General features: G+C 46.1%; 5 protein-coding genes and 2 long non-coding RNA genes across 15 annotated transcripts in view; 4 read left to right on the top strand and 3 right to left on the bottom strand.

The window, feature by feature from the left end:
• The window catches only part of LOC308480544 (flavin-containing monooxygenase 5-like), a 16,424-nt gene extending 9,178 nt beyond the window's left edge, over positions 1-7,246 (top strand). Inside the window, exons 6-9 of the mRNA XM_081012215.1 lie at positions 470-669; positions 2,949-3,304; positions 3,687-3,759; positions 5,528-7,246. Of these exons, the coding sequence (XP_080868341.1) occupies positions 470-669; positions 2,949-3,304; positions 3,687-3,759; positions 5,528-5,882 (984 nt within the window). The 3' untranslated portion in view covers positions 5,883-7,246. The remainder of the gene's footprint in view (positions 1-469; positions 670-2,948; positions 3,305-3,686; positions 3,760-5,527) is intronic.
• A 13,235-nt stretch (positions 7,247-20,481) lies between these two features.
• On the top strand, positions 20,482-41,341 carry LOC308480539 (flavin-containing monooxygenase 3-like). Of its 3 annotated transcripts, none has more exons than XM_081012204.1 (9): positions 20,482-20,710; positions 21,818-21,955; positions 29,649-29,837; positions 31,424-31,586; positions 32,335-32,477; positions 34,665-34,864; positions 38,688-39,046; positions 39,808-39,880; positions 40,943-41,341. In XM_081012204.1, exons 1-9 carry the CDS (start codon positions 20,657-20,659, stop codon positions 41,283-41,285), a joined length of 1,662 nt encoding a protein of 553 aa, XP_080868330.1. In that variant the 5' UTR covers positions 20,482-20,656; the 3' UTR covers positions 41,286-41,341. The 3 variants fall into 3 exon arrangements, with proteins under 3 accessions (XP_080868330.1, XP_080868332.1, XP_080868331.1); XM_081012206.1 differs by having other exon boundaries at positions 20,596-20,715; XM_081012205.1 differs by lacking the exon at positions 20,482-20,710 and adding an exon at positions 21,280-21,380.
• Positions 41,342-48,550: 7,209 nt separating this feature from the next.
• Positions 48,551-67,705, top strand: LOC308480545 (dimethylaniline monooxygenase [N-oxide-forming] 2-like). Of its 2 annotated transcripts, none has more exons than XM_081012216.1 (9): positions 48,551-48,710; positions 54,403-54,540; positions 55,822-56,010; positions 56,601-56,763; positions 58,461-58,603; positions 59,333-59,532; positions 61,302-61,657; positions 65,611-65,683; positions 66,381-67,705. In XM_081012216.1, exons 2-9 carry the CDS (start codon positions 54,409-54,411, stop codon positions 66,730-66,732), a joined length of 1,608 nt encoding a protein of 535 aa, XP_080868342.1. In that variant the 5' UTR covers positions 48,551-48,710; positions 54,403-54,408; the 3' UTR covers positions 66,733-67,705. The 2 variants fall into 2 exon arrangements, with proteins under 2 accessions (XP_080868342.1, XP_080868343.1); XM_081012217.1 differs by lacking the exon at positions 48,551-48,710 and adding an exon at positions 54,184-54,309.
• LOC308480660 lies at positions 63,096-83,481 on the bottom strand. 2 transcript variants are annotated; one of them, XR_013988198.1, is made up of 4 exons: positions 80,103-83,481; positions 78,848-79,822; positions 69,723-69,779; positions 63,096-64,445 (listed from the first exon to the last, which is right to left on the bottom strand). It is a non-coding gene; the product is annotated as an uncharacterized lncRNA (long non-coding RNA). The 2 variants fall into 2 exon arrangements; XR_013988199.1 differs by lacking the exon at positions 80,103-83,481 and having other exon boundaries at positions 78,848-80,062.
• On the top strand, positions 70,937-101,111 carry LOC308480546 (flavin-containing monooxygenase 1-like). Of its 3 annotated transcripts, none has more exons than XM_081012220.1 (9): positions 70,937-71,099; positions 85,903-86,039; positions 87,830-88,018; positions 88,776-88,938; positions 90,753-90,895; positions 91,945-92,144; positions 96,000-96,355; positions 98,299-98,371; positions 99,407-101,111. In XM_081012220.1, exons 2-9 carry the CDS (start codon positions 85,908-85,910, stop codon positions 99,747-99,749), a joined length of 1,599 nt encoding a protein of 532 aa, XP_080868346.1. In that variant the 5' UTR covers positions 70,937-71,099; positions 85,903-85,907; the 3' UTR covers positions 99,750-101,111. The 3 variants fall into 3 exon arrangements, with proteins under 3 accessions (XP_080868346.1, XP_080868344.1, XP_080868345.1); XM_081012218.1 differs by lacking the exon at positions 70,937-71,099 and adding an exon at positions 71,472-71,644; XM_081012219.1 differs by lacking the exon at positions 70,937-71,099 and adding an exon at positions 76,591-76,770.
• An 11,276-nt stretch (positions 101,112-112,387) lies between these two features.
• Positions 112,388-116,833, bottom strand: LOC308480471 (uncharacterized protein). Of its 3 annotated transcripts, none has more exons than XM_081011977.1 (2): positions 116,548-116,833; positions 112,388-114,142 (listed from the first exon to the last, which is right to left on the bottom strand). In XM_081011977.1, the coding sequence occupies exon 2, from the start codon at positions 114,062-114,064 to the stop codon at positions 112,928-112,930; it is 1,137 nt and encodes a 378-aa protein (XP_080868103.1). In that variant the 5' UTR covers positions 114,065-114,142; positions 116,548-116,833; the 3' UTR covers positions 112,388-112,927. The 3 variants fall into 3 exon arrangements, with proteins under 3 accessions (XP_080868103.1, XP_080868105.1, XP_080868104.1); XM_081011979.1 differs by having other exon boundaries at positions 116,626-116,833; XM_081011978.1 differs by having other exon boundaries at positions 116,646-116,833.
• A 12,681-nt stretch (positions 116,834-129,514) lies between these two features.
• LOC308479618 lies at positions 129,515-130,060 on the bottom strand. The gene is made up of 2 exons (XR_013987761.1): positions 129,996-130,060; positions 129,515-129,849 (listed from the first exon to the last, which is right to left on the bottom strand). It is a non-coding gene; the product is annotated as an uncharacterized lncRNA (long non-coding RNA).
• Between the last annotated feature and the right edge of the window lie 11,533 nt (positions 130,061-141,593).

The raw sequence follows: 141,593 nt of genomic DNA, 5'->3' as shown, positions 1-141,593 counted from the left end.
GTGAGCTCTGCTAGTGACACTTAACCTGCTTAATTCTGCAAGTGTTTACTTGTAAGGAAGTCTCACTTAACTCAACGGCACTTGATTCCTCAGAATCTTTTCCCTAAATATGCAATTTAAAAACAAAACACAAAGCAATTCATGGGGGACTTTGAGGTTGAGCAATGAACCCACAGAGGGTGGGATTGCTTAGCGCTTGAGGCCCCTACCAACCCTCAGCTGCTTTTTCAGCCACAGGGGAAAATATACTGGAGTTCCCCCATAGGATAATATTCCAAAATGGTATTCCCCACCTGCAGTGTATCAAAGGATAGTGTATCAAATCGCTACAAGGACGCTGCCAGCACATTCTAATGTATGTGTCGGTTATGCCTGAACATGTGAACATGTGATTCCATTACACTTGGCCCTCAGTAGGCATTTCTGGTGGGTTTTTCTTCCTTAACCTGCCCCTGTCTCCTCCCGATAGATCTTTCTGAGCACCAGAACTGGCACTTGGGTGGTGAATCGTGTCTCCGATGATGGGTACCCCTTGGACGTGGTTCATTTTACACGCTTCAAAAACTTCCTTCGCAGTATGCTTCCTTGCACTCTGGTGAACCTGTGGGGAGAGAAGAAGCTGAATGCGAGGTTTAATCATGAGAACTATGGTATAAAACCTCAGCACAGGTAAGGCAGGAGACTTTTTTAATCTTGGAGAATCATGAAGGGTGGGGAATTCTGCCTTTCTTTGCTGTTTTTAGCATTTCTTCTTTTTCTTCTTTTCTTCTTTTTTCTTTTTCAAGGAACCATTTGCATTCTTTTATTAAAAGTTTGTTACCTTGATTTCTTATTTTTCCGGTAAGTTTCGCCATTTCTGCATATTTCATAAGTTTTTATATCCATTCTTCTTTCGCTGGGACATCTTCTTCTTTCCATTTTTGGGCAAGGAACATTCTTGCCACTGTAGTCGCATACATGAATAAATTTCAATACAGTTTGGATAGTTCTGTCCCTATAATTCCCAAAAGGAAAGCTTCTGGGTTTGGTTTTTTTACAAACATTATTTTAAACATATTTTTCAATTCATTACATATCATTTCCCAGTTAAGCTTTAACCTTACTACAAGACCACCACATATGGTCAAAAAGAACCTTCTTTCTCTTTACACTTCCAACACTTATTTGATATTGATTTATACATTTTTGCCATTTATTCAGTGTTAGGTACCACCGATATAACATTTTCATATAATTTTCTCTTAGACCATAACATGCTGTAAATTTTATATCCATATTCCACGATCGTTCCCATGCTTCCATATCTATATTATAACCAATAACTATTGTCCAGTGTATCATTGAGGATTTTACTTGCTCGTCCTTTGTCTCCCATTCCAATAATATTTTATACATTTTAGACAGGACTTTTACATTACATTCCAAGAGATCTCTCTTCAGTTGTGATATTTGTTCCCCAAACCCTTGTATCCTATCTTTCTTAAATACTTTGTTCAAATGAAGATATTGGATCCATGTTGTTAATTTTCCTGATAATTCCTTAAATTCTTTTAATGGATACTCTCCTCCCTCTTGGTTTAATAAATTTCTTTAAGTTGTCCATCCTTCTATCAGATTCCTTTTCTTTACCGCTATAGCTTCCAACAGACGCGGGTGGCGTTGTGGGTTAAACCACAGAGCTTAGGATTTGCCGATCGGAAGGTCGGTGGTTTGAATCCCTGTGACAGGGTGAGCTCCCGTTGCTTGGTCCCTGCTTCTGCCAAACTAGCAGTTTGAAAGCACGTCAAAGTGCAAGTAGATAAATAGGTACCGCTCTGGCAGGAAGGTAAATGGCGTTTCCGTGCGCTGCTCTGGTTTGCCAGAAGCGGCTTAGTCATGCTGGCCACATGACTCAGAAGCTGTACGCCAGCTCCCTCGGCCAATAAAGCGAGATGAGCGCAGCAACCCCAGAGTCGGTCACGATTGGACCTAATGGTCAGGGGTCCCTTTACCTTTATAGCTTCCAACGGTGAGAGCCAAATGGATGGGGCTGAATCAACCAGCTCCCCTCTCTTATTCCTCCTCTCCCACGTCACTGCCTGACCTCTCGCCACCTCCATTCTCAGAGTCCCCTCATCCTTTGACACATCCTGCCTTTCCCACCCCATCCTGGCTGCCACCAGGTAGCACATGCAGCTAGTCTCTCTGGCCTCACTTGTAATAATCTCCTCTCCATTCTTCTTTCTGTCCACGTGTGTGAAAATATATATGCTTCCATACTGTCAGGTTAGGGAATTCGATCCCTCCCATGGTGGCAGCCAAGAAGCAGATAACAAGAAGAGTTCTTACCAAGTCTTTATTCAATATTCACAGAGAGAGAACGCAGAAATGCCATCTCTCTTAGATAATGGCATTGCTCCAAGTAAAGTCCCACCCCCTCCGTCTCTCCTATTATACATCATCCCTGTGTCGTCTGACCTGTGCTTTCTGCCTCTGAGCTTTCTGTTCTACTACTCTCAATGCACGCTGGGTCCTGGGAGAGGGGGGTCAGGAATGCTTTCTAAAGACCCTGAGTCTGTTAGCTGTATCTCCCCTAGTGCTTCTTCTTCCTGCTGCTCCTCTCCCAATATTTCCCAGCTTCTCCTCTCTGCAGCCTCTGCACTATGACCTTCCGCAAACCACTCTTCTAAATCTATACTGTCCTTCTCTTCTTGGGAAGATTCAGGAAGAGGGGGGCGCGGTCCACACCATTCCTCCTCAGTCCAGTCCCTGACACATACACACAGAGAAGCAAAGGCTTCTCCCCTTGTGCTCCATAAAGAGCCATGCACACTGTGTGTGTATTTGTGTGTGTGTGACAAACAACCAAGGAATAAATCTTAATAAACTTCTGCAAGCACAGAACAACGCCCCCCAACCCATCCAGAGGTTACAGCACTTCAAGGTCTCTTTCCTTCTTTGCTCCATAGGTTCCTCAGTAGGTATCCCATTGCAGCTGACGACCTTCCGAACGCCATAATTTCTGGCAGGGTGCTCATGAAGCCAAACGTGAAGGAGTTCACCGAGAGAGGAGTGATATTTGAAGATGGCAGCAGAGAGGAAGACATTGACGTGGTGATCTTTGCCACAGGATACAACTACTCATTTGCCTTTGTTGAGGAGGGAGTCATCAAGACAAGGGGCAATTGGATCCCGCTTTATAAGTTTGTCTTCCCACCACAGCTGGAAAAGCCCACACTGGCAATCATTGGCCTCCTCCAACCTTTGGGAGCCATTATGCCAATAGCTGAACTCCAAGCTCGCTGGGCCACGAGAATCTTCAAGGGTAAGGAAGAGAGGAATACACTGGGGATTCCCAAGCTACTGCTCTGCTAAGGTCTCCAGCTTGGGCTCTGTTCAGTATAATGAACTCCCTGATCCATGCTGGAACAACAAAGAATTATGGGTGGATTCTCATGGGTGTGAAAAGGTGACTTCTAATCCAACCATGCATTTCTATAGCTGTGTCTGGGAGAGGACTGAGTTATGAGAGAGGTTGCAGTAGGCAAGGAGACCAGGGCTTGAACCAGAGTTTTACCTGATAGGACAGGAAGAAATGAGCATCTTTTTGCATTCTTGGTCAGGAGAAAGAGAGCTGCGAAACAATTGGCCAGCCGATCCTTTATTTGAAATGCTTAACTGGTACATATCTCTGTGTTATTTTTCAGGCCTGCTCAAGTTGCCTTCAGAGGATGAAATGATGGCTGACATTACCAAGAAGGTCACGTATAATGAGAAACGGTAGGTTGCCGTCTTTCCATACTTACAGTGAGGGATGCTAATTTCTCTTGGGACTTCAGCATGCTAAATCTCATTTCTTGCTTTGTAGAGTGTTCTTCAAATGTGTAGTTTGCCAGAGCTTCCCATTAGTTCATGCCATTTTTCACCTCTACATTGCTGGTACATGCACATTGATAAAATGTGGCAGAAAAGCAATATTTGTGCCAGTGTACAAGCATTTTCCCTGCAGGATTCCCCCAGTGTTTGAATAGGGTGGCAAGTGTGTGACCTTTGACCACCAATTTGGGAAGACTAGTAACCCTTGAGCAATAGGATGTGAGGCAGAGGAACAGTTTGGGGCTAGTTTCCCCGTTCAACTAGGAGTCAGGGAAGCAGAAAGAACAGTGAGTTGACTGAGGCTGAAGCATCCTTCCAGTCCACAGTTGCTCTTTGGTGACCTGATGCAGAATTACCGTATTTTTTGCTCTATAAGACTCACTTTTTCCCTCCTAAAAAAGTAAGGGGAAATGTGTGTGCGTCTTATGGAGCGAATGCAGGCTGCGCAGCTATCACAAAAGCCAGAACAGCAAGAGGGATTGCTGCTTTCACTGCGCAGAGATCCCTCTTGCTGTTCTGGCTTCTGAGATTCAGAATTTTTTTTTTCTTGTTTTCCTCCTCCAAAAACTAGGTGCGTCTTATGGTCTGGTGCGTCTTATAGAGTGAAAAATACGGTACCAACTTTGTTGCCTGCTAAGATGTGCAGCCTCTGCCCAGCCTGGATATTTATAAACAAAGCAAATATTCACAAGGGATGTTAAGTTTCCAATGCTCTCCCATCCACAGGAAAGGGAACCCTGTAGTTCTGTCCTGAAGCCTCTCGCGGAAGTAGGGAGTGTGTTGCCACTGGAAATTATGAGTCTTGCTCCCTGGGATTAAAAGCAGCCAAATGCGCCAAACTTGGCAAAGGGGAGAGGGGGTGGCTGTAGGGAGACCAAGCTGGAGCTGCGTTTAAGGCAGGGGTCAGCAAACCTTTTCAGCAGGGGGCCAGACCACTGTCCCTCACACCTTGCCAGGGGCCAGACTATATTTTTATTTGGCAGGGGGGATGAACAAATTCCTATGCCCCACAAAGAACCCAGAGATTCATTTTAAATAAAAGCACACATTCTACTCATGTAAAAACATGCTGAATCCCAGACCATCCGCAGGCTGGATTTAGAAGGTGATTGGGCCGGATCTGGCCTCTGGGCCTTAGTTTGCCTACCCATGGTTTAAGGCAGCCTTCCTCAACCTGTGGGTCCCTAGATGTTGTTGAACCACAACTCCCATCACCCCTAGCTAGCAAGGCCGGAGCTCGGGGATGATGGGAGTTGTAGTCCAACAACATCTGGGGACCCACAGGTTGAGAACCGCTGGTTTAAGGTCTCCTTAAAGGTAAAGGGTAAAGGGACCCCTGACCATTAGGTCCAGTCGTGACCGACTCTGGGGTTGCAGCGCTCATCTCGCTTTATTGGCCGAGGGAGCCGGTGTACAGCTTCCGGGTCATGTGGCCAGCATGACTAAGCCGCTTCTGAACCAGAGCAGCGCACGGAAACGCCGTTTACCTTCCCGCTGGAGCGGTACCTATTTATCTACTTGCACTTTGACATGCTTTTGAACTGCTAGGTTGGCAGGAGCAGGGACCGAGCAATGGGAGCTCACCCTGTCACGGGGATTCGAACCGCCAACCTTCTGATCGGCAAGCCCAGGGGTCTAACTAATGCCTGCCAATTCCCCCCTCTCTCCTTAGATATGTGCCAAGCCAGCACACCATGCTGCAGGTGCAGTATGTTGATCACATGGACGAACTGGCCTCCCTGTCGGGAGTGAAGCCCAACCTGCCGCGTCTCATCCTGACGGACCCAAAGCTGGCCTGGGAGGTGTTCTTTGGGCCCTGCTCTCCGGCGCAGTTCCGTCTGACCGGGCCTGGGAAGTGGGAGGGGGCCAGAAACGCCATCCTGACCCAGAAGGAGAGAATCGTCAAGGCCACCAAGACCCGAGGCCTGCAGAGCTGCGTGGGCACCAGTCTGCCTTCGACGCCTTGTTTCTTCATCAAAGTGCTTGGCTGTTTTGCCATCTTTGCCATCCTAGTAGCTTACCTGTAGATTGGAGCCAGAGGGGAACCCATTTCCTTGTACCTGCCCACCCTTGTACCTGGCAGACATCTAGGATGCTGGGAAGAACAGATATGGCTTTAAAGAGAGCAGAATCTGTTACACGTTAACTCTAGCTTGTTCCGCAGCGAGCAGATCGTACAATGAATTCCCCAGAATTCCCCCCCACGTATTCTCCCTTACACTAGTCTGCTTCTTAACATTCACACAACCAAGGGGACTCTGTCCTCACAGGCATATTCAGAATAATAGTCGCACTTCTTCTTTTTTGCTTCTGTTCTTTTTTTTAACAATAATTTTTATTAGTTTTCAATTACAGTCCAATCATAGCCTCATTATTTGTTTAGTTGTTTAGTCGTGTCCGACTCTTCGTGACCCCATGGACCAGAGCATGCCAGGCACCCCTGTCTTCCACTGCCTCCCGCAGCTTGGTCAGACTCATGTTTGTCGCTTCAAGAACACTGTCCAACCAAGCCTCATTATAACAATACCCATTTATAATACAATTACTAATGCCAATCGTTCAAATACCAAATTATATAATTTAGATAAGGTGACCCCCACCCCCGGCATGCTAGAATTGATGGTTTGATGATTTTCTTTATTTCTGCATTCCAAAATCTTATTAATTTCAATTACATTCTGGTCATAATAATAATCCCTTATACAACAACTGCAATATTAATAACTTCTATTCGTGTTGACACATTAAATGATTTATACAACTACAAGTGAGGCTCTCAAACTATATCCTTGTTCTTCCCGTGTGTGGCAGTTATTCTGTCCATGGTGTTTCTTCCTGTCCTTGTAAGATGTTATGTCTTTCTTCCACCCGGTTGTTGCTGTTATCCATCATGCCTTGGGTGGAGCTGATATCCCATTGTGGTTCCAGAAATTTCTCCCTCACTCTGTCCTGTGCTTCGTTATTTTTCAACTTCCACAACAGCTGCAAAAGTCACTCTGTCCTAATAAATAACATTTTTTCGCCATTTTCCCTCTCAGCCTGGCCCTCTCAATGTGTTCACCACCCTAATCTGGGGACTCTCACATTCAAAAGTTCCTAAGGAAAGCAAACCCTGTTACGATGGAAGATAATAAAAAGCTACCTTGTGACTTGTATGAGTTCTATAAACATCCCCCATCTTTTCCTGCACAGATCAGGCTTTTGAACTGCTGAGAAGTGAGGATAAACAGTTTTTGAAATTACAGAGCAATACCCACTTTAATATTTTATTCATGCAGCTGTCAGTCTACAACAGCTTATAACACGATAGATCTGCCTTTCTTTTAAGATGCCACAAGGCCCCGGGCAACTCTAGCAGCTTAAGCTTCTGTGAGACGGAGAAATGCCAAAACTGGATGCTTGTTGAATTTCTAAGAAATAAAACGTATAATATGCTGAGCTAATCACAGTTACTGTTTACTGAAGTGCATGAAATGAAACATTATCAGTAAGATATCAAGTAGGGATGGGCAACCTTTTAGGGTATGGGTAGGCAAACTAAGGACAGATCCTGAAGCTGAGGCTCCAATACTTTGGCCACCTCATGAGAAGAGAAGACTCCCTGGAAAAGACCCTGATGTTGAGAAAGATGGAGGGCACAAGGAGAAGGGGACGACAGAGGACGAGATGGTTGGATAGTGTTCTCGAAGCTACAAACATGAGTCTGACCAAACTGCGGGAGGCAGTGGAAGACAGGAGTGCCTGGCGTGCTCTGGTCCATGGGGTCACGAAGAGTCAGACACGACTAAATGACTAAACAACAACAACAACAGGCAAACTAAGGGATGTGGGTGGCGCTGTGGGTTAAACCACAGAGCCTAGGGCTTGCCAATCAGAATGTCGGCGGTTCAAATCCCTGTAACGGGGCGAGCTCCCGTTGTTCTGCCCCAGCTCCCGCCAACCTAGCCGTTCAAAAGCACCTCAAAGTGCAAGTAGATAAATAGGTATCACTCAGGCGGGAAGGTAAATGGCGTTTCCGTGCGCTGCTCTGGTTCGCCAGAAGCGGCTTAGTCATGCCGGCCATATGACCCAGAAGCTGTACGCCGGCTCCCTCAGCCAATAAAGCGAGATAAGCGCCGCAACCCCAGAGTTTGTCACGACTGGACCTAATGGTCAGGGGTCCCTTTACCTTTACCTTAGGCAAACTAAGGCCCGGGGACCGGATCTGGCCCAATTGCCTTCTAAATCCGGCCTGCGGACAGTCCAGGAATCAGCGTGTTTTTACATGAGTAGAATGTGTCCTTTTATTTAAAATACATCTCTGGGTTATTTGTGGGGCCTGCCTGGTGTTTTTACATGAGTGGAATGTGTGCTTTTATTTAAAATGCATCTCTGGGATATTTGTGGGGCACAGGAATTCGTTTATTTCCCCCCCCAAAAAATATAGTCCGGCCCCCCACAAGGTCTGAGGGACAGTGGACTGGCCCCCTGCTGAAAAAGTTTGCTGACCCCTGTTTTAGGGACTAGTACACGGGACCAGATTCAGCTTGCTAGTCCTGCTTAGCAGAAGCCCACACAAAGACTTCTGCTAGAGCAGTGCCACCTCTCCCCACTTTCTGCCCCCCACGTGGCCCAAAATGACTTGGGGTGTGTGCGAGAAGAATCCCAGGATAGCATGCAGGGGAGCAGAGGGGAGATTGTTCCCTTGGGCAAGCAGAAGGGCTTACGCAGACAGACCTTTCTAAGAGTGGAATGCCAAATTCCTCCCTATATTTCCTTGCACCCCAGGGGTAGGGAACACACATTTGTCAATCTCCTGATGTCACAATCATCTGATGTCATAGTGACATCATGTGTGTCATCATGTGTCAATGCCATGTGTCAGAGCATAGCGCTTTGCAACTCACATCCCAAATGCCCAACAATAAACTGGTTGCCGGTCGCTCTGCAAGCCCCAAGCTTGAAAGTTAGAGAGGACGAAATGTGCAGAATGGGAGAGGCGCAAAAGTTGGTCTCTGCATCCTCCATTGCAGGAAGGAATTGAGAATTCTCAGAATGTTAGAGTGATGTTGGATTGAAATTAAGTGGCTTCTGGCTGTACAGGCTTTAAAGTTATATATAGATCAAGATTAAGGATTAGGATTAAAAAAGTTAAAAGAAATGGAAAATTGGCTTTTAATAGGTTAAAATTTAATGTTATATTATATTAAGATTAAGGATTGGGATTAAAAAGGAGGGAAAGGAATTGCTGGACAAACAAATTGAATTGGAATACAAAAGAGGGAGGTATGAGGAGGTCCGGGAAATAAGTAAATGTAAAAGTTGTGATGAAAAGATGGAATTGTTTTTAACTGTTTTTTCTTTTTTCTTTTTGTATTTTGTATGGTGTATTTTTCTTTTTATTTTTAAATTTTTTTTTTTTTAATTAAGATGTCTCTTTTCATGTGAAACCTCAATAAATATCATTTAAAAAAAAAAAAGAGAATTCTCTAAGAGCTGCTTCTACACTCTTCAGAGAATTACAGTTCTCACGAGCGCCAGAGGTCTAGGCCCAGAGAAGGGCTTGAGCATTAAACCCATCCATTCTTCTGCCTTCCACAAGGTGTCGTCTGAGATCCACAACTGGTTGGGCTCCGGCTCTTTCCGTTGAAAAATCCCTGCTTTCATTGTTAATAGCCAGCCTGATAAAAGAGTTCTAGAGAACACAAACATTTGCACACTGTTTTGTAGCATTCAGTTGGCCACATAGACATACACCTTTAACTTATGTCCATTGAAAAATGCTTCCAATCGTTTTCCAGGAACACTTAAGTCTGACGCAGAGAGTTGATGGTATGTGGTCAGGCAGAGATCAGATGTAGGAACCAGAGCCTCTGCCACAATTTGCTCAGATGTGACAGTTACAGTATACAGTTTGACGTTGTCAAATCTTGGTCAAGTGCTTTTAAAGAGAGAGAGAGATTTACGTCTGCTGAAATAACTTTGAAATTTATACATTTGATTGCACGTTTACTGAATTGGCCCAGTACTGAATTGCTCCCAGGATTAAGAGAAAACTCATACACCCACAGCTCAAAAAGTCAAATTACATTGATGACAGTATTTTGAATAATGGTAATGTGAATGAGTGTGTAGATTAAGTCATATATTACAGAGCCAATTCATTTACAAATTAATTTGCACTCAAGCATAGGTGTTCCAGGCAAAAACAAACAAACAAATTTTGAAGCATGGCCCGGAGGTTATTGACTTGCTGGCTAGGTGTTCTGCTTTAAGGACAAAGAAGATCAGAACATGCTGTACGCAGCTTTGGAAAGCCACTATCTCTGCTTGCAGGTGGCGATGCTTCATTTTTCTGCATGTTTAGTGATTGGTGCTACATATACAATAGACACATCTGCATATAACTGTGACATTTACTGCCATTGCTCCCAATTTAGGGACCTTGAGCGGCAGCACCATTGTAAAGCTCCAATTCTGCTGTGGTTCTCAATGCTAAGCACAAAAAACATGCTTCAAAAAACATTATGACATGCCACTGGAAAAGGAACCACAAGTGGCATGTTGTCTTGCATGTATTTCACATATGCCTTTGTAGATGCTTTGCAAAGAAAATCTCTCTCTCTTACACACACACACACAGAGAGAGAGAGAGAGAGAGAGAGAGAGAGAGAGAGATCTTCTCACAACAGAGTAGCTTGCCACAGCCTATCTACCATACAATTAAGACTAAAATGTGGTGATTCCTATCTTGGTGTTCAAGCAACTTGGTCCTTAGCAGTTCAGCTCCTTGCTTTTTGCACGTGAAACTCCATGTTTGTTTGATTTTATGTTTCCCTTTCCAAAACCCCTTTGCAGAGCAGCAGAGGTCAGATCTGTCTGCTGTAAACTGCTGCTTTTGCAAGATTATTTTATTCATGGGATCTATTCACAACACAGCTGAGATTTAATCACCAAGCACATAGTCGCAATGGAGTAATTGCTAACTGCCCCAATGGCCACCTATAATTTCTACCAGACCTAGCAATTAGCTCCCACAATTAATTGTATTAACTCGGTTAAACCCATAATTGAGTAATTTTAGTTTTGGGGAAGTATAAACAAGTTCATGTCTGCAAGCAATGCGAGAGCTTTTTTTTGGTTTTTGGTAGGTATTCAATAACAAGAGTATATGGAGCTGAAAAGATTATAGCTTTACAAGGCGGACATTTTATGGGTCACATCACATGTTTCGTGGATTGGTTTTCACATATTATCTTCAACCTGCTCCAGTGTGTAATCAAAGACTTGAGGAATCGAATTGCCCCCATGTTGTTAAAGACGTAAACAAAATAACTGACCATTTGCTAGCTTATAATGGTGCCTTATATCCACCACCTGAGGGAAGTTGGCAAGCATGGATTGCTGTGGATGAGCAATTTATAGCTGTGCTATTCATTTTTGCAAAGATTCCTACCAGTGTTCTATAAGTCCAAACTGTAGCATTAATGTGTTTTTTAATAATATTTTTTATTAGTTTTCAATTAGAGTTCAATAATAGCCTCATTAGGGAGGCGGGTGGCATTGTGGGTTAAACCACAGAGCCTAGGACTTGCCGATCAGAAGGTCGGCGGTTCGAATCCCCGCGACGGGGTGAGCTCCCGTTGCTCGGTCCCTGCTCCTACCAACCTAGCAGTTTGAAAGCACGTCAAAGTGCAAGTAGATAAATAGGAACCGCTCCGGCGGGAAGGTAAACGGCGTTTCCGTGCGCTGCTCTCGTTTGCCAGAAGCGGCTTAGTCATGCTGGCCACATGACCTGGAAGCTGTATGCCGCCTCCCTCGGCCAATAAAGCGAGATGAGTGCCGCAACCCCAGAGTCGGTCACGATTGGACCTAATGGTCAGGGGTCCCTTTACCTTTACCTTTTAATAGCCTCATTATAACAATGCCAAATTATAATACAATTGCTAATACCAATAATTCAGATACCAAATTATATAATTTAGGTCGCCCCCCACATGCTAGAATTGATGGTTTGGTGATGTGCTTTATTTCTGCATTCCAAATTCTTATTAATGTCAGTTACACTCCAGTCAAGATAACAATCCCATATACAACAACTGCAATATTAACAACTTCAATTTGTGTTGACACATTAAGTGATTTATGAAACTACAGGTGAGGCACTCAAACTATGTCCTTATTCTTCCTGCATGTTCATGATGTTTCTTCCTGTACTTCAGCATTAATGTTGGCCAGTTGACTTTACAAAAATGTCTATTTGGCTTGAGATGCAGCAGGTTTAATGCTCATTTTCCAATATCTTTCAGAAAGAGACACACACAAATGTTGGGTTCTGTGACTCCTATTTGCACCGATGTGCCTATTCAAAAATAAGAAGATGGGCATGTTCCAAACATTGACTGGGGGTGGTTGCTCAACTGGAAACACTTCTGAACTTATGCTAACAGCTCCCATCCAAGTATGGTGAAAGAAGGCATGGCTGCAAACTGTTGCAAAGTTGTTTAGGTTAAAGGAGATTTTGGGTAGATGAACAAAAGGGTTCAGAATGGCCATAATGAGATGCTCAGAAGTGGCTAATGACATACGGTTAGAAAAAAAGAAAAAAGCAAAAAGCTATACAACAGACTAATCATAGAATTGTAGTGCTGGAAGTGACCCAAAATGGTCCTCTATTCCAACCCTCTGCCATGCAGGAATCACAGCTAAAGAATCCCTGCAGATGGCCTATAACCTCTGCTTAAGAACCTCCAAGGAAGTGCCGGGGGGCACGACATAGCCCCCAGATCGAGATAAGCATCTCCGGGCGTCTTCCTCTGGAACGCAGCACGGAACGGTCATAACTCTTCAGTCCCACTGCGCAGCAGTGACACATATCCCAAAATATGTGCACACTCAAATAGCAGAGTAAAGTTGGAGGCTGAGGCTATGAGGTGTGGCATCTAAGTAATTTATTAAGCAATATATACAGGACAAAGCAATCATGGTGTCCTCTCACATCTTCTCCAAGAGAGAGAGAGAGAGAGAGAGAGAGAGAGAGAGAGAGAGAGAGAGAAAGAAGGAAGTACAATACAACAGAAGAGATAGGACTGGCTTCCGTTTCCCACACTTTCCAAGCATGGAAGGTAAACACAGACATGTGATGTAACAATCACACATCCAGCAACGGGAGAGTATGAAAATATTGACAGGAAGGAGAATCTACCACCTCTGGAGGGAGAACGTGCCACTGTTGAATAGCTGTTCCTGTCAGAAAGTTTTTCCTGATGCTTAGTTGGAATCTCCTTCCTTGTAACTTGAATCCATTGGTTTGGGTCCTACCCTCTAGAGCAGGAGAAAACAACCTTGCTCCATCCTATCTGCCCATGGACTGCCTCACCAGAGTGGTGCATGCTCTAGTTATCTCTCGCTTGCACTACTGCAATGCGCTTTATGTGGGGCTACTTTTGAAGGTGACCCGGAAACTACAACTAATCCAGAATGCAGCAGCTAGACTGGTGACTGGAAGCGGCCACAGAGACCACATAACACCGGTCTTGAAAGACCTACATTGGCTCCCAGTACGTTTCCGAGCACAATTCAAAGTGTTGGTGCTGACCTTTAAAGCCCTAAACGGCCTTGGCCCAGTATACCTGAAGGAGCGTCTCCACCCTCATCGTTCTACCTGGACACAGAGGTCCAGCGCCGAGGGCCTTCTGACGGTTCCCTCACTGCGAGAAGTCAAGTTACAGGGAACCAGGCAGAGGGCCTTCTCGGTAGTGGCACCCACCCTGTGGAACGCCCTCCCACCAGATGTCAAAGAGAACAGCTACTACCAGATGTTTAGAAGACATCTGAAGCAGCTCTGTTTAGGGAAGCTTTTAATGTTTGATCCATTACTATATTTTAATATTTTGTTGGAAGCCACCCAGAGTGGCTGGGGAAGCCCAGCCAGATGGGTGGGGTATAAAATAAATAAGAAGTTGTTGATGTTGTTGTTGTTGTTGTTGTTGTTGTTATCCTCCATGTGCCAGCCCTTGAGATATTTGAAGATGGTTGTCATATCTCCTCTCAGTCTCCCCTTTCCCAGGCTAAAAATACCCAGCTCCTTCAACTGTTCCTAATAAGTCTTGCCTTCTCCAACTCCCTCAACACTACAATTTAGATAACAAAGCAGCATGAGTTAGCAACAAATAGTTAAAAAGCCAAACAGACTAAAGTTGTAACTTTCACCAGGAATCTAGATGAGATGAGAAATGGGACCAATCTAATCTCCAGGTACAGGAAGTCCCACAACTTCAGTGGCATGACAGAGAAGCTTCTCCTTCACATGCCCACCAACTACACCTTTGATGGCGATGATGGGACATGCAGAGCAGAGACTTCTTCAAAAGCTTGAGTAGATAGGTAGGATCATGTGGGAGGAGATGGTTCTTCAAACAACTTGGTCCTTTCAGGTCTTCAAAGGTACTCAGCACAGCTCTTGGAACTGGAAATATTGGTCAAGCCAGTGTGGTTGGAGGAGTTGTGCAGAGCCACAAGCTCCATGAAAGTTGTTGTTGTTGTTTAGTCGTTTAGTCGTGTCTGACTCTGCGTGACCCCATGGACCAGAGCATGCCAGGCACTCCTGTCTTCCACTGCCTCCCACAGTTTGGTCAAACTCATGCTGGTAGCTTCGAGAACACTGTCCAACCATCTCGTCCTCTGTTGTCCCCTTCTCCTTGTGCCCTCATTTTTTCCCAACATCAGGGTCTTTTCCAGGGAGTCTTCTCTTCTCATGAGGTGGCCAAAGTCTTGGAGCCTCAGCTTCACGATCTGTCCTTCCAGTGAGCACTCAGGGCTGATTTCCTTCAGAATGGATAGGTTTGATCTTCTTGCAGTCCATGGAACTCTCAAGAGTCTCCTCCAGCACCATAATTCAAAAGCATCAATTCTTGAGCGATCAGCCTTCTTCATGGTCCAGCTCTCACTTCCATACATCACTACTGGGAAAACCATAGCTTTAACTATACGGACCTTTGTTGGCAAGGTGATGTCTCTGCTTTTAAAGTAGCCCTGGTCAAAACCAGTTTAGTGGAAGAACCATGCAGAAAGTGAGTCCATTTCCCAGGCTTCCCCTACAGTCTAATATCCAATTTCTATGGGTTATGATGATAAATAAAGAGTAGTCCAAAAAAAGCTGGAAACAAACGATTTTAATGTTTCCAAAAAATGTTCTGAACTTCGTTCCAGAAGATGTAAGTCTCCGCAAGGGAAATGTCTGCATCTAATTAGGATAGAGGGAACATTTTTGTTTACTAGCCCTAGTTTATGTAACTGGGCCTGGCAATGTCAAGCTACTCCTTACACCAGAGTAGCAACACTGAACTCAGAAAGACTACTGGGGTGTAAGTGCTTTGAGAACTTGTCTTTCTCTTGGCCATCAAGCCCTTCAGTTTTTCTGTCACAAGCTATATTTAGATGTGTTGGATGTTTTTTATTTGCTCGTTGACGGTTCAATGGCAGCAGAGAGTACAACTAGAAAGATAGAGAAAATAAAGGAGCATTGATAAAAATCAACTCCCAATCATGTACTTAGTGCCAAAGGCTTGAACATGTATTGAATTAATATGTCATGCACAAAACAGCAAAAGTCACATGCCTGATGCTTCTCCCTGAAAGCAAAAATGGGATAAAAACCTCTCATTGGCATTGTGATTTGCTGACCAGATCATTCTGAAGAGCTGGTGTGTGTGTGGCGGGGAGTAACTACACATTCTTACCTTTTCCAAAGGGCCTGGTGACTGTTGCCTTCTCCTTTTCCATCAGGGCCAACTTTTAGTGGATTTAAGTGGATATGGTTTTGTAATTCTGTACACATTATAAAAAGTAAATAATAATAATAATAATAATAATAATAATAATAATAATAATAATTTATTATTTATACCCTGCCCATCTGGCTAGGTTCCCCCAGCCACTCTGGGCGGTCTCCAACAAAGTATTAAAATACAGTGGTCTGTTAAACATTTCAAGCTTCCCTGAGCAGGGCTGCCTTCAGATGTCTTCTAAAAGTCTGGTAGTTGTTGTTCTCTTTGACATCTGGTGGGAGGGTGTTCCACAGGGCGGGTGCCACTACTGAGAAGGCCCTCTGCCTGGTTCCCTGTGACTTGGCTTCTCGCAGTGAGGGAACCGCCAGAAGGCCCTTGGCGCTGGACCTCAGTGTCCGGGCAGAACGATGGGGGTGGAGACGCTCCTTCAGATATACGGAACCAAGACCGTTTAACATTAAATGTTAAAGTCAAGCTATTGATATCTTGTTGAACAGTAAGTCCTTATGAAGAGGTTAAATGGCTTTGGTGTTTTTATGTTGTTGTTTTTAATCACTAATTTAGTGAAGTATGTATGTTTGGGTGGTGGTGTGTGGCTGGAGGAGGAATAGGAGCAGGAGATGACAGAGGGTGAAGGAAGAGCTGTGAATGGAGGGGGACCCTTTCCCCATCATTTGGACCACCTGGGAACCTCAACAAACATGCTGGAACACAGCTGTAGGCAACCTGAGCATCACCCACTTTGAGCCTGTCCATAAAAAGCAATTTCAGAGTGAGACACTAGGGCGATGTACGCTGTTCCCAGGAAATCTTCTCAATGTGAGACTTTTGTGGGTGAGCGGAAAATTTGTTTGGAACCTGGGTGTGAACCTGGAGGCTGAGTGGGTGGGTACGTCAGAAGGAAAATGAAATTATATTTATTTATATATATTAGTAACTTTGTATTAATGTAACTTTTTCATATGTAACTGTAATATTTTTGTAATGTTTTGTTTAAGTTGCCTGTCGTTGCTTTCTTTTTGTACTCTGCTAGGAGACATTTTTAATATATTAAGTGGTATGGAAATAAAAATTAAATAATCAAACAATGCTTACTGAAAAACAAGTGGACAGATTTGAACTTTTGCATAAGGAAGAAAAGATTCATTCTCAGCTGGAAAGCCACAACTTCCTCAGGGAAGCTGAGGTTTCCTGGGATAGTGCTCAGGGTTTTCATGCATATCTCTTCCATTAATGTTCTGATTGATATGAAACTTGATACATAGAATTTATTACTGGATGCCCAAACACAGAAATAGATTTCACTGGAAGCACTACAACAAGAACTTGTCCAAAATTGTGTATTCCTTCATTATGTTAGGAAAAAAGTTACAGGCATTTTGGTTTCCAATTTGGATTTCTGAATTCTGATTTGGATTCAAGGGTCAGGTCTGAATTGGCCCAGAGTGAATCTCAGCTCATTCTCTCTCTTTTTTGAAATATATTTTTATTAAACAATTTCAACAAAACAAATTATCCATCCAAGTAATCAACTGCATTATTTTCTTCCCCTTTTTATGCCCCCTTCCCCATCCCTCTCTCCCAAGACTTCCCTCAGTTCCCTTCTCTGATTTGTTTGCACTTCTTATTCTCTGCATGTTAAAAATTGTACATATCATTACCTTATCTGTCATATATTGTATTAATAAATTTGTGGATGTTTATTCAAAACCTGCCAAGGAGTCCAAGTCATTTTGTAGTTTTTTCAAATAATTTGTAAAAAGTTCCCAATCTTCTTTGAAGTCACAATTGTCCTTCTTACATAGTTTATATGTCAATTTGGCCAGTTCCGCATAGTTTTTCTTGCCACTGTTCTTTCGTTGGGATTTCCTCGTTCTTCCATCCTTGTGCTAATAAGACTCTTGCCGCTATAGTCTCAGCTCATTCTCAACCACTGAATCAGAGGACTCCTGCTGTACCCTAGCAGAAACCTTCCTTGATTTAGAGAAGGCTGCTAGGTCAGCATAAACATCTGCCATAGAGTGACTCTTATGCAAAACATTTGCTTTGCCTTTTTCACCATAAATTCCCATTCTAAACGTTCTGAACTTTTAGCTCAAAGCTGAGGCCAAGACATACCAAACGCACAGCCAAGAAAAGCATCGTATTTTGTTCACTCAAAGCCTAGCAAACCTGAACAATGGAGAACTGGGTCCAAACGCAGGATAAAGCGAATGGTTTGGGGGGTGGAATGGGAGTCAAATGCTGCAAAGAATGTAATTAATATATACAGTGGTACCTCAGGTTAAGAACTTAATTCGTTCTGGAGGTGCGTTCTTAACCTGAAACTGTTCTTAACCTGAGGTACCACTTTAGCTAATGGGGCCTCCCACTGCCGCCGTGCCGCAGGAGCACGATTTCTGTTCTCATCCTGAAGCAAAGTTCTTAACCTGAGGTACTATTTCTGGGTTAGCAGAGTCTGTAACCTGAAGTGTCTGTAACCTGAAGCGTATGTAACCTGAGGTACTACTGTATTGCCTTTGACCAGCTTGCCACCTCAAGTTCCTATTTTATCCACCTTAGGGTCGGAATCGGGCTGCTGAGGCAGGCAATTTAGCAAAACAGCCTGGTCAAACATGCTTCATTATGTGTGTCCAGACCTCCTCTGAAATGTCACCCCCTACCTGCCATCATGTGGCCTATAGGTTCTCAAACTTATTTGGCCTACCGCCCCATTTTCAGAAAGACAAAAAATTACTCAGTGCCCTCCTGGAATTCTACCTTCTTTAAGCAAACAAACAGAAAGATGCCATTACTTATTTTATGTATCTATATTTCTACCAACGTCCTACGACATAGTAAAGAAAGATGTGAACAGCTAGGGTTGCCAACCCAGGGCCACAAAGCCAGGGACCGAGAGCCGAGACCTGTGATGTATGGCAGAGGGAGCACGGTGGCTCCTGGTGCTGCTTCTCCCAGGTAAAGGTAAGGTAAAGGACCCCTGGATGGTTAGGTCCAGTCAAAGGCAACTATGGGGTGCGGTGCTCATCTCACTTCAGGCTGATGGAGATGGTGTTTGTCCACAGACAGCTTTCTGGATCATGTGGCCAGCTTAACTAAACTGCTTCTGGTGCAACGGAACACCATGAGTGCACGGAAATGCTGTTTACCTTCCCACCACAGCGGTACCTATTTATCTATTTTCGGAAGTGCTTTCAAACTACTAGGAGGGCGGAAGTTGGGACAGAGCAGTGGGAGCTCACCCCGTCGTGGGGATTCGAACCACCGACCTTCTGATTGGCAAGCCCAAGAAGCTCGGTGGTTTAGATCACGGTGCCACTCGTGTTCCCTCAGGACCACAGCTGCTGCATCGATCCCCGGACAGCTAAGCCCCAGGAGCCTGCTGCTGTGGATTAGACCCACTCCCCAAGCTCAAGCGATGAGTAATTTGTTTTGTTTTGGCTTGGATCACTTGGTTTGGTCCCATTTATTTATTTATCTATTAGAAGCTGCTGTCGGTTGCCATTCTGAGTTCCTTGGGGCCTGGAGCTGAAGCCTGGATACACGGTGCGAGGCAGCGGTGCGGCAGGTGGTGGTGTTGCGGTGCTGTGTGTGGTGGTCAGCTCAGCGGGATCCCATCCTCGTTGCCAGTAAAATATACTCGGAGTCGAGAGTGGATTTCGTGCTCTTTATTCAGCTCATAGTGCTGAGGAGGAATGGAAGTTCCCCCAGAATGTCTGCTTTATATACATTATTTACACAATGGGCCCCACGTGATTGGCTAATTCCGGGATTCTCCTGTAGGCCAATCAGGTTGCGGATTCACATCCACCTGGAGCTGGATTGGTGGCTCCTGTGGACCAATCCGACTGCTGCATTCTGGATCCTACTGTTCTAGGACCAATCCGACTGCTGCATTCTGGATCCTATTGTTCTAGGACCAATCAGACTGCTGCATTCTGAATCCAATTGTTCTAGGACCAGTCAGACTGCTGCATTCTGAATCCAATTGTTCTAGGACCAACCAGGCTGCTGCATTTTGGATCCTATTCAACTCAGTACATAACAATGGGTGAGTGCAGAGGAGACTGAAAATGGCAGCACCCACGAGTGAGCAGCATTGGAGAAAGCTGTTTGGGTGCCTGGGGCGGTGTGCCCAGCGGCGGGACGCATTGCAGGGCCTCAGGAGTCTGTCTGCCTCCTCCCACTCAGCCGCCTGACAGCTGGAGGGGCAGCAGTGGGCAGACTGTTTGGGCAGCGCGGTGCCTACGTGCGCTGAAGCCACCGCATCTCTCCCAGGAGAGACGCATGGCTTGGGCGCGCTGCAGGCCCCGCGGTGAGTGCCGTCCGGTATTTAGTCACCCACCTCAGTGGTGACACCTGGGATGGACCACGCCGACCGCACCCCCCTTCCTCCGCCACTGCTGGGGAGGCCTGAGTTGACGAGAGCTTTCCCTTGATGATGCAATCCTAGCCCTCAGGAACGGCTCCAACCTCCAGACATGGCAATAACCATCCTCATCCTGATTATATATATACGCACACAGCTTTTTTTGGTTCGTTTTTGTATTTTTAGCCATCCCCCCCCTTCCTTTTCTCTTTAATTCCCTTCTCCATTTCTCTTTCTACTCTGCTTTCACTGACACCTCTTAATTATTGCCCCCTCATTTTTATTTTTATTTTTAACTTTCATTTTTATTACCATTATTAAATATTTCCATACACCTTTTGTTTTTTACTGCACACACACGCTAGTACTGCTTTTTTCTTCTTCCTCCCCCCTCCCCCCCCGGCCCAGCTATAAATGTATCCCCGCACATCTGTCCTCTTTTTTGCTCTTCAAAATATGGCAGCGCTAGAACACGCCTGTACAGGACTTAAGGCGGAAGTGAGTTACTATCCAAACCAACATTTTCCTGAGGACAGGGAATGGATATAGGACCAGAGTCAGCCCAGATAATGTATGTTGTGCCTCCTGGCTTTCAAATAAACTCCTCCCACATTTCCAAAGCTAAGAGGGAGAAGTTTTGCCTTCTCTGGTGAATCCCACTTGCATGCGGACAGGGAGCTGGCAGGACTGGAAGAAGAGGAGCAGCAAACAAGGAAAAGTAAGGTGATACTAGTGGCAACATAAGTAGAGCTGGAATTGGCAGGGGGAGAATCGCAGCATCTTTCTCCAGACTCATTGAGTCTTTATCTGCCAAATCCTCATTCTGTTGCAGTTACAGCCCTAAGAGGCTGCTGCTGGAGGAAAGGGCAAGGTTCGTGTAAGCAGCTCTGCTCCTCGTACAGATGTTCGTGTTTCAAAGCCCTGTAGCCACAGGGGCTTCTGCAAGCCCATGGCATCTCTAGGGCTTGAGTAGGGGTAGCCTGACCCTAATACTAAAAATGTGATGGGAGTACAAGCCTTGCTCTGCTGTGGACTTTTGAGGCAGTTTCCAGTGGCTTTGTCCTCCTTTTCTCATATGGAATGGAACTGATCTGCAGAAAAGACCTGAAAAGAGAGGGTGCACGTAACCTTTTTGTAACCTCAGAAATTTTTTAAATAACAATTTTTTAAAAAAAGGAATGGTGCAGGACATGGTTTGCAGTTGTGGGAAGCTAGCTCACTGGGAGCCTAGCCAGGCTGGGAATGCCAACTATCGCTGGTCGTTTTAGAGTCAGGAGGACAGGCTTTCCAAAAGGTGGGGAAACTTTGCATTCATGCTGTGAGTGTATGGTCCCGGTTTGCAAGAGTGTGTGTGAATGCTCACAGAGGCAAGGACGAGCTTTTTGGTGGTGAGTTGTGTCGGGGTTTGGAAAATCATTTAGCATGGGAGCCCAAGTTCCTTTTGGGGTGTCTTTGGAGACTCATAACATACTGCATATAAAATGGCAAAGGAGATACACTTTCTTTTCTCTTCTCTGTATTTTTGCTTCCCCTTATTTTATCCTTTTTTCTATTTCATCTGTTTTAGATTTATTGGTTCCCAATGATTTCAAGTAGTCCTTGGGGTGGGGGAAAACAGAGAGGGGTGGGTCGTTCATGGGGAGTTTACACTGGTACACCAAATGAGTCATAATGTTGGGTGGGCATCACTGGGGCAAACGGAATATGCTGAAGTTGTGTTTTATTGTACTATTCTTTAATGAAATAAAGGGGGGAGGTGTTGATGATGATGATTATGATTTTAACTGGTTCTGAGGAAGGACCTGTACAATTCCCCCTGTTCTAGGTGACCATGGTAAAAACAGTAGCAGTTATTGGAGCAGGAGTGAGTGGACTGGCATCCATCAAATGCTGCCTAGATGAAGGACTGGAGCCTACCTGCTTTGAGAGGAGTGATGGCATTGGGGGACTGTGGCGGTTCACGGTGAGTGTGTATTCAGGGACAAATGTCCCACCTGTCCACTGAATGTGCTGGTCTTGTAGCTTGTTACATATTTCCCTCCTTATGACTGAAGCCTGCAATCCCAACCTATTTGGCTGGCCGGATCTGACCTGATCCGGTTTGGTATTAAATCTAATCACAAGACATGGGGAGCTGCAATCATGCTTAGAGATTTTGACTTGTAAAGGTAAAGGACCCCTGGACGGCTGAGTCCAGTCCAAGGAGACTATGGGGTTGTGCTGCTCAACTCGCTTTCAGGCCGAGGGAGCTGGCATTTGTCCACAGACAGCTTTCCGGGTCATGTGGACAACATGACTGAACTGCTTCTGGCACAACGGAACACCATGGTGGAAAGCAGAGCACACGGAAACACTGTTTACCTTCCTGTCGCAGTGGTAACTATTTATCTACTTGCACTGGTGTGCTTTCAAACTGCTAGGTTGGCAGAAGCTGAGACAGAGCAATGGGAGCTCACCTCATCATGCAGATCCAAACCGCCGACCTTCTGATCGGCAAGGCCAAGAGGCTCAGTGGTTTAGACCACTGCGCCACAGATATCTAGTTGTAAAAATGTGTCAGCTTGATTGATTGATAAAAGATGTGAACCTGTTTTACAACTCATTTTGTTGGAAATGTGCATTTGACTTCCAAAAATTAATTTGGGGGGATGAACATGGAGGAACCCACGGAAGAAACTTCTTAAGTGTTGCTTGTTCTGTCATTATGAGTTGTTTTGCCATCTATTGTGCTATGCGCCAGATTCATCGGACAATTTTTGGTGGGGATGAAAAAGGCACAAGGAGTCACTTTAGTCTGCAAACACAAGAGACCTTTGCTGCAGTTCAGCAGTTCAGCAGAGGGTAAAATGCATAACTGTTCGGGCATCAACTGAGAACAGTTAATAAGTTCAGGGAATTTCATAGCATTGCCAATGTGACTATTGCCCTCAAGGCTGGTTGTTGCAAAACCCGGAATAACCTTTATTATTGCTAATCATGTGGTTTTAAGGCATTTTCCAGTTTAAGAGAGGCAGTGCTTCTCATGCTGAACATACATCTTTCTTTTATAGACCGTTGAAACCCCTGCAAAACTTGTTTAGCACGGAAGAAAGTGGGATTGGTATACAAGCAATAATCCTTCCTTCAAACTGCCTTCAACTTTCTGAAAACAACTGTTGCCTCTCTCCATCTGAAATAGGCCTAGGTCTCCATTTTAAACCTGTGCCAGGGGTCCAGGCTGCAGGACCCCCAGTATACAAAAAGTCCCTGCTCATAGAAAGCTAGTATGTCAGGGAGAAGACGCAGTGGGACCTCTTCTTCCTAGTAGTTTTCTATGTGAATGGGATTTTAGCAGCAGAGAACTATTCACTCGTGTGGGCCCAACTTGACATCTAAAGTGGAATGGTTTGCAATAAAAGTTGACCGTCTCAGTATGACCAGAGTCGTTCCTCAAATTCTTATAAGCAAGCATTTTGAGCAGCTGTTTTGTGAACTGTTTCTAAAATGTACCTTTCCATTTCAATAGCAAAAGAGTAAAAGAGGATATTTATAGGTTAGGTATTGTGATGTGTTAAACATACTTCTCTATCCTCCATGGAGTCAAATAGTGGCAACAGGGAGATGACGTCCTAGGCCATACAGTGGTGCCTCGCAAGACGAAATTAATTCGTTCCGCGAGTTTTGTCGTCTTGCGATTTTTTTCGTCTTGCGAAGCACGGTGTCGGGAAAGTTTTGGAAAAGCTTCAAAAATCACCAAAGTCTTTAAAAACCTCAAAAAAGGCTACCACACAGTGTTCTATGAGTTGCTCCTGGAAGTCAAGTCGCAACTGTATTAACGGTGTTAAGAAAAAGGAAACAAACTTGCAAGACGTTTCTGTCTTGCGAAGCAAGCCCATAGGGAAAATTGTCTTGCGAAGCAGCTCAAAAAACAAAAAACCCTTTCGTCTAGCGAGTTTTTTGTCTTGCGAGGCATTCGTCTTGTGAGGTACCACTGTACTAACAAAATAAAATAAAAAAGACAAATCATCGGGTCCAGGTGGCATCCACCCAAGAGTTGTGAAAGAAGTCAGATGTGAAATGGTTGATCTTTTAACAAGATTAAGTAACTTGTCCCTAAGATTAACCTTCACATACTAGAAATTGAAAAGTGTCCAATATATCAATATAACAACCAATTTATTTATTCTTTAAGTGAATCCAGGGGTTCAGTTGCCCAGAGTGGTTGGGGCAACCCAGTCAGATGGGTGGCTAATATTATTATTATCGGGGCCATGGCCGAAAAAGCCCTGGCTCTGGTTGAGGCCTGCCTAACCTCCCTGTGGCCTGGGATCTCCAAGATGTTTTTATTTGAAGACCGTAAGGTCCTCTGTGGGACATACCAGGAGAGGCGGTCCCGTAGGTACGAGGGTCCTAGGCGTCTTTGAGGTGTCTTTAGGATATATGGTGTATTTATGCATATATAAAACTTGAGTCTGCGATGGAGGGGTTCACAGCCTTGACAACTCAAAGGGGTCTTGTTTCTCCCATAGCCACAGCCTTGGATTCAAACAGAAATCAGATGTTGCTCTGACCCTCTCTATCCTACTGGTCACATTCCAGCCAACTCTCAACTCTGCCTCAAACTCTGCCTTTCTTTTCATACTAACTTGAGTGAGGATTCCCTCCCATTCGCTGTCTGGTGCAAAGCCCCCTCTCTTTCACTTTCCTAACGGTTGTCATGTTTTTTTGTTTTTCTTCTCCTAATGACCCATCACCCCAGGTGAGTTCCTGAACACAGGAAGCTGGGTTAGGAATCTGGCATCCAGGTTAAAAAGGTAAAGGGACCCCTGACCGTTAGGTCCAGTCGTGACCGAGTCTGGGGTTGCGGCGCTCATCTCGCTTTATTGGCCGAGGGAGCCAGCGTTTGTCCACAGACAGCTTCCGGGTCATGTGGCCAGCATGACTAAGCAGCTTCTGGCGAACCAGAGCAGCGCACGGAAATGCCGTTTACCTTCCTGCCAGAGCAGTACCTATTTATCTACTTGCACTTTGACATGCTTTCGAACTGCTAGGTTGGCAGGAGCAGGGACCGAGCAACGGGAGCTCACCCCGTTGCAGGGATTCGCACCGCCGACCTTCTGATTGGCAAGTCCTAGGCTCTGTGGTTTAACCCACAGCGCCACCCGCGTCCCGGCATCCAGTTTAACCCCCACCAAATTCTAACACCCGCTGGAGTTAGGAATTTAAGGGAGCCTGGCACCCATACTCCTTTCAAAGCAAAAATAAAATAAAATAAAAAGCAAAATGTGCTCTGGGTGCTGTGAGGATTCCCAGAGAGGCCATAAAAATCACATAAGCCTCTTTATCTGCTAATTAGAGTGCAATTAAGAAGCAGTCGAGAAGCACCTGGGTTTTCTCCTTTTTCATTGCTTGTGAATAGACTGCTTTTTTTGGTCTGTTATATAACCATTCTTAACTATTTACAGAAGAGTAATCTGAGAACAGAGAACACGGAAAAACTGCCTGCCTAGACAATAGCCTGCCATAATCTTTAGATTGCTTCCAAAGTGGCAATTGCCTTAATGCCACTAAAAAGTCTTTAATTCATTTTTAATTTTTATTTGAGTCCCCTTCCTTCTTCCTCACCCAGTCCACCATGAGAACGTGGGGAGATCCTCACATGGAAGGGTGCGTGGGTAGCCTGCAGTTTCATGCAAAGATTTCCACATTGGGGCACTGATCCAAAGCTGGCGTTAGAACAGCCATAGAAAAGGATCATCTTGAACCCTCTTGCACATAAAGAAATGCTATTAGCTCTTCCCGGGAATAGAGATGGACAGTCATCCTGTTGCTCAACTTTGTAAGCATTGAAAGTGAAGTCATCAAGGCTTGAGCTGTTTGCACTAGGGCCTTGTTGTGGGGGAAGGTAGAGCTGGGGTCAGCAGTTGCATGGTCCTGACCCTGCTTGCAAACATTTTTAGAGGGCGTGTAGCTAGCGTGATCTAGCGTGGATCAATGCAGTTCCTCTGCCAGGGACATTTAACTCACTCAGGTCCTGGCAGATGTGAGGAGGAACCCTCTGCCTGCTTCAGAATCAGCAGGGTGGATTTGATTTAAATCAAATCTATTTAAATCACAATTTAAATCACTAGTCAGTAAGACTTGATTTAAATCATCATTATTATTATTATTTTACAGAAAGACTCATTCTTGCTGGTATAATCTTAATATTTACAACCAGAGGAAGGTTTCATTTTTGGAATAATAATTTTTCAGAGTAGTTTTTACAGTTATATCAAAAATTACTGATTTGGTTATACTATTAGAAATACATTGACAGATAATTATGGGATTATTGTGAGGTTTAATAAGTTAACTGTTTATATTTGGACAACTTTTCTGCTCTCCTTTATTGGAAGGAGAAAAATAATCATTTCCTTAATAACAATTTAAACAATTTATTTAACTAAAACAGTAACATTACAGCATACGTATCCATGTTTGTTAACTGATATGGTTAAACTTTAAAAAACAAAAACAAAATCCTTAGACTGAGTTTTAGCACACATGAAAAACTTAAAACAAATCCTTATTTCCTGATGAATAGCCTTTGGAATATAATGTAACTTAAATGGAAAACTATCTTTAGAAAGATTTTCTCTCCAAAAGTATTTTATTTTAAAAATCCAATTTAAATCAAAGAAACACAATTTAAATTTTTTTAAAATACGATTTAAATTTTAAAAATCTGATTTTGTTAAAAGAAATCATTGATTTTTATCCACCCTGCTTGTAAGTATACTGACTGCCCCTCCCAACAACACCACAAGAGAACTCCCCCCCCCCCCCAGTTTATGAAGCAAAGTATGGCAATATATGGCTTATGATTTCCAAATTCTTCAAACTGAGTTACTCTTACATATAGTAGCATAGGCCCTTTGGTTTCACTGGAAACCCCCAATACTGCAGCGCTGCATGCGTTCTCTCTAGGGAGGTTCACATAATATGTTGAAAGCACATGTGAGTGGATTGTCTCAACCTTTCTTCCTTCCTGTGGCCTGTGGCCAAGAGTCCCTGCTTCACATGCAAACAATCAAACAATCAATCAATCAATCAATCAAACAAACAAACAAACAAACAAACAAACAAACAAACAAACAAACGTGTGAAGGGACAGACTGATGGAAACATGTAGGGCTCCCCTACATCAGATACAGTGGTACCTCAGGTTACATACGCTTCAGGTTACATACGCTTCAGGTTACAGACTCTGCTAACCCAGAAATAGTGCTTCAGGTTAAGAACTTTGCTTCAGGATGAGAACAGAAATCATGCTCCGGCGGCGCGGCAGCAGCAGGAGGCCCCATTAGCTAAAGTGGTCTCCAGGTTAAGAACAGTTTCAGGTTAAGTACGGACCTCCGGAGCGAATTAAGTACTTTACCTGAGGTACCACTGTACAGACAAGCTAGCAGCATGATGTGAAACTACAACTAATCCAGAATGCGGCAGCTAGACTGGTGACTGGAAGCGGCCGCCGAGACCACATAACACCTGTCTTGAAAGACCTACATTGGGTCCCAGTACGTTTCTGGGCACAATTCAAAGTGTTGGTGCTGGCCTTTAAAGCCCTAAACAGCCTCAGCCCAGTATACCTGAAGGAGTGTCTCCACCCCCATCATTCTACCCGGACACTGAGGTCCAGTGCTGAGGGCCTTCTGGCGGTACCCTCACTGCGAGAAGGCAAGTTACAGGGAACCAGGCAGAGGGCCTTCTGGGTAGTGGCACCCGCCCTGTGGAACGCCCTCCCACCAGATGTCAAAGAGAACAACAACTACCAGACTTTTAGAAGACATCTGAAGGCAGCCCTGTTTAGGAAAGCTTTTAATGTTTAACAGACCACTGTATTTTAATATTTTGTTGGAGGCCGCCCAGAGTGGCTGGGGAAACCAAGCCAGATGGGTGGGGTTTAAATAATAAATTATTATTATTATTATTATTATTATTATTATTGGCACACAGGGGGAGCAGGAGGTTGTTCCTGCTGTTCCCACACCTGACTTGACCCTTTGTATGCTCAGAATGTACGCAAGCTGGGCATGTGTAGGCTCTCTACATAGAATCTGGGATTTCCCAAAAAGCAAGGTGTCCAATTGCATGGGGCACTTATGGAAAAAGTGATGGAAAGTGTAATGTAATCCCAGCCATTCACCACTGATCTGTTCCAGACTTTTGAAAGGAGGTAGGCAGCATAGAATATAAGAATCATAGAATTGTGAAGTTGGAAGGAACCCAAGAGTCCTCTAGTCCAACCGTTGCAATGTGGGAATCTCAACTACATCATACATGACAGATGGCCATCCAACCTCTGCTAAAAACCTCCAAGGAAGGAGAGTCCACCATCTCTTCTGGGTGTCTTTTCTACTTACTGCTGAACAGCTCTTACTGGAGAGCCAGTGTGGTGTAGTGGTTAAGAGCGGTAGACTCGTAATCTGGTGAACCAGGTTCGCATCTCCGCTACTCCACATGCAGCTGCTGGGTGACCTTGGGCTAGTCACACTTCTCTGAAGTCTCTCAGCCCCACTCACCTCACAGAGTGTTTGTTGTGGGGGAGGAAGGGAAAGGAGAATGTCAGCCGCATTGAGACTCCTTCGGGTAGTGATAAAGTGGGATATCAAATACAAACTCTTCTTCTTCCTATCAGAAAGTTATTCCTGATGTTTAGTCGGAATCTTCTATCTTATAACTTGAAGCCATTGGTCTTACCCACTGGAGGAGGAGAAAGCAAGCTTGCTCCACCTTCCAAAAGGACAACGCTTTAGATATTCGACGATGGCTGTCATATCTCCTCTCAGTCTCCTGTTTTCCAACTAAACATATTCAACTTCCTTAGCCATTCTTCATAAGGCTTGGTTTCCAGACCCTTGGTCCTCTTGGTTGCCCTCCTCTGTACACGTTCCAGCTTGTCAACTTCCTTCCTAAATTGTGGTGCCCAGAATTGGACACAGTATTCCAGAGTGGCGCCGTGGTCTAAACCATTGAGCCTAGGGCTTGCCGATCGGAAGGTTGGCGGTTTGAATCCCTGCGATGGGGTGAGCTCCTGTTGCTCGGTCCCAATTCCTGCCAACCTAGCAGTTCAAAAGCACGTCAAAGTGCAAGTAGATAAATAGGTACCGCTCCGGCGGGAAGGTAAACAGCATTTCCATGCGCTGCTCTGGTTTTGCCAGAAACGGCTTAGTCATGCTGGCCACATGACCCGGAAAAACTGTCTGCAAAGAAAAGCCAGCTCCCTCGTCCAGTAAAGCGAAATGAGCGCTGCAACCCCAGAGTTATTTGTGACTGGACTTAACTGTCAGGGGCCCTTTACCTTGACTTTATTCCAGGTGTGGTCTGACCAAGGCAGAATTGAGTGGTACTATTACTTCCCTTGATGTGGTCACTATACTTTATTTTTATATATTTTATATATTAAATTTGTGTATTGCTGTTCATCCGTAGATCTCAGGGTGATTCACAACATCTGTTGATGCAGCCTAGAATAGCATTAGTACCTTCATCTTCTGATGAGAAATCCACTGTATTGTATTGGAAGGAAAGCTGGGCATGTAACATCCCAGTTGCACATTAACTGTAAGGATTTTCACTTCCTGAAGCTGTGCTTATTTTCTATTGTTCATGCTTTGTCTTGCCTTCCCCATTAGGAGTCTGCAGAGGAAGGCAGAGCCAGTATTTACCACTCTGTGTTCACCAACTCTTGCAAAGAAATGATGTGCTTTCCAGACTTCCCTTTCCCAGAGGAATTCCCAAATTACATGCACAACTCCAAGCTTCAAGAATATATCCAGTTGTATGCCAAACACTTCGATCTTGTCAAATACATAAAGTTTAAGGTAAGAAATTGCAATCAAACTGACGGGAGATTGTGGGTATGCAAGGGGCTTGTGTGCCATGACAATTATCTCTGGATACAAGAATTGGCCCCAGCAGGGCAAATCACTTTGCAAGAGTGCAAACAGCTCCTCCAGAGCATTTGAAAATGTCAGCATCCATGATCTGGGATCTCTTCTTCAGGTCCAGGGTGCTGAAAAGCAGAGCTCGATGGGACAACTGCTAAGGGCTTATCCACACGTAAGCTTTTGCTCTTTGCAGACACATGCTTTAAAGCTCCATGTTGGACCATTCTTTCTTTTTTCTTTTCTGCCCAGGAGCACATTTAAGCTGAAGCGCAACCAATGGCAGTGTGGGTTTTTCCACAGTTTGTCATTTGCTCCAATTCAGCAATAAAGAGCAGGTGTTTGTGGGGAGCTCTCCGGAGCAAAAAAAAAAGGAAAGGGAAAAGCACGCTTGGACATGGAGCTTTAAAGTGCAGGCTGTGCCTGGAAAGCATGGAGGAAATGGGGATGTGAAACACAAGAGCAGTCAAGTACAACATTCCTAGAGTGAACATGTTTACACATGGGGAGGAATGTTTGTCCAGGCAGCAGGTAAACTTCCTGTTTCCTTCTGGGCTGGGACAGACTTCCTCTGCATGTGACTAGAAGTGGGCGTGGCCTCACCTGTGCAGGTAACGACAAAAGCACAGGGCAGGACAGCCATCTCTCTCTCTGTGACTACTTTTGTCGAAGAAGCAACATCTGCTTAGCCAAAGATGCTCTCTTGGCCTCCAGCCAAGAGAGAACAAAGGGACTGCCTCCTTATGAGATAGTTTCCGGGTGTATGTTACTTTTCTAAGATAAGTCTGCCTTCTGGGATCCGATTGTGAACAGAATGTGAGTAAACTCTTTGTGTACTTTTATAGAAAACTGTGTTGTGTCTTATCTTTTATGAGGGAATAAGGGGAAAATACCAGAATAGTTATTATAGAGGCGTTAGTGAGCCTGAGCAAATGCATCCGCTATGAATTTAAAAAGGGGAATGTTACTCTGCTAAATTGTGAACTTGTTTACACAAGTTGGAAAGGCTATAATCAAACAATATGTCCTCTCCTGCCTCCCTGAACATTCCAACAGGAAAGGCCTAAGCTGAGGTTAATTTAGAAGCAGCAGATCTACAGACAGGCAGCACCCAAATTAGAACTATCTGAAGATTGAAGCAATCTCTCCACAGGAAGCCGTGTTTACATGGTTCCAGAAGTTCTGTGTGTGGAGGCAGGAAGAGCAAGTTCAGCCCATAACCCATCAGCATGGTTGCCATGGGCTAAACTTTTGGGTCTGGGTGCTCTTCTCCTCTGTCCTGCGGCTTTTGGTCTTTCTGCCAAAGGGGTGTTGCATTTTAGCTTGCGCAGGACTAGGAAGAGAGTGTGGAACCTGATGCAGGATTCTTTTGTCAAATCCCTTACTCCAATCAGGTGACATTTAGATAAGCCCTGCCTGACACAGCCCTTTCTGGTAAATCAGACCCTGGACTCACGACTTAATTATGTCTATCTTTCAAGCCGAAACCACACTGATACACTTTCTTGAACATTTCCTCAAAGACTCTTGTGAGTAAAATTAGGAAACGCCCGAATTACCCTGTTACTGGCCAATGGGAAGTCGTAATAGAAAAGGATGGGAAGGTGGAATCAGTCGTATTTGATGCTGTTATGATTTGCTCCGGACATCATGTCTATCCGAATATTCCAAAGAATAGCTTTCCTGGTAAGTGACGATACAAAAATATATATGATTAAACATAATGTGAGCTCCAGTTCACGAACTGCTGTGGTGTGAGAGGCCTCTGTGCCTTATACTGTCTTTCGGTGGAGGATAGAGCTAAAGTCCAGTTGACTTCAGGTTGACTTCAGGCATTGTTGAAGGTTCATCTGGGCTAAGGGTGAGGGGCAATGAAGCGGTCACTTCATGCAGCACATTCAAGGGGGTCAGTTTTGTTTGTTACTATATTTTACCACAGCAATGGCACTGATTCAGATTTCCCACCTCAGGTACCCAAATGTCCAAGTCTGGCTACACACCCATCCCCACCACAAGAAAATGGAAAGAGTGTCAGTCACTGAGAAGGATTAAAATTAGGCTAATGACAAGGGTGAAACAAACAAATACAGCCTAGAGCTGGCATAGGCAAACTCTGGCCCTCCAGATGTTTGGGACTACAATTCCCATCATCCCTGACCACTGGTCCTGTTAGCTAGGGATGATGGGAATTGTGGTCCCAAACATCTGGAGGGCCAGAGTTTGCCTATGCCTGGCCTAGAGTTTATTACGAGATCACTTTGCAGGGTTTGAATAATTGTCTGAGGACTTGTGAAATTAACAGTTGTGCTACCAAAGTCATCAGGAGCCTAGATAATCAAGTCTTGCATTTCACAGTGCCTTAATGCCAACAAGATGCATTGTTGGTTTTTTTGTTTCTTTAAAACATTTATTCGTTTTCCACTTTTCTGCGTAGGGATAGAGAAGTTCAAGGGCAGAGTTTTCCACAGCCGGGATTACAAGGGACCCGAAAAGTTCAAGGGGAAGAAAGTCCTGGTGATTGGCCTTGGGAATTCTGGCTGTGACATTGCTGTGGAGCTGAGTGCCACAGCCTCGCAGGTACCTTCTTCCACAGCGCTTGGGAGCTCCCATTCTGCTTAATAATTGCCAGCCAAAGGGTAAGCACTTTAAAGTCCTGTCAGTTTCAGTGGGAGAGATATTAAGTGCCCCATTTGAGTCTAATGGACTTGGAAATGCTTAGGTTTTGGCTGCTGTGGAGGTCCTAATTGGTGGGGAGAGAATGTGGGGTTATAGGGAAGGGATGAATCCTATGTCTTGCATGCCGGACACTGGTGGCGCTGTGGTCTAAACCACTGAGCCTCTTGGGCTTGCCAGTCAGCGGTTCAAATCCCCGTGACGTGGTGAGCTCTTGTTGCTGTGTTCCAGCTCTTGCCAACCTAGAAGTTTGAAAGCACACCAGTGCAAGTAGATAAATAGGTACCACTGTGGCAGGAAGGTAAACGGCATTTCTGTGCGCTCTTGTTTCCGTCACGGTGTCCCGTTGCACCAGAAGCAGTTAAGTCATGCTGGCCACATGACCTGGAAAGCTGTCTGTGGACAAATGCTGGCTCCCCAGCTTGAAAGCGAGATGAGCACTGCAACCCCATAGTCGCCTTTGACTGGACTTAACTGTCCAGGGATCCTTTACCTTTTTTTACCTATGCAGCTACATAAGGTCTGGAGTGCAATCCCCACCACCTCCAGCTTTAAGAAATCTCAAGAAGCACTAGAAAGATTGGGGCAAAGTAGGCAATACAGTGGTTACATGCGCTTCAGGTTACATACGCTTCAGGTTACAGACTCCGCTAACTCAGAAATAGTACCTCGGGTTAAGAACTTTGCTTCAGGATGAGAACAGAAATCACACGGTGGCGGTGGCAGAAGGAGGCCCCATTAGCTAATGTGGTAAAAGGTAAAGGTAAAGGGACCCCTGACCATTAGGTCCAGGCGTGACCGACTCTGGGGTTGCGGCGCTCATCTCGCTTTACTGGCCGAGGGAACCGGCGTACAGCTTCTGGGTCATGTGGCCAGCATGACTAAGCCACTTCTGGCGAACCAGAGCAGCGCACGGAACCGCTGTTTACCTTCCCGCCGGAGCAGTACCTATTTATCTACTTGCACGTTGACGTGCTTTCAAACTGCTAGGTTGGCAGGAGCAGGGACTGGACAATGGGAGCTCACCCCGTTGTGGGGATTCGAACCGCCGACCTTCTGATTGGCAGGTCCTAGGCCCTGTGGTTTAACCCACAGCGCCACCCACGTCCTGAGCTAATGTGGTACCTCAGGTTAAAAACAGTTTCAGGTTAAGAACGGACCTCTGGGACAAATTAAGTACTTAACCCAAGGTACCACTGTACTGGGTTTGCTTTGGCTCAAGGTAAGGCAGTTCCTTATATCTATTCCCTGTCAGACTGAAAGGTTATAAATTCATGCTGAAACGAATGTTTAAAACAGAGATGGGAAACTCGTGGTGCTCTAGATGCCGTTGCACTTCCAACCCCCCTCGGCCCTAGTCAACATGGCCAATGGCCAGCAATGATCAAAGCTGTAGAGCGAGATGATCTGAAAAGCCACAGGTTCCACATCCCAGATTCCTGAACGGAAGCTTGTACCCAGTGTAGCATCCTATCAGGTTTTACTTTTGAGCCATGGGCCTTTCCTCCCCTCTCCAAGTCTGCTCTGGAGGGTAGGGGAAGCTGCAGAAGAGTTTTAAGGGGGTGCTCAAATGAAGAGCATATTTGCACCATAGACCTGTAGAGCAGGTGGGGGAATAGGCCTCAACTATAGGAAGGAAGTTGGGAAGCTATCTTATACCAGGTCGGACTATGTGTGTCTAGCCCAGTATTGCCTACTGAGTTAGCCAGCTTGATGGCATTCAGATACTGTTGGACTAAATCCCCACGATTCCAGACCACTGGCCATGCTGGTTAGGCCCAGAGGGGAGTTGGAGCCCCAAAGCAACTGGAGGAGCACAGATTTTTCATGTGTGGTTTATACCATCATCTGTCTCTTGAAACGGGCAAAATATGCTCATGCTAGAGCACTGAAATAGAATAGTCTTTGGAGACTTCCGTTGCAATCATTTTGCAACCTTTGGGCACACCTTACCAGGATGCAATCATCTGAGCTCGCTCATGTGCAAGCTCCGTTGAATGGAGTGAGGAAGAAGTTACACAAGAATGATGTTTGGTAACGTGAGCCTCTTTTGTGTGTGTCTCTCGCCTTGTCTCTTACCCGTTTTTAAAGGTTTATCTCAGCTCTCGAAGTGGCTCCTGGGTCATGAGTCGTGTTTGGGACAACGGCTATCCCTGGGACATGGTGGTCATCAGTCGCTTTGAAACCTTCCTCAGGAACACCCTCCCAACAGCCATCAGTGACTGGTTGTATGTGAAGCAAATGAACAGATGGTTCAAACATGAGAATTATGGCCTGATGCCACTGCATAGGTAATATTGGAAACTAAAGAGGTTGTAGGTTGATTAGCTTTGAAAACGCAAACAATTTGGAGCCAAACCCCACGTTGGTGGGCAGATGAAATGACCTGGAGCATTTGAATGCTGCTTTTGAACATACAAAGCACTTCACATACAGAATCTTGTGATAATCTCTTTACAATAACCCTGCAAAGCAGAATTGTATTAAACCAGAGCAGCTAGTTACATGCAGCTTTGTGGCTGTGTGTCCCTGAGGGATGTCTTCTAAAGGAGGTGTTTGTAGCTTCAGGTTGAGTGGAGCAACTGGAAGAGGCGGGGAAAACTTTCTTTGCCATCCATTGTTTTGTTCAAAATCTTCCCCCAGCTACTTCCCTCCCTGAGAGATAAGTCAATCTGTTTCTTTTCATCCATCAAAGAGAAAGGCAGCTGAGGAGAGGGGTTTTTGAGGAATGAATGTGACTTATCTGATCTGTAACTTTTTCTCTGAAGGGCATTGGTTGTGCCCAACAATGAGGCACAGTGGGGTCTGTAGTGTATTTATGATATGTGGCTTATTTACACACACACACACACACACACACACACACATATATACAGCTTGTATCTAGTTGGAGAGAGTGCAACACATTCACATCCCAAGAGGGTCCTGTTCGTCCCATTGCTTCAGCCTCAGATTCCAAGAGACTCCAAACATCATAAAACAGACTGCAAAAGTGACACCCTTTTCCCCTGTTCACTTACCTCATCCTCCACTGCAGTTCTGTCCATCCATCCATCCCGAAACTCTGGCCTTTTGTCTCTGCTAACTATCTCTCACCTCAGGGAAGGGCTTTCCCATTTTCTGCCTAGCCCAGAGAGTCTCTGTTAATGGCATTCTTAATGGGTTAATGCACGCATCCTCAACCTTGGCCCTCCAGATGTTTTGAGACTACAATGCCCATCATCCCTGACCACTGTTCCTGCTAGCTAGGGATCATGGGAGTTGTAGGCCAAAAACATCTGGAGGGCCGAGGTTGAGGAAGCTTGGGTTAATGGCTGAGTCATTCTGCTGTTTACCTCTTGATAATTTTAGGGGAGTCTTGCCCCCTCTTATAACAGTACATTAATTAAAACTGCATTATAAGTGCAAAACTGCAGCAGCAGATGATTGGTGCAGAAAAGGATGTACCCATAAGAGAACAACTCAGCAAAGTTGATGTATTTTGTGCCGTTAAAAACTTTTGATGCCCAGAGGCCGCTTTGACTCTGGCTGGAGGCTTGTCACCTGTATTCTTGAAAACTTGATTACATAACCATTCGATGAAAATAAAAATTATAAAGCAAGACAAAGGTCTGCCAAATGAGAAACCACGAAGGGACGTGTGTGTGTGTGTGTGTGTGTGTGTGTGGAATCTAGGATTTATGTTACGGGCAATTATAACCTTCATACCCTCTAGAAAAAATATAGTTGTTAACAAAACAATTATATAACAAAATATTCAGTCAATATTCTAGCCAAGAACATTTATGAGATCAGGCAGCAAACACTTATCTTTTCCTGGAAAGACATTAAGAATTATTTTCCTTATGTAAATAGCCAAGTAAGAGGTGTGGCAGAACTGCAAAATATTTCAAATGCTCTTCTGAAGTGAATTTGATTTGTACATGCTGTTAACTTTATACAAACTTTGAGATTAGAAGAGAATAGCCAGTGCTCACAGAAACTTCTAAAGAAGAAGAAAAATCATCTTGGCCAGAACCCAACTAGGAAAACATACCCTACAAGCAATGTCTTAAGACTGAATTGCCAAATCCCAACAAACCAACATAGTTCAAATCAGCCACAAAGCTCACTTCAATCCCCAACTGCTAGAGGACCACTGTTTTTGTTTTTCTCAGAACTTGTTTTGACCCTATGCAAAAATTCTGAGTGATTTTAGGAACGCTTTCTGGGTGGCTGGGACCTGCTCCAAGGTAACCCCAAGATAGAAGAGTAGGATTCTGCCGCATTAGTTCTTGGGCCTTTTGCACGAGCCACAGCACAGATGTAGGAATAAACTGCAGCCAAATTGCAAAAGATACTTGATTTCTTCAGTACCTACCTACTCTCTGGACAAAACAGAAATTTCCCAGGGTGCCATGAGGTCAGTTGCACTCCACTCCTTTCCACAACCACCAAGCACTCATTTCCAGGTCAGATGGCTTCTTAACCTGGGTTGGGGGAGAAGAGAGCCTGTCTGGATTTTGCTTTTAAGCCCCTCTTTAAAAGTAAAAATATCACTTTTTACTGGGAGAAGGAGAGCTTGTGTGGCAAGGCCCCGGACCCCCTAGTTCCCCACCAAAATAAATACACAAACACAAGTGTATTGGTTAATGGGATGAATTAGGCCACAACTTTATGGGTTACAGAAGTGAGCAGTTTGGCTTAGGCAATTGGGTGAAGCAAGACTAAATCCTGACCCCTGCCTGACTGCAGGAAGTCTCCTAAGGGTCAACCACCGGAAGGGGGAGCCCTATGATGTACATCAATTGAGCACCCCCAGGGTCACCTTTGGGGATGTGGCATGGCCCTAGCCCACGCCCAAGCTTTGGACAGGAACCACACCCCCGGATCCGTTTAACGGGATACCCTTAACATGGAGGAGCAGGCAGAGGAACAACAACGAATGGAGGCAAAAGGAGGCTGCTTCCCTGGCCGTGCCACAATTTATTTTTTCAAATTCATTTTTATTAAATTTTCCACTTTAGCAATCCAATCAAATCACATTAAAAATTCCAAATTATACATATACATATCAAATAATCTGAATATTCTACCAAATTATAATTTTTTTAATAGGATTTCCCATGCTTCAAGTTCAGAGGGTTCTGATCATCTCATACTTCTACTGCTTTTCATAGTCACTTCTGATGGTTCCTCTAATTCTTTGTGTTGTTAACCTTTTTTCTTTCACAGCCTCTGAGTTGTTCCCACAAGCGAGTTAAAACAAGCAATGATGTGTTTCTGTGTGGATTTTATGTTCCGTGCCACAATTTAAATAGGCGTAGCCACGCCCCCAAGCAAACCCAATTGGCTGGCCAGGGGCGTGACGCGGCTGGGGATCCCGCTGACGTGGGCGCCATTCCTCCACCCACTCCTGGGTCACTGTGTGGACCGGGATTCCTGCCCGCAAAGCAGCCCCTCCCAAAAAGTGGAGCTGACTTCTGGGAGCACTAAAAGGCCATCTTCCATGGGACGACCAAGCAGCACAATGCCTGTCTCCCTTACAGTGGAAAATGTCACTTTCCAAGAGCCAGCCTACAGCCCTGGCTCTGGTTTCTCTCTCTCTCCAGTGTGGTGTAGTGGTTAAGAGCGGTGGACTCGTAATCTGGTGAACTGGGTTCACTTCCCTGCTCCTCCACATGCAGCTGCTGGGTGACCTTGGGCTAGTCACACTTCTTTGAAGTCTCTCAGCTTCACTCACCTCACAGAGTGTTTGTTGTGGGAGAGGAAGGGAAAAGGAGATTGTTAGCCACTTTGAGACTCCTTAAAAAGGACCCCTGACCATTAGGTCCAGTCGTGACCGACTCTGGGGTTGCGGTGCTCATCTTGCTTTATTGGCCAAGGGAGCCGGCGTTTGTCCGCAGACAGCTTCCGGGTCATGTGGCCAGCATGACTAAGCCGCTTCTGGCGAACCAAAGCAGCACACGGAAACACCGTTTACCTTCCCGCTGGAGCAGTACCTATTTATCTACTTGCACTTTGTGCTTTCGAACTACTAGGTTGGCAGGATTGAGACTCCTTAGAGTAGTGATAAAGTGATAAACTCCTCCTCCTCCTCCTCCTCTTCTTCTTCTTCTTCTCTCCCTACCCCAGAACCTTGCGCAAGGAGCCTGTCTTCAACGATGACCTCCCGAGCCGCATCGCATGTGGAACCGTGGTGGTGAAGCCAAATGTGAAGGAGTTCAGGGAAACGTCTGCGATATTTCAAGACGGCACTGCGCAGGAAGGCCTTGACTATGTCATTTTTGCAACGGGCTACAGCTTTGCCTACCCATTCATGGAGGACGAATCCATCATCAAGTGCAGGAATGACCAAGTCACCTTGTACAAAAGCATTGTCCCTCCTCTGCTGGAAAACCCCACCCTGGCGGTTATTGGCTTAGTCCAGTCCCTTGGGGCAGCTATCCCAACCGTAGACCTTCAGGCCCGGTGGGCCGTGAGAGTGTTTAAAGGTGAGCACGGCTTCACGGCTAAGTAACGGACCTGTGAGCTGGAAGCCCCTGTTTCAAATCTCAATGCTTCCGTTAACATACTAGGTGGCAATAAACAAGCCACTGTCTCCCATCTTAATATGAACATAGGAAGCTGACTTAATCTGGAGATCCATGTTCAAGATCTCCCATGTTTATTTGTTTGTTTAAAGTTAAAAGTGGGGATGCGGGTGGCGCTGTGGTTTAGGACTTCCCAATCAGAAGGTCAGCGGTTCAAATCCCCGTGACAGGGTGAGCTCCCATTGCTCGGTCCCTGCTCCTGCCAACCTAGCAGTTCGAAAGCACGTCAAAGTGCAAGTAGATAAATAGGTACCACTCCGGCCACATGACCTGGAAGCTGTACGCTGGCTCCCTCGGCCAATAAAGCGAGATGAGCACTGCAACCTCAGAGTCGGTCACGACTGGACCTAATGGTCAGGGGTCCCTTTACCTTTACCTAAAGTTAAAAGTAGCCACCAAACCAATTTGGGCATGCAGCGCTGAGAAGGGACTTTTAACGGTCCCCCCCCCCGCATTTAACTCCCCCTCCCTACAAAAAAATAGACTGGTGGTCTGATTCAGTATAAGGCTGCTTCCTATGTTCCAGTAACCTATTATGCGTCTTCACCTGGGTATTCCGGATTGCATGCACATTGGTGTGTTTTTGTGCATAAGTTTGTTTGTATTTGGGAAAGTGAGTTTCAAGGGACATAGGGGATCATTAGTTCTTTCTTATTTTTCAGGTTTATGTAAGCTGCCTCCACAGAGCAGCATGATGGATGACATAGATGAGAAAATGGGGAAAAAGCTCAAATGGTGAGTTTTAAGTACACATATTAGGTGTTTTTTTTTTTAATATAGTTTTCTGCTCACCTAGGAGGAAACTCTCTATCTCCCTGCATTTTAAAGGATTCTTTGATTTCCTGCAATCAGGTGGTTTGAGGATTCTATGCTAAAATTTACAATATGCTTCAGTCGGTCCGTCGTCCACATGTATATATGCTACAGTTGCCCCAGCTGGTCCTCCATGCAGATCACCAAAAACATTCTTGGAAATATTGAAAGCATCAACCCTGAAGGACCAGCTGTCCCAACTCTATGCAAGGTGAAGGGCTCACCCACACCTGTCCTACTGCTTTCCCCTGGCAAAAACTGCTCTTTAGAGCTCATTTGGAGCAAACAGCAATTGCGGTTTTCCGCAGACTGACTTTTGCTCCAATTGAGCTTTAAAGAGCTGGTTTTCATGGGGAAAGCTCTGGAGCAAAAAAGAAAAGGGTTCTTAGACATGGAACTTTAAATTGTTGGCCTTGCCTGGAAAGAGCAGAGGAAGGGAAAGTATGGAGAAGCCCTTAGCAGCCACAAAGGAGAGGGACTTTTCAACAGTGGCCCCTGTGTTGTGGAGCTCCATAACCCCAGGTAACAGAGCTTTTGAAGGGGATGAGGGATAATCACTGTTGTCGAGTGTTTTAGGCTGCTGCTGTGTTTTTACAATTAATATGCTGTTTGGTTTTGTAGGCTTTTATGCTTCCATTTAGCTATGTTGGATTTTTGCCCCAGTCACAAACTCTACGCCATCGGATCAGTGGTATCCACGGCCAATCAGAAAATTATGAAAAATTTATCTCCTAAATGATTTTGCATGCACATGTCAAAAGAGATAGCCAATTCCAGCTAGACACAGAGTTCTTTCAATGAGCTTCACTTCTGCTTATTCAGAAGCAAAGGACTTGGTTCATTGCAGGGTGTGTAAAATCCCAGACATTCTAGATGGCACAATTTAGCCACATGGGAATAAAGTTCCCTCACAGTTTTCTTCTGCCTTTTTCCTGTTCTGCTTAGAAATACATCTACCAAACGTCCCCTTTCCTTTCCTTTCAGGTACGGCCAGAGCGATACCATACAAACAGATTACGTTGTCTACATGGATGAACTCGCCTCCAGTATCGGTGTGAAGCCCAACATTCCAGTCCTCTTCCTGACAGATCCCAAGTTGGCTCTGCAGGTTTATTTTGGCCCCTGCAGTCCATATCAGTTTCGTTTGTCGGGACCAGGGAAGTGGGACGGAGCCAGAGACGCCATCTTGACGCAGTGGGACCGAACACTGAAGGCCACAAGAACGCGTGCTGTGAAGAGCGACCAGAATTCTTTCCCACTCTTTTCTATGCTCAAAATACTCGCTCTCCCCCTTCTCCTTCTTGCCATTTTCATGATGTTCAACTGAGCGACCTCAGTGCCAAAATATACGTGACAGAATGCCGTGTGGTTTTTGTTGAAAAAGCTGCATTTTTATTGAAGATGTAAACTTTTTCATGCAAGAGAGAAAAAACCCCAACCCAAAGCAAATAGCATGCATAAACATAAGTGAAGCATGATAAGGGAGATACAGAAATCAGTGTGCATGATGTTAAACATGAAGCCACATAGGAAAGGCGGGAAAGAAGGGCTGACAACAGAAATAGTAGTAGTAATAATAATAGTGGTAGTAATAAATAAGGCATCCCTCCCACCTCCCCACAGCCTTACTTGTCAAGTACCTTTTCCCCTGCTCAGAACATTCCCAGCTGGTCTGAGGAGAAAAGGATTTGGGGACAGAAGCTGCTCAAAGGTAAATCATAGATGTGGAGTCTGTATTCTCATTATTTTACATTTATTCTCATTATTCTCATGCATGCGAGCTGGAGGGACAGCTCTCAGCTGAACTGATACAAGCAACTCCCCATTTTACGCAATTTCGCACACATACTCAAAATGCTTTTGCCATCTTTCACTGTAGTCTTTCTCTGTTTAAGCCTTGTTCCTCTCTGGTACCGACACATAACTTGTCAGAAAAGAGGCAGCATCTTAGATTTATAGCAGGTATAAAATGTCAGCATGCCACAGAGAACAAACATGAACTATTCCATCCTTTCGGGGTTGCCAGCTTTCCATATTTTATCTGACCATTCCGTATGGGCTGAACATCCTGTCTCCATTTGGAGAACTATTTGTCCCTTGTGAAAGAGATATTTTGAGGAGTTGGGAAGGGCAAATTTTAAGAATTTGAGGAGAAAGGTTCGTGCTTTGACCTACAAAATGGCTGAGGTTATTGTGATTCAAGGATCCGCCACCCGCTTGGGGATAAGAAAGACACATGGACACAGTATATTAGGTTAATGGGCTAAAAAAGGCCACAACTTTATTGATTACAGCATGTAAGAGGTATTGGCTTAGGCATTGGTTAAAACAACAGAGCGTGACTCCACCCCCTCAGGAAGAGGTGAGTCTATCAAGGGTTAACCACCAGTGGGAGGAGCCTGTTGATGCAAATACAACTGAAAGCTCCCCCTGATGTCACCGGGGGTCGTGCCATGGGCCTAGCCACCAGCAAGGGCGTCGGACAGGATCCACGACCGCCGGTTTCCTTTACCGGAATACCCATAAAGTGGAAGGGTAGGCGATGGTCACACCCTGCCCTCCAATACACAAATATATTCCAGTGCCTAACCGCCAATACCTAAAAGTTGTGATGATTTGCTACGAGGTAGGTGAAAAACCAAGTGGCCGGTGCCAATTTGCCAGTTGGATAAAAATTCCTACCAGGCCCCTTGAACAACCAAGGCGACCAACCACAGGTCCATAGCAAGGTCAAGAACCAAGCAGTGAACTAAAGGGAGGGTGGGTGGGTGATCCGATGAAAACCAGCAGCGGAATGAAAGGGAAGTGCTGCAGTGGCCACGTTTGAGTGGCAAAACCCCTCCCCCAAGCCTCCACCTGGTTGGTTGGCTACCTGGGGGCGTGGCGCAGCAGCCAGACCAGCTGGGCAGGGGGCTGGAACGCCTCCTGCCAATGTGGGAAATGGCTCCTGCTCGCAACTCCTCCCCTCTGTAATGAGGAGAGGCTTTCTCTTCAATCTACCAGAGAAGAAGAAGATGCAGCCTTGGCACAACTTCAAGCAGCTGCATGGGTACTTCAGCCACATTTCTGGGGCAGAATGTCTCTTGCAGTGGCACCACAATATGCCATAGCATGATTCCCAGGGGTATTATTGGGGGTGGAGCTGCCCCCGACATCAGCTCAGCAACGTGGCCAGAGGAGTTGAGTTGCCACAAAGTAGTGATAAGGCTTTTGCGTAATTAAACAAAAAGGGGGGGGGGCAGGACTCTCAGCTACCTCAGATTTTAAAACACATCCACCCGCTGTCCACAAATGCTTCAGATCTGCCCACTCATCTCCCAAGATCACTGTAATTCATGGAGGGCATGTTCTCCCCACCCTAAAAACTAACACAATAATGCTATGCCAAATAGCATTTGGGGCCTGAATACTGCTACACAGCACCCCAGTGTCTGAGCGGTGCAAGATTCGGGGGGTTTCAGGTGCACTTAAAAGGGTCTGAGTTTCCTTTCGGACAGTGAGGTACAGTGGAGACTGGTGTCTTAATGGTATATACAGCATTCACATCCCAAGAGGGCCTATTCTCTTATAAGCACATCGTTGGATTCAAAGAGCAGCAGAAAGCCACACTCTGTCATGAAGTTGTAGCAAAGTTCTTGGGCAGACTCAAAAATACCAATAAATCACTGCTGGCATGGAAAGTTGTGAAAAGTTTATTTCAAGAGAGGAACAGATGTGTTAAAGCACCAAAGCACACCATTCCAAGGCACAGGGCTCATATTTTTATGGTTCCTCTACAAAGCTTCACGTGAACACAATGTGATCAGCACCGTGATCACATTCATTGGTTACAAAAAACATGCTCCTATCTGCGTAAGCAATACCATGGCAACCCTGTGATCAACTCCCGCCCGGAAACCTATGTCCCCACTGTGGAAGGATGTGTGGATCCAGAATTGGCCTCCACAGTCACTTACGGACTCACTGTTAAGACCAGGCACAGGCAAACTTGGCCCTCCAGATGTTTTGGGACTACAATTCCCACCATCCCTGACCACTGGTCCTGTGTGATGGCCTGGGAATCCGATTCAGAGGCTAAACCGGAGGAATCCCAGCCTGCACGGGAGTCCCTGCCTCCAGGGCCGGCTGAGTTGGGGCAGGACCTTGGATCTGAAGCACCTGCACCTGTGCCAGATCCTCAGGAGCAGGCACCAGGTGAATCCACTCTGGCTCCGGAGGTGATTGAGGACACATTGCCTACAGGTGCACCTCTCCCAGCCCTGTCAGGGGAAGGTGAGTCTCCCCCTGGGTCCAGTAACCCTCCAGCCTCTCCTGAGCTTCAGAGGCTCAGGGCAGAGAGACGGAGGGAACTGGTTTCTCCCAGGAGGAGTGCTCGCCTTAAGGGCAGGAGAGGCGGGTCACCTGGGGGCCGGGACCACCCCTGGCCTCAGAGAAGATAAAGGCCAGTCAGCCCGGTCCCAGGTTGTGGGAGCAACGTCGTTGAAGACCTGTTTCGGCCAGCACCCAGACCTGTTCTTCCAGAGTTCCCATCCTTGCCCAGCTTCTCGCATTGGACCCCGCTTCGCCCTTGGAGGTCAGTCTGCAGACCCTCGACCCAGACCCCTGACCACGCCACGCCTCATGGTAACCTCCCCCCGGGACCAGCACATCCTGTTAGCTAGTGATGATGGGAGTTATAGTCCCAAAATATCTGTAGGGCTGAGTTTGACTATGACTGGTTAAGACCATGTTCATAGAAGACAATCTTACTCGGCTACAAGTCATCACCAAAGAAGAAGACCATGGCAACAGGTGGTCCCTCTCCCCAATAATATTTTATTAAGACCTTTCATAATACATTACATGGTCTAAACCACTGAGCCTCTTGGGCTTGCTGATTGGAAGGTCAGTGGTGGTTTGAATCCCCATGATGGGGTGAGCTCCCGTTGCTCTGCCCCAGCTCCTGCCAACCTTGCAGTTTGAAAGCATACCAGTGCAAGTAGATAAATAGATACCACTGCGATGGGAAGGTAAACAGTGTTTCCGTGCTCTCTGGTTTTCGTCACAGTGTCCCGTTAAGCCAGAAGCGGCTTAGTCATGCTGGCCGCATGACCCGGAAAGCTGTCTGCGGACAAACACCGGATCCCTTGGCCTGAAAGTTAGATGAGTGCCGCAACCCCATAGTTGCCTTTGACTGGACTTAACCATCCGGAGTCCTTTACCTTTTTACCTTTTATAATACATTACAATTAAAAACAAACTAATGAAAACAGAAACAGAAAAAGAGCTAAAGAAGAATGCAAAGTCCTCTCTCACAGGTAGATCTTAACTCTTGTCCCACACAGAAACAGGTGAACCCTCCCAGCCTCCCACCCTAGGAGATCTTCCCTTCCCTGCTTCCACTGGCGGAGGAACGGGGGGAGATTTTTAAAGGAAAACTCCAAAGTTGTCGAGCTTTTATTTTACAAAAACGCCAAAAAACCCCGTGTTTTTTAAAATGGATTTCCCTAAGATCCAGGACAAAGCGCCACCTTTCAGAAATTCCTCCGCGGACGTCAATTCCACCTTTGAAATACCGGGGGAATCCAAATGTATGGCAGCCATATTTCATGCCTTTCCTTTAGCCTGTCCTTACAGTGCGTAGAAAATCCTCACAATATCTCAGAAGTGCAGAAAGAGGAGCGCTTGCCGAATAAACGAGGCCTCTGAAAGTGCTGGTAAATTGAAGCAATCCTTATACACACGGATAGGTTATTAACGCCATCAAGCCTGCAACGGCCAGAGGATATTGCAAATTCTGGGAACAAAGTTTAGAGAAAGGGTTGGAATGTAGCTGGTGGCAATAGGAACAGAAAAGAAAAGCGGTAAGATCAAAACATCCATTTTTTTTATGCATGTCCAGTGAGAGGAGGTGCTGAACACTGAGATTTGCTGAAGGTGAGCATATGAAAAAGATTCACAGAATGGTGGAACTGGGTGGGACCACGACGGTCACCTAGTCCAACCCTCTGCAATGCAGGAATCTTTTTGCCCAATGTGGGTCTCAAACTCACAGCTGTGCGATGAAGAGGCTCATGCTTTGCAGACTGAGCTTATCACTTATTAAGCATTTTAACAATAAGCATCCCAAACGAATGTAAAAGAGTGTTTCTCTACGTGATAACAGCATCCAGAATTTTAATAGCAAAATATTGGAAAAATGAGTCAACACCAACAAAAGATGAATGGCAGTTCAAGCTGTGCGAGTACAGTGGACGCTCAGGTTGCAAATGTGATCCGTGCGGGAAGCACGTTCGCAACCTGCCGCGTTCGCAACCCGTATCTGTGCACACGCAGGTTGTGATTTGGCACTTCTGCACATGCGCAACCACTGAAACCCGGAAGTAACCCGTTCTGGTACTTCCAGGTTTCGGCAGTCAGCAACCCGAAAAAACACAACCTGAAGCGGCTGTAACCCGAGGTATGACTGTACTTGGAACTCGCCAAAATAATAATAATAATAATAATAATAATAATAATAATAATAATAAAATTTTTTATTTATATCCTGTCCTCCCCAGCCGAAGCCGGGCTCAGGGCAGCTAACAACAATAAAACAGTACAAAAGTACAAGACAAACAACACTCTAAAATGAGAGTCAATAAGAAACCACTCAGGAGATAAGGTTAAAAAAGAATGGGGTTGCTTTAAAAATTACTTAATAAAACATGTTTCCCATAACAACCCTTGGCTGTGTTTAGATTAATTTCACAGAAAAGGAATTTTTTTCATCCTGTCTGGACAAACAATTAAATACAGATAATTTAAATATAATAGTTGAGTTGAAACTGCAAAGAGATAGAGGGAAGTCAACAAAATCATAAGGGACTCAAACCAGTACGAAGATAATATCTTTTTAGGATTTTGTGTATAGAATATTTAAGTTATGGTTTGTACTTCTTAAAAGATGTTGGTTTTGACAAAAAAAATTGTTGATTTTTTACTGTTTTTTTTCCTTTCTTTTCTTTTTATCAATTTTTTGGGGTATTATTTTCTTATTCGTTGTTGTCCTATTTATCCTAGATCTTTATACATCTTTACTATGAATTTTGTATTATTATTATTTTCTTATCTTAGAATATGTAATTTAGGATCAATTTATTCTTTTTATTATTATTTTTGTAAATTTCAAAAATGTAATAAAGTTAGAAAAAGAAGGAAAAAAAGAGATCGGGGGAAACAACTAGCAAAGCCTGTGTTTGACCATATTGCACTGTACTTTTATTTCAATTTGTTATAGTATAAATGGGTGGGATCAAGGGGAATATACATGATCTGAGGAGAAAGGAGAGAGGCCAAGGTGCTCCAGGAACCTGGAACCAGCCCTGCAAGATACAGGGAGAAGCCATTGGCTCCTATCCCTACCTGTTCCCTGCTTCCTGTGCTCAGCACCTAAGATACAAGAGCAGATATTGCTTAAACAAGACAGCTGCGCGGAAAAGATGCCCTGCTGCGTCAGCTTCCTCATGCTCCTGGTTCTACCTGCAAAGGTGAGTCAGCTAAGAAGAAGCGCATTGAGGCTGTGCCAAGAGCCCTGGGGACAAAGGGAATTCAGAAGCTGGCTTGCTTGCTAGGAATGAATCACTATTTAGCTTTGGCGAGGCTGGGTTCTGGTTGACTAAAACCCATAGCTGTCAACTTACAGATTTGAAAATAAGGGATCAGCAGCCAAAATAAGGGATTTTGGCTTAGCTTATACAGAAATCCGGCACTGATGGAGCCATGCTGCTTTTGCTGTGACTATGTTTTGCAGGGGGTTGGACTAGATGATCCTAAGGGTCTACAACTCCGACCAAAGAAGAGTGGCAGACGAAACTGATGAACGACGTCGAGATGGCAAAGCTTCCAGGCAGAATTAGAAACCAGGAAGAGGACCTCTTTAATAAAGAATGGGGCAAGTTTATAATTCCGTTGAAAAGCTATTGTAAAGAGTTACATACATTGGCAGGATTGACAGAAAACTTGTAGTAAAAATTTGAACTATGGATGGACAAATGATTTATAAAAATAGAGTTAGGAAAGGGATGCAGAGGGGGAAATCTCGCGGAGGAGGACCCCGAGCCTCTGCTTCCCTCCTGAGCCGGGCGAGCATGAAACCCGGGAAATTTAAGGGACATCATCAATAAGGGACAGCAGCGGGACACGGCGCTGGGATGAGGGAGTTTCCCGTCAAATAAGGGACGGTTGACAGCTATGCTAAAACCACAGTTACTTTGCTACTAGCTGGAACTCGTCTAAAGTTGAGTATCCTTTGTTTGGCCAGGCTGTTCTTCCAAGCTGTAGGTAGAGCAAAGGCACGGCAGCTGCTTCTCAATTGTCCTGTTGTCTTTTCAAGGGAAGCCAGCAAGTTCAGCTTCCACCGCTCCACTACCTCTAGCTGTCATTAAAGGGAGAACATATAAGCCCAAATCCACAGTCCCACATTCCATGTGGTTGTGTAACCCTAGTCCTTGGCTAAGGTTGCCAAACTCCTTGTGTTTTCAAAGAAGGTTGCTCACAAACATCCACAGAACATTTTAAGGCAACTCTGTTTATCACACAGACACACCCCAGTACCCCTAAAGACTGTTCCAGTCAACAAGTTAACTCCTAGTGCTCTGTGCCTGAGAGATAAAGAACCACGTGAGCATGGACTGCCCCCTTGTCAAAAGTCTCTGGAGCTCAGCTGGAGTGTGGATTTCCCTCTAGACACTGAAGGGACAATCTGCTTAATCCAGGCAACAGAGGAAGCCAGGTAAGAATTGCCATTTCCCTACGGTACTTTGGCTCTTCAACCTTTTTATCTCTTGACTCTTCAAGTCAAACCACATATTTGAGAAATCTATGACCAGATAATGCTGGAGGCAGAAGTATTTCACTCTTTCCCCCATTCTGCTATTCTCCAGATTTACCTATCGCGCCTACAATGCTCACACTCTCTGCTTCCTCCACCAAATACAAATACTGTACCTGTAATCTCTGGCCAGGCCAGGGGACAGTTTTGATTTGTCAAAGTGGTGCAGAGTAATTTGTTAAAACCCCATTCAGCAGCACTGCTGCGCCAATTAAATTTAATGAAGGGGAGATCTGGTCACAAACCTCTCACCAACATGTGAGGTTTGACCCGTTCTTTCTAAATGCTCAGTTAGGATTTTTGTGCTCTCGTTGAGCATTTAAAAATGGTTTTGCTTTTTCTGTTTCCCGAAGAGAGAATGAGGAATTTCTGTCTTGTGTGTGCTGAAGTACTCTGATTTATAGCCATCATTTTATTTCGGTAATTGTTTTATCTCATATGGTACATGGGCCGCTCACAATCGAAATCATTAAACAAAGAACTGCAAACATTTCACAATGCTGAAATACAGAACATCAGCAGTGAATGAAAGCAGATGATATAAAAACGATCGAAATGTCAAACTTTCCCAAAGTCCTAAGTAAATAGGTCCATCTGCAACCGGCAGCCAAAAGTTACCGTAATCATAATTTCTGCATGACAAGTTGAAATAACATTAGAAAGTTTACTTGAATGATTTTAAGAGACATATATGAGTATTGTACAAATATATCTACTATACACTATTATGTAAAGTACAAACATATATCTTAAGTCATACAACTTACCTTTTCAAACTACAGTACTCAGTCATGAGCTTTCCTGGACAGCAAACCACTTCAAAATCCGAGATATCTCTCTTGCATCCTCATAGGTTCTTAAAGTGCCACCAATATTTACTATTAAGGGGTGCTACTGTCATAATTCCAATTCCTATTTCCTATCTGCATTTAAGAAGTCAATATTTGGCAAAATCTACTAATACATAAGTCGATCCATTACACAAAATTTCATTAATTTTCTTTCTTTTTCCCCCATAAGGAAATATCAAAATATCACATTGGTAACATTTTTCAAATAAAGAACAAGAAAACACATCATAATTATCCAAAACCAGCTATACTTTAATCATACCTGCTCTTCCTTTAACCAGATTTTATATTCACTTTCTTAATATCTAATTTGCATTATTTGACTTACATAATTTACATGATACAGATTAAATCATTCCATATTTTCCCTTCATTTCCTTCCCAACCTAGGGAACCTCATTCTATATTTCCTCTGTTTATATTTGGGTCAATGAATTTTATAAAAGGTCTCTAGTTATCCCCTCCTCTTTTTTACTGTTACAAATATGTTCACTTTGTCATTATATCTATTTTCCCATGGTTTTATCAACTAATATTTAATGCTGCTTCTCATTGTGTGGCTATTAGTTTACCAGCTGTTGCTAAGAGTCCAATTTAATTCTGGGTACTGCTGCAAAACATTTTCCTTCAAATATCCAAGCTGCATAAATATTAGCTGAATATTTCATTGAGTACAGTCCTATATTCTTTTCCCTTTTTGCCTTTTCTTATAAATATAGCTGACTTTTCTTTAATTAATTACTGTGTTAATCAATGCATTATTAAAATAATGAGCAGCAGCCTGAATAGCTTTATGTAAATGAAATTGTCTGTCACAACTTTAACTGAATATGGATATATAAAAATAAAAACACATTTTTAATGGTGCTCAGATGCGTGAAAATTATGCTGTAACCATGAGATCAGCTTTATACTCACCAGCCATAACCCAACATAGAATTAAGCGTTCTGAATGCCACTGAAATCAACAGGCTTAAATGTGTACAAGTTTCTGTTGGATTATGGTCAATAAATATACTCACAATTTTTTAAGCCAGAGGAATGTAGTCTTCAAGTTTATTCCTGGGATCACCGCTCTTTACCTACCTAATTTGTGTTTTCCTGTAATCCTGACTCTAAACTGAATCCAGACGTTCAATTTAAGGTGACAGCAAAGCAGAGAAGCTTTTTTACCCCGTTAGCCTGAAAGAATAATAATGCTTATAGAAGTATGAATTTAACTTTGGGAATGAGGTTTGTCCTCATTTCTTCCTCTTTCCTAGGCTTCAGTGGATAACACATCTCACACAATCCCTTGCTGTGATAAGAAAGAAATAGAGGGGACTGCAAGTTGCAAAACCATTTTTCAAACCCCAATTCCCAAGGCATACATTAATCCATTATAACCAATATCTCTTCTCCTCAACTATGGCCTCATCCAGACTTCCTTTGGTGCTGCATTTTGAGGCACAGTTCCATGCTTTAAAGTTTCATGTCCAAGCATCGTTGTTGTTGTTTTGTCCCAGTGCTTTTCCCGGGAAAAACCCACCCTTTCCTATCTTCTCCCCCCAATAAGGCATGCGACATAATTTATGGATGGTTCCCTCTTCATCTCATTCCATGTTGAAGTTGAATTTCTGCAGATGAAATGTCACATTTTAGTCAGAGGCGTAGCAAGGTGAGGTGGTACCCAGTGCAAAAAAATGTTTGACACCCCCCCACCCCCACCCCACATTGCAATTCCCCCCCAATTTTTTTATTGATTTTCCAAATTTATAATGAATATAACACTCCAAGAAAAAAAACACATTGCGTGGACAGGCGGAGTCCCCAGATCCCGAGCGCCCCCCCGTCATGTGGAATAACGACTCAAGACAACGTGCTATGGGATTAAATTGGCCACAACTTTATTAAATTTCAAATGTGGGTAGACCTTGGCTCAGGCATTGGGCGTTCTCCCTCCCCAGTCCCCAGCCGGGGACCTAGGGAGCATCAGGCTTATCCAGTGTTTGTGGGGGGGGGGGATGGACCGGCTCTGGAGAACATATGTTCACGCAGAGATAGCCGCCCCTGTTACGCCGCCGCTGCAGGGGAGAGCAATGACGACCTTTCGGCGTACGGTCAAAGCCTCCCTTCAGAAACCCCTTTAACGGGGAACCCTGGTATCGCCGCTGCAAAGAGGAAGATGGACTAAAGGATTCCGCCCAAGGCCTGATACCGCCAAAGTTGTGACGTTTTGCTACGGGAAAGGTGAAACCTGCCAATGCAGGGAAATTCCTTTCCGGCCCTTTGACAGCGACCTTAACATAGCAGCACCCGCATACCTGTGAAGAAAAGTTAACCTGCAAAATAAGGCATTAACTGAGGGTGGGTAGGGTGGGAGAAGCTCTGGAGCCAAGTGAGGATTCCCAGGTAAGATCCTCCCTCTATTGTGTGGGCAGGTAATCCCTCCCCTACCTGGCCTGATCTCCTTGGCAACGCTTCCCCCAGGTGGGATTGGACAACTGACTGAGGTAGGTGGAGACCTCCAGGTATTCCACCTGAGGGAAGGCAAAGCCAAGCCTATGCTGATGGGGCCGCTCCAGATCTAGGGCTGCGCGCGTCCACGCAAAGGGCGCCCCCCGTTTTATGCAGGGAGCGGTCATTACAATCCTAAAAAGAAGAGAAAAAAGAAAAGAAAAAACAAACATGTAGACACATATTACTTCTAAGACCTAATTTACCGTATTTTTCGCTCTATAAGACGCACCAGACCACAAGGCGCACCTAGTTTTTGGAGGAGGAAAACAAGAAAAAAAATATTCTGAATCTCAGAAGCCAGAACAGCAAGAGGGATCACTGTGCAGTGAAAGCAGCAATCCCTCTTGCTGTTCTGGCTTCTGGGATAGCTGCGCAGCCTGCATTCGCTCCATAAGACGCAAACACATTTCCCCTAACTTTTTAGGAGGAATAAAGTGAGTCTTATAGAGCAAAAAATACGGTAATTTTCATTGTTAACTGACTTCCACAAATACCCCCTTACTGAGTTTCATTGAATCACCTTGTAACAGCTCTCCAATATCTTCTTTCTAATCAAATTAACGCCTTTGATTTACTATCTTCTTCTCTTTTCATAATTATCTAAATCCATAGTATTTTACACTTCATTCTTACTCTAATCCTAGGCCTGTTTGATACTTTCAAGTGACTTCTACTTATCTTATGTTTGGCTAAATAGTCTTTGAATTTCTTCCAATCTTCTTGATATTCCTCTTCTTTCTGATCGCGGATTCTTCCAGTCAGGTCGGCTAGCTCCAAAAAGTCTAACATCTTCATCTGCCATTCTTCTACTGTTGTACCCCACATTGCAATTTTTGGGAATGTTGCCCAGAGTTGTTGAGCTTTTTAGGGAGGGTACCCAAAGTTGTTAAGGTTTTATTAGGAAGGGTTGGCCATGAAACAGATACGCCCGCAGTTTGAGCAAATCCAACCGACGATCACATAAATAATGGCCATGGTGCCCACCTAAAAGGTGCCAAAACTGAGTTCCGACTGATAAAAAGCCCTGCCTATAACCATGCACACTTGCCCCAGAGCAGACATGTACAGCGTTGCACTGTAAATTGATAGTGCTACCCACAGATTTCTCACCAATGGGAGAAGTAGGTATAAAATTAATACAATTAATGGTGAAAACTTTCTTGTGGCAAGTTGCACAGTCTCCTTTAGTTGCCGTATATCAGACAAGGCAGTAGTTTGCACGATCGGTGGTTGGATTTTCACTATCGGCGGGTGGTGCTGGCCTGCCGGGGGTGCGAGCACTGCCTGCCAGGGGGTGCCGGCACCACCCGCCGATCGCGAAAATCCGACCGCCAATCGCATAAAACCGCCCTCTGGGGATACCAGCGCCACCTGCTGGGGGGGTTGCCAGGCTGATCGTTGGGCGTATTGCGCGATCAGCGGGCGGATTTTCACGATGACGATCACTCCAATCGCGAAAATCCATCTGCCGGGAGTGCAAGTGCCGCCACGCCAATCCGCCCGGAGGATTTTGTCACCCCCCAGGCATGACACCCGGGGCAGAGGGCACCCCCCGCACCCCCCTTGTGACGCTTCTGATTTTAGTAGCTTGGAGCACTTTCCAACATCATTAAGCGATCGTTAAAACGCTAGTGTGAATGTACTTTCTATATTGTCAGGTCAGGGTCCTGCGGGTTTAAGATGTGATGTGGCTGCTATTTGGATCATTTGGAATACGCTTAGATTCTTGGATCATATGTCTGTGGGGAGGGTCATGTAGACATGGCTTGGGACATCTGCCCCTCACTTCCCTCTCCCGTTATGCAAAGAAAGCCTGTGTGAAGGATCATGTGAACACCGCTCGGGTCATTTGAAATGTGATGTGGACGCTTCTCGGATCATGCTGCTTGCAACGTGATGTGAACATTGCTCGAATCATCTGCCCCGATTGGCACAATGTCACTATTCTTAACTGTGTGGTTCTTGGCAAAGACTCCCCAGAAGGGGCATCAACGCAAACACATTTCATCCAAATTTGCCAACAAATGAAAAGTGATATGCCTTTGTTGGTTCATTCCAGTCAATGGGAAAGACATCTAAGGCTTCGGGAAATGACCGCTGTCCACAGATCTGGGGTGAAGCACAGTGTCTGTCCAAGCCTCTGAGTGAAGGTAGCACACCCCTAGTGTTAATAAGAGGACAGAAGTGGCCTTCTGATTCAAGGGAGAAATGTAAGCTGTGCCTTTGATCTTTCCTTCTCGTAGGGGACCATGGCTAAGAAAGTTGCCATTATCGGTGCTGGAGTGAGCGGGCTGACATCCATCAAAGGCTGCCTGGAGGAAGGCCTTGAGCCCACTTGCTTTGAACAAAGCAGTGACATCGGAGGACTATGGAGATTCACAGTAAGTCAGGAGACTTGTCGCTTGAAAGGTTAGAACATTGAATGAATGTATCTTGGGAAGCTTCCACTACAACCCACAGAGGGACACACCCCGATTCTGATAGTTGTGTTCTGTGGCTAAGCTCCTTTCGACCTCAGCTGCCACTAATATGTAGGAAGGCACCTAGTTCTAAAAGTCTTCATCAACTGATAGTTGTCCTCACCTTCGCCAGCACTCAAGTTTCTGGCTGAATTGCATTGCTCCAGAAAGGAAGTGGCTGAAATTGTGTGCATAGGTGCTGGGACATTGCATGGCAGACTATACTGCCAGACTCATCCTCATCCAGTGTTAGTCACTAAGAGCCAAACCAGGTGTGAAATATATTTTCAGTAATGCAAATAGTTTCATGCCATTCGTGTCTTCCACATGGGTGTAGCCAGGATTTTTGTTAGGGGAGGGGGCAGCCAAATTTGTCGAACTTTCTTTTCAGGAAATCAAAGCTGTCGAGCAATGTTTGCGAGAGGAGAACTTTGTGCAGTGGATTATGCCCCAGCAGGCAGATCTGCCCATATGGCACACATAATCTGCCGCCTGAGGTAGAAATTTCATGTTGCCTTATGACAGAGCGGCTTTTCATCCTAAATTGTGCCAAAATAAAATTGGCTTGCCCCTCAGCAGTCACAAACCAAACAATGTGCTGATGGTTTAATAAATGCCCTCCACTTTTGCTGAACATAACTGGGTGGATTGTTTCACCCTCGCTCCTAGAACTGGAAGATCTGTGACCAATTGATTGTAGTCATGTGGATTATTTGCCCTCTACTGTGCTTTTTGGAATAATGGCATCCTAGGAACACTGGGAGCGCCCCATTCCATTTCTTTATAGTATGTAAACAGCTTTCATCCGAGGATGAACTGGATTTCCTTTTGGATGAATTTTTGTTGTTATTATTTTTCATTACATATATCAAAAATTTGTTCAAAATGGCTTCTCTTGGAATATTTTTTATCCTGCTGCAGATGTCAGATGACTCATGGGTGCACTGGATTACATAGACAGGGAGATGAATGTTTTGGTTGTGACACCTTGCTGGGGATGCATTATATCTCTATGGAGATTTTGAGGCCAATTGGGTTATTAGTCATAGCACTTTACTGGAGCCTCCATGTTCAGAGATAGCGAACCATCTGGCAACAGTTGATTGAGAAGCAAAGAATGGTGAAGAGCTTTTGGCTTCATGCTATGTGTGTGGGATTCCGGGAGGCAGCTGATCAAGCAGGGATCTTCTTATTGCTCCCTAGGAAAAGGTGGAGGAAAACAGGGCTAGCATCTACAACTCTGTCGTCACCAATTCCTCCAAAGAGATGTCCTGCTTCAGTGACTTTCCAATGCCTGACCACTTTCCAAACTTCCTGCACAACTCCAAGTTCCTGGAATATTTGCGACTGTATGCAAAGCACTTTGGTCTGCTCAAGTATATAAGGTTCAAGGTATGTTGATTTAATTCACTCAATACTATCTCCTGTTTCTTTCTGGGAACTAAATTTGTAATAATGTTAAAACAAGAGAATCTATTAGCTTTAGTGATGTTGCTTGGACAATTCTTTTTCAAAATGTTTGATATCTGTAGAATGTCCACCACACATGGAGTGAGTCTGCTTTTTTTCATACAGTACCAACACTTACTAGCAGTTGCAACCACATAGTCCAAATCCCTGCAATGTAGTAATCTTAACTAAAGCACCCATGATAGATGGCCATCCAACCTCTGCTTAAAAACCTCCAAGGAAGGAGAGTCCACCACCTTCATTTTAAGATGGCTATCATATCTCCTCTCCATCTCCTCTTATCCAGGCTAAACATACTCAATTCCCTCAACTGTTCTTCAGAAGTAGTTCCTTGGTTTCCAGACCTTTGATCATCTTGGTCATCCTCTTCCAGCTTGTCAATATCCTTCAAAAACCCTTTAAAAAATCCCCTTCAGAACTTCCTGCTGTTCAATGAAGTGGGGAGCGAGGAACGTGGTGTCAGAGAAAACTGGTTGCAAAGTAATAGTGTCGTTTTTCTGGCTTCATGGTAGACCACCGTCATCAGTTTAGAAAAAAGCCAAGATTACGCTACCACTGGCCAATGGACCATGGTCACAGAGACAGATGGAAAGCAGGAGTCATTCATCTTCGATGCTGTCATGATCTGCACTGGCCACCAGATAGAAGCATACACCCCAGTGGAGTTTTTTCCTGGTAAGGTTTCTTCAGCCTAACAGAGAGTTGAAAACCCTGAACATATTTCAGTTGACAACACAGCGTCTGGTTGGGTTTGTGAGGTTCAGTGACCAGCCATGAGGTCATGCTGGACCAACTAGAAGAGACAAGTGAGGCAAGCATCCAGGATGCCAGAATTCAAGAGACTCTTCTCACCTTAGCTATGAGCTTGCAAGGAGAGAGCCACTGCTTGAACTTTTGGAGGGGGGGGGCAGCTTAAGAGAGGCAGCTTAGCAGATCAGCACCATTTCAGGGGGGATGATAAGATCAAGAATGTTCTAATCTCCATAATTTGCCTCAGGCACAGACAGCTATACGTGGAAGGAGGGGGAGAAATGAAGGGACAAAAATGACAAATACAAACAAAAAAATGGTTTCGCAGCCAACTCTTATTGAATGTGCTATAGTTATTCTCTGCAGGGGGAAGGGCTGGGAATGAGCAAAAGAAAATTTTAGGTCAGCCCTGGGTAGGGATTAAGGTCCTTCATATGCCTGTGCAGATAAATATCCTCATTCCCTTGCCCTTAAAGGTAAAGGTAAAGGGACCCCTGACCATTAGGTCCAGTTGTGGACAACTCTGGGGTTGCAGCGCTCATCTCGCTTTACTGGCCGAGGGAAGCCGACGTTTGTCCGCAGACAGCTTTTCCGGGTCATGTGGCTAGCATGACTAAGCCACTTCTGGCGAAACCAGAGCAGCGCACAGAAACACTGTTTACCTTCCTGCTGGAGCGGTATCTATTTATCTACTTGCACTTTGACGTGCTTTCGAACGGCTAGGTTGGCAGGAGCAGGGACTGAGCAACGGGAGCTCACCCCGTTGCGGGGATTTGAACCGCCAACCTTCTGATTGGCAAGCCCTAAGCTCAGTGGTTTAGACCACAGCACCACCTGCGTCCCTTGCCCTTACATCCCCCACAATTCCACATGAGAAATCTTTTCCTATCTCATTCCCTCAAATATATGATTTTGACATGTCTCTTCATCCCCAGTTGTGCTATGTGGTGAAAACAAATCAAGCATTGTTGCCTAATTTGTTCAACTTTTGCATATTTTTTCCCAAATTCTGGATTTCCCCCCACCCATATCAGAGTTCCAAATGTATTTATCTTAGCCAACTCACACTTGGAATTTCTAGGGGAAGGGGGAGATACATCGGATAGAAGATTTGGCAGAAAATGATGGCTCAGAGGGAGACATAATCAAGCTCACCCTTCTGATGCCATAAAACAAACAAACCCTCTACTGCTTTGCTTAGAAGAGGCCATAGTTAACATGTTTTTGTCCTTAGCATGCTCTTTGGATGTAAAATAAAAATAGGAATTAAAAAACAACAACCATAGCTCCACTAGATCACTGACTCTACAAATATATACTGATTTAAAGTCATTGACTTTCACATTCTAAAAGGCTACTTTCTTGTACTGCATACTGCACCAATGTTTGATCACAAAACGGGGTTAGTCACTTGGCTAAAGCTATATTGTTTTTACCAGTTTTTTCCTCTCGTGAGAAGATATATTTGAGGGAATAGCATTCTTCCACTACAGATGAGCCAAGCAAAGTTTGTCTTGTACCTGAATGCTGTGATATCCTGATCTGGAATCTATCCAAAAACAACTTTTTGCAACTATTAAGTTATTCTGCAAGTGCTGTAGCAACTCTTTGCTTCATGGCAGGTTTTGAAAAGTTCCGGGGAAACTATTTCCACAGCCGAAATTACAAAAACCCTGATGGGTTCAATGGGAAGACTGTTGTGATCATTGGGATGGGGAATTCGGCTGCTGACATCGCTGTGGAGATCTGCAGGAAGGCGAAGAAGGTAAAGAGGCTGTTTGGGGAGAGGGGTGATGTGAAGAATTGGATATCTTCTTGATAGGCATGGATTACAAAACAAAATAGATGGAACCCAACCTAAGGTGGACTTACCCACGCGATGGCTGGCAGCAGGACCCACTGACTGAAGGAAGGAGCAGAGAGAGAGGAGGAAGAATGGGAAGAAGGTTTACGGTAAGAAAGAGGAGGATAGATGTAAACAGATATTGTAACAGTAAATGTTATTTTATATATACCCTGCCTGTCCGGAACTCAAGTCCGCTTGCTGATAAAGTAAGAACAGCTAAGAGATCAGCAGCGGAAAACATTAAAAAGCAGCTGAACATACATATACAAAAACATATATAAATATGTCCTGGGCGCAAAATTGTTAGGGGCACAAGATTTCAACACCCCGTGCTACTTCAATACAGCTGTGCTCTTCTATCACAGGGCTCTGTTGAACACGGCTTCTTCCTGTGAACCAGGAAGTGACCTCTCCAGGCAACGAAACAACTCTTCTTGTCTTATCTCTGTGGCTGCAATCTCCTGGGTGATGCAGACTCTGTTAGGCAGTTGAATTTGCATGCATACTAAGTCCGTTTCCCTCTCTCCCCCTCCCCCTCTGTGTGGCCCGGGACCCTTGCAACCCACGCTACGCCACTGGATTTGTGAAGGAGAGAGGAAGCTTTGAGAGAGTTTTGGGGGCTCATTGGCTTCTCTTGCTGCCCCACAGGTTTTCCTCAGCACAAGGGGAGGCACCTGGGTGATGAGCCGAGTGTATGACAATGGCTATCCTTGGGACACCATCTTTCACACTCGCTTCAACGACTTGATCCGAAATTCTGTCCCTTGGTTCCTTTTGAAATGGATGACGGAACGGAAAATGAACCAGTGGTTTAGCCACGAGAACTATGGCTTGGTGCCTCGAAACAGGTATATAGTTCAGGCCTAGGCAAACTCGGCCCTCCAGATGTTTTGGGACTACAACTCCCACCATCCCTAGCTAACAGAAACAGTGGTTAGGGATGATGGGAATTGTAGTCTCAAAACATCTGGAGGGCCGAGTTTGCCTAGGCTTGATATAGCTGGTCATTTTGCTTCAAAGGCGGGTTGATCTGACCTGGGTTTGTTGCCAGGGTTATTGCAAGACACAACAAGAGATGAAAATCAGTTAGACACAAATTCTGTCAGTCCTATGCTTTTTGAAAAGGCATGTGATCCCTGTGTTTAGACCGGGAAATCTGTGAGAAGAATTTCGCACCATCTGAGGATGCTACTGCCTGTTGTGCCTCTGCATGGACCGCTGATGGATTCATTCATTCATAATTCATTCAGTCTCTGCATGGATCGCTGATCTGGGCTTTCCACCGTCCAGCCGGCAGAGTCAACCTAAAATAGATTCACAAACAGAAATACAGAAACTGGTCTCCTTTGAGGACAGGTGATCCTTACTTCTTATAAGCATTCTTATAAGAAGAACATATTTGGGGGTGTAAGTGTAACAGGTCCAGCCTGACTTCAAGTCAAGGAAAAAGTGTGCAACTTGACCAAAACTTTGGGAAATGTAAGTACCGTATTTTTCCATGTATAACACCCCCCCCCCCCGTGTATAAGACATCCCCTATTTTTGGGGAATCCAATTTAAGAAAATGGGGGAAGGATTGCCCAGAGTTGTTGAGCTTTTTGGGGGGGGGGGCAATTGACAAAGATTGCTCATCCGCATGACCACACACATTGCCCATTCGCCACCAACAGCCTCCAATCACCTGCCTAATAGCAGCAGCGGCAGCCAATCGAAAGCAGCCATTGCCACAGCCACCACTCACACACCCAATCACCTTGACAGTCTCTGGATAGGCGCAGCAACTAATCAACTGTCCCGCCAATCAACTTTCTCTTTTTTAAAGACAGAAACCTCATCGAATACACAGAAAAGTACGGTATGTGAAGCACTTTGAACCCTATGAAGCACTGTAGAGGAGTTATGTTCCAGGGATTGCACCTAAAGCCAAAATTGCCTATACAAGCAATCCTTGTTTTGCATGTGGGCTCCATTCCAGACGTAGGGATGCGGGTGGCACTGTGGTCTAAAACACAGAGCCTAGAGCTTGCCGATCAGAAGGTCGGTGGTTTGAATCCCCGCGACGGGGTGAGCTCCCGTTGCTCAGTCCCAGCTCCTGCTAACCTAGCAGTTCGAAAGCACATCAAAGTGCAAGTAGATATATAGGTACCGCTCCGGCGGGAAGGTAAAAGGTTTCCGTGCGCTGCTCTGGTTCACCAGAAGCTGCTTAGTCATGCTGGCCACATGACCCGGAAGCTGTCTGCAGACAAACGCCGGCTCCCTCGGCAAGTAAAGCGAGATAAGCGCTGCAACCCAAGAGTTGGTCAGAACTGGACCTAATGGTCAGGGGTACATTTACCTCCATTCCAGTCACCCCCCACTTCATCCTTCGGTGGAGCGCATATAAGCCCATTCCGCCCCATTCCACCCCTGCCCCTTTTCATGATGTTTTAGGGATGCCTGCCCTCTTCCCACCCCTTTCCTATTAATTTTTACTATCTTTTTTCCCCACGAGAAGCTGAATGCACTCAAGTCAAATGCACATAGGTTGCTGGCTCACTGTATTATTGGTGGAGAATAAGAACAGTGTTATCCCTTCCAGTTTCTGGGCATGTTTCTCCACTCTCATTTTGCCTTCCAGATCCCTAATGAAAGAGCCAGTGTTCAATGATGACTTGCCTAGCCGTATCCTCTGTGGTGCTGTGATGGTGAAACCACTCATTAAGGAGTTCACTGAGAGCTCCGTCATTTTTGAAGATGGAACTATAGAGGAGAATGTGGATATTGCCATCTTTGCAACAGGCTACACGGTTGCATTTCCTTTTCTGGACAAGTCAGTGATCAAGGTGGAAGACAATCGGGTCCCGTTGTATAAACACGTCTTTCCTCCTCATCTGGAGAAGCCAACGCTGGCTGTTATTGGCCTCATCCAGCCCCTTGGGCCTATCATGCCCACTGCAGAGCTGCAAGCTCGCTGGGCAACCAGAGTCTTTAAGGGTAAGATTCTGGTTCTGATTATACAGCTCAGTCAGGGTGCATATTACAAAAGAACAGTTTCTTGCCTTGAGGAGGTTGCAATCTAACATTTTACAATAGAGTAAACAAAATAAGAAGCAGAAGGGGGTGAATGCGGAGGTAAATGGGAAATAATAAACCAGGTAAACTGGAAATAGCAAGCCCAGGGTGACATGCTTATTTTCATTACACCTTTAGTGAAGCATTGCTTTGCTTTGCCTTGCTACTCATGTAGTTTGGCAATTTTCAAAGGTAGGATATCAGATTACAGTGGAATTTTGGGTTGCGAACGTGATCCGTGTGGGAGGCACGTTTGCAACCTGAAGCATTTGCAACCTGCAGCGCCACATCTGTGCACACGTGTGGCGCAATTCGGCGGTTCTGCACATGCGCAAAGCACAAGTTAGTGTTTCTGTGCATGCATGAGTGCCGAAACCCGGAAGTAAGCCGTTCTGGTACTTCCAGGTTTAGGCACGTCCGTAACCTGAAAACGCGTAACCCGAAGTTTCTGTAACCTGAGGTACCACTGTAATTACACATTTGACATGTCCCCAAATTGAAAATTTGGATATTTTGATAGTTCTTTGATTATAAAATCCAGTTTTGCTGTTGAAACACGAGTTGTAGGCACACACAGCATCCCATCAAAATATAGAGCCAAAGACACCATAAATCCTGATCAAAACTTTAAAAATCCAATATCCAAAATCTGGGTAGCTTGATCACGGATTTGTAATAATAATGGTTATGACAACAGCATTTATATAAAGCTGCCCAAGAACTGCACATACATTATCTTGGCAATTGCACCTACAGCTTTCTGAAATGGTTCGATGTTGTCACTGTACCACTACAAACCAGCAGCTGTAGATGAGAGATGAGTGGCTTGCTTAAGTGAGATTTGAACTGAGAGCCAGTGTGGTGTAGTAGTTAAGAGGGGTAGTCTCATAATCTGGTGAACCGGGTTCACGTCTCCGCTCGTCCACATGCAGCTGCTGGGTGACCTTGGGCTAGTCACACTTCTCTCTGAAGTCTCTCAGCCCCACTCACCTCACAGAGTGTTTGTTGTGGGGGAGGAAGGGAAAGGAGATTGTTAGCGGCTTTGAGACTCCTTCGGGTAGTGATAAAGCGGGATATCAAATCCAAACTCTTCTTTTAAGAAAAAAAATAATGAGATTTGAACTGGGAACTCCATCTTCTCCCAGCCTTGGGATGCCTACTGGGAAGCAAGAATTGGCTGGTGGGAAAAGTAGGGGCACTTGGCCAATGGCACTTGCTGGGGAAGGAATGGAACTCGTTTACTTCTTGACCTGTTAAAGGGGTCATGGCCAGGTTGCAGACCTGCAACTGTTGGAAAGGCAGTTGCGTCTTGAGGCCCCAAGCCAGCGCCCCCATGAAATAACTACACACAGACACAGAATTAAGGTTGATGGGTAGCATTAAGGCCACAACTTTATTGATTGCAAATTAAATGTGAGTGGTATTGGCAAAGGCACTGGCTGAAGACTATAACGGACTACTGCCCCAGTTGACAGAGTCTATGTAGGTAAACCCATCGGGGCAGCAACATCGGGGTTTTGCCCGACAGAAGCTTATCAGTGTGGTGTAGTGATTAAGAGCGGTAGACTCGTAATCTGGTGAACCAGGTTCGATTCCCTGCTCCTCCACATGCAGCTGCTGGGTGACCTTGGGCTAGTCACACTTCTTTGAAGTCTCTCAGCCCCACTCACCTCACAGAGTGTTTGTTGTGGGGGAGGAAGGGAAAGGAGAATGTTAGCCACTTTGAGACTCCTTAGGGTAGTGATAAAGCGGGATATCAAATCCAAACTCTTCTACCGTGAGGTTCCTGTGATCCCGGCATGGCCCTAGCCCATCAAGCGGACTTCGGATGAGATCCGGGACCCCCAGATTCCTTTAACAGAATACCTTTTGATCATTGAGGGGCAGGTGATGGCCACACCTCCCCTCCACACACAAAATTAAGCCAATGCCTGCTAAACCTGGAAAGTTGTGACGATTGCTAAGGGGGTAGGCAAAAACCCAAGTGACCAGTGCCAATTTGCCAGATGGATAAAAATTCCTACCCAGCCCCTGTCCCAAGACAGGCAACTCACACAAAGTCCAAAGCAAGGCCAAGAACCTACACTAAGGGTGGGAGGGCGGGTGTTCAGCAGTGCCAATCAAGTGCCTAGGGCCCTCTTGCACTGATGCTTATATAATTCATTAACCACCCCCACCCCTTTCCTGATTGGCCTATTTAGAGAAATGAAACTGAATCAAATGAATCAAATGCCTATTTAGAGAAATGAAACTTAGACCAAGAAACAAAACCTACTTAGTCAGGGGTGTGTCCAGGGGCCCAGTCGCAAGAAGGACCTCCTTCTGAGGACGGTCCCATCTCTGATGGCTTAGTTTCTTGGGGACACCTCCCCCCACTATGATTTTATGAGGGTTGAGGGTTTTTTGGCTGTTCTTTTAGCCAGATTGTTCCTTATGGCATCATTCACTAAAACAGTGGGTCCACCTGTTGCACATTAAAACCAAAGCACTTTTATGTGCCGTAGATCTCTTCTGGTTCGCTCTGGTGCATTTTGAATGAGCCAGATGTTGTGCCTGTGGCAAAAGGGGTCAAACTATGACTTCAGTTGGCTGTGTTGCTCTGTGCACCTTGCATTGCTTGCCTCTTGGTTTTCTTACTTCTTCTTCCTTTTCCCTCCTGGCAGTGATAAGTATTTTGACAGGGATCTCGTTGAGATTGGGACTTGCCACTCTGTAAAAGACAACATGCATTGATGGTGCTGCGTAACTCATTGTATTCGCTACACAGGTTAAGAAAAGCATTCCAGTCTATGGTCAAACCACAACATACATTTTAAAGCACATGGCTCCCCCCCCCCCCCCAAGAATTGTGGGAACTATAGTTCACCCCTCACACAGCTCCAGTTCCCAAGATTCCATTATCAGAGTTAAAGAAATCAGTAATAATATTATGGAGAACCACTTTATTAAAGTGAGGAAAGCTACACATCATTCTTATTAAAGATGTAAAGTGGTACCTCAGGTTACATACGCTTCAGGTTACAGACTCCACTAACCCAGAAATAGTACCTCGGGTTAAGAACTTTGCTTCAGGATGAGAACAGAAATCGCGGTCCCGCGGCACAGCAGCAGCAGGAGGCCCCATTAGCTAAAGTGGTGCTTCAGTTTAAGAACAGTTTCATGTTAAGAACGGACCTCTGGAATGAATTAAGTTCTTAACCCAAGGTACCACTATATATAAAAGCAAAATAGGGTTGCACACCACCCCAGTCTCTGGGTGGTGCGAGATTCCAGGGATTCTAGGAACTTAGGTTCCGTGTTTCCTTCTGGGAATGAGACACAGTGGTGACAGTGGTGTCTTTAGGATATATGGGTTATTTACACATATATTTGCACCCTGAGATCTTGCAATAAAGGGTGGTATATAAATCAATCAATCAAACAAATAACCTTAGCCTACAATGGAGAGGTTGATTAACACCCCTAAAGGGTCTTTCTTTCCCCATAGGGAAAGACTTCTGCCTCTCTGGCTTTTCAGCCTTCCGCTTTCCTATCCAGCTTCTAGCTCACAAAACCCAACTCTTTCAACCCTAAACTCTGGCTTTTGCCCTTCTCACTATCCGGCACACAGCCCCCTCTCCTTGCTTTCTTAATGGCTCATCACTCCAGGCAATGACCTCATCAGAAAGCTAGCCTGGCTTATATTTCAGGACTTGTTGGGTCCAGGTGTTAGAAAGGTCTGGCACCCACAAACTCATAAACAATAGATTGGGGTGGAGGGTGATGGGATGAGAAGCTATGAAAAGAAGTGGGGCAAAAGAGCTGGTCTCCTCTGTCTTCCCCCCAAGAATATATATTGTAGACATGACCTCAGCCCCAACTCTTAATCTTTTTAGGGCTAAGTTTGCTGCCTTCAGAGAGCACTATGGTGGCTGACACCACCAAGAGGAATGAGAAGAGGATCAAATGGTAAGAGAAACATCCAATGCTTTATGGTTAATATCAGCTCCAGATCAGATAATGATTATTTATTTATACCCCGCCCATCTGGCTGGCTTTCCCCAGCCATTCTGAGTAGCTCCCAACAGAATATTAAAAACATGATAAAACATCCAACACTAAAAGCTTCCCTAAACAGGGCTGCCTTCAAATGTCTTCTAAGAGTCAGATAGTTGTTTATTTCCTTGACATCTGCTGGGAGGGCGTTCCACAGGGAGGGCGCCACTACCGAGAAGGCCCTCTGCCTGGTTTCCTGTAGCTTCACTTCTCGCGGGGAGGGAACCGCCAAAAGGCCCTTGGAAGTGGACCTCAGTGACTGGGCTGAACGATGGGGGTGGAAAAAGAATATAATAGAAGGTTGGACAACATAGAAATTTATTAAAACAGGAGGGAGTAGAGTATCAATTGAAAGAATTTAAGGAATTATCAGGGAAATTAACAACATGGATACAATATCAGCATTTGAACGTATTTAAGAAAGATAGGCTACGAGGGCTTGGGGAACAAATATGGATAGCTTCCACCCACCAGATTCAAGATGAGTGCCTTTTCAGCTTTTCTGCTACTAGACTTGTTCCTGCCTAAGTTATGCGCTCAAGATAAAATCATGTTATGCCTTCTCCACCTTAGATATTGGTGTGATTGATGTCTTTCTTCACATTCAAAGGTTTGGCACCAGCCGCAGCCAGTCAATCCAAACGGATTTTATTGAGTATCTGGACGAGCTTGCTGCTCTCACAGGAGCAAAGCCAAACCTGTTCAGCCTCCTTCTGAGAGATCCCAAGCTGGCCTTGACCATCTTCTTTGGACCCTGCAGCCCATTCCAGTTCCGCCTGATGGGACCAGGGAAGTGGGCTGGAGCCAGGAACGCCATCCTGACCCAGACACAGCGGATCATCAAGCCCACAAAAACTCGAACAGTGGGCAATTCTTCGAGTAACGCTCTGCTCTCCCTGCTTAAAATCCTTGGCTTCCTTGCTCTCTTGGTTGCAGTTTTCCTATCCATTGGTCAGTGCTGAACTCTACCCAATGATGCAACAATGGCAAACTGCTGCTTTACTGATGCTTGCTTGTTCTTCAATGCATGTATAGGGGTCACACAGGGCCAACTTTCCACTCTCAAACTTGTGTCCCTCTTAGGGTCTCCTCTTTCCTACAAACGTAGCAAATGGAAAGAAGGAAACGTCTGGGAAATAATGAAATAGGAACATACAGGCAAAGTATGGAAGGGCAAATCTGTCAGTTTCGGTTTCTCTTGATTTCTCATGCTTTCCTATCAAGTTTACTTTGCACGTTTCCTGATCAATCTGCTTAAAAAGAAAAAGTGTCTCATGAAAATTCATCAATGTTTTTGTGATCATTCCTCCTAATATATTTTTGCTAGGAATTTTCCCTAATACAGTTCATTTTGATATGCTATTTTCACAAATATATGCATTTTAATGTGCTTCTTCTCCCAATGGTGTTGTTTTCCAACAACAACAGCAATGTGAACAAGGAGGTGTATATTAGGAGAAGTGTGAATTTTGAAGGATAGCTGTTTCAGGACCCACAAATTTCAGGTAGGTTTGCCTGAAAATGTGAACTGAATGGGCTTCCCTCCCAGTTCTAATGTGAAGTCAGAAACACACAGACTCACACACACACACACACACACACACACACACACACACACACCAGGGAGAATGGGCTGGTAAACCAATTGGCAAGGCCAGCAAGGTCTTGTGCCTTCTGGGTGCGACTTAGAATTGTAGCTTTTATTTTTTAGAAAAGTATGTTTCTGGTCCTTTGAAGGGACATTTGAACTTTGCAGTCTATGTAAGGCTTGAGAGTCAGCGAGGGTGAATCTCTTTTGTGCTGCTTCCCCCATTGCCATGAGCCCCCCCTGAGCTACAGTTACCCATTGCACCTGTGCCACTAAAACCCTCTGCATGCCTGACAAATATCTAAAATGCAAGAGTTTACAAATAAATCGTGCGCAAAGAAACAAAACTGTATGTGTTTTTAATCACTCATTTAACACTGCAATTCAGACCAGTGCATCATTCTGTTCTATAGGAGCTGAGCCCCTGGTTCCTTCAAGTTTATTTCATGCTGAGCATCAAAGGCTATGCTTTGTTACTCTTGCTATGAAGACAGGGCTCCCAGTACGTTTCCGAGCACAATTCAAAGTGTTGGTGCTGACCTTTAAAGCCCTAAATGGCCTCGGCTCAGTATAACTGAAGGAGTGTCTCCACCCCCATCGTTCAGCCCAGACACTGAGGTCCAGTGCTGAGGGCCTTCTGGCGGTTCCCTCACTGCGAGAAGCCAAATTACAGGGAACCAGGCAGAGGGCCTTCTCGGTAGTGGCACCCGCCCTGTGGATCGCCCTTCCACCAGATGTCAAGAGAAAAACAACTACCTGACTTTTAGAAGACATCTGAAGGCAGCCCTGTTTAGGGAAGCTTTTAATATTTAATAGACTATTGTATTTTAATATTTTGTTGGAAGCCGCCCAGAGTGGCTGGGGAAACCCAGCCAGATGGGCAGGGTATAAGTAATAAATTATTATTATATTATTATGGGTATTATTATAGGGCTTGATAGATGGGTTTTATTTATTTGATGTGTTATATCACATTTTAAAAGGTAAAGGGTAAAGGGACCCCTGACCATTAGGTCCAGTCGTGGACGATTCTGGGGTTGCGGCGCTCATCTCGCTTTATTGTTACTGCAAAGCAAGGTAACAAACAGTATAATTGATCTGATATCCCAGTCTTCAAGGGCAAGACCAGAATGAATTATCCATGTTTCTTTATCCTTTTATAATAGGTATGTGAGGGAGGAAGAAAAAAAAGGGGGCTTAAACAGTCTCTTTCATCTCTTCAAGTCCTCCCCCCCCCCATTTTCCCTTCAGCCATCCTCTGAAAAGAGATGTGGGGCTCAAATTTCATTTCACGCATTCAAATGCAGGTCTGGGTAGAAGTTTCTAGAGGACAATTGCCATTCTCTGATAGAAGTAAACTCCCATCAATACACTGACATTAGCATTACAGGTTGGGCATGGGTTGTTGGGAGTCCTCTGCTGTCAACGTAAAGCTTAGTTCCCACCCTTAGATTGATATACTTTTGTCTTCCTTAGCTTACTAGAATGTGCAAATGTAAATACTTCCATCAGTGACTGATAAGTACTTTAGAATCACTTTCGGGGGTGGGGTGGGGGTGGGACAGAACAGTGTAAATAGTCCAGTTTTTGTACATACTTTGGTACTATATTACGCCTGGGCTTAGTACAAAGGTCAAAGTGTGTGGGTTTTCTTCCACTTACAATTCTCCATTTTTGCCCATCTGTAACATTGCCAAACACCTCCTTTCAAAGCTAAAACCTGATATTCTCCTCCCCACCCAGTCGGGAAATAAATTCTTGGCAGCTAAAGGAGCCTAGTTTGGGGCACTTGTGAATAAAAGAATGAGGGGACAGGCAGCCAATTCTTAGTTTTGCACCTGAGGAACTAAACATTCACATTCCAGAGATGTTGCTGTGTTAAAACTGTTCAAGCAAAACTAACAAAAGGTACCGCTGGCACCTTAAAGACAAACATCTGAAAATATCTCATCAGGCATTCTTAAAGCAACAATATCCACCCAATGAAGTGAAAAAGAAACTTATCAGTGAGGCAAAACAGGTACTCAGGAAGAATCACCTAGAACCAGAAGTGCCATAACTGTATCTCCATGTTTCACCATCTCCTTTTGCCTATATTTAGACCATCTGCCTCCTCTCACACATAACCAACCCCATCTTTAAAGGTAGAAAGTAATTGGTATGAAACAGGGCTGGATTTAAGTCTGATGAGGCCCTAAGCTACTGAAAGTAATGGGGCCCTTTATATGTTCAGCTGTCCTTTGTCAACAACAAATTATTACACACTTTTGTGCATCTTCCATCCCAACGTGCTTTATTCTCTCAGAATTGCGAGTTCTGGTCTGATTTATTTGTCTTAGTATGTGTATGCTCAATTGCACCCACCTGGAGGACAGCAGAGGACTTCAAGATGACAATGTGCACTGGCCTGTTTGTCTTGTGCTAAAACAGATTAGTAAATCACCTTTAACAGAACAGACAGTAATGAAAGAAAATAAGTGCAGGGCTTCTGTCCAATTGCAGTATTTTAAAAACAACGCATGTGGAACACCAACAGTGACATATCATGAAATGTGACATAGACTATGCCTGCTTCACAGCAGGCACTTGTGATGTGAAGCAGGGGAGCAAGTCTGAATGTCCCCATGAATATTAACTCAGGGAAATGATACTACATGCATGGGGAGCACCAAAAAGATCAATGTACACTCATGTCCATCTCCAGCATGAAAACTGCAGCTTTTCTTTTGAATTAAATTGCATAGACCAGAAGGTACTGGGGGAGGACATATGCTTAATTTTAGAATACACACACATGTACAACCCAACTAAGTCATATGGTGTTAAATTATTTCCTGGTGGATCAGATTGGCTCTGTTAACAACAGGAAACACTATAACAATGTTAGAAAGTGTGACATTGGATTACTAAGACTAAGTACAATGACCCAAAGAGAGTGACTGTGTGTGTTTTTAAATACCCCAAAGGCATTTGACAGGGCTAGATGGTCTTTTCTGCTGGATGTATTCAAATATATGATGTTGGGACTAAATTGATTCAATGAATTTTTCTCATTTGCAACATTCCAAAAGCAAAGATTCTAATAAATAGTAGTCAGAAATCGCCATACCTCTAGAAAACCAACACAACTGTATATAACGAAAAGTAAGATTATATGTATTGGGAAAATTTTGGGAAACTACACACAGAGTGAGTAATATGGAAATAAAAGAAAATGGGAATATGAGGGAAGTCCAGGGGAGGAGTTGGGGAAATATGGACAACTGTTGGAGAAATATTGTTAGAGGATGTATACATGGAAAAACCAATCTTATTTTTTTAAAAAGAAAAGAAAGAAAGAGAAACATAACTCCAAAATTAATTGGGATTGCACAGCTGGTTACATGGTGCTTCGATCTTTATTTCTGGAAGGCTGGGATTCCTATGGTTATAAATGCAAGCTGGACTGGAGAAAAATTGGATCGGGTTTCTCTGTGAACAGTAATAGGCCAAATTCAAAATGATGCTGGAAGTGCTTATATGCATCTCTATCATCTTCAATTATTTTTTCCTCTTTAAATAGAAGCGTTCAGGACTATAGCTTGGGGAGAGGGAGGTGACCAGCAAACTTGTAGCATTTCAGCACTGAAAATCTTGCCTCAGCTGCTACTTGCCACAGCTGTGGGGGAAACATGTCAACACCTCCATCTCCATCGCAGGTTTTGTTTGGCTGTCAGGGGTGAATATTTTCACAGCGTGGAGGTAAGTACTAATGTTTCTAACGTCTATTCATTAAGGTTCTGCACAAGAGGTTCTGCGCAAAAACCATTTACAGAACTTGGCAGCTACTGGGAATCAAATAACTTGCAGGACTAGTTTGGAGATCACCCCTCCCAGCTAGACAAGTTGTTATTTAGATTTTAAGATGTCACAACAATATGTTTCGCAACAGCAGCCTGCCCCTCTGGTTCTAAGCTCTGGTTAAAGCGGTATTTGGTGTAGTCTTCCCATTGAAACCACAAGGGGAAACAACCTAAGTGATGCTAATTTTTATTTGTTTTTTTACACATGCCTTTCGTCATGTTAAATCTGGACAGTGATCAAAGGGTTCCCTTTCCACATCCAGACAAAACCAGCCAACAGAGTCTGCTTATGTAATGCTCTCCAGAAGGACTTTTGTGCATGAGGGATGTTATTCATATGCTTCTCAAAAGTTGATCTGCTAGGATCAGGAACAAATCCCTCCAGAGGTGCCTGGGAAAGCTTATGAAATTTCTGCATATTCCAGTGCAGGTTGTAAAGTTGAGGTAAGAGAGGGGTAACCTGTTGGTCTTTCAGTGTAGACAGTTCAGAGGAGGAAAGGGAGCCTAGGAGGAATATGGTCAAATGCTATGTATAAAGTTAGAGGCTGCATCCTCAGAGGTATAATGAAAATAGGGATCATAGTTGCATTCTGAACAAGAAAAGCAGCCCTTTTTTTTGTCTCCAATTGCTGTCATAGGAAAAGGTCCTTTTCTCCCCAAAATTGGCCAAAATGAGCCTAGCAGCCCATGCCAAACCCAAGGGAACTTTTTACTTTTCGAAATGGTTCTGGAATTTGGGAGAGTTCGGTGGGTGATACAGCAAGATTTAATTTGGGGGAAAGAGAGGTCCTGAGGGATAGAAAGACCTGTTCGTTTGGGTTCTCTCTCTGTTTCTCATTTTTTTCCAATCTTAAATCCAGCTCTCCACAGTTCTGCAGGGTTTTGTGATTTAAAAAATCCTCATGACAATTCATTGTAATGCAATTTTCTCTTAATAAACACTGTTGCATGCAGTTTTGACTAATATGCACATTTCTGCAAGCATTTCCTCCTAATAGCATGCATTTTTGTTTGTTATGTTCACTGATCTGCACACTTTCCCCTAATATATACATTTTTAAAAAATACATAATTTGATTGGAAAATTGCATTGCAAAATTTGGATAAGTGCACATTTTGGATGGCTGCGGTTTTGGTACAATATGTTTCTGAAAGTGAAAATCTGAAAAAATGTGGCTTTAAATGTAAACTGAATCAAATTTCTCCCCCCTTACTTTTTTTTTTTTTTAAATCATATTTATTAGAATTTCCAATAATATAGAAAAATAACAGAAAAGAAAAGATAGAATACATTTAGAGCCTTACTTTCATTATCTTCTTTCTGGGACTCCCTCCTCCCCCCCCCCGACTATATTCCCCTTTCATTAATTTGGTTCCACAAGCTCTCACTCCCAATTTAAAACTTAATATGTTTAACCCATTAACCAATTTAAATTATACAATTTTATCATCATCCCTCATCATTAACAGAAAAAGAAAAAAGATTTTTCCCCAAGATCAACCCCAATTTCCTTCCACGAATTCCCTTTTTTTTTAAACATGCCAAATCAAAATACCATGATATACAAAAGTTATATAAAGAAATAAAAGATAAAAAGTATAAGAAGGTTCAGAAAGATGGTTACATTAGCCTTTGGATTCCAAAACTCCCCCTTCCCTTCCCCAGTTTGAATTCCACATGTCCATCAGTCTATATGTTGTCAGCCTGGAGATCTCAAGTCCATGGCCAGATTTTTCCCATTCCACCTTGCCAGTTTTCTTTTAATTTGTTTATTTTAATAATGTTTAACTTCAAAAATCCAGTCTAATAGATGCCTTTAATTTCCTTGGTCTTTGCTGCTCCTCCCATTATTCTTTCCGTGTCGTAGTTAGTCCTTTGTTCTTTTTATTCCTTACTTTCTCAGGTTTCTTGTCTTGTTCAGCTGCTAAGACTTTCTTATTCCGAAATCTGGTATCTCTACAGAGGTTTGTTGTTCAGGAACAAAAACTTACGTCCAGTCCCTTCCTTTCTTCAATAGAAAATTCTATTGTCTCCTTTTAATGTAAACACCTCTGTAGACAAAATACTATGTCAGTTTTGCAGCTTTCCCAGAAGATAAGTCCTGTACGAATCCCAGAGTGATTTTCCACATACGACCACTTGTAATGTCCCGAAACCCCTCTAGGGGGATTGTAGTAACTTTATATCCTCTAATCCAAAAGTCAAATTGTTGTTCCTTATTTTCCGACAGTTTATATCCATATTGTGTCAAATTGTAACAGAATTAGCCAGCAAAGTCCTTGTAACAAAGTCCTCTTTATATTCTCCAGCTTTGACAGCTACTTTGACAGCTGTCAAAGTCTCCGTCTCTCTTCGCCAGGTTCTATGAATCGCCCCGGTTCCCAGGGGGGGTTGCATTTTCCCTCTCACCCTCCACTCTTCTCCTCCAGCACAATTCTTGTAATTTCCCTTCGTGGAATTAATGATTTTTGTCAGCAATAAACTTCTCTTTCGATCTTGGTTACCCAGTCCTTGTTTTAGAATGTTTACAGTCGGGGGGGGGGACTGACTTCCTTTTTAGATCCCCCCCGCTTGTGCCGAATCCGAAAAAATTTCTTTTTTTCTCCTTTTGTACCCGGTTTCCCAATTACTCACGGGTTGTTGTTGATAGTCCGAATTTCCAATGGAAGAAGTCAGCGCTCTCCGTCGAATGGCATGCGGCTGCGCTCGGCAGGGGAAGCAATGGACTCAAAGCACCACGCCACTCCCCGGCACCCGATCCGAAGCCTTTAAAAAGGCTCCTTCACGAGTCGGGAGGGCGCTAGCGGTGCCAGCCGAGTCCCCATGTCCACGGGCTCCGTGCCCGTGGTTTTTGAGGGTCCCCGCGTCGCCGGCGCGGTAGGACCCAGCCCCTGCCGAGCAGACTCCCTCCGGAGCTCGGAGGGAGTCCGCCATTCGGCGATGGCGCCAACCCGGAAGTCCCCAAATTTCTCCCCCCTTACTACCTGGAAGTAAATCCTGTTGAATGCAGTGGGAATTTCTTCTTACTCTTAAGTAGAAATATACAAGACGAATGCACGTCTTCCCCTATATCTATCTTGCATTCTCTTGCCTGAAGTTCTCCACAAATACATATGTCTATATTTCTCCACTTTAAATTTACAAATTATGGTTTCAGTTCATAGTTATGTTATTTAAATCTGTCCATTCTTTAGCTCTTGCTTAGCATTCACCTCTATCTCTAAGTTATGATGATTCCCTTCTGCTTTGCATCTTTCTCTTATGGCTGTTAGTCACACAATCCTTTTTGCTACTTGATTTTCAGTCAATCGATTCTCTTCAAAGCTGTTGCCTGACTCGCGTATTTCAGCATGCTTATGTATAACGCGTTGTGGTTTTAAGTTTCACACTCCCTTCCTACAGGTTTTCATCCATTGGTGTTCCATTGTTTTTCAAAGCCCATTTGAAGAGGGCCGGTCTTTCTAAGTCAGTGGCTTTCAACCAGTGTTCCATGGCACCCTGGGGTGCCTTGAATGATGGTCCGGGGTGCCGCAGGCAACACTGGCCTCTGTCCCTCTTCTCTTCCCTTCCCTCTCTCCTCTGATACCTTCTTGTGTTTCTTCCTCCCAATGGCTTGCATAGCTCTTGGTTGCAGCAGCCCTGCTTACAAGCTCTGCATGCAAATGGTGCCTCTGGGGCTGGCCCAGCCAGTCCACCAGCCCTTGCTGTTGGGAATGGACAGACAAGTCCCAGGCCCCTGTGGGGCAGTGTGAAGAGGCACCTCTCTTGGGGGTGGGGGCTCAGAGACCAGGGGCGGCAGCAGCGGACTCCCAAGGAGAGGGGAGAGGAGAGAGGCTGAGGGAACACCTGAAGGAGCATCTCCACCCCCATTGTTCTGCCCGGACACTGAGGTCTAGCGCCGAGTGCCTTCTGGCGGTTCCCTCATTGTGAGAAGCCAAGTTACAGGGAACCAGGCAGAGGGCCTTCTGTGGAATGCCCTCCCAGCAGATGTCAAAGAGAAAAACAACTACCAGACTTTTAGAAGACATCTGAAGGCAGCCCTGTTTAGGGAAGCTTTTAATGTTTAACAGACCACTGTATTTTAATACTCTGTTGGAAGCTGCCCAGATGAGCGGGGTAATAATCATCATCATCATCATCATCATCATCATCATCATATCCATAGGGGAGGGTGTTCGAAAAAGGGTGAGAGGCTGCCAGCTCTGTAGGCAAGGGGTGACATAACGGCACTCCTGAGGGGTGCTGCAGAAAGAATGCAGTTGGTCAAGGGAGTGGTGGACTCAAAAAGGTTGGAAACCTCTGTTCTAAGTGTTTGTATAGCAGCTGTCCTGAACCTGGTGCCCTCCAGATGGGACTACAACTTCCATCAGTCCTACCCAATGCCAGTTTGAGATAGGCTGTTGCATAGCATCTAGGTTTTTCTTACTGTTACGATGATGATTATTACCATTACTACTGAAGATTGTGGGACACGGGTGGCGCTGTGGGTTTAAACCACAGAGCTTGGGCTTGCTGATCAGAAGGTCGGCGGTTCAAAATCCTGCGACGGGGTGAGCTCCTTTTGCTCTGTCCCAGCTCCTGCCAACCTAATAGTTCAAAAGCACGTCAAAAGTGCAAGTAGATAAATAGGTACCACTCCAGCGGGAAGGTAAACGGTGTTTCCATGTGCTGCTCTGGTTTGCCAGAAGCGGCTTAGTCATGCTGGCCACATGACCCGGAAGCTCCTTCGGCCAATAAAGCAAGATGAGCGCCGCAACCCCAGAGTCGGTCACGACTGGACCTAATGGTCAGGGGCCCCTTTACCTTTACCAGAGATTGCAGAATCTAAGCACTTATTGCTACAGTTAAGCCAACTTTAACAACAGCAGTGCAGACAATGTTTGCCTTCCAAACCTGACATTTAAATGCACATGCATTCAAAAGATGTGTCTACTTCTATCACCATAGAAGCAGCATCAGGACTGAAGCAAAGTGGAGCCAAAATGCGAACTAGCATGGTATAATTGTCAGTTTACACTTAGGACACTCACAAATTAAATTTCAGCCTATGAAAACTCCTAATTCAGGCAGTGACTCATAACCTACATAACAGGGTTGTTTAAGTTATCCCTCTGGAATAGAGGCGAAGGAATGTTAAGCTATATCAGGGGCTGGTTACACATCAAAAGGTTTGTGTTCTTTCTTCCGATGACACTTCCGCTTATTAAAGAATGTAGTAGATGAGTAGACACTGTAAATCTTTAATTAAAGGATAGGCGGGTCTGGTTCAACAAGGGCAGACATTAGCACTGGTTGGAAAAAACAAGTACCATTGGCTTAAATGGCGACTGCTAGCCTGGTTCTTCTGAAATCAGGTGGCACTCTGCTCGTGACAACAGGATTACACTGAACGCATGCTCAGTTGAGACTATTGACATAGCTTGATGTGGACTGTAACATTTAAATGATGACTCTGAGAACTTCAAAAGACAGCTAAGAGAAAGCCAACTGGTTTTCCACATCCTCCTTGTCCTCCCCCACTCTGGGGAAACCCATAGCAAAGACTTCTGGAAGTGTGCTGTTTAGCCAGGTAAGTCATGGGAAGAAGTCTGGAGTGGGTTGCACTGAGCTCACAGGTTGTACAGGCAGCTATATTTGCTGGGGCAGAAGGTCAGCTCGGCTCTTCGTGACCTGATTTGTGGATGAGGAGCCTTGATATGGTCTATGCCACTTTTATAAACAAATCATTTATGCTTTTCAGGTTTCTACATCTCACTAATTTTACAATCGTTTTAACGTTTCAAAACTTGACTTCCTTCTTTCTGCAGTTCCTTAAATTTATTTTTAATATTTTCTGCATATCCAAATTAACTCAATTTGCTCATTTATTCATCTGCTTTCAAAATATACTCTTATAAGACTGCAGGTGGTTACCATAATCCTGCCCATGTTCTTATCTACTTACAATTTGTCTGTAAATATTCAATAAAACATTTCCATCCTTTTAAAAAAAGGTTATCTTGATTTCTTCTTCTGGGAAGTTTCACCATTTCTGCATATTCTGTAAGTTTATGTATCCATTTTTCCTTTGCTGGGACTTCTGCTTCTTTCCATTTGGGAGCATGCAACGTTCTTGCCGCTATAGTAGCATACATGAATAAGTTTCTATACCATTTAGGTAGTTTTATCCCTATAATTCCCAATTTTTTAAACAAAAGAATGGAAATGGTTTGTTGAATATTTAAACCAATAAAAACATCAAAGGACCTGTTGATGGCATTTTACCATTGTACTGTTGAGAGTGTATTAACTTATGGTCCGTGTGTGTGGTTTGGGAGCTGCACGGTCAGGGAAAAATACAATGTTGTCCAGGGTTGTAAAGACTGCAGAGAGAATAATTGGGTGCACCCTTCCCACCTTGATCAAATCTATGCTTCCAGGTGCCATAAGAAAGCTGCAGAGATAGTGCAGGATAGTGCGCACCCTGGAAATGATCTCTTTCAGCTTCTGCCTTCTGGAAGAAGGTACAGAGTTATAAAGACTAGGACTAGCCGCCTGAGAAACAGGTTTTATCCAAATGCGATTTTGGTTTTAAACGCAGTGTAAGGTAGTCTCTATGGGAGTATATTGTATTTAATTATGGGGTATCAGAGTTTTTAGGGGGCTAACCAGGCTGGGATAGCAGGCTTCTTGGTTTCTGAATGTCTGATGTAGATTTTCAATTTTGTTGTTCTGTATGGGACAATGACAATAAAGATTATCGTATTATCACACTTATCGTACTTTCAACATGGGCAGGATTATTGTAATAACCTGCAGCTTCATAAGAGTATATATTTAAAGAGGATGAATAACTGAGCAAATTAAGTTAACTTGGATATGCAGAAAGTATGAAAAATAAATTTAAGGAACCACAGAAAGAGGGGGAAGGAAGTCAAGCTTTGAAAGGTCAAAAGGATTGTAAAATGAGTGAAATGTATAAACTTGAAAAGTATAAATAATTCTTTTCTTCTTTTTTTTAAAGAGACAAGGCTGGTCTCGGAGGCAGTGTTGAGGACTCCCAGACTGCTGGTTATTGGGGACTTCAACATCCATGGCATGGCAACTGGCTTTGGGGTGGCTTACAACTTCATGGCTGCCGTAACGACCATGGGGCTGTATCAACAGGTCATTGACCCAACGCATGTGGCAGGCCACACTCTGGACCTAGTTTTCTCAACTGGGCAGGAAGAGGTTGATAGGAAAGTGTACTTTATAGGAGCCCTACGGAATCAGGGAGGGACGTGGGTGGCACTGTGGGTTAAACCACAGAGCCTAGGACTTGCCGATCGGAAGGTCGGCGGTTTGAATCCCCGTGATGGGGTGAGCTCCCGTTGCTCGGTCCCTGCTCCTGCCCACCTAGCAGTTTGAAAGCACGCCAAAGTTCAAGTAGATAAATAGGTACCACTCCGGCGGGAAGGTAAACGGCATTTCCGTGTGCTGCTCTGGTTCGCCAGAAGCAGCTTAGTCACGCTGGCCACATGACCCAGAAGCTGTATGCCGGCTCCCTCGGCCAATAAAGCAAGATGAGTGCGCAACCCCAGAGTCTCATTGGCCCTGCTACCCTGTCTTTTAAAGTAAGCTCTGTAAGTCCCCTGCAGGTGCCTTTTGGTGCTGCTTGAACATACCTGTACTGTGGTTTTCCAGTACTCCTTGCCACATTTCTCAAAACTTTTCGCTGTGCTGGCACTCACGGCTGGCTGGTCTTACAACCCACCCACTCCCCCTGCTTGTGAGAAATTGGGCTGCTTTTATTGTGTTACTTCCAGCTCCTGTTACCCAGGAATTTGCATCCTGGAGCTCGGAAGCGGGGGGTGTGAGTGGGTGTGATTAAACTGGATATCAGCCAGAGAGTCATGTTACTGAAGGGTGGGTCTGTAAATTGACTATGGTAAATAACAGTCTGGCACTATTACAGGTGCCACATACTACTTGTTCTGCATCTGCAAGATATCAATCATTTAGTGATATCAATCATTTAGTGTGGGAGCACCTACACTGTGGAACTCCCCGCCTGTTGACACTGGCAGATGTCTTCACTACACTTTTCAGCTCCTGGTGAAAACATTTTTGTTTAGACAAGTCTACCCAGGCATGTAGGGTGCTGAAGTATGTTTTAATCTGTTGCTGATTTTATCTGTTGAATGTTTCAAAGAACTGTCTTCACTAATGATTTTATTGTTTTATTTTTACTGTAAACCACACTGAGGGTTGTGGTTTTTTTTTTTTTTTTACAATCTAGCAGTATATGACATTTTATGAAATATTGCTCTTAAGTCAAAAGTAAGCCCAGCTGAGTTCAACACTTTATTTCCAAAAGTATGTACAGGATTGCACCTTACATTGATTACATAGCAATTTAACTCTTGTTGGGTAGTCTGGCATGTTGTAAGATTCAAAAAGCAATCATGTCCTTTGTATAGCAGATGAAAGAGAACACAGCTTTAGTAACGAGTGTTTACTGATGTAACAAGCTTAACGATCCATATATATTACCTGGAACCTCGTGATTTCTGTATGCTGGGTCCTGATTCTGGTATGGAAGTTTGTTGCATGTTTTCAGAGCTGGCTATCTGTTCATTTCTTTTGTCTTTTTCTGGGATCTAAATGGATTATAAATATTAAAAATAATAGCAATGCATTTTAATGTACTTTTAATTGAAAGCATGCATTTTATGTGTACTCCCCCTCAGTGGCGTAGCGTGGGTTGTCAGCACCCGGGGCAAGGCAAGTAATTTGCGCCCCCTAACCCGTGGATTTTAGCACTCGAGTCTCTTCCACTAGATTAGTTAGTGCGAGTGCGCCCCCCCAGATGTTGCGCCCGGTGCGGCCGGCCCCCCCCTGCACCCCCCACGCTACGCCACTGCTCCCCCTAATACGTACACTTTTTGTTGTTGTTGGAGAACTGCAGGTTTCAAAGGATAGCTGTGGTTTCAATTAGGATTGTTTTCAGATGTGTGGATTAAGTAGAGTCGCATTCAAGTGTGAACTGAAGCAAAGCTATGTGCTTTCTAGCCACTCCAAACAATTCTTTCCTGTGAAAGGAAGAATAAATTTGGCCTGTATCACATGTAGCACTAAGTAATTGTCCCTTCAGCACAAAGATTTGTGTTTGTGCTATGGACTCTTTCTGCCTTCCTCCCGCCTTGTGCCCCCAAATCTGTTCTGGGGGCTCCATCAACCTCTGGAGCAGATTTGGGGAGGGTGGGGTGCACATTAGGAAGAGGAGAAGGGGAAGTCTCATTGTGCAAGTGGAAATACTTGCAATGATGGAACCATGCCGTTGTCAAGGCCATCTCACAGAATTCAGAGGATTGTGGATTCCGGAGTGGCTCCATGTTCTGATCCACAAGGTGCAAGAGTTCTGCAAGAGGAAAGTTGGCAAATGCAAGTAGAACACTTTTAAGGATGAACAAACACCAGACATGGGGTAATCATGTTTATGACTTTTCCGCAAACCCTTTTCAGTTCTGTAGATGCCTGCCTGGCCTTCTGAGATTCCTATCTTGAAGGGAGCAATTAGATACCAAAGTTTGGAGGGAATATTTACTTTCTCTGTTGAGGAAGTTGATAAAATGCATATCTGCTGGCAGAAAGACCCCGGTGCCGTGAGTACTTTGGCCAATCTACCTCACATATTTTAAAGTCCACAAGCTTGAATAGGTCGTGCCCAAGAACTCAAGGACCTTCACTCAAGGCATTCTTTCATGAAGGACATTCCATAAGGCTGGGAACAATCTATTTTCAACTGGACATGAAAAGTCTGTCAGCATTCAGGTGAACTAATTGGATGTTGAAATAGGACTTGCTTAAGAACAATGATGGTGGTAATTTCAGCAGAAGACAATGTGGAAACACCTGTCATTTCAGTCTCCAGAGCTGTCATATCAGGCAACCATTGTACAGATTCTACCCAATGTGATAAGTGAGATAGGGGGACCAGAGGGAAATGATTATACAGACAGGTTATACAGCCTTTGTTATCTAGGACAGAGAAGTAAATTGCACCTGCTGAAATTTAGTGAGTTCTTAACTCTTAAAGCTCCAGGAGCCCTACCCTCCATGTCTTCTGACCAACCTCTGCTCTTGGGCTGCTGGTGCATGCCCTAATCCTACATTTATTCATTTCTAGCCCTCATGCTTACAGGATGGGAAACTATTAAATTTCAAAATACATGCCCCTGGAGCAACCATGACCATGTAACTCTCCTCATTCAACTCTTTCACAAGCTCTTCCTTCCATTTTTCTGCCCAATTAGGGGGGGTTCTCCTGGTTTACAAGGACATATTAGTGACTTATGTGATGTGGTAAGGTAAAGTTAAAGGGACCCCTGACCATTAGATCCAGTCGTGGACGACTCTCGAGTTGCGGCGCTCATCTCGCTTTACTGGCCGAGGGAGCCGGAGTACAGCTTCCGGGTCATGTGGCCAGCATGACTAAGCTGCTTCTGGAGAACCAGAGCAGCACACGGATATGCCGTTAACCTTCCCGCCGGAGCAATACCTATTTATCTACTTGCACTTTGACGTGCTTTCGAACTGCTAGGTTGGCAGGAGCAGGGACCAAGCAACGGGAGTTCACCCCGTCGCAGGGATTCGAACAGCCCTAGGCTCTGTGGTTTAACCCACAGCGCCACCCGCTGATGTGGTAACTGGATACAAATAGGCTTTTTTCTCCCACATCATCATGTCATTCATGTCTTCAGTCTCTTCCATCAGTGGCATTGTGGTTGCCCCGTGTGCAAAATTGTTAGGGCCACAAAAGTTCAACAACCAATACTGCCTCAATACAGCTGTGTGCTTGCATCACTGGGCTGTCGAAAATGGCTTCTCCATGCAAGTGACCTCTCCAAACAACAGAATGACTCTTCTTTTCTCTTCTCTGTGGCTGCAACCTCCTGGGTGATGCAGATGCCATTAGCCAGTTGAATGCATAAGCATATTCCACCTGTTCCACTCCCTCCTATTTCAGCATGGCCCCGGGCACTGGCAAACCACGCTATGCCACTGTCTTCCACATCAGGCTGTGTTTATCAATTAAGTGGGAAGCCAGCCAAGGCTGAGCATTGGCGCAGCCTGTGCACATCTAGAGGCTGTTGGGCTCCAACTCCCATCAGCCCCAACAAACATGGACAATGATCAGGGATGAAGGGAATTGGAACCTAACAACACCTGGGGCATCCCTGCTGTATACTACTCGGAGATAGAAGCTGCACAGATTCAATTTTCAGCACATCATGTTCACTTACATGACCAAACAATGCATGCTATAGGATGGGAAGCCTCTGACTACCACTTCTGACTTGATCAGCAAGAACTCTTGTGCAACCAAAAGTTCTGCCCTTGTGAAGTGATTACTCCAGAGCTTGGTGACAACAGCCAGAGCAGTAGGTAAAAAGGTAAAGGTACCCTGACCGTTAGGTCCAGTTGCAGACGACTCTGGGGTTGCACGCTCATCTCGCTCTATAGACCGAGGGAGCCGACGTTTGTCCGTAGACAGCTTCCAGGTAATGTGGCCAGCATGACTAAGGCACTTCTGGCGAGCCAGAGCAGCGCACGGAAACACCATTTGCCTTCCCCTGGAGTGCTACCTATTTATCTACTTGCACCTTGACGTGCTTTCGAAGTGCTAGGTTGGCAGGAGCAACCGGAGCTCACCCTGTCACAGGGATTCGAACCGCCGACCTTCTGATCGGCAAGCCCCAGCCTGTAGGTGGGGTGGGTGGGTGTGTACGCAAATGCCAGTGGGTCTTTGACCCAAGTGAAATAAAGCTTAGTTTTGCCTCTAGCAACAGCACCCTTAGTTATGTCACATCAGAGTATTTAAAAATAGCACTTTATGCTAAATCATAACAGGCCAGATTCAGGTAGGTAGTTGTGTTGGTCTGACGCAGTTGAAATAAATAATTTTTTTTTAAAAAAAATGTCCAGTAGCACCTTAGAGACCAACTAAGTTTATTCTGGGTATAAGTTTTCGTGTGCATGCACACTTCTTCAGATACTAAATAGGCATCTGGGCCACTGTTTTCCATCTGAGCTAAAATAATAATAATTGCGCACTTTGTGGCTTGTGGGGTTGCAATCTGATCTGTACTTACAGATTGCAGTCAGCCTGTGGCACGAAGTGCTACTGGAATCCTTTCACAAACAGGGTTGTTGGGACTAGGGATGGAGGAGAAATTCAACTGAGTTCACATTTAGGGCTCATGTAGACTTCCTTTTGTGCTGTGCTTTCTTTTTCTGTTTGTTAAATTAGTTTTTATTGAGGTTTATTTGCGTGGACAGGTGGAGTCCCCAGATCCCGAGCGCCCCCCCCCCGTCATGTGGAAGAACGACTCAAGACAACGTGCTATGAGATTAAATTGGCCACAACTTTATTAAATTTCAAATGTGGGTAGACCTTGGCTCAGGCATTGGGCGTTCTCCCTCCCCAGTCCCCAGCCGGGGACCTAGGGAGCATCAGGGTTATCCAGTGTGTGTGGGGGGGGGATGGGCCGGCTCTGGAGAACATATGTTCAAGCAGAGATAGCCACCCCCGTTACGCCGCCGCCGCAGGGGAGAGCAATGACGACCTTTCGGCGTACGGTCAAAGCCTCCCTTCAGAAACCCCTTTAATGGGGAACCCTGGTATCGCCGCTGCAAAGAGGAAGATGGACTAAAGGATTCCGCCCAAGGCCTGATACCGCCAAAGTTGTGACATTTTGTTAAGGGAAAGGCGAAACCTGCCAATGCAGGGAAATTCCTTTCCGGCCCTTTAACAGCGACCTTAACGTAGCAGCGCCCGCATACCTGTGAAGAAAAGTTAGCCTGCAAAACCTGTGAAGAAAAGTTAACCTGCAAAATAAGGCATTAACTGAGAGTGGGTAGGGTGGGAGAAGCTCTGGAGCCAAGTGAGGATTCCCAGGTAAGATCCCCCCTCTATTGTGTGGGCAGGTAATCCCTCCCCTACCTGGCCTAATCTCCTTGGCAACGCTTCCCCCAGGTGGGATTGGACAACTGGCTGGGGTAGGTGGAGACCTCCAGGTATCCCACCTGAGGGAAGGCAAAGCCAAGCCTATGCTGATGGAGCCGCTCCAGATCCAGGGGCTGCGCGTGTCCACGCAAAGGGCGCCCCCCGTTTTATGCGGGGAGCGGTCATTGTGTTACAAAGCAAACAGATAAACAGGGAGTGGTACATCTGTGGTCTCCATTGTTAATTCATAGTATTTTTCACAGTTCGTTTACGTTTGGTGAGAGGCACTTTTGTCATAGACATCTTGTTGTTGGGGGAGAGAGATGGGGGTTCTTGTTCTTTCATTCTATTGCCTATTCTTTGTGTAGGGGGGGGGTTGTGTCAGCATCACATGGGTAGGTCTTTTGTTTGTATATTTAAGTGTAAGGACAACCTCTTTCCAGCTTGGCTTGAGAAGTCTTGCCATTTGTTTCCTTCCCTTGCCACGTTCGCCAAACTCAGTCCTCAGATTCTGAGCACAACCATGTTCTACCCTCATTCCTGTGCTATTCAGTGCCCCAGCCGCCACTGTTGACGTCTATGTCTTCAAAACATGTACATGGTTACAGATGCTCATTGTGTTATTAATTTTTTCTTACTTTACCCACTGGACGCCAAAAGCATACTCATTCCCAAGCAAATGGGTTTAGTAAACAACTAGCAGACTTTTAGAAGACATCTGAAGGCAGCCCTGTTTAGGGAAGCTTTTAATGTTTAATAGACTATTGTATTTTAATATTCTCTTGGAAGCTGCCCAGAGTAGCTGTGGAAACCCCGCCAGAGGGGCGGGGTATAAATAACAAATTATTATTATTATTATTATTATTATTATTATTATTACAGCGAATGCTCGGGTTGCGAACGTGATCCGTGCGGGATGCACATTTACAACCCGCGGAGTCCGCAACCCGCAGCAACGCGTCTGCGCTCGCGCAGGTTGCGATTTAGCGCTCCTGCGCATGCGCGACCGCTGAAACCCGGAAGTAACCATTTACTTCCGGGTTTTGGTGGTCCACAACCCAAAAGAACGCAACCTGAAGCGTCTGTAACCCGATGTATGACTGTATTATTATTATTATTAAGCTATTATTAAGCTCTACAGTCGTACCTTGGTTCTCAAACAGAATGCATTCCGGGAGTCCGTTCGACTTCTGAAACCTTCGCAAACCAAGGCGTGGCTTCCGATTGGCTGCAGAAGTGTCCTGCAGCCAGTCGGAAGCTGTGGAAGCCACGCTGGACGTTCGGCTTCCGAGGCAAAGTTCACAAACCGAAACACCTACTTCCGGGTTTGCAGCGTTCGTGAACTAAGCTGTTTGAAAACCAAGGTATTTTATTTCTGCAGGCCTATAGATGGTGCTATGATTTAAGTGAGCTTAAAATGTGAAACTGCACGTGCTCAGAGTATTTTTTAAATTTTTTATCAGAGTTGGCAAGCAGCTTCTTTTGTTTTTAGTGTTTGCTGTAACATAACGGGAATGTAGAATGGACGGATGAGACCCCCCCGATAGCCCCCCCCCCGGAAGACCATTAAGTCCAGAGTCTTATATTATCTAACTGCACCATTGTGTACATATATTCGAGTATGTGTCAGGAAACAGACTTTAAAGGTGTAGCTTTAAAATCTAAATTCAGCAAAGCAAACTTCCCCTTTAAAAACTTCCTTTATGTGTTTTTGTTCTTTTCTGCCTCAAGAAACCATGGCCAAGAAAGTAGCGATTGTTGGGGCAGGAGTGAGTGGACTGGCCTCCATCAAATGTTGCTTGGATGAAGGACTGGAGCCCACCTGCTTCGAGAGGAGCGATGACATTGGGGGCGTGTGGCGATTCACGGTAAATTGAGGAGGGGCAATATGGCTTGATCTCTGACTAGGGTTGCTCAACTGAAGAAACTCACATTTGGGTTAAGCAGGGCTAGTCAGTCGTCAGTAATAATCCTATTCAAAATAAACAAACAAATTGAGCAAAATCCTCTGCAAATTCTGATGACTATTCAGCATGTGATTCCAAAATAGTAGCCAAATATTTAATATTTGCATTTGGCGTCTGTTAATTTTGGCGTCTGTTAATAAATCTATAAGCACTTGGATTTTGCAACACATTCAAAACCTGAACCAAAGTTTTGTACAGTTTTAAATTTTTGTGAATATTCTGCCCATTGGTTGGGTCCTCTTTGACAGAAACAAATTATGAACACTTTCTCCTCTACCTGCCTCTCCCCCCCCCAAAAAAGCGTCCCAGTTTTCCAATACAGGCCACATCCTGACCACTAACAGGTGTAAACAAGTTCTAGACCTGCTGAAGCATGGAAATAAACCATATTCCAGCTGCAGGCTGTCTTATTTATGAGCATCCTAACCACAAGCCATTCTAAATATAAATGTAAGCAAGTCTGCATTGTCTGCGGTTATCTAGCAGTTGCAGCATTTTGGCTTTTTGGTGAAAAAGCAACATTAGCATTCCTCACAGTGGTGCTTGATGGGATGGTTGGATCCTGAATGGGGTAACTGTGCCCCTCAAGGACCAGGTGCGCAGCCTGGGAGTCATTTTGGAGGCACAGCTGTCCATGGAGGCGCAGGTTAATTCTGTGTCCAGGGCAGCTGTCTACCAGCTCCACCTGGTACGCAGGCTGAGACCCTCCCTGCCCACAGACTGCCTCGCCAGAGTGGTGCATGCTCTAGTTATCTCTCGCTTGGACTACTGCAATGCACTCTACATGAAGGTGACCCAGAAACTGCAACTAATCCAGAATGTGGCAGCTACACTGGTGACTGGGAGCGGCCGCTGAGACCATATAACACTGGTTCTGAAAGACCTACATTGGCTCCCAGTACGTTTCCGGGCACAATTCAAAGTGTTGGTGCTGACCTTTAAAGCTCTAAATGGCCTTGGCCCAGTATACCTGAAGGAGCATCTCCATCCCCATTGTCCAGCACCGGGGGCCTTCTGGCGGTTCCCTCACTGCAAGAAGTGAGGTTACAGGGAACCAGACAAAGGGCCTTCTCGGTGGTGGCACCCGCCCTGTGGAAAGCCCTCTCATCAGATGTCAAGGAAATAAAAAAGTTTTAGAAGACATCTGAAGGCAGCCCTGTTTAGGGAAGTTTTTAATGTTTGATGTTTTATTGTGCTTTTAATTCTGTTGGAAGCCACCCAGAGTGCCAGCCAGATGGGCAGGGTATAAATAAAGAATTATTATTCTCATTATCGGAGAAATCTGAATTAAATGGGTAGAAAATGCAGGCTGCTACTTAGATGAGGATGACAGGAAGAACATGCACACCTGAGGTGAATTGAATCCACTTTGAACTGCCTTGCGCACACATCCAGATGGATGGATCTCCACCTGAATTCTGAGCAACCTCATCAAACCATAGTTCCCAGCATTTGGAGAGGGGGGCAAGGTTAAGTATGCCTATAGTTTCTGATCTTTTAGGACCACATTTGGTCCACAGCTCTGGATATCTTGGCAATCTTGTAATACAGTATATACAACTTTTGGTATGTGAGGTGGATGAAAAGAAAGGGTTTATTTAACGGTGTTTCCAACACCTCCTGTTGATTTCTGCATAATAAGGCAATTGATAAATAATGAGAAATGTTTCTTGTGCGGTTCTGTGGCTCAGGAGGATGTCGAAGAAGGAAGGGCCAGCCTCTACAGATCAGTGGTCAGTAACACCTGTAAAGAGATGTCGGCTTTTGCTGACTTTCCATACCCAGAAGATTTCCCTGTCTTTTTACCACACGCCAAGCTCCTGGAATATCTTAGGATGTATACAAAACATTTTGATCTTCAGAGGCACATTCAGTTCAAGGTAAGACCCCCCCCCCCAATGAATTGCTGAAATTAACATGTTAACATTTCAGAATATTTCTATGTAAGAGCCAGTGTGGTGTAGTGGTTAAGAGCGGTAGACTCGTAATCTGGTGAACCAGGTTCACTTCCCTGCTCCTCCACATGCAGCTGCTGGGTGACCTTGGGCCAGTCACACTTCTCTGAAGTCTCTCAGCCTCACTCACCTCACAGAGTGTTTGTTGTGGGGGAGGAAGGGAAAGGAGAATGTTAGCCGCTTTGAGACTCCTTCGGCTAGTGATAAAGCGGGATATCAAATCCAAACTCTTCTTCTTCTTCTTCTTGGGTTTTTTTTACAACTCAAAACCAAAGCATCTGAAACTCAGGCTGAGAAATTGCTAGGGTATGCAACCAACCTGGCTCGAATCATAGAATTGTAGAGTTGGAAGGGACCCAAAGACTCATCTAGTCTGACCCCTGAAAAACAGGGATCACAACTAAAGGATCTCCAACAGATGGCCATCTAACCTCTGTTTAAAAACTTCCAATGAGGGAGAGTCCTTCCACTGTTTGACAGCTCTTACTGTCAGAAAGTTCTTCCAGATGTTTAGTTGAAGACTCCAGTCTTTCACCCTGCACTGCTTAATCCGAGAAACATATTTGTCTCTAGTTCAAAAAGATGCCTATGACCTTAGTAAAGCCAGACTCCTAAATCTTGCTCTTATTTTCAAGTCCACTAGTTTCTCGTTGAAATTGGTTCTTTCCTTGAAATATTTCAGAGTACCGTGATCAGCGTAAGGAAGTGTCCTGACTTCTCTGCCACCGGCCAGTGGGATGTTGTCACGGAGACTGACGGGAAACAGAAATCCGCCATCTTTGATGCTGTCATGGTTTGCATTGGTTATCTTGCCGATCCCTCAGTGCCACTCAAGTCATTCCCTGGTACTGTATAGCTGATCTGGAGTTTCTTTTTGTTTAATGCTTGCTTTAAAAAGCTCTTGCATGCATTCAAGAAGAAAAGCAACACATGCAGAGGCAAAGTTCATATTGTTTCAATGTATCCGAGGGTCCAAGAACGTGTTTGTCTTCCTAAAAGAGATATTTTGAAGTATAAATACAAGCAAAACTGTGCATGTCCCTCTCGGGACAACAGTTCAAAGTGATTGATTACATTTCAGGATTTTTGAAGCACCATGTCCAACAAAAATGATTCCTGGATGCAGAAAATCAGCATGTTTTTCCCCACGATAGCACGAGGGGACCCTTCCCCCGCAAAAACCCGCTCTTTAAAGTTGAATCGGAGCAGACAGCAATCTCTGGAAACCCTGAATTGCTGTTTGTTCCAATTTAGCTTTAAAGAGCAGATTTTTTGGGGGGGGGGACAGCTCAGAGAGCACTCGAACATGGAGCAGGGCAAAAGGCAAGTGTGGAAAAGCCCATCCAGGGTGTGGCACATCCCTTCTGCCCAAGGGTGGCTTTGCTGTAATAGAAATAATGTATGTTTAGCACCTTGTACACTAGACATGCGGGACGTGGGTGGAGCTGTGGGTTAAACCACTGAGCCTAGGGCTTGCCGATCAGAAGGTCGGCGGTTCAAATCCCCGTGACGGGGTGAGCTCCCGTTGCTCAGTCCCTGCTTCTGCCAACCTAGCAGTTCGAAAGCACGTCAAAGCGAAAGTAGATAAATAGGTACCACTCCGGCGGAAAGGTAAACAGCGTTTCTGTGTGCTGCTCTGGTTCGCCAGAAGCGGCTTAGTCATGCTGGCCACATGACGTGGAAGCTGTACGCCAGCTCCCTCGACCAATAAAGCGAGATGAGTGCTGCAACCCCAGAGTCGGCCACGACTGGACCTAATGGTCAGGGGTCCCTTTACCTTTACACTAGACAAGCACTGCATAAATCCCAGGTGCACAGCCTGGGAGTCATTTTGGACTCACAGCTGTCCATGGAGGTGCAGGTCAATTCTGTGTCCAGGGCAGCTGTTTACCAGCTTCATCTAGTACGCAGGCTGAGACCCTACCTGCCCATGGACTGCCTCGCCAGAGTGGTGCACGCTCTAGTTATCTCTTGCTTGGACTACTGCAATGCACTCTATGTGGGGCTACCTTTGAAGGTGACCCAGAAACTACAACTAATCCAGAATGCGGCAGCTAGACTGGTGACTGGGAGCGGCCGCCGAGACCACATAACACGGGTCTTGAAAGACCTACATTGGCTCTCAGTATGTTTCTAAGCACAATTCAAAGTGTTGGTGCTGACCTTTAAAGCCCTAAATGGCCTTGGCCCAGTATACCTGAAGGAGCATCTCCACCCCCATCATTCAGCCCAGACACTGAGGTCCAGCTCTGAGGGCCTTTTGGCGGTTACCTCACTTAGGTTACAAGGAACCAGGCAGAGGGCCTTCTTGGTAGTGGTGCCCGCCCTGCTGAATGCCCTCCCAGCAGATGTTAAGGAGATAAGGAACTACACAACTTTTAGTAGATATCTGAAGGTGGCCCTATATTGGGAAGTTCTTAATGTTTGATGTTTTATGATGTCTTTATATGTGCTGGAAGCTGCCCAGAGTGGCTGAGGCAGTCCAGTCAGACAGGCAGGGTATAAATAATTAAATTAAATTAAATCTGCAGTCATGGGCACATGTACTTGAGAGTAAACTTCAACCATGGGGTTGCCTTCTGAACAAACATGCAGAGGACTAAATTATAGGTGCTGCTTCAGTTATTATTTGCTGGGGCATGTCCTCATTTCCACACAGGTCTAGACAAGTTCAAGGGGCAGTATTTCCACAGCCGCTACTACAAAAGCCCAGAGGTCTTCAAGGATAAGACAGTCCTTGTTATTGGCATGGGGAATTCTGGAACCGACATCGCCGTGGAAGCAACTCAGACAGCAAAAAAGGTAGCATCCCTCAGACCAGTTGCACGTTTTAAACTGGGCCCCTTCACCCACCTTTTAAATACAGAATTGCTGTTCTTATTCAGGTTAGACATTTCTGATGCTAACACTTTCCAGACACTGAAATACTCTTATTTTAGACAATTAGGCTTTGCGACGGGGTTATGTAAGTTTTTATTGCTGTAAGGAAAGCACAGCTTGAAAGCTCATCTGGAGATGTGGTGGCCCCACCTAGTGGGAAAAGTTGGGTATGGCACGGTAAATATTTGTTTCCGTAGTTAGTCCAGAGCATGGGTAGGCAAACTAAGGCCCGAAGGTGACTTGGAAACAATTAATGCAGAATGCGGAAGCTAGACTGGTGACTGGGAGTGGCCGCCGAGACCATATAACACTGGTCCTTAAAGACCTACATTGGCTCCCAGTATATTTCCGAGCACAATTCAAAGTGTTGGTGCTGACCTTTAAAGCCCTAAATGGCCTCGGTCCTGTATACCTGAAGGAGCGTCTCCACCCCCATCGTTCAGCCCGGACACCAAGGTCCAGTGCAGAGGGCCTTCTGGCAGTTCCCTCCCTGTGAGAATTGAGGTGACAGGGAACCAGGCAGAGGGCCTTTTCGGTAGTGGTGCCTGCCCTGTGGAACGCCCTCCCATCAGATGTCAAGGAAATAAACAACTATCTGGCTTTTAGAAAACATCTAAATGTTCCCTGTATTGGGACATTTTTAATGCTTGATGTTTTATCGTGTTTTTAATATTGTGTTGGGAGCCACCCAAAGTGGCCGGGGAAACCCAGCCAGATGGGCGGGGCATAAAAATGTATTATTATTATATTATTATTATTGTTGTTGTTGCAGAAAGGAAGCACTGATGATTGGCATTTGCTGGACAGATGCCCATTTCAGGCTTGGGACATGAACATCAGTAATTTTCTCTTCCACTTTAGTTGGAATTCTCTGACATCTCCCTTGCTCCTTGCTCTAAGTACCAAACTTCCTTTTTTTAAGGAAAAACTGGGTCTACTCCATAAACTATACCAGGCTGTTTTCTTTCTAGGTGATGCTCAGCACAGAAAGAGGTGCTTGGGTAATAAGCCGTGTCTTTGACAATGGCTACCCCTGGGACATGGTTTTCCTAACCCGTTTTATGAACATTGTTCGAAACATCCTCCCCGGGCGCTTCACAGGATGGCTGATTGAGAACCGAGTGAGCCAGTGGTTTAACCACGCAAACTATGGCTTAATTCCAAAGGACAGGTACGTGGCGTCAACGCAGGTTTGAAAGTGGGAAAGAAACAGAAATACAGTGGTACCTCCGGTTAAGAACTTAATTCGTTCCGGAGGTCCGTACTTAACCTGAAACTGTTCTTAACCTGAAGCACCACTTTAGCTAATGGGACCTCCTGCTGCTACCGCGCCGCAGGAGCACAATTTCTGTTCTCATCCTGAAGCAAAGTTCTTAACCTGAAGCACTATTTCTGGATTAGCGGAGTCTGTAACCTGAAGCATATGTAACCTGAAGCATCTGTAGCCCGAGGTACCACTGTACAGTATATCCCCCCCCAAAAAAATTTTTTTAACCAAAAGCATTTTCTAAGAAATCTACAGGACCTGGTATGCCCCGCAGAGGACCTTAAGGTCCATGAATAACCATAGTTTAGAGATCCCGAGCCCTAAGGAAGTCAGACTATCCTCCACCAGGGCCAGGGCCTTTTCAGTGATGGCTCCGACCTGGTGGAATGCTCTGTCCCATGAGACTAAGGCCCTTCAGGATTTAACCTCCTTCTGTCGGGCCTGTAAGGCAGAGCTATTCCACCTGGCCTTTAATTTGAATTCAGCCTGATCTTTTATTTCCCTTCCCTTCCTTCCCCCTCCCCTTTTATGAAGATCAACCGCTCTGAGACCCCACAGCTAATTCTCCCCTGGCCTCCTTGCTGGCCCAAGTAGGATCAAATCAGCCAGCTAGCCCGGGGAATTAACTAATTGATTTTTGAATTTTATTGTTATTCATGTTTTTGTACTGTATTTTATGCTGCTTTTATAATTAAGTGTTTTAAAGTGTTTTAAATTTGTTGTTAGCCACCCTGAGCCCGGTTTTTGAACCGGGAAGGGTGGGGTATAAATAAAAAAATAGTATAAATTTATTATAAGAAGCCCAAATAAAGAGAGGTGGGAAGAAAGGGTTTTGCCAGCATTCATAAAAGTACAGGCAGAGGTGTGGTCCATGAAATGGACTGTGGCAGGAAGTCTGAGTCCCTCTCCCCACACATCCTTCTCGCTCTGCAAGATTCATTCAAATGAATGGGAACAGGACCGCATGGATACCCTTCCTGCCCCGTGGGTCTGATCTGCCCCCCTTAAAGGGAACAAAAACCCACCTCCAGGGGGCTGCTAGTTTCCTTTCGGAGCAAAGTTACAAGCTGCGTATCTTGACATCATTATTGGTACACTTCATAGCTGTAGCTGACTAGAATAACCGCTCCCCACATTAAATGGGGGGCGCCCTTTGTGTGGTCGCGTGCAGCCCCCTGGATCCTATGTGGCACCATTAACACAGGCTTGGCTTTGCCTTCCCCAGGTGGGATACCTGGAGGTCTCCGCCAGTTGCCCAATCCCGCCTGGGGAGGCGTTGCCAAGGTGATCAGGCCAGGTAGGGGGAGGGACCACCTGCCCACACAATAGCGGGAGGATCTTACTTGGGAATCGTCAGTTGGCTCCAGAGCTTCTCCCACCCTACCCACCCTCAGTTAAGACTTCTTTTGCATGTTAACCTTTTCTCCATAGGTACGCGGGCGCTGCTACGTCAAGGTCGCTGTTGAAGGGCCGGAAAGGAATTCTCCTGCATTGGCAGGTTTGCCTTTCCCGTAGCAAAACGTCACAACTTTGGCGGTATCAGGCCTTGGGTGGAATCCTTTAGTCTATCTTCCCTAAATGGGGGTGGGCGTGCAGCGGTGACCCACGCCCCCCTCCTCTTTGCGGCGGCGATACCAGGGTTCCCCGTTAAAGGGGTTGTTTTGAGGGGAGGCTTTGGCTGTACACCTAGAGGTTGTCATTGCTTTCCCCTGCGACGGTGGCGTAACGGGGGCAGGCTCTCTCTGCTTGAACATATGTTCTCCAGAGCCAGCCCAATCCCCACAAATTCTGGATAACCCTGGTGTTCCCCAGATCCCCAGCGGGGGACTGGGAGGGATAAACGCCCAATGCCTGAGCCAAGGTCTACCCACATCTAAAACATAATAAGGTTGTGGCCAATTTTAATCCCATAGCACATTGCCTTGAGTCATTATTCCACACAGGGTTTGGGGGACTCCGCCTGTCCACGCAAAACAAAAAAATCTCAAGCAAAAAGAAAAAAGGAGATTTTCGCCGCCACGCATAGACATGCTTCCCTGCACCCTTGGGAATTGATACCTTTCCTGTGATAGATAACAGAACTTTCCCTGTCGTTATATTGACATAACCAGGGGCGGACTTGGGTAATCTTGGGTAATATGGCACCCTGAGCAAGGACAACATTTGTTGCCCCCAAATGGATCTTCTCAGTTATGGAACTTCTCAGGTATGTACCCCCTCGGCTCGGCACCTGTGTGGGAGAAGCACGCATGCCGCCCGAAACCCAGCGCTGACATAACCTTTTGAGTTTTTTATTTTGTGATTTTGTGTTGCGAACTGCCTTGTGTTCTACGGGGATAGGCCAGTGTACAAATTTAATAAATAATAATAATAACCTTAGAGACAAAAATGTATGCATGGTACGGATGAAGTGGACAAGAGATTATTTTGTTTCCCCCTGTCACAGTGAAACTGATGGGCTGTAGTTTCAGCAACTACCAAATACAGTTTTTATGACTTCTTTTTTTTTAGGCACAATGCATCTGGGGTTCATCGCCACAAGCAGGGGTGAAGGAAGGGGGGCGGTGGGGGTGGTCCGCCTCGGGTGTCATCACTGAGGGGGGTGACATTCGGCATGCCCGCGACTCCCAAGCCTACCCCCAGCCGTTGGGGGAAGGGGCGGAACTGTCGGAGATTCCGTATGACCGAGTTGAATCCGACTGTGATTAATGACCTAAGCCTTTAATGAGGCTTCAGGCACGTTCCCTCATTATGCAGAGTATCCAAACAGCAGAAGGAGATGGAAATATGAGCTACATCGCTACGTTTATTTCTAACTACACAGGACAGAAAAAGAATATGCATCTGCTCTCTGTGAGAGACAGTGCACAGCAAGCACAAAGAAACAGGAAACCAGTAACATCAACATCCATCTCCCATCTCCCGTGAGACTTCCAACAGTCTGGAATGTAAACAGAGTCTTGTGACTCCAAAAACTGCACAGTGACATAAACAGAAACCTAACCGGAGCTGTGCCGCCTTGCCAGCGGCCTTCCCCCTCTTCTCCCTTCGTTTTTACAGCTCAGGGGAGGCTTGGACATTGCGGGCGGGTGGAGCGCCATTGGACCCCGCTTCTGGGCTGCTTCCTAGGGGGGTAGCCACCCCTGAGCTGTCAAAAGGAATGGAGGAAGGCTGCTGGCAAAGCTGAACGGCTCCCCGCCCCCCGCCCCCCGCCCAGGAAGCAGCCCACCATGGGTGGCTCACTCCACCCCATGGGCTTCTCCCCCCCTGGGCTGCTTGCCCCGCCCCATGGCCCCACCCTCGGGTGCACAGCATGTGCACCGCTCCAGGTGCCAGAGCAGCTAGCTCCACCTCTGGCCACAAGTTGTGGTGATGGCTACTAGCTTAGCTGCCACATTCGTGGAGGATGAGCTATTGGCCATGAGAGGTACATGGAACCTCCAGGTTCAAGCGCAGTGTACCTTTGAACAGGTGCAGGAGACAACAGGTGATGGGTGGTCGTCCTTATATGATGCTTATGGGCTTCCCAGGAGCATTTGGCTGCTGAAGGGCAGAGAAGGAAAGCGAGTAATATGGGGGAGGGACTACCACTCTTTGCCTCACATTTTGTAAAACCAGCATGGCAACAACCAGTGCTTTTTTCTGGGGGTACTCAAAGGCATGCAGAATCAAACCACTGGCAACAACACACTGAACCTCTCTCTTTTGTCTACAGCTTCCTTATCTGGCAATCTTTCCCATTCTTCCTCCTCCCTGTAGGACGGTGATGAGAGAGCCCCTTTTGAATGACGAGATCCCATCCTGCATCATCACTGGGAAGCTCTCTGTTAGGCCTGAGGTGAAGGAGTTCAGAGAAAACGCCGTCGTGTTTGTGAACGCTCCTGGGGCAGAAGAAGTGGACGTTGTTGTCTTCGCCACGGGATACAAAGCTTCTTTCCCTTTCATCGACGAGTCAATTGTTAAGGTGGAAAACCAGCAGGCTTCCTTGTACAAATACATCTTCCCCCCTCGGCTGGAAAAACCGACCCTCGCCTTCATCGGCTTCCTCAGGCCACTTGGGGCAGTGATGCCTGTTGTGGAAACTCAAGCGCGCTGGGTCACACGCATCTTTAATGGTAGGAAGGGGGAGATACAAGCACCCTAGGAGGCCAGGGGGTGCCTGTAAGTGTGTGGAAATCCTGGGGAAGCTCAGCCTGGCAGCTGGACCAGACACTTGCTCTCGATGCCATGGGTAGGGGGGACCTGTGGCCCTCCAGATGTTGTTGGACTCACCCTCCCATTAGCCCTAAGTAGCATAGCCAGTGGCCAGAGGGGATGAGAATTTTAGGCCAAGAAATCTGGAGGGCCCCAGAAGGTCATCTCTGTGCTGTGCCAGTAAGGGATTATCCACCTTAGCTTTTGCCCAGCACTTTCTAGGCACTGATTTGGGCTTTAAAGCCCCATGTCCAAGCACAGGCATCCCCAACCTTTGGCCCTCCAGATGTTTTGGCCTACAGCTCCCATGATCCCTAGCTAACAGGACCAGTAGTCAGGGATGAGGGGAATTGTAGTCCAAAACATCTGGAGGGCAAAAGGTTGGGGATGCCTGTCCAAGCACCACTTCTTCTTCTTCTTCTTCTTCTTCTTCTTCTTCTTCTTCTTCTTCTTCTTCTTCCTAGCCAATTTCCCCAGGAAAACCTGCTTTTAAACACTCGATCAGAACAAACAAACATCTATTCAGGTTTTCTGCAGATTGCCATTTGCTCCCATTTAGTGGTAAAGAGTGGGTTTTCACGGGGAAAGCTCTAAGGCAAGAAAAAGAAGAGCACTCAGACACAGACCGCCCCTGGAAAGCCCAGAAGAAAGATAAGTGTGGATAAGCCCTACCTTGCTGGCAGAACGATGACCCACCACACCAGAGGGCTAGAGAGAAGTACTGCAGCTCAGCAGAGCTCAGGGACACCCAAGGGTGTTAGTGGTGGTGATGGTTTATTGACTGTACTGTCAATAAAGCAAAATTACTTCATTACTGTACTGACTTTAGACCCAGATCTCCTGAGCTTCAGCAAGGGCGCTGCATCATGTGTCCTTCTCTCTCTCTCTCTTTAGTTTTTATTAAAGCACATATTATTCCTCAAAATTCACAGAATGCCTCACTCCACTGCAATGACAGTTCCATAATGTAAGGTAAAGGTAAAGGGACCCCTAACCATTAGGTCCAGTCGTGACCGACTCTGGGGTTGCGGCGCTCATCTCGCTCTATAGGCCAAGGGAGCCGGCGTTTGTCCGCAGACAGCTTCTGGGTCATGTGGCCAGCATGACTAAGCCGCTTCTGGCAAACGAGAGCAGTGCATGGAAACGCCGTTTACCTTCCCGCCGGAGCGGTACTTATTTATCCACTTGCACTTTGAGGCGCTTTCGAACTGCTAGGTTGGCAGGAGCAGGGACCGAGCAATGGGAGCTCACCCCGTCGCAGGGATTTGAATCACCGACCTTCTGATCGGCAAGTCCTAGGCTCTGTGGTTGAACCCACAACGCCACCCGCGTCCCTAAAACCACCTTACGTTGGACCAAAGCATTGGTCCATTTAGATCAGCATTATCAACACCAACCATCGCCAACTGGGTGCCCTCCAGTTGCTGGCTGGGGGTTGATGGGAGGTCTAGTCCAAAACCTCTGGTGGGCACCCAGTTGGCGAAGGTTGGTGTTGATAATGCTGAACTAAATGGACCAATGGAGATGCTTGGGGTTGAATCTAGAACCTTCTTTGAAGCATTTTGAGGGAAATAGACTAGTTTTCCTAGCCCAGTTTCGAGGCTAACCAGGATTCTCACCCCATCGGTGGACAATACCACGATTGTCTCTATTTGAAGGGGTCTCTCGCACATGCAATGTGTTGTGTTTGAAACCCTGCCTCGTCTCACACCAGGCAGAAATGGGTGCTACTAACAATTGGACAGCCTCTACTTCTGCTTGGAAGGCACATGCTCAGTTTTCACCCCCCTGCAAAAAGAAAGTCCCTTCTGATGAACCTCAAAAAAAAATGTGACTCACTGAAAAAATCCTTCCTGTCTTCTAGGCTTGTGTAAGTTGCCTCCAGTGACCAAAATGATGGAGGAGGTCAACGAAAAGAAGAAAAACAAGCGCAACTGGTAAGCTCCTACATATGACCTGACAACGTTGAGCCCGGACACTGAGGTCCAGTGCCAAGGGCCTTCTGGCGGTCCCCTCGCTGCGAGAAGCCAAGTTACAGGGAACCAGGCAGAGGGCCTTCTCGGTAGTGGCACCTGCCCTGTGGAACGCCCTCCCACCAGATGTCAAAGAGAAGAACAACTACCAGACTTTTAGAAGACATCTGAAGACAGCCCTGTTTAGGGAAGCTTTTAATGTTTAATAGGTTATTGTATTTTAATATTCTATTGGAAGCCGCCCAGAGTGGCTGGAGAAACCCAGCCAGATGGGCAGGGTATAAATTATTATTATTATTATTATTATTATTATTATTATTATTATTATTTATCTTCATTGGTCGGATGGAGGTGCATGAGGGATGCCAGCTGATCAGAATAGTTACAGACGTAACTATGTGAATGTCTGCCAATGTGCCACAGCTAAAGGCATGTTTGACAAAGCCTGTAACAGACCCAGCTACAGCTGCTGTGAGCTGGAGACTGGCGCTGTGGTCTAAACCACTGAGCCTCTTGGGCTTGCCAATCAGAATGTTGGTGGTTTGAATCCCTGCGACGGGGTGAGCTCCCGTTGCTCTGTCCCAGCTCCTGCCAACCTAGCAGTTCAAAAGCACACCAGTGCAAGTAGAAAAATAGGTACTGCTGCAGCAGGAAGGTAAACAGCGTTTCCGTGCACTCTGGTTTCTGTCACGGTGTTCTGTTGCACCAGAAGCGGTTTAGTCCTGCTGGCCACATGAGCCAGAAAGCTGACTGTGGACAAACGCTGGCTCCCTTGGCCTGAAAGCGAGATGAGCACCGCAACCCCATAGTCGCCTTTGACTGGACTTAATCGTCCAGGGGTCCTTTGCCTTTTACCTTACAGCTGCTGTGCAGTTGTGTGGGAGAAAGGCAAAACCAATGAACACACAACAAGCGCAAGGGCTTGTCCACACTTGTGTTATGTTCAGCTTCAAACCATTTCACTCCTCCGCATTTCCCCTTGTATATTGTTTCGTTTAGGTTTGGCTTGTCCTTTGACGAGGTTTTGAAAACAGATTGCCTTGTATACATGGACCAACTTGCTTCCTACATTGGCATAAAACCGAGTGTCCCTGCGCTCCTTCTCCAAGATCCAGAACTGGCCCTGAAGATCTTCTTCGGTCCCTGCTCTGCCTACCAATTCCGCCTGAGTGGACCCGGGAAGTGGGACGGGGCCAGAAATGCCATCATGACCCAGTGGGAGCGCACAGTGAAGCCCACAAGAATCCGAGTGGTGGAAGACTCTGGAAGTTTCCTCACATACCTGATGAAAGTCCTTGCCATCTTTGCTATTTTTGTCGGGATTTTCTTCAGTTTCAATTAGTTCCTCCAGTTCTACAGCATTATTACCTGTATCTTTCCAGATGCATATGTTCTGCCGACGTGATACTTCACCTTGCAGAAGTAAGAAAAGAAAGAAGGGCCTTTTCTAAAGTACATACTCAAATCTAAATGTGGACAATTTGACATTTTTATACCTGACGGTTAAAAAAATCAAAATCAAAATGGAAGCACAAATATTTGACAACTGAACATGAAAATGTGCTCTTGTTGGCGCACTATTTGCACGCTACTGTGTCCAATGCACAAAGAAATCTGCTCTACATGCTTGGCTATTATAAATGCACAGAATTATTATTTTGATAATAATTTACTTTCATTTACTCTGTACGACATAGTGCTCTTTATCAAAGTTATGCTGCTACTTACATTGAGGGCATAAGAAGACCCCTACTAGAGGAGATCAAAAGTCCATTTAGTCCAGAATTTTGTTTTCAACAGTGTCTCAGACACCTCTGGAAAACCCACACTCAGGTCACAAAGGAATGCTGCCTTTCCAGCAAATGGTATTTATGCTGTCTCTGTGGTGAAGGTTTTCTTTAGGTATTCTGTTTAATAGTCCCTGGGTGCTTCCAGAGAACCTGTTTATTGAACATTCATTCTGATCTATTCGTAGGGAGATTAGGCATCGTTAGCTATTTAATGAGCATTCATTCTGATTTATTATTATTATTTTGAAGGAAGCTTAGATGTTGTTACCTCAAAGCAAGTGTCACAGCACACTTCCCAGGGCATTCCCGATCACTTTCCTTAATGCAAAAGGTTTGATCTTTTGAGGAAGCAGGTATGTCGTGCAAGACTTCCAAATCAACTTTCACCATGCGACCTGAATTTGCCAGTATGTGATCAAATCCCACCTGAAAATAGTGACAGTCCAGAAGCGCCCATTCACAGGCCTCTCCTCCATGAATTTGTCTAATCATTTTTTAAAGTCACCTGAAAGAACTTCTTAAGAGAGTCAGGTGCATCCATCTTCTCCCACCAAGCTGAGGCTTGTCTGAGATTTGCACCCTCTTGTCCTCTTTCACCCAAACCAAAAATCATAGCCCTGGTGGATTCATAGCACTAGGGCTTGTCAATTATACAGCTATACCTTTGCGACTTTGCTCTGCAAAAAAATAAAATAATGTATCAACCACTTTGAATATCATTATAACACAGACTATCGCAGATATTTCAGCTTCAGTTGAAAATGACAGGTACAGAATGAAAAAATAATGGGGCTTATTATATTGCTACATGGAAAAACCAGATGTTAAAACAGATGATTTTATTATATAGTCAAAAGAATCATGCTTGTTTAAATTATATTGATATTTCTATCAATAAATGGCAATGAATAGAATTCAAAAGCTTGCTTTCCTTCTTCCCTGCTTCGACTGGACACCAGTAATTTTGTGGTTTATGTCTCCTTTAGGAGTAGGAACCACAGGAACATGCCATTTAGAGACAACTAATTGGTTGCATATGTTAAGAAATTTCAAAGAAGGACTTGCTGATTTTATAAATATGTTTAAATTTCACAGCAAAATATTTTATTGGATTTCATGGGGGATATCATACTTCATCCTTGACTCTTACATAAGCTGTTTTTTCTTTCAGCAGACTCGTGTTTTTTGATAGGCCCGTCAAATATATATGAATTAAAATCACCATCAGCCACTGGTATAGCAGTGCCAGTTCTTTTTTTACCAAACTATATTCTGTTATCCTGGAGAGAGAAAATAATATATTAAATCTATCTATCAAAAATGCTAAACATGATTAGCATTCCTGGATCCGGGAATTTAGGAGAGTCAGGCACCCCACCCCAAATACATAATACTATCGTTTTCCATGTATTTTTTGGAGCTTGATTTTACCCAATACCAGGCTTTCTGATTGCACAGCAACTGCACATTTAAAAAATGTGAACTTTATTTGCTTTGCGAATCCAGCTCCCTTTAGTGGCAGCTAAGGGAAGAGAAAAATGATCAAATATTTGCCCGATAATAAATGTTGGAAATGTAAGGAAAATGAACGTACTTTTTTTCACCTTTGGTGGACGTGCCCAAAGATTAAGGCTTTCTGGGAAATGATATATAATGAATTGAAAAAGGTATTTAAATATACCTTCTTGAAGAAACCAGAGGCCTTTCTCCTAGGCATAGTCGGCCAATTGGTGCCAAAGAAGGACAGAATTTTTTTTATGTATGCCACAACAGCAGCAAGAATTCTCATTGCAAAGTATTGGAAGACACAAGATCTACCCACCTTGGAAGAATGGCAGATGAAGGTGATGGACTATATGGAACTGGCGGAAATGACTGGCAGAATCCGAGACCAGGGAGAAGAGTCGGTGGAAGAAGATTGGAAGAAATTCAAAGATTATCTATAGAAATATTGTAAAGTTAATGAATGTTAGAATGATGTTGGATAGAAACTAAGTGGTCTTTAGCTGAAAAGTTACAAGGGAAGATGAAAAAAGGGTTTATTATGTAATATGTAAAAATCTAAAATTACAATATTTTTATGATTAATGATTAGGATACTAAAAGAGGGGAGGGATTTGCTGAACAAAATAATTGAACTGGAAAACAAAAAAGGGAGGTGCGAGGAGGTCGGGGAAACAAGCAAATGAAAGATAAGATATGGAAAGACTAATCTGTTTTTTAACTGTTTTTATTTTGTATCTTCGTTTTTTATCTGTTTTCTTTTTTCCTTTTTTCGCTCTTTTCTGTAATATGTTGAAATTTTAATAAATATCTTTAAAAAAAAGGAAAAAAGAAAAATGATCAAATATTAAAGTCAGGCTGCACCGAGGAGATCTGTTGGGCAGGTACAGGTTAGAGAAAAAGGAGGCATGTTTCTTTTGGGGGCTGAGGGGCAGGAAGTAAATGCATTTTGGGGGAATCTCCTGGGGAAAGCAAATGAGTGGGGGCGGGTTCATTGCTTTGGGGGTTTCATGCTTGGAACTCAAACCCAGTCTCAGCAGTACAGTTTGAGGTTTTGGATAAATTACTTTCCTATTAGCTTTGTTTGTTTGCCTTCTGTAAAACAGATGTTTCAGCAGAAACATGAAAGGTTCAGATCTACTCAGTTTGCTGCTTTGTAAACTGCCCTTTGTGAACTTATCTTCACACAGACCAACAATATATTTTCCAGTAGGGGTCATCTAAGAACTTCTGGGAAGACCACTTGCAGGAAATGAGGGGCAACAATGTGCAGAGGTCAACTGCTAGGGTTGCCATCTTTGGTCAGGCAAAATAAGGCATAGTTTGGGCAAAATATGGGGCAAGTCAGAAGGCAGGAATTACTGTATTTTTTGCTCTATAAGACTCACTTTTTCCCTCCTAAAAAGTAAGGGGAAATGTGTGTGCGTCTTATGGAGTGAATGCAGGCTGTGCAGCTATCCCAGAAGCCAGAACAGCAAGAGGGATCGCTCCTTTCGCTGCGCAGCGATCCCTCTTGTTGTTCTGGCTTCTGAAATTCAGAATATTTTTTTTCTTGTTTTCCTCCTCCAAAAACTAGGTGCGTCTTATGGTCTGGTGCGTCTTATAGAGTGAAAAATATGGTACTTTACCATTACTTTACCTCAGGCATAGGCCCTCCAGATGTTGTGGGACTACAACTCCCATCATCCCTGACCACTGGTCCTGTTAGATAGGGATGATGGGAGTTGTAGTCCCAAAACAGCTGGAGGGCCGAGTTTGCCTATGCCTGCTTTACCTGGTGCAGAAACGACTTCAAAGCTATCCATTACAATGGATTGTTTCCAGCACTGGTCAAGCTCATAGAAATTTATGGATCTAAGTTAGCAATGCACATTAATTTCAGTGACACACATCCTTCCCACCTGCTGAATTTCTGCTTGTCATAAGAATGGCAAATGTAGAAAACCAGCCCCCCCTAAAGAAAGAGGGGTGAAGATAGCAACAAATTCTGTTTCTCTTCCTCACAAAGCTTTGCCTCCAATACCCCTTTCCATATAGTTGCTAATGCCACACACATTCCTTTAAGGGGTGCAGAATTTTTCCGTGGAAAATCCCTTATCGTAAGGGGCAGGTGGCAGCCCTACACACGCCTGACGCCCTCGTTGCTTACTCAGACTTGGCACATGGTTGGCGCTGGATGGACCCTCGTGTTTGCCCTCAAATCCTTGTTGAAGGCGAGCTCCCCTCAACGAGGTCATTGGGGGGCAGAGGTGAGAAGAAGAAGAGTTTGGATTTGATATCCCGCTTTATCACTACCTGAAGGAGTCTCAAAGCGGCTAACATTCTCCTTTCCCTTCCTCCCCAACAAACACTCTGTGAGGTGAGTGGGGCTGAGAGACTTCAGAGAAGTGTGACTAGCCCAAGGTCACCCAGCAGCTGCATGTGGAGGAGTGGAGACGCGAACCCGGTTCCCCAGATTACGAGATTACTGTTCTTAACCACACCACCACACTGAGAGTCCTCACCTGCCCGTGCCCCCAGACCAATGAGGGGCTCCAAAAGCGTTGTCATCCCCGTCTGCTGTGGGGCCTTGCTCACACCTTATTATTACTGAAATGGCCTCTGATGTGCAAGTCTCCCTTCACTTAACTTAATAAGAGTCAACATAAAGTCATGTACTCTAGAGAACATTAAATCATGTTCATCCAGTAAGAGCATTACAGTGGTACCTCTGGTTATATACATTTCAGGTTACATATGCTTCAGGTTACAGACTCCGCTAACCCAGAAATATTACTTCGGGTTAAGAACTTTGCTTCAGGATGAGAACAGAAATCATGCTCCGGCGGCGTGGTGGCAGAGGGAGGCCCCATTAGCTAAAGTGGTGCTTCAGGTTAAGAACAGTTTCAGGTTAAGAATGGACCTCTGGAACGAATTAAGTACTTAACCCGAGGTACCACTGTACTGGATTATGTAATGCCAGGAAGTTTGAGGGAAAGTTATATTGTATGTCATATTAAATATATGTGTACCTATGTGCTTTGTCACATATTTTGTTGACTGATGCCACACCTTTTTCAGTTACTTAGCTGAGTCAGACTCTAACCCAGGGGTCAGTAAACCTTTTCAGCAGGGTGTCAGTCCACTGTCCTCAGACCTTGTGGGGGGCCAGACTATATTTTGGGGGGGAAATGATGTAAGAGCACCACGAGCCCCGGTGGCTGCTTACCTGTGTCCTGCGAGTGGCAGGGGCTGGTGGCGGCGGGACGATGAGCAGTGCACAAAAGGGCATTGGAGAGGGGCTGCTTAAAATGGTGGCCGCTCGAGCGCTGCTGCTGCTGGCACCAACAAAGCCCAGCCCCCTTCCTCCTCTAGGCAGGGTTGGGAGAAACCAGGAGGAGGGAGGGAGTGTTGGGTGTAGTGAAGGGTTAACCTTCTGTGTCTCGAGGCTGAGAGGAGGCGCTTACAAGGGAAGTAAGCCAGGACGTGACGAAAGCAGCTTGGAATGCTGTAAGCTGAGTGCAAAGTGAAAGCAGTTTTGCTTGTGAAGCTGCAAACAGAGGGAGAAGATGCAGCTTAAATCAGATGGAAGTTCTCAATTGTAAATATGCTACTTTTGAGCAAATAAAGTGATATTAGGACAGAAGAAACGTGTGGGACTTTCACTGCTCTTTCAAACACACGACCGCTGTGCAACTTTGCTATTTGCTAATTGCTTCACGACCTGCAGAGGCTCGCAGGGGGAAGCGTGCTGGACGCCAAACAATAAAGCAATAAATCTACCTGTCAGGGGTTCAGGGACAGAGGCACAGGGTAGGCAGGAGATGGAGAGCGATGGGGATGAATCCCAGGACAGCGAGGAAGAGGATGACAATGACTCTAGAGATTCCATGAGTCTTTCCAGCGAATCAGAGGATTCCCAGAAGGGGGCGCCAGTGGTCAAGGCCAGGGGAGCCCCGGGGGGACGTGTCAGGAGCAGGGGGCCAGCGGGGGATCCCAAAGTGGCAGCTGGGCGTCAGGACCAGCCTCCCCGCCAGAGTGCAGCGAAGGGGGTGGAGGTTCCAGTGTATCAGGGGAAGCAGCTCTGGCAGCAGAGAAGGGAGGGAGGTCGGAGCAAGCCACCCTCCCGGAAGGGGAGGGGAGTAGTGAAGGGAGTAGTGTAACTGTCAAAAGGAAGGTTAGAGGTTGGGCACGCGCGCCAAGTTCAAATGTGGAGGCGCGCGGAAGTACAGGGAGCCCGGAGGAGGAGCCAGGTCCCAAAGCCCGCAGGAGGGGGGAAGAGCAATCTGGGGATTCCGCGTCAGGGGAATCCAGGAGGGGCGAAACCCCAGCGGGCAGGAAGACCCTGCGGAAAAGGAAAGAGAGGAAGAGGTGGAGCAGCGCAAGCCTCTTAAACTGGTGCAGGGAAGGGACTGACTCAGAGGGGACTTCAACGGTCTAAGGGTAACAGACGTGGGGCTGTGCGCCTCGGATGTGAAGCAAACAATGAACTCCAATAAACACTTTTGTATATAAGAAGAAATTGGCGTTGGTCTTTTGTGAGCTGAGACTTGAGGCAGCCCTGACAGTAAGTCCCCTCTCCAGAAACCGCAAAAATTTTTTTTGCAAAGCTCACGAAGTTTGGCAGACATGACTACTGAGGAGCAGATGATGACCCTGCGAAACGCAGTCGCCGAGCTCTCCGCTGCAGTAGTGGGCTCCCAGAGGAAAGTTGACGAAGCAGAAGCGCGATGCCAGGATCTGCAAGCCAGGTGGGACCGTGCGTGCAAAGAGGGGTTCCCGGGGTCCAGATCAGAGGGAATCGGACTCGGACGGAGGGGGGGGCAATTTAGTAGCCCACTTCGATGGGAACCTGAAGCATTATCCCAGTTTCAGAGCAGACGTCGTATACGCGCTGCATTTGCTTCGGAAAGACTTCAAAGATGAGGAGGAGAAAGTAGGCTTTATTGTGTCCCACTTGCATGGGGACGCTAGAGCCTGGTTACGCAATTTGTGGCGCGAAGATGGTCCTGCCCGCAGGAACTCTGACGAATTTATCAAAGCCATGGACGCTTGCTTCCAATCTACCGTTGACGTTGATGTGGCGCGACGGGAGATGCATGGATTGCGGCAGGGCAAGGCTACAGTGCGTCAGTACCATTCTCGCTTTTTTGCATTGCTGAATGTGCTGGGCTGGGAAAAAGACTCCCTGGCAGTGAGAGACTTGTTCTGGGAGGGGCTCCATGGCTCCGTAAAAGATGAGTTGGCCAGGGGGGACAGACCTCAAACCCTAGCAGACGTCGTGCAGAGGGCACTCACGATAGGAGTGCGCCACGAAGAACGCCCTTGGCACAGTGAGGAGGGGCGCCAAGTCCACACACCAGCTAGAGCGCCTCCTTTTCTTCCCAGGGACCTGGGACGTACGGATCCCTCGCCTCGGCTGAGGGAGGGGGAGGAACCAATGGAACTTGGTGGTGCAAAGGCTCAGACAGCTGCCGGAGCCTCAGCGTCCGGAGCAGTCAAGGCGAAGCCTCCTAGAGGGACCAGGAAGTGTTACATCTGTGACAGTGCGCAGCACATGGCCAAAGAGTGTCCCCAGAGGCTCCAGAAGCACACTGCAGCCTTAGCAACAGTAACAGGAGCAGCGCTCCAAGGAGAGCAGTTTCAGGGAAACGACAATGCCTGGCTGGAAGCAGAGATGCTGGGGCTCCGCCAGGCGAGTCAGTAAAGCAGTCCCCAGCGCTTTTGCAGCCTACAAATCCCTTACCACCCAAGCCCGTGGTGCAGCTCACTGCTACTCTCCAGCTACCTAATGGACTCACCCTGGAAGTCCCCATTACAATTGACTCAGGGAGCAACGCAGACTTCGTGGGGGTGCAGTTCATCAAGTAGCATCGCATAGCGCTTCTACCAGCCACGCTGCCTCTGAACGTCGTCACGGTAGATGGCAGGAAGTTGCTGGGCGGGCAAGTGGTACAGCAGACGCCACCCATGGTGATGCAGATTGGGAATCATCGCGAGGTCATCAGTTTCAACGTCACCCGACTGTCAGACATGCCTATAGTGTTAGGCATGAGTTGGCTGGATAGACACAGCCCATCATTAGCGTGGTACCAGCGGCAGCTCACCTTTGGCTCGTCCTACTGCACACAACATTGCATCCAGACCGGCCAGGAGGAGGAGGGCCAGGAGGAAGGGCAACAGTTGCATCTAGGCATGGTGCAGGCGGTGCCCCATAAGTACAAGGGGTTTTTGGAGGTCTTCTGCGAAAAGGAAGCTGACCAATTACCACCCCACCGGCCCTACGACTGTGCAATTGACCTCTTACCAGGGGCGACGCTGCCGACTGCGAAGCTGTATTCCATGTCTGAAGATGAGATGCAGGAACTCAGGGAGTTCATAGATCACAATGTGAAGCAGGGATTCATCCGAGAATCCAAGGCAGTGGGGGGCAGTCCTGTGTTTTTCGTGAAGAAGAAGGACACGCCCCAAAAAAGGCTCATTGTGGACTATAGGGCCATAAACTCGATGACAAAGCCCAAGGCCTTCCCCATGCCCAAAATTGACGACCTGCTCGCGACGGTGAGGAAGGGGAGGGTCTTCACCAAGTTGGATCTACGCGGAGCATACAATCTAATACGCATGAGGGAAGGTGACGAGTGGAAGACGGCCATGTTCACGCCGCTGGGCACCTATGAATACAGAGTTATGCCGTTTGGTCTCCAAAATGGCTCCCCCTGTTTCCAAGCATTCATGCACCACGTGCTAGCGGGACTCCTCTACAAGAAGTGCGTATGCTTCCTCGACGACATTCTGATCTTCTCAGAATCGCAGGAGACTCACAAGAGAGACGTAAAGGAGGTCTTGCAGAGGCTACGGGAGCACAGACTCTACGCCAAACTGGAGAAGTGCCAGTTCGACGTGACGGAGGTGGATTTCCTGGGCTACCGGCTGTCCGACAAGGGACTAGCCATGGACAGCGCCAAGGTCCGCGCGGTGTTGGACTGGAACAGCCCGCGCAATCGGAAGGAGGTCCAGAGGTTCGTCGGCTTCGCCAACTTTTACCGCAAGTTCATCAGGGGTTTCGCGAAAGAGACGGCAGCTATCACGGACACCCTCAGTTCCAAGAAGAAAAAGTTCACCTGGACGGACCAGGCGGAGCAGTCCTTCAGGAGACTTAAGAGCCTCTTCGCGTCCGAAGAACAGCTGCTACACGTGAATCCCGGCAGGCCCATGCGGGTTGAGACTGACGCATCTGACAGAGCAGTGGGGGCCGTCCTCTTGCAGGAAGATCCGCAAGCGAACTGGAGGCCCTGCGCTTTCTATTCCCGGAAGCTCAGCAAGTCGGAACAGAACTACACCATCTGGGACAGGGAGTTGTTGGCCATCCACGCGGCTTTCAAGGCGTGGAGGCACTTCCTCATCGGAGCCAAGCACACCGTGCAAGTCCGCACGGACCACAAGAACCTAGAGTATTGGCGCACGGCGAAGCTCCAGAGCCAGAGGCACATACGATGGGCTGAGTTCTTTGCGGATTTCGACTTCAGGATAGAGTATATCCCGGGAGACAACAACGTCATAGCGGATGCGCTCTCCAGGAAACCGCAGTATCTCGAGGAAGCGGCACCAGTGGCAGCCAAGCACATTTTCGCACCACAGGCGTGGGCGTGCGCTTCCGCCGCCGTGGACCTGGACGCGGTGCGACGCACGCTGCAGACGGATCCGTTCGCACAATCCAAGATGGAGGAGGTGCGAAGAGGGACAGCAAAGGACGACGAATTCCAGATACGCGACGGCCTGCTAACCCGCAAAGGTGCTCTCTACGTGCCGGGAGACGATCTCCGCGTGAAGGTTCTACAGCAGTTACACGACGCACCCAGCGCGGGTCACTTCGGCAAGGAAAAGACGGCGGACTTAGTAGCCAGGGACTTTTGGTGGCCCCAGATGCGAGGAGAGGTCACGGATTACGTCGCCAGGTGTGACACTTGTCAGAGGTCCAAGCCAGTGCACAAGAAGCCAGCGGGACTGCTGGAACCGCTGGAGACGCCACTACAGCCGTGGGAAAGGGTGGCGCTGGACTTTGTTACTGATCTGCCCAGTTCGCGAGGCAAGACGGCGGTGCTTGTGGTTGTAGACCTGTTCACCAAGATGGCGCACTTCATTCCTTGCGCGAAGGTGGCAACAGCGGAACAGACCGCCAAGCTGTTCATAGACCACGTGTTCCGGGTGCACGGCTTACCACGGTCCATCCTGTCCGACCAGGGTCGCCAATTCATTTCCAGTTTTTGGCAGAAGCTCCTGGGCATCCTGAATGTCAAGATCAACTTAGCGTCGGCGAGACACCTGCAAACCAACGGCCAAGCGGAGAGGGTCAACGCCATCATGCAGCAGTACCTGCGATGTTACGCCAATCAACAGCCTGCAACTTGGGTGGACTACTTACCGATGGCCGAGTTTGCCTACAACAACACGAAGCACGCGTCAACGGGGGTGACACCGTTCTTCGCCAACAATGGGCGACATCCCAGAACCTTCCCGGGGTTGGAGACGACGACGCAGGGGGAGCCGCAGGGAGCTGAGCATTTAGCAGCAGAATTGCAGGAGGTCCACAAGGAGCTACGACGGCACTTGGAGCTAGCTAAACACGCCTACAAAGTGCAGGCAGACAGGCACAGGAGGGCAGGAGAAGACATCCAGGTGGGGGACTGGGTATGGTTAGCAGCCCAGGCGGTGCCGGCCAAGTCGTTAGCTAAGAAGAAGCTAGGACACAAACAGCTAGGGCCATACCAAGTTGAGGGCAGGATCAATCCCGTAGCTTTTCGGTTGACCCTCCCAGAAGGTTCCAGAATGCACCCGGTCTTTCATAGGTCGGTGCTTACACCCTACAAGGCCCCACACAGATTTCAGGAGCCAGGGACGGCACCAGACCCACGTAGAAAGTCACCGGGGGGGAAGTCACCGAGGGCCCCGACACTCAACGAGGTCACGGAAATTCTGGACTCGAGATGGGGGGAGGAGGGAGTAGAATACCTCCTCGCCAGGGAAGGTACCCCGGCCAGCGCCAACAGTTGGGTGCCAGATTATGCTCTGGAGGAACCTCTTCTTAAAGACGAGTTCCATGCACTCTTCCCACACAGGCCCATGCCAGCGGAGTATTTTGATGACTGGCTTTTTACGCCCACACTTTCAGACAGCACCTTCCGGGGGTTCTCCTCCACAGAGGAGACCACGCCAGAATCGAGCCCTCCAAGGGGATCGTGCTCGGGGGTGGACACGGACCGCTCTTACTGGTGGGACGATCAACCAGAAGAGGAGTGGCGCAGGGGGTGGCTAAGGGGGCCTTGGCAAGCAGCATCGCCTGAAGTAACAGGGGGAGGGGAGGACTTGGACGTGTTGGGGGAGGACCCCGGTTTCGAGCACTCATACACTGAACTGGAAGCAGAGGAGATCGACGTCGACGGACTGTATTCAGCATCTACCCCCGCTACAACGGAGCTCCCGGAACCTGCGCCCGAGCAGCGGGAGGGGGGAAGGGGGGGCTTCGAGGGGGGGATGGATGTCAGGGGTTCAGGGACAGAGGCACAGGGTAGGCAGGAGATGGAGAGCGATGGGGATGAATCCCAGGACAGCGAGGAAGAGGATGACAATGACTCTAGAGATTCCATGAGTCTTTCCAGCGAATCAGAGGATTCCCAGAAGGGGGCGCCGGTGGTCAAGGCCAGGGGAGCCCCAGGGGGGACGTGTCAGGAGCAGGGGGCCAGTGGGGGATCCCAAAGTGGCAGCTGGGCGTCAGGACCAGCCTCCCCGCCAGAGTGCAGCGAAGGGGGTGGAGGTTCCAGTGTATCAGGGGAAGCAGCTCCGGCAGCAGAGAAGGGAGGGAGGTCGGAGCAAGCCACCCTCCCGGAAGGGGAGGGGAGTAGTGAAGGGAGTAGTGTAACTGTCAAAAGGAAGGTTAGAGGTTGGGCGCGCGCGCCAAGTTCAAATGTGGAGGTGCGCGGAAGTACAGGGAGCCCGGAGGAGGAGCCAGGTCCCAAAGCCCGCAGGAGGGGGGAAGAGCAATCTGGGGATTCCGCGTCAGGGGAATCCAGGAGGGGCGAAACCCCAGCGGGCAGGAAGACCCTGCGGAAAAGGAAAGAGAGGAAGAGGTGGAGCAGCGCAAGCCTCTTAAACTGGTGCAGGGGAGGGACTGACTCAGAGGGGACTTCAACGGTCTAAGGGTAACAGACGTGGGGCTGCGCGCCTCGGATGTGAAGCAAACAATGAACTCCAATAAACACTTTTGTATATAAGAAGAAATTGGCGTTGGTCTTTTGTGAGCTGAGACTTGAGGCAGCCCTGACACTACCTAACAGGGAGGAGGCGCCGCTGGTGCCGTCGTGTGAGAGGGAAAGAACACACGTGCTGGTGATCCACGTGGTGATTCCCGGACTGTTCACGGGTTGGATCCAGAAGGCAATTGGGCCTGATCCAGCCCACGGGCCTTAGTCTGCTGACCCATGCTCTAACCCAAGCCAGTCCTGGGACAGAAATCTCTCCAAGTGCCCATGAGTCCCCAGCAATCACGCCAAGAGATGTTCCCCAGAATCCTTTGCAACACCACAGAGGATGCTGGGAAATACCTGCCATGTTGTGTAGTGGAGTTACTTGGGACAGTCAAATGTGGGCTGGAGCTGAGTTAAGTCTGACGTTTCCCCAGATGAAGTTATGAACAACTTAGCTTACAAGGCTGTTGCAAGGACAAGTGAGATTTAAAAGGGACGTCGCATATATTTTGTGCTATATGAACAAACCGCAGTTGCCAAGTGATTTTGCACAGGTGAAGAAATAAATGGTTTGATGCCTACAAGGATTAGTTTATGGATTGTTTCACACATTACACAGAGGAAAACCTAGGCTTTCAACCAAGAGAGCTGCACTCAGCGGCGATTCCCTGACAAGCATACCTATACAAGACACATTTGTTGCAGTTACAGGTAGGTAGCCATGTTGGTCTGTCGTAGTCGAAACAAAACAAAACAAATCCTTCCAATCGCACCTTAGAGACCAACTAAGTTAGTTATTGGTATGAGCTTTCGTGTGCATGCATACCAATAACTAACTTAGTTGGTCTCTAAGGTGCTACTGGAAGGAATTTATTTATTTTTCAAAAATTTATTTTATATTTGTTATATTCATACTTTACGCTTCAAGGTGTACACATGGGACCTCTTAAGCGTACAGCTGCACACACACACACACCGCATCCACAAATGCAATATGTGCCATGGCCCTATGAAGTTTTCATTTGGTGAATACGCTCATGCCTCCTCAAGGAGCCTGACTCTGTGAAGTCCTGAGCACAGTACGTGCACGAGTAGGGCTTCTCTCCGGTATGGATGCGCTGGTGACGATGCAGCGAAGTCAGGCGTGTGAATGCCCCACCACACTCTTCGCAATGGAAGGGGCGCTCCCCAGTATGAATTTTCTGGTGCCTTTTCAAGCGGAGCAGCTGGACGAAGGCTTTCCCACACTCTTGGCACTCGTATGGTTTCTCCTGCCGGTGAATCACCTTGTGCTTGAACAGCAAGTTGGACGTACGGAAACCCTTGCCACAAGTGGGGCATACGTACGGTTTAGGCTGTTCTCTCTCTGGTTCTCCTGGATCTACCTGGGAAGAGGCCAAACCCTCGCTGCTTTGGCTCTGAGCCTTCGAAGACACTACGATTAAAGGCCCACCCCTCAGCGTCTTCGAATGTTCTATCTTATGCACGTTCCGCAGGTGTCTCCAGAGGTCGACTTTGTGAAGGAACCCTTTGTCGCATTCTGGGCACTTGTTCGGCCTGTCGCTCGAATGGATGAGCTTGTGCGTTCTCAGGTTGGCCGTACGGAAGAACCCTTTGCCGCAGATGGGGCACCGGTACGGACGCTCAGCCCCGTGGTACTGCTGGTGTTCCTGCAACCTGCCAAGATGGCGGAAGGCCTCTCCACATTCCTTGCGGCGGTAAGGTAGGACATTGCCAGATGTCGGCACTGGCTCCTCCTCATCTAAAGAACTGATGATGACAATGTCCTCACAAACCTTGCCTCTGGCGTGCGCAGAAGAACGAGGCTCTGGGTCCTCACCTTCACACTGCAGGTCAAAGTTGGTGCTAGAGGTGATGAAGCCCTTGGCTGTGGTTGAATCGCTCCACTGACCGTATACGCCATTCCTTTCGTCTTCTTCGCAGCGCAGGTTTACAGGGATATCCTGATGGCTTGAAGGTCCGTCAAGGCTGCTCTCAGGGCTGGGAGGCAGAGAGTAGTCTTCATCTACGTCTAGCCGGAGGCCACCTTTCTGACCCACCCACTCAGGAATGCAGTCATTCGAGTGATCTTCCCCTGCGCCGCAAGTGTCACTGTCGGACTCCCAGCTCCCTTCCACATCCATCCTTCAGCATCTTAGGGACAGCTCACATACGATGAAGTGCAGAGGTCTCCTCCGTCTGAGCTCTGTTCGCAGCCAAGCCTGCAAAAGAGGAGATAATAATAAATAATAATACATTTTTATTTATACCCCGCCCTTCCCGGTTCAGGAAACTGGGCTCAGGGCGGCTAACAACAAATTTAAAACACTTAATTGACGCTACAAAAAACAGCATAAAATACGGAATAAAGCATAAATAACAATAAAATCAAAAATCAATTTGGGGGGAAATTCATCCAATAAACATTAGATGATCACCAGGGCTAGATGGCTAAATTAGTCCCATTTGGGCCAGCGAGGAGACCAGGGAAGAACCAGCTGTGGGATCCCAGAGAGGGCAATCTTCACAAAAAGGGGAGGGGGAGGGAAAGAAGGGGAACAAAAGATCAGGCCAGGTTCAAATTGAAAGCCAGGCAGAATAGCTCTGTCTTACAGGCCCTGCGGAAGGAAGTTAAATCCTGCAGGGCCCTGGTCTCATGGGACAGAGCATTCCACCAGGTCGGAGCCATCACTGAGAAGGCCCTGGCCCTGGTGGAGGATACTCTAACTTCTTTAGGGCCCAGGACCTCTAAACTATGATTATTCATGGACCTTAAGGTCCTCTGCAGGGCAGACCAGGAGAGGCGGTCCCATATGTACGAGGGTCCTAAGATGGGCTTTGTTTCCAAGCAATCCAAAATCCTGCACACTATAGGGGTAGCCAACATGGTGCCAGATGTTTCTGGGAGTTGTAGTATAGCAACATCTGATAGGTACCCCACTGGCTACCTGCTGCCATGGCAACAGCTACTTTTCACTATCCATTGTGGGAACTAAGCCTGCACACTATATCCAAATGGTGAGGGCACAGGCTACAGCAAAGTACCGCTAGTTTTTTTTTTAAAAAAGGATTGGGTAGCAGTCAGAACACTGGGTTAGAGGGAACAGTAGTCTCATCTGGTGTAAGGCAACTTCCCACAAGTAATCAGGCCGCAGGGCTTCATGATATACCTGTGCTGCCCTCTTACAGCTCAGAATCTGTATTCAGTGGGGCTTACTCCAAGTTAACTGCGGAGAGGGGTGTTGTTGTTGTTTAGTCGCTTAGTCATGTCCGACTCTTTGTGACCCCACGGACCAGAGCACGCCAGGCACTCCTGTCTTCCACTGCCTCCCGCAGTTTGGTCAAACTCATGCTGGTAGCTTCGAGAACACTGTCCAACCATCTCGTTCTCTGTCGTCCCCTTCTCCTTGTGCCCTCATTCTTTCCCAGCATCAGCGTCTTTTCCAGGGCGTCTTCTCTTCTCACGAGGTGGCCAAAGTATTGGAGCCTCAGCTTCAGGATCTGTCCTTCCAGTGAGCACTCAGGGCTGATTTCCTTCAGAATGGATAGGTTTGATCTTCTTGCAGTCCATGGGACTCTCAAGAGTCTTCTCCAGCACCAGAATTCAGAAGCATCAATTCTTCGGCGATCAGCCTTCTTTATGGTCCAGCTCTCACTTCCATACATCACTACTGGGAAAACCATAGCTTTAACTATACGGACCTTTGGCGAAGGGGCTTGAATAACTCAGAGAAGCTATGAGCTATGCCATGCAGGGCCACCCAAGATGGACAGGTCATAGTGGAGAGTTTTGACCAAACGTGATCTACCTGGAGCAGGAACAGGCAAGTCACTCCAGTATCCCTACCAAGAAAACTCCATGGACAAAGACAACAGGGAGAGGGGTACACACTCTTAATTATTCCATACTGGGGTGGGGAGGGAGAGAAAGAAAGGCCACAGTAGGAACGATTAAATCACCATTTCTATAAAGGTGTTTTAGATGCAATTTGCACCCAGATAGGACTCCTTATTCCCTCACCACAGTTATCAGGTGAGAGCAGCGAAGGGAGTTGCAAAAAAGAACTCCAGAAATGGGAAGTAAGCAGCATTCCTGTTATGTACTGAGTTGAATAGGCTCCAAAATGCAGCAGTCTGATTGGTCCTAGAACAATAGGATTCAGAATGCAGCAGTCTGATTGGTCCTAGAACAATGCAGCAGTATGATTGGTTGTCAGGAACCACCCAATCATGCTCCAGATAGAAGTGAATCCACAACCTGATTGGCTTACAGTAGAATTCCGGAATTAGCCAATCATGTGCAGCCCATTGTATAAATAATGTATATAAAGCAGATACTTTGAGGGAACTTTCATTCATTCCTCCTCACCACTATGAGCTGAATAAAGAGCATGAAATCACTTTGCGACTCGGAGTATATTTCAATTCCTGTTTGGCTTTACATTTTAAAATAATGTTTACGCACAAAGCAGATACAGTACATAGAGCAGGTGGGGAGTTGTTGGGTTTTTTTTAGGGGGAGAGGGAACAAAACACATTGCAGAGCCTCCCCCCTTCAACCCCTCCCTCCAAATCGAGGCAAGACTTGACAAGCCGGAAGTCACAAATTTATAAATATATCATGCACCCAACCCAGCTTTGGCGCAAAGTGATGGATGGAAGAAGCGGCGCCCGGGCGGGGGCTGTGTTAACCTGCGGTACTGACCGCTGCAAGTTCTTGTTTACCAGCTGTTCGTCTCGGCGGCTCCCCGTTCATCCCGGGAAAGGCTTCCTCTCCGGCTTCCAACTTTTCTTTTCCCCGCTCCATGCAGAAGTCAAGAGCGCGCCGTGCGCAACGAGGCAACCCTTGCCCCGTTTTGCAATGATGGTTTGCGTCCTTCCACCCCCCACCAGCAAGAAAAAGAGCCTCGGCAACAACAACGCGCCCCCCACCCCGTTTTCTCCCCCATCCCTTTCTTGATTGACAAAGTCAGGATCCAATCCCGTTGCTCGCCCTGCCCACATCCTGCTCCTCCTTCCCCCCCAGGGTAGCCTGGCGAGAACGGCTCCTCCTCATCCCTCCCTTTAAAGTCTGCTCTCGCCTGTGCCACCTACGGAGATCTGTGCATTAAAATAAAATAAAAAATATTGTGGGAAACAATTTGCTTCTGTTGCTCAGCAAGAGCAAGATGCTGTTCTTTGCTCGACGGTGCAGTGCCGTCTGGCGCAATGATGGGGTCTTCTTTGGACACCCTCGTAGCCGAGTAAGATTGTCTTCCATGAACACGGTTTTAGCAGCGAGTCCACAAGTGATTGCAGTTGATTGGCCAGTGACTGGTAAAAGAGAAAAGGTGACTCATGCACATGTAATCGTGAACCGAGGTGAATTCAAAATCAACAAGGATTTAGCTTTCTCTTTTATAATTGCGCAGAAAGAACGAATGGGATCAGAGCTTGCCAGGAATAATACAGCACAGGAGAAATGAAGTGAGAGGCCACCGTTTCTTCTTCTTCTTTGGTGATCCCTCATAGCTGAGTAAGATTCTCTTCCATGAACATGATTTTAGCAATGAGTCCGTAAGTGATCGTGGAGGCCAGTTCTGGATCCACACCAGCGACGTAGCGTGGGTTGTCAGCACCTGGGGCAAGGCAAGTAATTTGCGCCCCCTAACCCGGGGCAAGGCAAGTAATTTGCGCCCCCTAACCCGGGGCAAGGCAAGTAATTTGCGCCCCCTAACCCCTAACCTGCCGCCGCTGCCAGCTTCTTCTTGCTGCTGCCTGGTCTGGTCTGGTGTGGTTCTCTCCCGTGCTCAGTGCTGCACTGGGCGGCCGCTGCACTGTCCCTCCCCCAGATAGTCCCTCGCTCTCTCTCCGCACCGCACGCCTGGCACCCACCCCCTCCACAGTGGGCGGCGACCCAGCGGCTTGGATCGGATTCGCACAGCCAGCACTGCAGTGAGAGAGAGTGAGTGAGCCAGGTAGGGGCAGAGAGCTGCGAGTGCGAGCGCCCCCCCCCCCAGATGTTGCGCCCGGTGCGGCCGGCCCTCCCTGCACCCCCCACGCTATGCCACTGATCCACACGTCCTTCCACAGTGGGGACATTGGTTTCCGGGTGGGAGTTGATCACGGTGAGGATTTGTAAAGTATGCCTTCCTCTTAGCACGTTTCTCCCTTTCGTCCTGAGTTTGATAGTCTTCAAAGCCCATGACACCTTTGGCAAAGGCTGTTCTCCAGTTGGAGCGCTCACAGGCCAGTGTTTCCCAGTGTTTATACTACTTCTTTAAAAAAGATTTGCCTTGAGAGAGTCTTTCAACCTCTTCTGTCCAGGTTGCTGGTCTGGATGGGGCCATTGGGCTGATCCAACAGGTTACAGTGGTACCTCGGGTTAGATACACTTCAGGTTACATACGCTTCAGGTTACAGACTCCGCTAACCGAGAAATAGTACCTCGGGTTAAGAACTTTGCTTCAGGATGAGAACAGAAATCGTGCTCTGGTGGCGCGGTGGCAGCAGGAGGCCCCATGACTAAGCCGCTTCTGGCGAACCAGAGCAGTGCACGGAAACGCCGTTTACCTTCCTGCCGGAGTGGTACCTATTTATCTACTTGCACTACTACTTGCTAGGTTGGCAGGAGAAGGGACCAAACAACGGAAGCTCACCCCATCGTGGGGATTTGAACCGCCGACTTTCTGATCGGCAAGCCCAAGGCTCTGTGGTTTAACCCACAGCGCCACCCATGTCCTTAGGTGTATTCCACTGCTAGGCAAATTAGAGGTGACATTTTGCTGTGGGAACTAAATAGTAGTCTTTTGTCTTTACCCTCTCTGAGCAGGCAGGTATCTGGTCTGCTGACAACATGATAACATGGACTTTGAAGTCCACTTGGGATTCCGACCCATGTGGTTGAAGCCCGGGAAAGTGCCCTTATTAACCCATCAAAGTTGAGGGTCTGAAAGATGCATGGTGAGCAATCTCAGTGCAGACAGCAAGAGCCAATTGTTCCCCTCTTTGTTTGGAAGGGCCTGAACTCACAGCCTTATGTTTGCAGGGAGTTTTTGTACCTTCTTCGGTTGCTATGGAGATAGTTGCCAAAGAGCTGAACTTTTGCCTTGAAAACCTCTCTGTGTTTTTTTGCGCAGTTCTGCTGGTTGTGCATTTGCTGGACCAGCCTGAGAATAGGGAGTGAATGTCAGAAAGCGGCGTGCTTCTTGAAGAACATTTGAAGCCAAAGTGGTCCACAAAACAAAATAGCCACAGTAGGTGGAGTTAAGGTGAATGAGAGGCTGACTCTAAAATCATGCTCAAAAGTTCTGTTGGTGAATTGATGATCAGCCAGCATTTGTTCCCTTTGCTTAACAACAACAACAAAATAATAATAATAATAATAATAATAATAATAATAATAATAAAATAATACAGTGGTACCTTGGTTCTCAAATGCCTTGTTACTCAAAAAACCTTGGAACCCAAACACTGCAAACCTGGAAGTAAGTGTTCCAGTTTGAGAACTTTTTTTGAAAGCTGAACATGCTCCGTTTTGAGTGTTACACTTCCATTTTGAGTGTTACGCTGAGGTCTGCCTGTTTTTGCTATTAATTTTGCATTTTTGTTTTTGTGGCTTTTTTGTTTTGTTTTTGTGACTGTGTGGAACCCAGTTCAGCTACTGATTGATTGTGTGACTGCAGTACATTGTTTATTGCTTTCATTTTATGGATCAATGGTCTCGTTAGAAAGCAAAATTCATGTTAAATTGCTGTTTTAGGGGTTGTTTTTAAAAGTCTGGAACGGATTAATCCATTTTGCATTACATTCTATGGGAAAGCATGCCTTGGTTTTGGAATGCTTTGGTTTTGGAACGGACTTCCGGAACAGATTAAGTTTGAGAATCAAGGTACCACTGTATTTCAACTGGTGCAATTTCAGCTGGTGCAGTGAAGGCAGAGGATGTTGCAAATACCCAAATTCTAAGATAAGGACAAGTAAATGATGGACCTTGCAGGTGGAGAATACTTTTATTTTTAAATATCTTTAATATCAAGAGAATCTATGTATGAGTTATTAATACTTTATTATCTCTTTGCAGCTGTGCTGTATCTTTGTACTTTTGTCCTTCTAGATGGAGAAACTTTATGGTTCACATTTTTAAAAAATGTTTGCTTCCCCCACCTTTTGTTATCTTGTTGTTTAGTCGTTTAGTTGTGTCCAACTCTTCGTGACCTCATGGACCAGAGCACGCCAGGCACTCCTGTCTTCCGCTGCCTCCCGCAGTTTGATCAGATTCATGTTTGTAGCTTTGAGAACACTGCCCCACCATCTCGTCCTCTGTCGTCCCCTTCTCCTTGTGCCCTCCATCTTTCCCAGCATCAGGGTCTTTTCCAGGGAGTATTCTCGTCTCATGAGGTGGCCAGTATTGGAGCCTCAGCTTCAGGATCTGTCCTTCCAGTGAGCACTCAGGGATGATTTCCTTAAGAATGGAATGGTTAAGAATGGTTAAGATTTCCTTAAGAATGGTTTGTTATCTACCTCCCCAAAAAAGTAAATCTCGTGCCCTGAAATTGTCTGATCCCAATTGCTGTAATTAAAATCTGCTTTGAGAGCAGCTTCTGTGGAAAGCACAAGGATGGATGGAAGATCACGGCCATCAAAGCCCAATACCCTATGCACAAATCCATGCACCGTTAATCAGAAAAAAACTAGCACTCCGAAGGCTCTGCATTCACTATTAACATTGATTTGCGTTCCCATTTCACTGTGAAGGATAAATGGAAAGGATGGCAAATGGCCCACTTTTGACTGCTGTTATTGCAAGGTAATTAAAAGGGAGTTAAGGTGTTAAATGGTTTGTATTAAGTGATGCTCAGCAAGCAGTGGGCAGGGGAGGGGATAGGGGATGGAAGGGTAATTTTTTAAAAAAAAATACAGTATATATTTTTTATTAAAGATTTCTTAGTTTACAAAAATACATGCGTTTTCTCTTTTTTCAAGTTGTGTTTTCTACAGATCAGTTTCATTTGTTGTGAGACATTAGCACTGCATACAGTGTTAGGAAGAAAAGAGGGGGGAAGAGGGGGAGGGGGGAATGGTATATGTATGTGTGGGGTTTTGTGTCAGCGTCACTTGAGTGGGTTCTCTTACTATTCGCTTGTTGTATTTCCTTGGTGGTGAGAGAGGTTGCGGGTGGCCTAGGGTGTGGTTGGTTGTCTTTGGTTGGCTGTAGAGGGAATTGTTTTCATGTGTGAGTGGGGTGGGTGGGTGTTTATGAGTCAGGTTAACCAGATTAATTTATATGCCGTTGGTGGATTCTTGTTCTTGTTCTTGTCTTGTTGAGCTGTGTATGTGATAAAGGGGAGCCATACTGGGTTGAAGGCATCTTCTTCTATTTGTACCCGTAACTAAGCAAGTATTAGAAGTCCCCACAGAACTGGACCTACTAAACATCTTCCAAGACAATAATGTGGGATGTAATCCACTGGGAGCAGTCAAATACAACATTCCTAGTTTTCCTAGAGTGGACATGCAAGGGAATGTTTGGTCCAGCCAGTCAAAACTTCCTGTTCCTCCTGGCCTGGAGCATCCTTCCTCTTGCATGTGACTAGAGGTGGGTGTGACCTTACCTGTCCAGGTAACAAAAGGACAAGGCATGATGCCCACCCCCTCTCTCTCTCTTCCATCTTCCTTTCATCGTGTGAACTGCAGGACTGCTAGCCTGCAGTCACTGGGATTATCCCTCCCATATGGGGTAGATCCACATGTATATATTTGTAACTAAGTCTGCCTTCAGGAATCCAACTGTGAACTGATGTGAGTAAACTTCTTTTATTGACTTTAAATAAGTGTCTTAATTCTTTTAAGAGGGATAAATGGGAACTTACCAGGAATATAACATACTGTATAACAGTGTGTGGCTTACACAAGCCTGCAACAAGCTATCTGCTGTACATGTATGAAAGGGGAATGTAAACTCTGCTACATAAAGAAACTTGCTTGCACAAGTTAGGAAGGATATTAATAAATATCCTCTCCTGCCACCCTGAACATTCCCACAAATAATGCCCACTCACATCATAAAGAGTTTATAACCCACCTACTCTCAGCAGCCAGAAACATCACAGCCAGACACTGGAGAGACCTGTCAGGAGTAAGCATGGACCAATGGTATCAAACAGTATGGGAAACAGTCCTATTAGGGGGGAAAACATAACCAATAATCTGAAACTGACATGGGTGGAAAGGTAATTATGAGATACATGCAAGTATCTGGAACTGAACCCCCGATGCAGCTTTAAGATCAAGAGCAGCTTCATGAGAGGACAGCAGAGAAGGGGAGGCTAGCCTTAGCCAAAAGGCAGCTTCCCTGAGTTAAGCATGCTGTGGAAACTCTGCAGGGGCAGTGTGAAGTGCAGAAATTGTGGGTGGGGAAAGGCTTAAACACCTCTGCTGATTTTTGTCCTAAAATCGCTTCCCTTTTCCTAAAACTGCTATTCATTTCTCTCTTTTTAAAGTTGCTGCTTGGGCATGACAGCATGGAACATGTAGTTGGGCCAGGAAGGCAAAGCTGGGAGATGATGCTGGGCAAGACATATCTTATTTATTTCATAAATTTTATACTCCCTTGTATTGGTCAAACACACACACACACACACACACACACACACACACTCAAAGTGGCTTAAAGGTAAAGGTAAAGGGACCCCTGACCATTAGGTCCAGTCGTGGCCGACTCTGGGGTTGCGGCGCTCATCTCGCTTTATTGGCCAAGGGAGCTGGCGTACAGCTTCCGGGTCATGTGGCCAGCACGACTAAGTCACTTCTGGCAAACCAGAGCAGCGCACAGAAACGCCGTTTACCTTCCCGCCGGAGCGGTACCTATTTATCTACTTGCACTTTGACGTTCTTTCAAACTGCTAGGTTGGCAGGAGCAGGGACCGAGCAACAGGAGCTCACCCCGTCGTGGGGATTCGAACCGCCGACCTTCTGATTGGCAAGCCCTAGGTTCTGTGGTTTAACCCACAGCACCACCTGCATCCCTCAAAGAGGCTTACAAAAAAAATAAAACACTAAAATCCAGAAAAAATGATGACCTGACTTTTAAAAAATACAAAAGTTAAAATACTAAAATTAATTAAAATGGCTTCATCTCTCTAGGCATCTGGGTTGGCTCGTCTAAAGAAAGGTGTTTTCAGCAGGCGACGAAAAGAGCGCAGGGAAAACACCTGCTTGATTTCCATAGGCAGGGAGTTCCAAAGTGAAACTGTTGCCACACTAAATGATTGAGTTCTTACAAATGTGGGACGGGTATTATGTGGCACTTGCAGTAGTGCCAACGCCACCCATCGAAGCAGCTAAGTGGGTACGTGTGGGGCGAACTGCTCTTTGCAGGCACACTGGTTCCAAGCTGCTAAGAGCTTTCTATACTAATAGTAACACCTTGAACTTGGCCCGGTAAGCAGATTGGCAGCCAGTGCAGCCCTGAACCCTCTGGGATAAACTCCACCCTAGGTGAAGAGCAGAAAGGATGAAACAGAGGAAGACAAAAGAAAAGGTGCAGAAGGACAACTCATTTTAAAAGCACTTAATGGTGCTGAGGTGTTGCTGTTGTGATGTGTTGTTGCTATTGGTGATAAAAATTCAGATGAGAGGGAAACGAGGAGAAGGCAGAACAGCTCCCCAAACCATTATGAGGCATTTAAACCCTCCGGCAAAGCTCTTGTTCATTTTAATAGTCTGCATAGCATCACTTCATGGTGACTGGAGTGGTCAGATGTGTTCATCTTTCTCTCTGAAGACCCTTAAAAGAGTCTCAAACCCCCCACCATCTCAAGCGGCCGCTTCTGGGTAGAAAGAACATCTGTGTTTTAGAGCGGACAAACCCAGCTGCCTCACAACTGGTGATTTTCTCCACCTGGCTTCTACACCCATTGATGGGACGGTGAAACAAACTCCATTAACGGCCGATTGTCCAATTTGGCCTTTATTGTACTCTGCCGTGATTTACAGTTATTTTACAAAGAAGTTGATGGGCTTTGGCAGGCTGAGTCGCTTGGCTCGAAAACCTATGAGATGAACACTGAGTCATAAATAAAACTTTTAACGAAATTATTTATGCAACAATATACATTGGCTCACATCTTGGTGCCCTTTAACGCTTCCTATTTTTGCATTATTGATTAAACCCAGCTGCCACTTTCATTCTTCCCCCATGTAAAAATATCTAGTGAAAATCACCCTTCAGTTGAGCAAGCCATCTATTAACGTCACAATTAACAGCTCCCATCCCTGCTTGTCTTATTTAGCACAAGGTGGGAGTGGAGGAGGAACTTTTTGTGTGTGTGTCAACGAAGGCAGGTGTGCACAACTGAACCAAATGCACCCCACCATTAGTGCATGTTTCAGAGGCAAGAAAAATCTTCCGGGACCACAAAACAGGCAGGTTTGTCATACACCTCACAAGCCACAAAGCATGATTGCTGGGCTCTATTTCACTGGATGGGCCAGAATGTGTGACACCTGATCTGGGAGAAGAGATGTAAGTGACAGGCAGCAGTTGGAGCCAAACAATGCGCCAGGGCTGGCTAACCTGTTGGTTTGCAGATGTTGTTGGACTCTTAAAGGTAAAGATAAAGGGACCCCTGACCATGAGGTACAGTCGTGACTGACTCTGGGGTTGCGATGCTCATCTCGCTTTATTGGCCGAGGGAGCCAGCATATAGCTTCCAGGTCATGTGGCCAGCATGACCAAGCCGCTTCTGGCGAACCAGAGCAGCGCACAGAAACGCCGTTTACCTTCCCACTGCAGCAGTACCTATTTATCTACTTGTACTTTGAGGTGCTTTCGAACTGCTAGGTTGGCAGGAGCTGAGCAACGGGAGCTCACCCCATTGCAGGGATTCGAACCGCCAACCTTCTGATCAGCAAGTCCTAGGCTCTGTGGTTTAACCCACAGCAAACTGCCTGCAAGACCCCTCCCTCATATGCTTAGGTTGAATTTACGTGTCGCCTGTCTCGGGGGACAATGGAGGAGTGTGCTTCTAGGGATGAAATCAAACCGCTGGAGAATCACAGCCCCTGCTGTGGCTGCAGAGACCGGTAACTCGTCACTGCTGCCTGCCACATTGCTTGACCTCCCTGGAGTGCAAGTCTGGGCAGTGTGCATGGAGGTCCTGGGCTGCCCAGATGACAAGACCCAACTCTCGGCCTCACTGATGTGGTCCAAAGGAAAGCAGAGCAAGACGTTTGGCACCAGCTTGGCTGAAGGAGTTGCCAGAAGGAGGCCTACAAGACATCATCCAACCATCTTAGCGACTCCACTCCAGGTTTCCTCCTTAGCCTTTTTCTCTCCCAAAGATCTCCCTCAAGGCAGTGGAGATTGAGGATCAGTTTTTCTTCTCCTAGATGGGCTGTTTTCCCAGGCGGATGAGCCCCATCTGCCCCTCGATTCCCTCTACAGCATGTGCAGAAACTGCTTCCATGACCGTTGGACCCACTACAGTGGTACCTCAGGTTACAGATGCTTCAGGTTACAGACTCCGCTAACCCAAAAATAGTACCTCGGGCTAAGAACTTTGCTTCAGGATGAGAACAGGAGAGACAGGAGCTACATCTTGCTAAGCCCCTGGCCCCTATATTGGAGTCCCCAGAGGAGGGAATGACCGCTCCCCACATCAAATGGGAGCGTGCAGCCCCCTGCATCCCAGAGCGACTCCTGGTAGTTCAGGCTGGCTTCATCCTACCCAGGCTGGATACCTGGAGGTCTCCGCCTAAGTCAGCCAATCGCCCAATCCCGCCTGGGGAGGCGTTGCCAGGGGATTGGCCAGGTAAGAGGAGGGACCGTCCTGCCCACACAACACAAGGGGAATATTTCCTGTGAAGCAGGCAGTCGGCTCCAGAGCTTCTTCCACCCTCCTCTCCCTCAGTTAAGTCTTCTTTTGCAGGTTAACATCTTTTCCACACGCAGGCACTGCTACATCAAGGTCTCTGTTGAAGGGCCGGAAAGCAATTTTCCTGCATTGGCAGGTTTTGCCTTTCCTGTAGCAAAATGTCACAACTTTGGCGGTTTCAGGCCTTGGGCGGAATCCTTTAGTCTATCTTCCTAAATGGGGGGGGGGGGAGAAGCGGTGACCCACGTCTCCTTTGTGGCGGTAATCCCAGGGTTCCCCATTAAAGGGGTCTTGAGGGGAGGCATTGGCCCTACGCCGAGAGGTTGTCATTGCTCTCCCCTGCGATGGCGGCGAAACGGGAGGTAGGCTCTCTGCTTGAACATATGTTCTCCAGAGCCAGCCCAATCCCCACACATTCTGGATAACCCTGATGTCTCCCAGATCCCCGGCTGGGGACTGGGAGGGATAAACGCCCAATGCCTGAGCCAAGGTCTACCCACATCTGAAACATAATAAAGTTGTGGCCAGTTTGAATCCCATAGCATGTTGTCTTGACTCATTATTCCGCTCGGGACTTGCCTGGGGTTAGGGGGGACTCCGCCTGTCCACACAAAGATGCTATGCAGGCCATACAGCAGTGCCCCCCCCCCCAGCTTTGGTCTCTGGCTGTTGTTGGACTACAACTCCCATCATCCCTCGCTAGCAGGACCAGTGGCCAGGGATGATTGGAACTGTTGTCCAAAAACAGCCGGAGAACCGAGTTTGGGAAACTCTTGCCATAGAGGCTTTTCGCCACCATTTAATGCCACAGCACTTTGCAGGTGCTGAGAGGATGCTTTCAAACATATTTCTGAAACCAAGGCTAAAAACACCACACTGGAAATACATTCTCTTATATGCGCGCCTGAGACTTGGTGAGTGAAACCATCCCTCCATGTGTTATAAGGAAAAGTCCTGTGGCTGATGGAATACATGGAATTGGCGGAAATGACTGGCAGAATCCGTGACCAGGGAGAAGAGTCGGTGGAAGAAGATTGGAAGAAATTCAAAGACTATTTACAGAAATATTGTAAAATTAATGAATGTTAGAATGATGTTGGATTGAAGTTAAGGGGTTTCTAGCTGTACAGGCTAAAAGAATATGGAAAAATTGGCTTTAATATGTAAAATCTAAAATTTAAAGTTATATTATATCAAGATTAAAGATTAGGATTAAAAAGGAGGGAAAGGAATTGTTGGATTAACATATTTAATTAGAATACAAAAGAGGGAGGTAAGAGGAGGTCCGGGAAACAAGTAAATGTAAAAGAAGTGAGGAAAAGATGAAATTGTTTTTAATTGTTTTTTTCCTTTTTTCCTTTGTATTTTTTCTTTTTATTGTTAATTTTTTTTCATTAATGCGGTTTTTTTTCTTGTGAAATTTTAATAAATATATATTTTTTTTTAAAAAAGGAAAAGTCCTGTGGCTCCTACACGTTTAACAGACAGGCGGCTCGTTTTAAGGGATGAAACATATTTTTTTTTGGAAATTTATTCAGTGAGGGGTCTTAAATATAATCTTTTGGGGGGGAGGGGTCCGGGAAATTTATAAGTCTGCTATTATTTTTGCAATCAGACAAATTTATCCCTGCCTCGCGCACCTGTTAAAGGCACAGACCTTCAGCGTCCTTTAAAAAACAAAAACAAAACCCCGGGTTGGCAACCACCAGTTTTTACCTGACCGTTTTGGTTTGAAGCCAGACCTATTGAAATCGATGGGACTCAACTGCGGCATGCCTAATTAAATCCCATTTATTTTCATGATGGGACAAAATGCAGCTTCTAGGTGCAGGGGGTTCGCTTCGATATCCTGGCTCATTCACAAACTGTCACAACTTTGGTGGTCTGAACAAGGCACCAGTTGCCATGTTCAGATGTAATGACAAACTGTCATTTGCTCCTATCTGCAAATGGAAATTTTAAACCCCATCTTGCCGCGTGCAAAGGGGAGGACAGTGCAAAAGCATATAATCACACCATGTTTATTGCTGTGTCTGAACAGGTCTGCCACTGGTGCAAGGCCAGCTAGTAATTTCATGGCGGAGGTGAGATTTGAACCCAGAACTTCCCGATTGTAGCTTGGCCTCTTAGTCCCCCAAGCTAGATCAATGCAAATGATGGTCCCCTTTCCCACATTCAAGTAAAAATGTTTTTAAATGGCAGTATGGTGCATGCTAAGGTTGGAGTTGGGCCAAAAGGGAGAGGAGGAAGGTTAGTTATAAATGCCCTGTTGAAAGCAAACATATTCACAAGATGGTGCTGTTACTCCATCTGTGAATTAGCATTTTGTGCCCTGGAAAGCTAGCAAAGGGATCGCTTGTTTTCGTTTGCAATTGAAAATCACTTTCAACACACCCTTAAGAGTGCCACAGAGAACTGCCATTTAACACAGTGAGAATAGCTTTCATGTTTATAATTTTGCTCCTCTTCACAACTAATTCTTTTATTTGCCGAAAAAGCCTCACATTATAATTACCATATTTTTCCGTGTATAACATACCCCCGTGTATAAGACGCCCCCTATTTTGGGGGACTCAAAATTAAGAAAATGCACTATGCACTATCCGTGTATAAGATGACCCCTTATTTTAAATTAAACTTCAGAAATTTAGGAAAAAATATAGTCTTATACACGGAAAAATACGGTAAGTGGATTCAAATGCTCACGTATTTATTTTAGGGTTGCCATACTTCTGGATTTCCCTGGACGTGCCCAGGATTCCAAAGGTGAAATCACCAGCTGGGCGGGTTTTTTAAATTTTGAAAAAAATAATCCTCCCCCCCCCCCTTTTGCACGTGCTCAGGGAGTGGTCGAGCAGTCGGTCAGTCTGGCGGGCGGCTGGCTGAATGCAGACAGCATCTCCCCCTCCCCAAGTTAAGAGCCGTGTCAGGCCTCCCTCCTCCTCCTCCTCCTCCTCCTCCTCCTCCTCCCCTCAGTGGCCCCCAGGCCTGGCCACAGCCACTCCCCCCGCCCGCCCGCTGCCTCTGCTCTTATTTGCTCTCTCGAATATGGCAACCCTATGAAACTTTCGAACAAAACCCCATGCACATGAGAGGCATGGAGGTGGCAAAGGGCAAGAGTGCTTGCCTATCTCTCTCCCGCCATTGTCTACTGATACCGGAAAAGCAGTGTTGCCTAGTGGCAAGAGCTAGGGGCATCCGATGTGACAAGCTGCCTCATATGGAGCAAGTTATCTCTCATTGGCCAGGCATCCGGTTGCATGCAACTTTGCAATGCCTAAGCAGCTGGAGAAGTTCCAGCTTCTCCCTTTGGCTTCCGTCTAGAGCAGGAGTCAGCAAACTTTTTCAGCAGGGGGCCGGTCCACTGTCTCTCAGACCTTGTGGGGGGCCAGACTATATTTTTCTGGGGGGAAATGAACGAATTCTGATGCCCCACAAATAACCCAGAGATGCATTTTAAATAAAAGGACACATTCTACTCATGTAAAAAAATGCTGATTCCCTGACCATCCACAGGCCGAATTTAGAGGGCGATTGGGTCAGATCTGGCCCCCAGGCCTTAGTTTACCTACCCATGATCTAGAGTTGCCCCTTTCTCTCTTCTCCTGACATGTCGAAAGAAAGCTCAGAACTGTTCTTGGCATGCCGGTAAGTGCATCAGATGGAAGAGGGCAGATAAAATTGGCACCCCTTGGCCATTCTCTGCCCACTCAAACACAGTTCAAACACATTCAAAGGTTTTAATAAAAAGTAATCTTTATTAAATAGTTTTCCAGATGAAATACATTGTTTCCGAGAGATTTGCATGGGGAAGTCTTTTCGATTCCTCAATAATAAGGGGCAGTGGGGTGAGGGAGGCCAGGGCAACATCCACACCATTTCATGTGCTATGAAGCCGCTTTAAACACTCATGGCTTCTTCCCCCAAAGAATCTGGGAGCTATAGTTTGAAAAGGGTGCAGAGAGTTGTTAGGAGACCCCCTGTTCCCCTCCAAGAGCTACAATTCCCAGAGTTCCCTGGCAAAAAGGGAACTCTACCAATACCCCTACCCCTGACGCTAAGCCTAACTCTAACTCTAACCCTAACCCTAACGCTAACCCTTAACCATTAACTAGAGCTACAATTCCCAGAGTTCCCTGGCAAGAAGGGAACCCCAATCCTTCTCCCTAACCAGAGCTACAATTCCCAGAGTTCCCTGAAAAGAACCCTAATCCTACACATTAACCCTTAACCAGAGCTACATTTCCCAAAGTTCCCTGACAAGAAGGGAACCCTACCCCTACCCCTACCCCTACCCCTACCCCTACCCCTACCCCATAACTCTTAACTAGAGCTACAATTCCCAGAGTTCCTGACAAGAAGGGAACCCTAACCCTACCCTTACCCTTACCCTTACCCCTACCCCTACCCCTACCCCTACCCCTACCCCTACCCCTACCCCTACCCCATAACTCTTAACTAGAGCTACAATTCCCAGAGTTCCTGACAAGAAGGGAACCCTAACCCTACCCTTACCCTTACCCCTACCCCTACCCCTACCCCTACCCCTACCCCTACCCCTACCCTTACCCTTACCCTTACCCCTACCCCTACCCCTACCCCTACCCCTACCCCTACCCCTATCCCTACCCCTACCCCTACCCTAAGCCTAAGCCTAAGCCTAAGCCTAAGCCTAAGCCTAAGCCTAAGCCTAAGCCTAACCCTAACCCTAACCCTAACCCTAACCCTAACCCTAACCCGCCTAACAACTCTCTGTCCCCTTAACCACATACAGTTCCCAGAATCCCTGAGGGGAAGCCATTCCGGTTCAAAGCGTCTTCATAGTACTGCCAATGGACGGTGTGCCTAATGTGGCCTAATGTTTCCTCCCTCATTTTCTTCTTTCTCCGCACTGCCCCATCACTTGCAATGCAGCAGATGTCCGCCTGCAGTCTCCCTTCAAAGCTCCTTGTCTCAGGTACGGCCACGGCCTTGTCCATTGCTCACTGCCAGTACTTCGCATTCATTTCTCCAATGTAAATAGGGACGTCCTGCGGTTCTCTTCATGACTTTGGACTTGGGGAAAACCTCAGCGGCTCCGGACATCCCTGTAAGGCAAAGGCAAACAGGTGAGTGGGATGGCCCCCATCCAACAGCGTCCCCCCCAGACTCCTCCTCTGTTTGGCTGCCTGTTAACAAACAAGGCTTCCAAACCACTTTGCATCCATCTCAGCCAGCGTAGCCTCATGGCATCCACTAGCCTGAATGCAAACTCTTCCAACAACCACCCACCAGCTGCAGCCTCGCCAGGTCCATTGCCAGACATCAACCAGCTTCAGAGCTGAATATCCGTCGCCTTCAGGTAGTGATCCCACCAGCAAGTAAGCTTTGTACTTGTCTTCTCCTTGCTCCACAGCATCCGAGCACCGGGCAATTGCCTCCTTCCGCTTGTCAGCTTGCTGCCACGGGGCAGGAGACCACCAGGGCTGAGTGCCACTGAGCTGCCCATTTCTCTCTGGGGAGGGCAACTGCCGAGGCTTGCGCCTTGGCCCACATTTATACCTGCTCAGCTGCCAAATGTTTTTGTGTAACATCACAGTCAACCCACAGACAATGGCAGCAGCTGGGGAGGCATCACCATCACACCCTCAGCCCTCACAATGGGGGGGGGGGGGCGCAGCTCAGCAGCCAAAACACCCTCCCCCAAGTTGTGTCTATATCTGTGAAGGCCACACCGGACACCCAAGGGGGCAGGAGGGGGACATTTTTCAGCCCAGGGGCTGCATTTCACTCCACATAACACTTGTCAAATGCACAAATGAACAGACCAATGAAAGCAAGCCTTATCTTTGCTGTTCAAGGAATGGCATGCAGAGAGAAAGTTAGCATCTCAGTAAAAAAGCACTTTTTCACCAATCAATCAATCAATCAATCAATCAGTCATTTATTGTATTTGACAAATAGCCGTTACAGATCCAGTTACAAAAGCATCAAACCCAAAGACCCAAACTATAGCTCCCAGATTCATTGCTCTTCAGATATCTGGCTGCTCCTTTTTTCAGCTTGTCATAGTCTGCATTCACCACATAGAACTGAAAGAGGGCAGCACGGTTAAGCGTTATCTCCAGCTTGGACTACTACCATGCGCTCTACGTGGGGCTACCATTGAAGGTGACTCGGAAGTGGCAGGAAAGGATCTCTAATCATTCAACTTTAATGGGCTTAAAAGCAATTTTGCAGGAAGAACCACAAGTCAATGGCAGAAACTCAGGGATCTATGCTGCTTATTCAGTCAGAGTTTAGAAGATTGAACTGGACAGGAGAATGAAGAATCATGGAAGGAACCCAAGGGTCATCTAGTCCAACCCCAAATGCTGTGATCACGCACACCAGGCCTTCCAAAGCTGAAGTTTTTATTCCTCCCACCAAATGGCCATTGTTGTTATTATTATTATTATTATTATTATTATTATTATTATTATTATTCGCCCATCTTCCGTAGATTTCAGGGATGGGGCTGATGGGAGTTGGAGTCCCAACAATCTCTGCTGCACACCAGGCTCCCCATCCCTGGCCTATAAGATAACCAGCATCATAACCCTAGCTAAGTACAGTGGTGCCCCACAAGACGAATGCCTCGCAAGACGAAAAACTCGCTAGACGAAAGGGTTTTGCGGTTTTTGAGCTGCTTCGTAAGACGAATTTCCCTATGGGCTTGCTTCGCAAGACGGAAACGTCTTGCAAGTTTGTTTCCTTTTTCTTAAAACCGTTAATATCCAGGGTGCATTGCTTGAAGAGGTGCAGTTGCGACTTGACTTCGAGGAGCAACTCATAGCACGCGGTGTGGTAGCCTTTTTTGAGGTTTTTGAAGACTTTGCTGATTTTTGAAGCTTTTCCAAAACTTCTTTTGCAGCCATTTGGTAAGTTAAACTTTTAAAACTTTTTTGGGGGGTTTTGGATTTTGGGTTGGGGTGTTTGGAATTCAAGGACTTGGTGTTGGGGAGGGGTTTGCAAGAATCTGGAGGCTTGTGTGGTTTTTTTCTGCATTTTTATGATTTTTTGTGACCATTGGGCCACTCTGCTGTTTTTTTTTTAAAAAAAAATTCTGGGTTTGAATTTCTGTGTGGTGGGTGGCTGGGGGAACAGTTGAGGAGGGGTTTGCAAGAATCTGGGAGCTTGTGTGGTTTTTTTTTTAATTTTTATGATTTTCTGTGACCATTGGGCCATGTTGTTGGTTTTTAAAAAAAATTCTGGGTTTGAATTTCTGTGTGGTGGCTGGCTGGGGGAACAGTTGGGGAGGGGTTTGCAAGAATCTGGGAGCTTGTGTGGTTTTTTCTGCATTTTTATGATTTTCTGTGACCATTGGGTCATGGTTTTTTTTTTTTTTTAAAAAAAAATTCTGGGTTTGAATTTCTGTGCGGTGGGTGGCTGGGGGAACAGTTGGGGAGGGGTTTGCAATTTCTGTGTGGTGGGTGGGTGGCTGGGGGAACAGTTGAGGTTTTTGAAGACTTTGTTGATATTCAAATGTTTTTCTGTCATGTTTAGAAACTTAATTTATTGTTCCTTCAATTTTTGAAATGCTCTTTACAGTATGTGTGACTTTAAAGAGCACTTAATAAACTCTTGTTGTACCAAATTTGGCTTTGTTTGGACTTTTTTTGACCATAGGAACGCATTAATCGAATTTCAATGCATTCCTATGGGATTTCGTGCTTCGCAAGACGAAAAATTCGCTAGACAAAAAAACTCGCGGAACGAATTAATTTCGTCTTGCGAGGCACCACTGTATAAGCTGCTATCAGGCAGCATTATCTACCAATTATACCATAAACGTCAACGCTATTGTTGCCCTAGTAACATACGTAGCATTTCAGCAAAATCATAAAAGAGAGCTTGTAACGTACATGAGGTTAAAGTGAATAGGTTTCATGGGTATCAGCATATAAAAGCTGCCTTCTTTCTTTTTTTGTCAAAATGATTTTTATTAGTTTTACATATAATCACAATATGTAACATCATATCCTCTTATTAAATCTCTTGGCTCAACCGACCCTAAATGACTTCCCTCCCTCCCCCCTTGTTGGATCGCAGTAACGACAGACGAGTAGCAGGTGTCATATGAGAGGCATCCCTGGAGCAAGCCCTGAGAAGACTCTTTTATTGAATATTACAACATTGCCACAGGTGCGCTCGTTGCTGATTGGTTGATACAAACACAAAGCAACTTGTTGCTGATTGGTTAATACAAGTACAAAACAAGGGTTACATATAGGCATTAATCACCAATAGATTAAAGGCTGGGAAAGGGAGCACAGAACTAGACAGGCATGAAACTTCCTAATTAAATTATAACTAATGATTGATATAGCATGACTAAAACAATTACTAATGATTGATCATAACATGAAAGAATATAATAATCGTGTTCCGTAGATGTGGTCAACTGTGCATCAAGAGCAGGTCAGAGTATAATGTTTTCATGAACTTAGGATGAACTGAACAGCCTAGGAAAATGAGGGAATGTCTAGGTATTTAGAACGGGTTGTACAATATGTAAAGAAAGAGAGAAAAGCTTAGAAGCGAGACTTCCCATAATGCCAGAGAAAAGCTTAGAAGCAGGACTTCCCATAATGCCACAGTCATGTGCAGAAACAGAACTTCCCTTCACCCCTAACGGTTTACAATATTAATTTTTTTTTTTGCATTTCCTTTCCTATTCTTGTTATATCATTACTTAAAATATTAAATTACTCAACCTGAATAGGTAATTAATTCATCTTAAAAAGGTAAAGGTAAAGGACCCCTGACAGTTAAGTCCAGTCGTGAACGACTCTGGGGTTGCGGCGCTCATCTTGCTTTATTGGCCGAGGGAGCCGATGTTTGTCCACAGACAGTTTTTCCGGGTCATGTGGCCAGCATGACTAAGCCGCTTCTGGAGAAACCAGAGCAGCGCACGGAAACGCCGTTTACCTTCCTGCCGGAGCAGTATCTATTTATCTACTTGCACTTGGATGTGCTTTCGAATTGCTAGGTTGGCAGGAGCAGGGACCGAGCAACAGGAGCTCACCCCGTCGCGGGGATTTAAACCGCCGACCTTCTCATCGGCAAGCCATAGGCTCACCACAGCGCCACCCACATCCCTCATTCATTCATTCATAATTAATTCATCTTACAAATCTTCAAATAACCCTGCTAATGATGTTAATTGCTTACAGTTGTCTTTCAAATATAATATAAATATATTCCAGTCTTTTTGGAATACTTTATCTCACTGGTTCTGGATTCTTCCCGTCAGTTTTGACGGTTCTGCAAAGTCCATTGTTTTCATCTGCCACTCTTCTTTTGTTGGTAAAAGCTGCCTTTTTTCAATCAGCCTCCCTGTATTGCCTTGGATGACTGTCAGCAGCTTAGACCCTGCTTAAAGCTAGTAAGATAAAAACTTAAAATGTGCCAAGCCAGACCCTCCAAATGTCCCTATTTTCCAAGGACAGTCCCGGATTTACAGAAGCTGTTTACAGTTTGAATCCCCGCAATGGGGTGAGCTCCCATTGCGTGGTCCCTGCTCCTGCCAACCTAGCAGTTCGAAAGCACGTCAAAGTGCAAGTAGATAAATAGGGACCGCTCCGGCGGGAAGGTAAACGGTGTTTCCGTGCGCTGTTCTGGTTTGCCAGAAGTGACTTAGTCGTGCTGGCCACATGACCCGGAAGCTGTACGCCAGCTCCCTCGGCCAATAAAGCGAGATGAGCGCCGCAACCCCAGAGTCGGTCACGACTGGACCTAATGGTCAGGGGTCCCTTTACCTTTACCTATTAGACAAGTAGCTTCGTGGGCCCCTCCCTCTGTAACTGGAAAGCTGTAAGAGTTGCCAGGGGTCCCCCGGCAGAGATGGGGGCCTCTGCAGGTGGCTTTTGACACCAACCCCCCGATACTAGTTCCTGAGCTTGCGATTCACTGCTTTACTTAAAATGGTGTTTAGTCCCTATCGTAAAGCTGGAGCAAATGGAAACCCATTTAATTTGTCTTATTTAGTGACTCCCTGAGGCGTTAAAAGTTGTGGGCGAGGACTGTAGGCAAAAATGCAGGTTGGAAGACAGCCACAACTTGAAGGCTTGGATTGAACTTACTGCCTATAGATAATCCACTTAGCAGAGTTAAACAGATGTATTGAGGAACAATTTAACTCAGCGATTAGTCACTCGTGATCCCAGAACTAGGACTGGCAACATTCCCAGAGAGGCGAGAGGAAACCTATGCCACATTCCTAATGTGTGTATCTGTGTTTAAATAGACGGGCATACTGAATGTTTTGCTATTTTTGCCCCCTCCGTTCCAAAATAATACAAACATTTACCTCGTTTGTTGTACTGTTTCCTTGACCCAGGGCTGCTTTGGTGCCATGATGATGTCTTGTGTCCCTAGCCAATTCCAACCTTGCATGTAGGCAGGGCCAGCGCATGACATTTTGCTGCCAGAAGTTAAAACCACATGGCAATCACAGCTCTGGCCACTCCCCTCCCCTCAGCCCCTGCTCCCTGAGGCAGCTGCCACATTCTGCCTCATATTAGGGCCAGCCCTGTATGCAGGCACTGCCAAAAAACCAAAGGAAAGCATGTTCAGTTGAAATATACTCAGAGTCGAGAGTGGATTTCATGCTCTTTATTCAGCTCTTAGTGGTGAGGAGGGATGGAAGTTCTCCCAGAATGTCTGCTTTATATACATTATTTACACAATGGGTCCCACGTGATTGGCTAATTCCGGGATTCAGGACCGCATTCACTGCCTAATATCCATGCGAACTGGGTGGAACCACAGGAGCTTGGGGGAATGGGCCATAGGTCAGCAACAAAACACTTCCTTTGCATGCAGAAGGCTCTAGGTTCATCTCCTGGGAGGACTTGGAAACTCTGGGGAGCTGCTGCCTGCCAGTGAAAACAATACTGGCCTAGGATGGTCTGAGCCGATACAAGGCAGCTTCCTATGTTTCCAGTTGCTGGAGACAAACCACAAATCAGGACCATTTCCACCATGTTTTACTTGGGCATTTCCCCAGGAGTGTCTGGTTGGCCCTTTGTAGGAAACAGAGGCAGAGGCTTCTTCCTCCAAGTATATACAGTGGTACCTCGGGTTACATACGCTTCAGGTTACATACGCTTCAGGTTACAGACTCCGCTAACCCAGACATAGTGCTTCAGGTTAAGAACTTTGCTTCAGGATGAGAACAGAAATCGTGCTCTGGCAGTGCAGCGGCAGCAGGAGGCCCCATTAGCTAAAGTGGTGCTTCAGGTTAAGAACAGTTTCAGGTTAAGAACGGACCTCCAGAATGAATTAAGTACTTAACCTGAGGTACCACTGTACAGACTAGCTTGCTATGTGGCAAAGTATGGTCCAGAACACAATAATCTGCGCCAACCTCGATTATTGCAGATATACCAAACATGGCAGATCAAGAAGCAATGGCAGCACCCCCTCTCCCTGCTTCAGCACTATGAAATGCACCCACACAAGGCCGGCCCGCCCATGAGGCAGACGAGGCAGTTGCCTCAGGTGGTGGAATCCCGTGGGGTGGCGGCAGCTTCCCATCAGATCTCACAGAACTCTCATGAGATTTCCCCAGAAGTCACTGTGCGCCCCTGGTAAGCGTGGCTTCGGCAGGGCTGCCACCTTCCCAATTCACCTCAGGAGGCAAAACCAGACAGGTCACCCCTGTACCCCCAGGCCAAGGGGTTGGTGGGCGGCACCCCTAAACACATTTTGAAAGGTACACATCCCAGTTTGACCTGAAGCTCCTGGGCAAGAAGAGACAGTTGCTACGGCAGAGGTGAGGGAACATGTGGCCTTGTGGATATTGCTGGACAACAACTTCTGCATCCCTGTGCTGGGTGAAGCTGATGGGAGCTGAAGTTCCAAATGTTCCCCACCCCTGCATGAGGGAAACAGGCACTCATCGCATCACAAGAGTGGCTACTGTAGTCTATTTTTGAAGATGTGAATGAGCACTGAATGTGTGTGTGCATCAGGCCTCAGGGAATCAAATCCCTTCCATGGTAGCAGCAAAGAAGCAGAGAAAAAGAAGAAGAGTTCTTACCAATTGGTTTATTCGATAATCACAGTGAGAGACAAAGGAATACGGTCTCTCTCTCTCTATAATGGTGTTACTCGAAGTAAAGTCCCACCCCCCTACATCTGCCCTATTAGACATCACGTCCTGTGGGACGCGGGTGGCGCTGTGGGTAAAACCACAGTGCCTAGGGCTTGCCGATCGTATAGTCGGCGGTTCGAATCCCCGCGGCGGGGTGAGCTCCCGTCTTTCGGTTCCAGCTCCTGCCCACCTAGCAGTTCGAAAGCACCCCTAAGTGCAAGTAGATAAATAGGTACCGCTTTATAGCGGGAAGGTAAACGGCGTTTCCGTGTGCTGCGCTGGTGCCGGCTCGCCAGAGCAGCTTCGTCACGCTGGCCACGTGACCCGAAAGTGTCTCCGGACAGCGCTGGCCCCCGGCCTCTTAAATGAGATGGGCGCACAACCCTAGAGTCGGACACGACTGGCCCGTACGGGCAGGGGTACCTTTACCTTTTACCTGCGTTGATTAATCTGAGCTCTCTGTTCTAATACCCTCAAGGCCCGCCTGGTCCGGGGGGGGGGGGTCAGGAATGCTTTCCAAGGACACTGAGTCTCTCAGCTGTCTCCCCTTGTGCTTCTTCATCTTCCTGCTGTTCCTCTTCCAATATTTCCCAGCTTCTCGCCTCTGCAGCCTCTGAACCCTTCTGCAAACCACTCTTTTAAATCTACACTGTCCTTGTTATGTACTGAAGTTCTCACCCTGGGTCAGCTGGGGCATACCGTAGATAGTTTTCACTCAGGTCCACATTTGCAAATAAGGAATTGAAAGTGACGTTCAGTGATTGGATAGTTACAGAAAGTTGTTACTGTTGCATTGTAGTTGAGCTCTATATAAACAGGTTAGCTGAACCCTTCAGTTCTGTTCTGGCCTGTGAATAAACAAGAGCTGTCTGAAGAATTGTTGTGTCGTCTGATATGTTCACCCACAATTTAACTGTCCTCCTCTTCTCAGGAAGGTTCAGGAGAAGGGGGAGGCTGGCCACCACCATTCCTCCTCAGTGCAGCCCCTGACAGTGTGTGTTGTGTGCAATCTACTAGCCCTTCAGAGATGCTTCAAGTATGGGTTACCTTTGGAATCTATTCCATGACTGCCTGTGAATCTGCATTACCTTGGGGGCCATGTGTCAGCAGTATCCCCGGGGTTGGATCCAGCCTGCCAGCTCAGCTTTCAGGCCCAGCCCGCAATGGAGAAAATACTGCATTCTTTCCCTCCCACCCTCTTGCTTCTGTGGCACAAAGCCTGCCGGGCCTGCCCACATCATTGCATTGTTAAAATGGCTAGAATAGAACGAAACTTCAGATTATATAAGTGCTCTGTATAAATTCTAGCACAAAGCACAGTATATAGAGGAACGGCAGCCTGCATTCAGTGTGTGGGCAAGCGCTGTGGCAACGACTGCCTCCCCGCAGCCTTGGCCAGCAATGCCTGTTTGGTTGACAGAAGCTTGGCCACCAATCTTATATAGCAGGATTTCTTGTATATATTAACAATATCCAAATGTGCCCCCTTTGAGCAAGAGCTGAGGTTGCTTCGTGGGCAGAGGAGCCCTGCCTCAGTGACAGAGCATATTCTTTAACAAGCAGGGGGAAAGCCAGTTCCCAGGACTTAAAATGCTCTTGTCGTGCGGCTGAGATCAGGACACCTTGAGGGCTGATGGCCAAGGCTCTGCTCCTCACCTGCGGAGGCTGGGTGGAAAGCCAGCAGTTCCCCATAACCGGCAGAAATTACCTAACCCTGTTGCTTCCTCAAATGTGCCTTAAATTATCTCGCACCTGCCCCTTTAAGCACCTGGGATGCACCCAGACATAGCAGAACACCTTTAATGGGTTATTGTGATCTGAAAAGTCTAACTTGGCATAAGGGATGTTCGTACGGGCAGCAGCAAAATTGTACCGGCATGTACCATTCTCAGAGAGAAAGCAGGTGTTATAAGAATTTTAAGGTCTCAAATATAGAATAAATATTCATAAGTGCACACATATCTGAATACATAAACCATGTGTCTGAAATAGTACGGGAGAGCAGTCTTGAAGCCATTTTGTCTCTCCCAATGACCTCAAATATTCCTCTGCAGTAAGGGAGGCAAATGGGGAAAGCCTTCCCATTGTCTTTTTGCTTGCAAATCCTGTCTTAAGGGCGTATTTGTGTATGAATAGGGTGAGCCTGTGACCTGGATCCAGGAACTAAAGTACAGTGGTATCTCAGGTTAAAAACTTAATTCGTACTGGAGGTCCGTTCTTAACCTGAAACTGTTCTTGTTCTTAACCAAGGTACCACTTTAGCTAATGAGGCCTCCCGCTGCTGCTGTGCCACTGCTGCACCACCATTGCACAATTTCTGTTCTCATCCTGAAACAAAGTTCTTAACCCGAGGTTCTATTTCTGGGTTAGCCGAGTCTGTAACCTGAAGCGTCTGTAACCCAAGGTACCACTGTATTAACCATCACCAAAGAATAGCCAGGCTGCCCAGGTAATGCAATCAGTGACCATTATCAGTTATCCTGGCAGACAGGATTTCTGCTGTGGACCTACCTCCAGTGATGTATGTATGATGATTTTGGGGTGGTCTTTGGCTAAGGGGGTTGGGCAATGTCCAAAGTCTTTAAAGGTTCTTGCAATTAATCCAGAATGCAGCACCTAGACTAGTGACTGGGCGTGGCCACCGGGACCATATAACACCCATCCTGAGAGACCTGCATTGACTCCCAGTATGCTTCCAAGCACAATTCAAAGTGTTGGTGCTGACCTTTAAAGCCCTAAATGGCCTCGGCTCAGTATACCTGAAGGAGCGTCTCCACCCCCATCGTTCAGCCTAGACACTGAGGTCCAGCGCCGAGGGCCTTCTGGTGGTTCCCTCACTGCGAGAAGTGAGGTTACAGGGAACCAGGCAGAGGGCCTTCTTGGTGGTGGCACCCTCCCTGTGGAATGCCCTCCCACCAGATGTCAAGGAAATAAGCAACTATCCTACTTTTAGAAGACATCTGAATGCAGCCCTGTTTAGGGAAGTTTTTAATATTTAATGCTGTATTGTGTTTTTAATATTTGAATGGGAGCCACCCAGAGTGGCTGGGGAAACCCAGCCAGATGGGTGGGGTATAAATAATAAGTTGTTGTTGTTGTTGTTGTTGTTGTTGTTGTTGTTGTTGTTGTTGTTGTTCAGGGTCTCGCCCTCCTAGGAAGGAGGGGAGGGAAGTCTGTTGCAACAGAAACATAAATATTTGCCTTGCTTTCCAGTGGATCCTGCCTCCATCCATTCTTCTCGGACCAATCATGGACTTAGGGGACTCAGAGTCCCATGAGGGGTTGGGCAGCAAAAGCCAAACCCCAATTTTTTACATCACAGGGAAGACAGTCCCATGCTGACATGGTGGCATAGATCCCAGTGCAAAAGCTGGCAAGAGGAGCCTTGGATTGGTGCCCGAATGCATTCAGTATGTCCTGCTTTCAAACATACATTCTCCATCTCTGTCCTAGTCATGTCAAGTCAGTCCAGGCTGAAAATGTACATTCGTATTGAGGAGCTATTCACAGAGCCCCATCAGTTAAACGACTCCATCCTTCCTAATGGTGCTATCCGAGGCTATTCCCTTTCATTTTAGTTTCTGAGTATGTTCCTGCCCTCAATTCACTTCCTCCACTGTGTTCCCAGGGAACAAAAGAGATGGAATGACAAGTACTCAACACAACCTTCTATTATTCTCCTTCGCCATCACAACAAGC

The sequence above is a fragment of the Podarcis pityusensis genome (assembly GCF_964106645.2).
Source record: "Podarcis pityusensis genome assembly, chromosome: 6".
NCBI classification, from domain to species: domain Eukaryota; kingdom Metazoa; phylum Chordata; class Lepidosauria; order Squamata; family Lacertidae; genus Podarcis; species Podarcis pityusensis.
Note: the sequence above shows the minus strand (reverse complement) of the source record. Positions and strands in the feature narration are given on the sequence as shown.

Bases quoted from the DNA above. Each gene is read 5' to 3' on its own strand.
- LOC308480539 (XM_081012204.1), top strand. From the start codon at position 20,657: ATGCGGACAGGGAGCTGGCAGGACTGGAAGAAGAGGAGCAGCAAACAA. The intron at 31,587-32,334 runs GTAAGTGACGAT...TTTTCTGCGTAG, and splicing joins TCCAAAGAATAGCTTTCCTG to GGATAGAGAAGTTCAAGGGC. The intron at 39,881-40,942 runs GTGAGTTTTAAG...CTTTCCTTTCAG, and splicing joins ATGGGGAAAAAGCTCAAATG to GTACGGCCAGAGCGATACCA.
- LOC308480545 (XM_081012216.1), top strand. From the start codon at position 54,409: ATGGCTAAGAAAGTTGCCATTATCGGTGCTGGAGTGAGCGGGCTGACA. The intron at 56,011-56,600 runs GTATGTTGATTT...GCTTCATGGTAG, and splicing joins TCAAGTATATAAGGTTCAAG to ACCACCGTCATCAGTTTAGA. The intron at 58,604-59,332 runs GTAAAGAGGCTG...GCTGCCCCACAG, and splicing joins TCTGCAGGAAGGCGAAGAAG to GTTTTCCTCAGCACAAGGGG.
- LOC308480546 (XM_081012220.1), top strand. From the start codon at position 85,908: ATGGCCAAGAAAGTAGCGATTGTTGGGGCAGGAGTGAGTGGACTGGCC. The intron at 88,019-88,775 runs GTAAGACCCCCC...GAAATATTTCAG, and splicing joins AGAGGCACATTCAGTTCAAG to AGTACCGTGATCAGCGTAAG. The intron at 90,896-91,944 runs GTAGCATCCCTC...TTTTCTTTCTAG, and splicing joins CAACTCAGACAGCAAAAAAG to GTGATGCTCAGCACAGAAAG.
- LOC308480471 (XM_081011977.1), bottom strand. From the start codon at position 114,064: ATGGATGTGGAAGGGAGCTGGGAGTCCGACAGTGACACTTGCGGCGCA.